This window comes from Melanerpes formicivorus, unplaced genomic scaffold (assembly GCF_026170545.1).
Source record: "Melanerpes formicivorus ecotype bairdi unplaced genomic scaffold, bMelFor1.0.p_v2 SCAF_27, whole genome shotgun sequence".
In the NCBI taxonomy this organism is placed as follows: domain Eukaryota; kingdom Metazoa; phylum Chordata; class Aves; order Piciformes; family Picidae; genus Melanerpes; species Melanerpes formicivorus.
The window spans coordinates 7,754,382-7,894,613 of record NW_027142379.1 but is presented as its reverse complement, the minus strand read 5'-3'; the positions used below and the strand labels follow the sequence as shown (position 1 = coordinate 7,894,613).

General features: G+C 46.4%; 6 protein-coding genes and 1 long non-coding RNA gene across 10 annotated transcripts in view; 5 read left to right on the top strand and 2 right to left on the bottom strand.

Moving 5' to 3' along the window:
- SETD7 (SET domain containing 7, histone lysine methyltransferase) overlaps positions 1–8,975 on the top strand; it is a 31,949-nt gene extending 22,974 nt beyond the window's left edge. The window contains exons 6-8 of the mRNA XM_068154019.1: positions 85–202; positions 509–666; positions 2,478–8,975. Of these exons, the coding sequence (XP_068010120.1) occupies positions 85–202; positions 509–666; positions 2,478–2,658 (457 nt within the window). The 3' untranslated portion in view covers positions 2,659–8,975. The remainder of the gene's footprint in view (positions 1–84; positions 203–508; positions 667–2,477) is intronic.
- A 2,242-nt stretch (positions 8,976–11,217) lies between these two features.
- On the top strand, positions 11,218–18,614 carry LOC137449023 (uncharacterized). Its single transcript, XM_068154096.1, has 8 exons — positions 11,218–11,286; positions 11,520–11,641; positions 12,578–12,818; positions 13,734–13,793; positions 14,438–14,569; positions 15,936–16,082; positions 16,983–17,043; positions 18,150–18,614. Exons 3-8 carry the CDS (start codon positions 12,654–12,656, stop codon positions 18,251–18,253), a joined length of 669 nt encoding a protein of 222 aa, XP_068010197.1. The 5' UTR covers positions 11,218–11,286; positions 11,520–11,641; positions 12,578–12,653; the 3' UTR covers positions 18,254–18,614.
- A 3,495-nt stretch (positions 18,615–22,109) lies between these two features.
- On the top strand, positions 22,110–32,908 carry LOC137448968 (uncharacterized). Its single transcript, XR_010989277.1, has 3 exons — positions 22,110–22,223; positions 32,449–32,698; positions 32,823–32,908. It is a non-coding gene; the product is annotated as an uncharacterized lncRNA (long non-coding RNA).
- Positions 32,909–33,026: 118 nt separating this feature from the next.
- Positions 33,027–42,788, bottom strand: RAB33B (RAB33B, member RAS oncogene family). The gene is made up of 2 exons (XM_068154018.1): positions 42,451–42,788; positions 33,027–36,189 (listed from the first exon to the last, which is right to left on the bottom strand). Exons 1-2 carry the CDS (start codon positions 42,697–42,699, stop codon positions 35,746–35,748), a joined length of 693 nt encoding a protein of 230 aa, XP_068010119.1. The 5' UTR covers positions 42,700–42,788; the 3' UTR covers positions 33,027–35,745.
- Positions 42,789–60,722: 17,934 nt separating this feature from the next.
- Positions 60,723–104,675, bottom strand: NAA15 (N-alpha-acetyltransferase 15, NatA auxiliary subunit). Its single transcript, XM_068154016.1, has 20 exons — positions 104,448–104,675; positions 90,538–90,622; positions 89,117–89,221; positions 88,259–88,416; positions 85,602–85,736; positions 85,280–85,433; positions 83,985–84,104; positions 83,225–83,320; positions 82,982–83,088; positions 82,528–82,600; positions 80,428–80,597; positions 79,680–79,832; positions 77,256–77,384; positions 73,802–74,015; positions 71,538–71,731; positions 69,122–69,230; positions 68,254–68,352; positions 67,383–67,526; positions 66,315–66,412; positions 60,723–62,781 (listed from the first exon to the last, which is right to left on the bottom strand). Exons 1-20 carry the CDS (start codon positions 104,499–104,501, stop codon positions 62,581–62,583), a joined length of 2,598 nt encoding a protein of 865 aa, XP_068010117.1. The 5' UTR covers positions 104,502–104,675; the 3' UTR covers positions 60,723–62,580.
- A 721-nt stretch (positions 104,676–105,396) lies between these two features.
- On the top strand, positions 105,397–109,176 carry NDUFC1 (NADH:ubiquinone oxidoreductase subunit C1). Of its 2 annotated transcripts, XM_068154094.1 has the most exons (4): positions 105,397–105,505; positions 106,303–106,406; positions 107,587–107,669; positions 109,027–109,176. In XM_068154094.1, coding segments are annotated over exons 1-4 (252 nt in total). In that variant the 5' UTR covers positions 105,397–105,441; the 3' UTR covers positions 109,028–109,176. The 2 variants fall into 2 exon arrangements, with proteins under 2 accessions (XP_068010195.1, XP_068010196.1); XM_068154095.1 differs by lacking the exon at positions 109,027–109,176 and having other exon boundaries at positions 107,587–107,670.
- Positions 109,177–110,852: 1,676 nt separating this feature from the next.
- Positions 110,853–134,019, top strand: MGARP (mitochondria localized glutamic acid rich protein). Of its 3 annotated transcripts, XM_068154015.1 has the most exons (7): positions 110,853–111,053; positions 113,204–113,307; positions 114,368–114,455; positions 119,582–119,815; positions 127,865–128,017; positions 129,241–129,289; positions 131,326–134,019. In XM_068154015.1, the coding sequence occupies exons 1-6, from the start codon at positions 110,969–110,971 to the stop codon at positions 129,285–129,287; spliced, it is 711 nt and encodes a 236-aa protein (XP_068010116.1). In that variant the 5' UTR covers positions 110,853–110,968; the 3' UTR covers positions 129,288–129,289; positions 131,326–134,019. The 3 variants fall into 3 exon arrangements, 2 of the variants coding, with proteins under 2 accessions (XP_068010116.1, XP_068010115.1); XM_068154014.1 differs by lacking the exon at positions 131,326–134,019 and having other exon boundaries at positions 110,874–111,053; positions 127,865–128,003; XR_010989276.1 differs by lacking the exons at positions 110,853–111,053; positions 113,204–113,307; positions 119,582–119,815; ... (1 more) ...; positions 129,241–129,289; positions 131,326–134,019 and adding an exon at positions 117,830–118,122.
- The last annotated feature ends 6,213 nt before the right edge of the window (positions 134,020–140,232 follow it).

Below are 140,232 nucleotides of genomic sequence, written 5' to 3'. Positions count from 1 at the left end.
CTTCTGCCAGTAGTGTTGTGATAATACTTCTTGAAAGTGAAGACTGTGGCTGCTCACTAATTCCATGCCCCTCTCCCCTTGCAGGGTGTATGTCGATGTCTCTCTCATTTCCAGTGCTGGAGAAGGATTGTTTTCCAAAATAGCAGCAGAAGCCAGCACTGTTATGTCCTTTTACAACGGAGTGCGAATTACACACCAGGAGGTAAAGGGGAGCAGAGAGTCACTCTGAATTCTCATTGCTCCTGCTGAAACCCTTCTTACAGCAGGGTTTTGCAGGCACCCTGTTCTAAGATTTTAATGTGATGGGGTTTAATTTAAACAAAGTGCATGCTCACCTGTGCATGCATTAAAAAAAGCAAAGGGTGGTGGTTGTGTTACTTGTTTGTTTACTGACTTGCAGGAAAAGCTTTAATTGCATGGATTTGAATGTTTGCCTTCAGCTTGCTGGCAAAATTGATTCCTACACACACACACTGATTTTATTACTTTTTTTTGCCTTGCTAACTAGGTAGATGGCAGAGACTGGGCCCTCAATGGAAATACCATATCCCTGGATGATGAGACAGTCATAGACGTGCCAGAGCCCTACAACCATGCCGCCAAGTACTGCGCCTCCCTGGGGCATAAGGCAAACCATTCTTTCACTCCTAACTGCATCTATGACCCGTAAGTAGAGTCCCATGTTTCAGGAGTGGAATCATGGAATCAATCAGGTTGGAACAGACCTCAAGAGATCATCAAGTCCAACCTATTACCTAATACCTACCACCTTGTGACTAACTAAACCATGGCTCCAAGTGCCACATCCAGTCCCCTTTTGAACATCTCCAGGGACAGTGACTCCACCACCTCCCTGGGCAGCACATTCCAATGAGTAATTACTCTCTCAGTGAAGAACTTTCTTCTCACCTTGAGCCTAAACTTCCCCTGGTGCAGCTTGAGACTGTGTCCTCTTGTTCTGCCACTGGTTGCCTGGGAGAGGCTAAACAACCCCAGCTCCCTCAGCCTCTCCTCATAGGGCTGTGCTCACGACCTCTCCCTGGCCTCATTGCCCTTCTCTGGACACATTGAAGTGTCTCAATGTCCTCCTACTGGACACAGTACTCTAGGTGTGGCCTAACCAGTGCTGAGAAGCTCCAGCCCAGCAGTCTGGGCTCACATGGTGGAGCTGAGTAAAAGGTCCAGGCACTGGAGGAGCTTCTGCTGACACAGGTGTAGCAGATGGAGACATTGAGTCTCTTGGGATTTAAGCTGTGGAGTATCTTGAAGTCTGCAACTGTGTTAGTGTTACCATGAACTTTAGGAACTTGCCTCTTGATTATGAAAGGTGTAAGCACAGCTCTCTACATTCTGGCTTGGCTAGGTCTTCACTATGTTTGCTCAACTACAGGTGCTTGGCCAAGGTCATCTAAAGTACTGTTTCTGAAACTCAAAACATAAGCATCTTACCTTTAGATGTATTCACAGGCTCCAGGGTATATATATTTTTGTACTAGTGTATAAACAGTCAGACCTGTGCAGATATATATGTAAAAAGTAGTTTTCCCTCATGAAATAAGGCAGTTCCCTTTCCTGTGGGCCCCTGGGAGATGATGTGCAGAAGTGTGTCAGGATTGTTTGGTAGGTGACTTGCACTGAGAGTATGAAGGTGAGCAATTTTCCATGTTCCCCAGTCCCTCATAATCTCTCCTGTTTACCAGTGCAAACCCAGGGCATGTAGCAGTGATCAGTTTTCCTTTATTTATTACAAATAAATGTTGTAGGGCTGTTGAAAACCTTCAAGTAAGAGAGATACATAAAGCTGCTTCAATATACCAATATTTTTGCCTTTATTTATAGAATCATAGAATGTTAAAGGTTGGAAGGGATCTGCAGAGATTGAGTCCAACCCCCCTGGACACCTAGGACAGGTCATGCAGGAAGGCATCCAGGCAGGTTTTGAAAGTCACCAGAGGAGGGAAAACTCCACAACTTCTCTGGACAGCCTGCTCCAGTGCTCTGTCAGCCTCACCACAAAGTGTCTCCTCATGCTGAGGTGGAACCTCCTGTGTTACCACTTGTACCTGTTGCTCCTTGTCCTATCACTGGGCACCACCAAAAAAAGAGACTGGCACCTTCATCTTGACACCCACCCTCAGATGTTTATAGACATCAATAAGATCCCCTCTCAGCCTTCTTCTTTCAAGACTAAAGGTGTTCTAAAAGGGATTGGATGTGGCACTTGAAGCCATGCCTCAGTAGTCATGAGGTCTTGGGTGACAGGTTGGACTTGATGGTCTTTGAGGTCTTTTCCAGCCTTATTGATTCTATGATTCTTAACAGCCTTCATGAGGTTGACTCAAAGCAATCTACTCATGTGATACCAGGCTATGTGATGACACTCTGAGCCGTGACTGGCTTCTGAAGCTGTGGAAGGGGTTAACAGCATCAGTGAGCAAACAGCTGAGCCTAGTGAATGCGTTTTAATCTTTGCCTAGGTTTGTCCACCCTCGCTTTGGGCCTATCAAGTGCATTCGCACCATCAGGGCTGTGGAGAAGGACGAAGAGTTAACAGTGGCTTACGGATACGACCACAACCCCGTGGGGCAGAACGGGCCAGAGGCGCCGGAGTGGTACCAGCTGGAACTGAAAGCTTTCCAGGCTGCCCAGCAAAAGTGAAAGGGGGAAGCTCCTCCTTGGTTCAGCAAACTGAAACAGAATCTCGGATCTATGCACTACCTTTATACTGAAAACTGGACAACCAGGGATTGTTCATGCTGTTGCATCATAACTTTGCATCCTGTGTTAAGAGCTAAGTTTTCTTGCATACTAACTAGGTTTGACTGTGTTACTCATAGCAGATTTAAAACAAAATTAGCTAGTGTTGCACCAGTCTTATCTGGAGAAATTATTTACTATTCTATAGGAGGTGTGGTATTCTTTGGTAGCTTCTGCTTTTGCACCATATGCAAAGATGCCAAAAGACTTAGACAACTGAAGTGGGTATATAGCATTCACTTTTAGTCGGCAGACTTAGTGTTGCTCTCTTACCTGCCTAGGCATTATTGTGCAACTGCATTTTGCATATATGCCACTTGTGATGATAACAGTAACATTTTGATATTCTCTAATAGTAGCATAACTTTGCCTTTTTAAACCTTTGACCTGAATCTTGCAATAGAGCAGTTTATTTATTAGCATCTAGGAGGCTGGGTTTTAACTCCCCCTTCCCTCTCGTCTGAACGTTGTTCTTTCTACGGATCCTCTTTTGCAGGGGGGGAAACAAAATCCTTTCTAACTAGTGGAAAGGCTTGTGTGTGTGTATGTGAGAGTGCTGTGTGTTGGTCTCTGTGGCTCTCTTAAATAGTATAGCAACATGTCCAAACCTAATATTTATCTAGCCTTCGACGGCTGGCTTCTTCTATTTAGTTGATGATTATGACACGCAAACGAAGCTGTTCTTTGCATGAAGACTTTTTTTTGTTTTTCTGAAAGGAGAAAAACCGGATTTGCTTTGTTTTGTGTTTGGGGGGGTTGGGGTTTTTTTGTTTGGAAGGACTTGCAGAAGGGCCGTGCGCCGGAAGGCAAGCCGGCGACTCGCGTTTAGCGGCCGTGAGTCGGCTCTTGTGCGTTTCACCCGGTACAGAGCGACCGGCTCTTGAGGCAAAAGTTCTAGCGAGGGGATGCTCTTCAGGGAGGTGTAATGAATTCGAGTTCTAGCAAGGGGATGCTCTTCAGGGAGGTGTAATGAATTCGAGGGCAGGCTGTAGCACTTGGGTTAGGGAGAGCAGTATGCCTTTTGTACGCGTTCAGTCGACACAAGAGCGTAGCCTTGTAGCTGTCCTTTAGTAGTACTGGTTTAAGACACAGTAAATTAATGTAGTAGGAGATTACAAAATAAGATTGCAAAAAAAATATTAATAATAATAATATATATATATGAAAAGATTGTTTTTGAGAGACAAATGATGAATGTAATAAACCATCACTCGCTGCTCGTATTTACAAACAGCGGTCAATCCAGAGCTTTGTTGCAGCCAACAGTGGGGGCTTGTGAATATTCATCAGCAGGGCTGTGTTCTGGGTTTTTATTTTTTCAGGGGTAGGGAAAATTGTGCATTTATTGTTTTGAGGGTTGGGTTTTTTTTCCAGATACTGTACTGGTCTTGCCTAATGCTGTATTAAGAGAGAAATAATTTATCGTCTCGGTCTGGATGCTGAAGCCCTTCTGGGACTCCGATGCTCTCTTTGGGTTTAGCAGCTTAGGGAAAACTCAGATGCATTTGCAACACTTTCTTTAAATGTTTGTAGTTTAAAGAAGCTTGTGTATATATATGTAACATAGATGATTTGGAAATCAGACCTACCTTTCTACTGCAACACCTTTGGGTTGGTTGCTTTGAATGGTCAGGGGAGTCTGGCTGTCTGGGGAGCCAGACGTGGAGCATGTGTTGGGTTGGTACCTGCAAGTGGAAGGATGAGGTTGCTGTTCTGTGCAGTCAGAGAATCCTTGCTTTGGTACCTGTGCAAAGTTAGGAATTATTAACAAGAACCTCTCTAATGGGGCTCTGTTTAGTCCCTGTGACAGATCACGAACCTTTTCCAGCACCTCACCGCTTAAGCTTGCACAAAAGCTACCCTGTGCGTGTGCTGAGGTGAGGGGGAGCAGGTAGGCTCAGGGCTTTTTGACACTCCTCCAGCAGTGATCTGAATGTGAGCTTTGACACCACCCATCTCCTCATGCTGGAGACTCAAGCCACAGCTCCACTTCTCGTCCAAGGCAGGTGGCTGGCAGAGATGACAGCTCAGGGACTCAAGTGAGTGTGCAGAGATGAAATTGAGCCTCCTAGGTGAGGGAGAGTTGTCAAAGGCCAGTTGGCAGCGTGGCTTCAGCAAATGAACCTCAAAAAGAAATATGCCTGCCTTCATTTTTCCCCTGCCTGTCCACAGGTCATAATTTCAGGTCATTGCTGTTTCAGCCATTTGCAGCCCTCTCTGGTAGGAAGCTGTTGTGTGGAGCTTGTGGGGTTTTCAGCCAGGACATGAAGTTTGCAGAGTTGAAGCTTGTGTTTAAGTGCAGGGAAGAGGAGAGGGAAGGTAAGTGACTGAACCCTCCTGTGACTGGATGGTAACTCCTTCCCTAGCATTGCTGACCTCCTCTGAACTGCTGGCCTCTCTGTGCCTGCAAGAGAACCGTGCTTAAAATGTTATGATCTCTAGAGTTCCTTTAGCTTCATTCCTGTTGGTCTCAGTTCCTCTGCTCTTACCTCATCATGTGGAATTGCTTTGTCAGTCTTCATATTGCCTGATTTTTGAGGTAGGTGCTCTTTGGGCTGTGCACATCAGGCTTGAAGGTTACCTCCTAAACCAGAGAAATTCTAGGGGGAAAACGCATTGAGGTATCCTCTGTGTGTCTTCAAAAGCCGATAATGTGGTGACAGTCAAGCAGATTCTCTTGCTCTTGCCTATGCTTGTAGCCTGGTAGTATGCTACAGCTGTGGCTATTGTCCCTGTGAGCTCTGCTATCCCTTTGCTCTGCTCTGTTAAAATCTATTCTTCCTTCAGTGACCAACCTTCTATTGAAGTTGTGATTATAAAGCTGCTTTGGCTTGACTCAGGACCAAGCCTCTTCATTCTTCTTTGGTTTCTTTTGCTTTGTGGCCTGTTACAGAGTGGAGGAGACGGTTGGGATGGTTCTTACTACTGAGTAGCAAAAGGGCTCAGGGCTCTGTGTGTCCTTCAGAGGTTTTTTTGAGAGGTGTGCGTTGGCAACCACAGATCCATAACACAGGTTAGTTACAGAACTCCAAATAATGCCTTAACTTGGTCAACGTATTGCAGCTCAGCTTCTGGGGCTCACTAGATAGCGAGACCAGCTTAGCAAAACTCTTCTTCAGTAGTAACACAACACCCACACCAAAATGTGGTTTGGATTTGGAGCAGAGGACACAGTCATTTTGCAAAGCAATCCATCTGAGTCTGTTGAATGCAGCTTGACTATGGGGAAACATGCAATAAGTGAAGAAGCTCCACTCCTCTCAGAGTCTGGCCAAAGACCCGTCCTGTCAGTGCAGAAACTGGGAGAGCAGCTGGTATCTGCCAGCTGAGCCTGGGTGAGCAGCTGGCTCACAGAACAGCCATTGTGGCTAAAGAATACCACAAGGCAACCTGGAACCGCTGCTCTTTGCAGGCATGGATCATCTCCCAAGGTCTGCCTTTGCTCTGCAGTGCTGCACGTGGCTCCTCTGTGAAGGGAGGGTTGTTACCTGAGCGCCTTCACGAGCAGGAGCCTACGTCAGCCTGTGCTAGCAGCTGCTGATTGTCTCTGTTAGTAAAAGAAAAAAATCTTAAATGTTACCTTCCTGCTACAGCAGCACTGTGCTTTGTCACCAAGAATATGGAAGCTTAGTTTCCTAAGAGAATCTTGGAGACAAGAGAGCATGAGAAGTTCACAGCCGAGAGCCACCTGCTGCTGGGTCACTCCTCTGGGTAAGAGGGAAAAGGGCTTAGGGCCAGGGAGGGTTTTCTAAAGTTGAGTCTCATGCTCTGATTTTACATTTTGAGGTCTACTAAAATACCTGATTTTTTTAAATTTATTTTTTTTCCCCTTCACAAACCTGAAAATACTTCCCTCCATCTCCCCTCCTTCTTAGAAACCCCTTGACCTACATAAATACAGATGGGTCTTAACTGCTGAAACAGTCCCAGGAAGTGGGTGGGCATCATGGCTCTTCAGTGAGAGCTGTGAGAGCTTGCTGACTTTTCCCCACAGCTGCAGCAATACCCACTAGGATGGCCCTTGCTGCTTCTGCCCAGATCTCAGATGCTGGGTGGCTGGTGCAGGTCTCCAGGCCTTTGGGGGAGGCTGGTAGCTCAGTCTCGTGGGGCTGCACGTTTTGGGAGCCACTAGGTAGCCTTCTTCTCAGTTCAGCCACCTTCGGCACAGAGCTTTTTGTTGCACGCAGTTGGCTGTGGTTTCTTTCCTGGGACTGTTGTAGTATGTTGCTGGTGTGGAAGCCAGAGCACCATCAGGGATTTCTCCCCCTCTGCCAGGCACTGGAGGAGCAGGGTAGCCAATGTGTCCCGACTGGTACGAGGACATGAGAAGCGGTAGGAATTGGCGTTTTTCTGTCTCCTGCCTGGTTGGCTGCCCTTCTCTTCAGTCAAACACCAGTGCTCACCACTTTTGGTTGTGCCAGGAACTGTATGGTGTTGCTTCTGTCCCGCAGACCTCTCTGGTTTCTATCCTTTCACTCCATTTGCTGGTCCTTTTGGAGAACGCTGCCGTTGCGATGAGGTAACGAGTCGTACAGCTTAGCTGCTGCTTTGTTTTCCTCCGGCACAGCAGTCGCTGGAGCTGCGGGTGCCTGAGGAATTCACCTCCAAGCACTTAAAAAGAAAACTCCCAATTGCTTTGAAAACAATGTTGCTGAAGTGTCTCCTTACATGCTGGGGTGCTGCATTAGATGCCTCTTCCTCCCTTCCACCACGCTGTCATCCGCCGAGAGTATTTGGGCGAGGAACGCAGGGGTGGGAGCAGCTTTAACCTGGGAGGGGTGTCGGTGGGCTTCACACTCACTTGTGTCCCAGGGAGAACTTGTTCCTTTTGCTTTGTGTACTGGAAAACCTGAGAAATAATATATTTTTGTGGACAAAGAATTTCTAAGCAGTCTTATAAGGGATGTATTTGTGTTTTTTTGGTAAAACAAACAAAGGTGCAAGATTTGAGTGCATGTTTACTTGCCCAGATCAAAGGTTTTGAACACTTGAGGTCACTATCAGTGAATGGAAACCCTCCTCTTGGCACTCTTCTGTCTGCAGGTGATCGAAGCTCCTGCCTTCTTTCCCTATTGTAACTACTCTCTTTTTATTATGGTTATTATTGATTGATTGATCTTTCCAGGTAGAAACATGAAACTTCTAAGCAATTAACTGTTCAAGCCATAGAAATCACGAGTGTTGGGAAAGACCCTCTTCAACTTTTACCTTCATTTGTATGCAAAGTGATGTATGAAATGTTCTCATGGTAGGCTGAATATGTAACAACAACAAAAGTTCCAGTGAGATCTAAACCCAAATTTAACAGAATGTCTTCTGGTAAGATGCAAGAGTAATTGATTACCAATAAATAGCTAATTCTTTTCTTTTCAAGGGGAGATGCAACAAGTGATCTTTACAATGACAAACGGTCGCTTCATGCTGTTTGGGAAAGTGTTTATGCAGCCTGACACAGGGCTGTGATAAATAATTGCAATAGCAAGGCCAGTCACATCTTCAGGACATACCTCTCAGCTTGTCCCCCTGTGATGTAGTTACAAACAGACCCCCCCCCTCCTTTCTGCAGCTTTCCTCCTCGAAAGCGTTTCCTCCCGTTCACTGTACTGAATTGAACTCTTGAGCTAAGATCCCGACTTAAACGAAACAAAACCAAACCACCCCCAACTAATTATGGATTACTTAACAGTTTCTGCTGGGCCTTCTGCTATTTTAATACTCTTCAGCCCATGGTTTCCTGGGTGTTCTCTGTTCTGAAGAACTAAGTGCTAAAGAATAATCCTTGGGGTAAGCTTAACACGTGTGTTAACCCCGGCGTATTTAACTTGTATACAGTACTTGATAGGTGTTTTATGACATTTGTACTCGAACTATGAGCCTTACTGAACATCTGGAGGTTTATTCATGACTTTTAACAAACAAAAAAAAAAACAATGGATAACTCTAAGAAAGATGTTTACATGAATGATGATTGCCCTTCCTTTGATGTTATGAATGAGGTTTTTATAAGTGTGTTTGGGTGTATGTGCAAGGAAGCAAGAGAAAATAAAATAAACAAAATGTTTCTGGGGAAAAAACAAAAACAAACAACAAAAAAAAACAAAACAGACTTGACAAACATTTGTAATAAGTGAATTTTAAAGATTGCTTTAATTGCGCTATGAAGGCAATGCAGATATTAAAATATTCAACAAAACTCTCTTCAGCTCCCTCGTTATTTGTGTGTGTGTCGTGGGCTTGGGCATCCTCTGCTGGCTCTGTTGTGTGCCCTGGCAGCCAAGAGAGCCAATGGCATCCTGGCCTGCATCAGGAACAGTGTGGCCAGCAGGAGCAGGGAGGTCATTCTGCCCTGTACTCAGCACTGCTTAGGCCACACCTTGAGTCCTGTGTCCAGTTGGGCCCCTCAGTTTAGGAAGGAGGTTGACTTGCTGGAACGTGTCCAGAGAAGGGCAACAAAGTTGGTGAGGGGTTTGGAGCACAAACCCTATGAGGAGAGGCTGAGGGAGCTGGGGTTGCTTCGCCTGGAGAAAAGGAGGCTCAGGGGAGACCTTATTGCTGTCTACAACTACCTGAAGGGAGATTGTAGCCAGGAGGGGATTGGTATCTTCTCCCAGGCAACCAGCACCAGAACAAGAGGACACAGTCTCAAGCTGCACCAGGGGAGGTTTAGGCTGGATGTTAGGAAGAAGTTCTTTATAGAAAGAGAGATTGGCCATTGGAATGTGCTGTCCAGGGAGGTGGTGGAGTGACCATCCCTGGAGGTGTTTAGGAAGAGACTGGATGGGGTGCTTGGTGCCCTGGTTTAGCTGATTAGATGGTGTTGGATGATGGGTTGGGCTCAATGATCTCAAAGGTCTCTTCCAACCTGTTCTGTTCTGTTCGGGAAGGGTTTGGAGCACAGCCCTATGAGGAGAGGCTGAGGGAGCTGGGGTTGCTTAGCCTGGAGAAGAGGAGGCTCAGGGGAGACCTTATTGCTCTCTACAGCTACCTGGAGGGAGGCTGTAGATGGGCAGGGGTTGGTTGCTCGGTTTAGTTCATTAGGCGGTGTTGGATGATAGGTTGGACGCGATGATTTTGAAGGTCTCTTCTGGCCTATCCTATCCTATCCTATCCTTATTCTATCCTATCCCTCTCGCTTGTGTGCTCTGTGATTGCTTTGCAGCTATCATTGCTCATGTATGGGACCAGGCTGTGGCCCATGTAGGCCACTGCATCAGCAAAGAGCAAAAGGCTCTTGCCCCCCTTGCCCCTTGTGTTTTATCTAGCACCTCTGCTGCTTTTGCTATTCCCTTGTCAACGCACAGGACATGGGCTTTAGCTGTGCTGTGCTATGGAAGGCGATCCTGCCAGTGTCTTTACAATTTGTGCTGTAAAATGGAGGCATGCTCTGAAGTCCATCCCTCAATCCTGAGCCCATCTCTGTGTTGCATCCCTTCCCCAGTGGCCTAGAGTCATGGGCGTGGTGAGCCCTAAGTTTTTCACCCTTATGGTGCCAGTCTGATCCACCTGAATCACTTCAATCTGAGCGGCCTGATCTGCCTCTTGGTTGATGTTCTTCAGGGGCCCAACTCAGCTATATGCCCATGTGGCCAAGAAAGCCAGTGTTCTCCCTAGGTGCATTAAGAGCATGACCAGCAGTTTCAGGGAAGTTCTTCTGTCCCTGTCCTATGCTGTAGAGATACCACAGCTGGAGTACTGTGGCCAGTGCTCACCAGTTCAAGAGAAAAGGGGAGCTACTGGAGAGTGTCATAAAGAAAATGATGGGACTGGGGCATCTTTCTCAGGAGGAAAGGTTGAGGCCTGAGGAAGACAAGACTAAGGGATCTTACCAATGCTAATCAATATCCAAGTGGTGTGCGTCAAGGAATGGGGCTGGGCTCTTCAGTGAGGGCCCATGATAGGACAAGAGGCAACAGGTGCAAACCAGAACACAGGTTTCTCTTGGTCTTAATGAAAAATGTCTTTACCCTGAGGGTGCCAGAGCCCTGGAGCAGGCTGCCCAGAGAGGTGGTGGAGTTTCCTTCTCTGGAGATAGTGAAAATCTGTCTGGATGTGATCCTGTGCAGTCTGCTCTGGCAAACCTGCTTTAGCAGCTGCTTGCACTAGATGATCTACAGAGAATCTGGGATCTAAGTGATGTGCTTTCACAACCAGGTCCCCTGCCTGCCCGGCACTATGTTGCCCTAATACAGCAGCACACATGGGCTCACCCCTGCGCTGCCAGTAGGTTTGCTTGCGCTGCTGTAGCCACCTGCGCAGGGCATTTGCCACCCCCCGCGAGAGACGGAGCTCTTGGCCACCACATCCAGAGCCGGTGGGGTGGCTTTCACCTCTGGAAACTAACTGGGTTCACCTGTTCCTTCAGCAGCCTGGACTGTGGATACTGCAGGGGGCTGGCTTCTCCCATCTCAGCTGTGTTCCAGTCCCAGACTGGTATCACTCGCGGGGGGTTTGTTTAAAGGACCGACGGCAGCCCCAGGAACTGGTTACCGGAGAACCTGTGGAGCGCTGGCAGGCTTAGCGTGGGGTCTGGTGAGGCTGGAGGCGCTGAGGGGGGCTTCCTGTGATTTCAGCCCAGCTCAGAGGGGGCACGGACCTGCCCCAGCACCGGCAGCGCCCGGGGGAACGGGAGGGTTCGGCGGGGAGCCGGGGCGGGGGCGGAGCAGCCGCGTACTCTGCGCGGCCCCGAGCCGCTGCGGGCACGGCAAAGCCTCTCCCAACACCTTCGGTTTCTTTCCGCATCGATCGGAACTTTCCTTCCCCAGGAAGCGGAGCGGGACGTTTCCTCGTACCTGCCCGCTGCCGGGCGTCGGGGCTCCCGGAGCCGCCGCGGAGCAGCGCCGGTGGGCGAGTGCGCCCTGGGCCGCGCCGAGCAGCCCTGCCGCAGGTAAGCTGCCGGGATGGGGCGGGCAGGGCGGTCGCGGCGCTTCCTGGGTTCCGCCGGTGGCGACGGGAGTCGAGGCGGCAGGGGACTGTGCCTCGCTGGTCTCCTCGGAGCCCCTGCCGGGTTGTGGCGGCGTTCGGTGAAGAGCAGAGGCGAATTGCGGAGCCGAGTCTCGATGCCGGCAGTACAGACAGGCAGCCCCGGGAGCCCTAGCAAGCGGAGAAGGGCTCCCAGCGTTCTGCAAAAGGGGCCGACTGCTGCCTGGGATGGGAGGGGGTTTGTCCTGCAAGGAACAAACCAAGGCACACCCCGAAGAGCACAGGTTGGCCCCGGGGTCTGAAGGGGGAGCGGCACAGAATCCCTGACTGGTAGGGTTTGGAAGGGCCCTCTGGCGATCACCTAGTCCAACCCCCTTGCGGACACTGGATCACATAGAGCAGGTTGCGCAGGAACATGCCTAGGTGGGTTTTGAAAGTCTCCAGAGAAGGAGACTCCACAACATTTCTGGGTAGCCTGGTCCAGTGCTCTGCCACCCTCAAAGTACAGAAATTTCTCCTCAAGTTCAAGTGAAACCTTCCGTGTTCTGGTTTGTACACACTGCCCCTTGTCCTACCACTGGGCACCATTGAGAAGAGCCCAGCCCCATCCTCATGACCTCTACTGGTTAGATAGTTATATGCATTCAGAAGATCCCTTCTCATGCTTCCCTTTTCCATACTAAACAGCTCCAGCCTCTCATCTCCTTTCATCCCCACCCAGCAACACCAGCAAAGGTGTCCCAGGCACCTGTGGGCAGCAGCAGGAGAGATTTCACTGCCTCACCTTTGCTCACCCTCACTTCATGCCAACCAGGACAAGCTGACCTCTGTACTCTGGGGTGAACCTGCGGTCCTGCTGTGCCACAGCACCTGATGTTCCTGTCCTGTTCTTCCTTCCCAGGAGAAGCTGTCCTGGAGGGCCAGGGCGCAGCCATCCAGTCTCCGCAGCTGGGCCTCTACGTGTGAGGCAGGGCAGGATGGATCGCTATCGGTATTTCATCTTCAACCAGAGGACCATGGTGGTGCTGGGGCTGTTCCAGATAGCCCTCAGCACGGTGTGCGTCGGCAGTGGGTTCATAGAAAGCCTTTTCAGAACGGAGTCTCAGCTGAGCAAAACCAGAGCTCCAGTTTGGGCTGGGATGGTAAAGCTGCGCTGTTGTTTTCTGTGCTTTGTTTTGTGCTGGGTTTTCCCCGTTGCTACCTCCCAGCACACAGCTTAGGGGTGGGAGGGAGGCCAGGACTCCTTGCCAGCTCTTCCCTGGTTGCCTGCTTTGAACCTAGATAATAAAAGTTTCCATATCAGGAAACAGGAGAGTGCAAGCACAGTTCCCTCTGGTGGAGCTGACTAAAAGACATTTGTGCTGGGTAAGGTAGAAAACGTGGCACAGTGGCCAGTGGCAGGGTATTTTGCAGAAGCATAGTGACCATAGAGAGGCCACTGAAGAGCAGATTGCTTCATCTTCACATCAGGTAGAGGACCATCTAGGTGTGTCCCTCAGCATAGTGCTGTTAATTCTCTGTTCTGGAATGAGAAGTGGGCAATTCTCACTTGCTGGTGTTCAGTACCCTGATGTTGCTCTTCCTGCCCCACTGGGTAGAAAGATGTACAAACAGATGGCACTGCTTGTACTCTGGTGAGCAGTGCCACAGGGCAGCTGGACAGAAGTGTGCTCATCCCTGCAGATGCTGCCCATCTCCTTTCAGTAATATCTTTCTTCATCTATAAAGTGCATAAGGACTTGGGAGAGCAGTGTGCATTTTTCGCTCTTTAAATGGAACTTACCTGATTAGTTTTATTATGTGGCCAGAGCCACAAAGCCAGTCAGAGGGTTGCTGCCATGGGGTAGTAAGTGAGTAAGATGTATTCCATGCAGTGTCCTGCCCCCAGGAGATGTTGGAGAGGAAAACAGAGTGAAATCAGCAATTCTCTTCCATTTCTGACCTAAGCTGCTCTGATCCAAGCCTGGAAAATGAGGGCCTTTCATCCGTGCTGTAGCAGCTTATCATCCAAACCTGATACTTCTCTTCCAGTTACAAACTCCTTTTGTGCCCTGCAGGTGATGGGAGTCCCAGGTGTCCTGGCTTTGTATTCGTCTCAGAGGAAGAATCCAGTTCTGGTGAGCCTGGAGGGATATATGTGTGTTTGGTGGGGACAAAAGTGTTGGGGAAACCAAATGCTGTTTTGGTGGGAAATAAGCTGCCTAGTCCTTCTGCAGGATTAAGAGTTCATTTCCTAGAGCTATCTCCCCAGAAGCAGCTGCATTGCTAAGCCACAGGAGGATGCAGAGTTGCCTCCCTTTCTGCTGCAGCAGAGGAGCTCTAATAACAAGCAAAACTCTGTACAAATCCTGGCTTTGGAAGGCATTGTTTTTGGTGTGCCTTCCTGTTAGCAACAACTGTGTGCACTAAGACAGAAGTAAAATGACTTGCATGTCCTAGGTAGGTCTCCCCAGCCATGCAAGCTCCAAAGGGGAATATTGTTTGTAAGGAAAAGATCTCTAACAACAAAGGTCCAACTAGCACCCAGGGTTAAGGCTTAGGACTCAGTTGTAGCTCAGAAGTTTGGTATCATGGTGACCTTTACTGTTCTGTGTTTGGCTTCCAAGTGACTGTTGCTACCAAGTTCTTGTTAGTGTAATGGGGAGGTTAAAGGCTACAGTGCTTGTTGCTGCACTTTGTCTGTATTAGCTGTGTTGATTTGTCAGAGGATAGCTTTTAATTCCTGCTCTCCTTCTTTTTCTCCCTTAATTTTGCTGTCCAGGTGAATGTGCTGATAGTTGCTTCCCTGACCTCTTGCGTTGCCATCCTCGTCCTCATAGTTTACAGCTCCCTCACACTGAGCTATGGTGAAGAGGAGGAGCTGAGCTCTTTCCCAGTCCACGTTATCCACACTGTAAGTGACACACACACACGCTACAGTTAGGTTAACTGCTGCTGAGTGTGACAGGGTTTGGGTTGTGCCAGGGAAAAGTCGTGGTGCTGGCTGTATCCTTGGCCTGGTTTGAGGCAGCAATTGTTGGGCTTGAATCCCTCCTGGCATGCACCTCAGGTGATAAAGTTACAACAGTTAAGGATCATCTGGTTAAAAATGGCTACTGTTCAAGTATAACCCCCAGAGTAAAGCTGAAGAGAGGGGATGAGTTAGACCTTTTGTACCTCAGATCTGGTACAAGCCATGGCTCCCTGTGGGGAGGAGGAGATTCCAGGTGGGTTGAAGCTGTTCATTAGTTTATTGCAGAACGAATCAAAATGTCAGGCTGCCAAGGTGCAGTGAGGCAAGAAGACATTACTCACATCCAGTGTGAAGAGGAGCAGACATTCCTTGGGTTTCTACTTGTTGCTAAAGCTATTTCCAAACCTGACCCTGAGTAATGATGTAACTGCAGCATTCTTAGAACCATGGAATTGTTTCACTTGGAAAAGACTTTCAAGACCCCCAAGCCCAACCATTCTCTAACTCTCCCAAGTCTGGTGCTAAACCATGCCCCTCAGCACCACGTCCTTGCCTCTTTACCTTGAGTACTGTGTCACCTTGAGTACCGTGTCACCTTGAGTACCGTGTCACCTTGAGTACCGTGTCACCTTGAGTACTGTGTCACCTTGAGTACCGTGTCACCTTGAGTACCGTGTCACCTTGAGTATTGTGTCCAGTTCTGGGCCCCTCAGTTTAAGAAGGACACTGAGACTCTTGGACGTGTCCAGAGAAGGGCAACGAGGCTGGGGAGAGGCCTTGAGCACAGCCCTGTGAGGAGAGGCTGAGGGAGCTGGGGTTGTTTAGCCTGGAGAAGAGGAGGCTCAGGGGAGACCTTATTGCTGTCTACAACTGCCTGAGGGGAGGCTGTAGCCAGGAGGGGGTTGGTCTCTTCTGCCAGGCAACCAGCACCAGACCAAGAGGACACAGTCTCAAGCTGCACCAGGGGAGGTTTAGGCTGGTGGTGAGGAGAAAGTTCTTCCCAGAGAGAGTTGTTAGCCATTGGAATGTGCTGCCCAGGGAGGTGGTGGAGTCCCCATCCCTGGAAGTGTTCAAGAGGGGATTGGATGTGGCACTTGGTGCCATGGTTTAGTAGCCATGAGGTGTTGGGTGACAGGTTGGACTTGATGATCTTTGAGGTCTCTTCCAACCTTGGTGATTCTGTGACTCTAAATGCCTCCCAGGACTGGGGGTTCAGGCACCTCCCTGGGGAGCCTTGCAGTTATCTTTTTTGGCAGTGAGCTTCACTTTTTCAATGTGACTTGAATGTTTCCTTTTCTGCTGGCAGAAGTTTGTACTTCATAAAGTAGTCAAGGGTGCTAACGTGGCCATGCTGGCTGCGTCTGTCTGCAGTGCTGTGCTCGTGCTGGTGATGGCTTACTTGGGATGCCGGAGCCTCCCGCGCTGCTCCTGCTACGACAGCGTGACTGGGATGGTGAGTGAGGAGCCCAGGCCACCTATCTGTTTGTGCTTTGCACATGTGTGTAGATGGGTGATCCTGCTCTGGCAGGGGGGGTTGGACTGGATGATCTTGCAAGGGGCCTTCCAGTCCCTAACAGTCTGTGATTCTGTGATGTGTGAGGGGAAGGAACTGGTGAGAAGATGTGTCTCTTGTCTGTAATTCTAACCTCAGGTCTGCCTCAGTCATCCAGGGCTAGTTCTAAGGAATTGAGTGGATGTTAGGCAGGTTTTATTCTTTTCATAATTTTTTCTTGTACTACCTGCTTCTTATTTTCAGTCTTGTGTAAGACCTAGCAGAAGTTATCTCTGTTTTCCAAACCATTAGTGCTGAAGCTACTCTGGTCCTGTTCCTTCTGGTCCCATTCCTAGGAACTTCTGCTCTCTTCAGAAACTGGTCCTTCTTCTCTCACTCTTAAACCAATAATTGCTCCTGGTACAGCATTCCAAACACTTCCTGGTGCTTACAAACCAGGATGCCTAATCCCTAGAGCTACAAATTTAACACTAGAGGTATACTGTGACACTAGAGGTGTACTCTGTGTGAAGCATAGGACCACATTTCACTGCTCATCACTTGAGGACTCTGCCTCAAGTGATGGGGCACACACTGTGTCTAAGTGAGTGCAGCCAATACAAGCTACACCTCTGCTAATGTAATTCTGATGCTGTAGTAAATGGTCACCCAGCCAGCCCATTTGGTAAGGAATTAATGGGTGCAGGGTTACAAGGCAGCTGGTTTTGGCTAAAGATACCAAGTGCTGCTGTAAACTTTCAGGCTCACACTTGTTAGCACAGGCTTTTAAAATGAGTTCAGGTATATCTTCTTGAATAAACTCACAGATGAGATGTTTTGATGGCCCTGTTTCATTCACAGGAATGGTTGCAACCTAGTGAGGACCAAAACCAGGCTGTGGAAATGATTTGTGCTGTACAAAGTGAGTAGCTTTCCCTCATGTGTTTGGGTATTCATGGAATCATAGAATCAACAAGGTCAGAAAAGACCTCAAGGATCATCAAGTCCAACCTGTCACCCAACACCTCATGGCCACTAAACCATGGCACCAAGTGCAACGTCCAATCCCCTCTTGAACACCTCCAGGGACAGTGACTCCACCACCTCCCTGGGCAGCACATTCCAATGGCTAACAACTCTCTCTGGGAAGAACTTTCTCCTCACCTCAAGCCTAAAATTCCCTTGGCACAGCTTGAGACTGTGTCCTCTTGTTCTGGTGCTGCTTGCCTGGGAGCAGAGGCCAAGCCCCTCCTGGCTACAACCTCCCTTCAGGTAGTTGTAGAGAGCAATAAGGTCTTCCCTGAGCCTCCTCTTCTCCAGGCTAAACAACCCCAGCTCCCTCAGCCTCTCCTCATAGGGCTGTGCTCAAGGCCTCTCCCCAGCCTCGTTGCCCTTCTCTGGACACATTCAAGTGTCTCAATGTCCTTCTTAAATTGAGGGGCCCAGAACTGGACACAGGACTCAAGGTGTAGCCTAACCAGTGTTGAGTACAGGGGCACAATGACTTCCCTGTTCCTGCTGGCCATTCTTGATGCAGGCCAGGATGCCATTGGCCACCTTAGCCACCTGGGAACACTGCTGGCTCATGTTCAGCCAGCTATCAACCAGCACCCCCAGGTCCCTTTCTGTTTGACAGCTCTCCAGCCACTCCGACCCCAGCCTGTAGCACTGCATGGGTTGTTGTGGCCAAAGTGCAGAACCCAGCACTTGGACTTGTTGAATGCCATCATCATGGGTACTCTGCCCATCTGTCCAGCCTGTCAAGGTCCCTCTGCAGAGCCCTTCCATCCTCTAACTGATCAACATCTGCTCCCAACTTGGTGTCATCCTCAAATTTACTGATGACTGACTCAATCCCCTCATCATCAGTGAAGATATTAGATGCAAAAGGAGTGTCCTATGTAAGCTGTACATCCCAGGCTGAAATCCTGCTAAACAAAATAACTCCAAGCCAAAAGAATCTCAGGGGTTTGTGCAAATATCTATCTATACCAGGCTTAATGGTTTCCTCTTTCCTTCCTCACACAGGCCCTGGGGACAGAATTTTTAACTGCCCAGATCGGTTTCCAGCCCAGGACTTGGATGCAGAGGAAGATGCATTGAAACCTCCTCCCTATGTCAGAATGGCTTGAAAAAGTGGTTGAACATTTCAACACTCCTGAGTTAAACATGTGGCAAGGCAGATGTAAGAAATTCTTCCCCTTTCAAGATGGTTCTGCACTTTGCCCTGGCCTTTGGATAAAGAAGGAACTATCCAGTACCCAACATTCAGCAAAGGTCACAGCTGCAAAGGGGAAGCTCTGCAGATGTTCTTGGACTCTCAGGCTTGTGTACAGTTAAAATACCTCGTTGTCTCTGGGGAGTGTGGGCATAGCTTCCTACAGCTTTTGTATTTAAAGCAAGGTTTGTTCCACTGGAATTCATCCTGCAGTCTGTCTAGCAGTGCCAGCCTTGGGCATTTAAATATTAAATGCAATTAATGTTTAAAAGAAACTGGTTGTGGAGTATTTCCCTCTCCTCCTCACCCACTGAATTATCTGGATGATGTGATAAGGAGGAGGTTTCCCCTCCTCACCCACTGAATTATCTGGATGATGTGATAAGGAGGAGGTTTCCCCTCCTCATCCCACTGAATTATCTGGATGGTGTGATAACAGGTGAAGGATGTTATTGAGCTTCAGAGTGCTTTTCTTCATCCTCTTGGGAAGGATGGGGACAATCTGAGGCTTTGCCATTCAGGTACCTCTGTCAAAATGTGAGTTCTGTGGGGTGTGCACCTGTCAGGACAAGTAGTGCTGAAGTGCAATGCTAGAACATGGTAGAAACTGAGAAGAGGAGGCTCAGGGCAGACCTTATTGCTGTCTACAACTACCTGAAGGGAGGCTGTAGCCAGGAGGGAGTTGGTCTCTTCTCTCAGGCAACCAGCACCAGAACAAGAGGACACAGTCTCAAGCTGCATCAGGGGAAGTTTAGGTTGGAGGTGAGGAGAAAGTTCTTCCCAGAGAGAGTTGTTAGCCATTGGAATGTGCTGCCCAGGGAGGTGGTGGAGTCCCCATCCCTGGAGGTGTTCAAGAGGGGATTGGATGTGGCACTTGGTGCCATGGTTTAGTAGTCATGAGGTGTTGGGTGACAGTTTGGACTTGATGATCTTTGAGGTCTTTTCCAACCTTATTGATTCTATGATTCTCTGAAACTGGAGCTGCAGTAGCTCCTCTACCAGAAGGACTAGCGTGGCTTTGATTCCCCTTCAGTTTAAACCAGAACTCTGCCTTTGAAAAGAGAAACTTGCTAGAACTTCCTTGTTGCTAAAACACACTGTTCAGCCACTGCATTGTTTCTGGGTGGGACCTACCATCCATCCAGAAATACTCTTCTGTAACTTTGTCATTGCAGTATAAGGTGGTACACTGTGTAATTTGGCAGCGTTCAGCTGCTGGTTGAACAGAGCAGTGAGATATTCATAGAGTCATGGAATGGTTTGGGTTGGAAGGGACCTTTAAAGGGCATCAACTTCAACCTCCTTGCAGTCAGCAACTCGACCAGATTGCTCAGAGCCCTGTTCAACCTGACCTGGAATGTTTCTGGGGACTGGGCATATACTACCTCTCCAGGCACCCTCATCGTAAAAGCCTTCTTCCTTATTTCTAGTCTGAATCTCCCTCTTTTAGTTTGAAACCAACAGGCTCTGATGAAAAAAAAACATTCTCTCCATCTTTCTTATAGGCCCTCTTTAAATACTGAAAGGCCACAATAAGGTGCCCCCAGAGCCTTCTCTTCCTCAAGGCTGAACAACTCTAACTCTCTCAGCCTTTCTTCGCAGGTGAGTTGCTCCAGCACCCTGATAATTTCTGTGGCCCTTGTAAGCACACAGAGAATATGTGTCACTAATCCTTGTGTGAGTGCAGCACCTCTTCCATCAGCTCAGAAAGAGAAACCCTGAGATGGAGGTGGGAAATCCATGGCTGTTCTGCAGGTGAAGCAGATCAAGGCTTCCCAAGATCAGGCTGGATGAGGCTCTGGGCAGCCTGATCTAGTGTGAGGTGTCCCTGCCCATGGCAGGGGGGTTGGAGCTAGATGATCCTTGTGGTCCCTTCCAACCCTGACTGATTCTATGATTCCTCCTGGCCAGCACTGAAAACTATCAGTGGTGTCTAGTGACAGGCAGACCTCTGCCAGTGGGACAGGTACTCCTTTGGCTGTGAAATAGCTTTAAGAGCAGGTAGTGGAGTATGGGTGTGTAAAAGAGAAATGTGCTCTGTGCTGCTTCTGAATAAAACCACATCACTGATTCAGCAGCAGCTCTAAAGCCCTTGCTGGCCATACTTCTTTTCAGCATCCTTCCAGGGGATGCACCACTGCCACAACCCCAGCACCCAAGATCACCTGGAGACAGTCCAGCAGTTCTTGCTACCAGAAGGCAGCTCTAGAAAAGACAGCTGCACTATGGAAAAACTGGAATGCCACTTTAATGTCCCTGCCTCTAACTGGTTAACACTGCAGAAGATGTGTTCCTGATGGCAGCTTCCAGGGCTATATTTAGGAGCCTGCTCCACATGCTGGTTGTGGTGCCTTCCCAGAGCCTGCCTGGATCTCCAGGGGCATTTCAGGGCTTGTGTCACCCTCAGCTTTTGCTGCTGGAAGTCAGATGAATTTTCATTTGTTGTGCACACAGACATCCACAGCATCTCCAGTAGAAAAGGCCTTGTCACAGCATCACAGGATGTTAGGGCTTGGAAGGGACCTCCAAAGATCATCAAGTGCAACTCCCCTGCCAGAGCAGGACCTTAGACTCCAGCACAGGTCACACAGGGACACATCCAGATGGGTCTTGAAAGTCTCCAGAGAAGGAGACTCCACAACCTCTCTGGGCAGCCTGTTCCAGTGCTCTGTGACCCTCACAGTGAAAATGTTCCTCCTCACTGAGGTGGACCTACTGTGCTGTAGTTTGTACCCATCACAGGGAGCAAGTGAGCAGAGCCTGTCCCCTCCCTCCTGACCCTCAGCCCTCAGATATTTATAAAACATTTATTAAATCCCCTCTCAGTCATCCTCTCTCCAGACTGAAAAGCCCCAGGGCTCTCAGCCTCTCCTCATTTGTTCCCCACAGTCTTTTCCTCGTTGGCAAGATCCCAGAAACTGAGCCAACTTCCCTGTTGCTTCCCAGCTTCGCTGGATTTCCCCTTTGGGGTGGACAAAGTCCCGTGGCTGCAGCTGGGTGTGGCAGTTGGTACATCTACAGCACAGTGCCTGCAGAACAATGCAAGAAAAACCCAGGGCTAAACCCAGACATTCCAGGTTTCATCTGAGCCCAGAGCTTTTTCTGCACTGAGACACCCTGCACCCGTGTGTGCTGCCCCTGAGTCTCACACACCTTATAGGCCACCACTAAGAAATGGAAATCATTTGGCATTTTTGAGGAGGAATGGTAGATCACAGCATCACAGGAACATTCAGGTTGGAAAAGCCCCTCAGGATCACCAAGTCCAACCTCTACAAGGTTCACCCTTAACCATTATCCCCAAGCTCCACATCTAAAGTGGCCTAAACACATCCAGGGTTGGTGCTGCAGGGCTCCTTCATGCCAAGCATCCAGCTGTTTATTGAGTGTATCAGAAACTGCTGCCCTCACCAGAGCAGCCTGCAGGCAGGACACCAGGACCTCACTTCTGTCACAGGTTACAGACCCTGGCTGTGTGACCCCCCCACAACAAGCTGACACAAGCACCAAGCACTTTGTGCTTGCCTCCTGGTAGCACTGCTTGTGTGAAGCCAAAGCCAAGACATCCATATCCAGAACTATTTTTCTATCATGAGTGATCTTAGCCAAGGGCTCCCCTATTTCCTGACACTCAGAGCAGAGCACACAAAATCCCTGGGCTATAGAGGTGACGGCTGCCAGCCTCTCCATTAGCAGTGGGCAGAGTTAATCACAGGCTGCAATCAGAAGGCTAATCAGGGGAAGCTGGCTCGGTGAGTTAATGTTCAACTGAGGGCAAAGTAGTTGCTGAAGCCATTTTCTGCACAGAAAGGGCTAGAAGGTGCTGGGGGAGAAGGGGGAAAGGAAGGCTCTTCTTCACCCTGAGGCTCACTAAACCATTTCAGGTATGTTTTTGACCACTGGTTTGTTTGGGGGGGAGTGTTTCTTTTTCTCCCCCAGTAACTTTGCTTCCAGCCTTGCAATCCAACAGTCTCATCATACACTCTGACAGGAACATTTTGGGGGTTTTCTCAACCCCACTGAATAAAGTGAAGGGTTTCAGACTCATGTGGTATGTGCTGGTGACTGTTTGGTGGTACGAGGTTTGGGCTCACCAGCTTGCACTCTTAAGGCAGTTTGCAAGCTCCAGGTTATATAGGACTGGTGCAGTTCCTCCCCTGTGCTGGTGGGGCTCAGGGACAGGGCACTGGAAAGCAGTCAGCCTTACTGGGCACAAATCTCTCTGCTGCCAAAAGAGAGTGAATCAGAATCAAACAAGTTGGAAGAGACCTCCAAGATCATCAAGTCCAATCAGATGGGCAGAGTCCAATGGGATGGCATTCAACAAGTCCAAGTGCCGAGTGCTGCACTTTGGCCACAGCAATCCCATGCAGAGCTACAGGCTGGGGTCAGAGTGGCTGAGAGCTGCCAAACAGAGAGGGACCTGGGGGTGCTGATCGACAGCCACCTGAATATGAGCCAGCAGTGTGCCCAGGTGGCCAGGAGGGCCAATGGCATCCTGGCCTGCATTAGGAATAGTGTGGCCAGCAGGAGCAGGGAGGTCATAGTGCCCCTGTACTCTGCTTTGGTTAGGCCACACCTTGAGTACTGTGTCCAGTTCTGGGCCCCTCAGTTTAAGAAGGACATCAAAACACTTGAAGGTGTCCAGAGAAGGGCAACAAGGCTGGGGAGAGGCCTTGAACACAAGCCCTGTGAGGAGAGGCTGAGGGAGCTGGGATTGTTTAGCCTGGAGAAGAGGAGGCTCAGGGGTGACCTCATTGCCCTCTACAACTACCTGAAAGGTGGTTGTAGCTGGGAGGGGGTTGGCCTCTTCTCCCAGGCAACCAGCACCAGAACAAGGGGACACAGTCTCAAGCTATGCCAGGGGAGGTTTAGACTCGAGGTGAGGAGGAAGTTCTTCACCGAGCGAGTCATTCGGCATTGGAACGGGTTGCCCAGGGAGGTGGTTGAGTCATTGACCCTGGAGGCGTTCAAGAGGAGATTGGACGTGGCACTTGGTGCCATGGTCTAGTCATGGAGTCTGTGTTGATAGGTTGAACTCGATGATCCTCGAGGTCCCTTCCAACCTAAGTTATACTGTGATACTGTAATCAATCACCCAACACTAACTAATCAACCAGACCATGGCACTAAGTGCCTCATTCAGTCTCTTGTTAAGCACCTCCAGGGACATCGACCCCACCACCTCCCTGGGCAGCCCACTCCAGTGGGCAATCTCTCTTTCTGTGATGAACTTCTTTCTAAGATCAAGCCTAAACTTTCCCCTGCACAGCTTGAGACTGTGTCCTCTTGTCCTGTTGCTGGGGAGGGAAAAAGAAAGCCAGACCATCTCTCTGCATGCTCTGTAGCCTGGCCAGTTCTAGCAAGAAGTACTTGGAAAATGAAGTCAAACCTCACCATAGGTAGGTGAACTGGTTTAAAATAGTTCCTGTGGGGAATGACTCCAGAAATACCTCTCATTAAAGGCACTATATAAGTCATTTGCTACACAAGAGCACTAGTTTACAGCAGCATTATCTGGCTTAACGAATCCAGACTTTCTGCCCAAAGCCTTTGCTGAGTCTCAGCGGCTCTGGGCCAAGCAGTTTCTTGCACCAACCTCTCTGGCTGGCTGCTGGCCCCTGCAGTACATGCAGAGGTGCTGCCAGCTGTTGGGCAGGAGCAGACACGGCCTTGAAAAAGCTGGGAAAGGCCAGGGGCTGTAGTAATCAATCAAAACACAGATACATTCTGAAAACAGCCTGCAGCTGAAAGGAGGAAGAGATTCTTCTCTTTTCTTCCCCCCAGCAGTCAGCAGAAAAGCCTCACCTGATACAACCAGGGCACAGCATAGTTTGTTTTTCAAGTCAGCCTGCATGGTTTCTTGACCCTTATGGGTCCTTTCCATGCTGAGATGCCATTTCATGACTCTGCAGCACAAACAGTGTCTAACTATGGGGGAAAGCACTGGGACTTAGGCTTTCCTTCTTCAAGGCAGAACTACCAAAGCAATCAGCCTTTCCCAGCCCTCCCTAGCAGCTCTCCTGTGACAATAGCAACTGCTTTGTCCTGCAACTCTTCAGGTCAGGATCACAGGATGTCAGGGGCTTGGAAGGGACCTCCAAAGATCATCGAGTCCAACCCCCTGCCAGAGCAGGGAATTTTACAAGGGTTTGCAGTGATAGAATGAGAGGGAATGGATTGAAGCTTGAGGAGGGCAGACACAGACTGGAGATCAGGAAGAAATTCTTTACAGTGAGGGTGGTGAGCCAATGGAACAGGTTGCCCAGGGAGGTCATGGATGCCCACTCCCTGGAGGTGTTCAAGGCCAGTTTGGATGAGACCTTGAGCAACCTGGGCTAGTGGAGGAGAACTGGAAGCCCATGGGGTGGGGGAGGGTGTGGAACTAGATGTCTCTAAGGTCCCTTCCAACTTAAGCCATTCTATGATTCTGTGAATCTATGAGCCACAACACTGAGCTGGGATTGATGGATGACATCCTCATTTGCCAAGTTCTTTGCTCCAAACTGTACCTCACAGGAGTCATTCCTGTGTCATCCAAGTGCCAGGTGCTGCACATTAGCCACAACAACCCCATGAAGTGCTACAGGCTGGGGTCAGAGTGGCTGGAGAGCAGCCAGGCAGAAAGGGACCTGGGGGTACTGATTGACAGCTGGCTGAACAAGAGCCAGCAGTGTGCCCAGGTGGCTAAGAAGGCCAATGGCATCCTGGTCTGTATCAGAAATAGTGTGTCCAGCAGGAGCAGGGAGGTCATTGTGCCCTGTACTCAGCACTGCTTAGGCTACACCTTGAGTCCTATGTCCAGTTCTGGGCTCCTCAGTTTAAGAAGGACATTGAGACTATTGAACACGTCCAGAGAAGGGCAATGAGGCTGGGGAGAGGCCTTGAGCACAGCCCTGTGAGGAGAGGCTGAGGGAGCTGGGGTTGTTTAGCCTGGAGAAGAGGAGGCTCAGGGAAGACCTTATTGCTCTCTACAACTACCTGAAGGGAGGTTGTAGCCAGGAGGGGGTTGGTCTCTTCTCTCAGGCAAGCAGCACCAGAACAAGAGGACACAGTCTCAAGCTATGCCAGGGGAAGTTTAGGCTGGAGGTGAGGAGAAAGTTCTTCACTAAGAGAGTCGTTAGCCATTGGAATGTGCTGCCCTGGAAGTGGTGGAGTCACCATCCCTGGAGGTGTTCAGGAGGGGATTGGACATGGCACTTGGTGCCATGGTTTAGTAGCCATGAGGTGTTGGGTGACAGGTTGGACTTGATGACCTTTGAGGTCTTTTCCAACCTTATTGATTCTATGATTCCATGATTCTATGACTCTTATTTTTGCCCTGTGCAGGGAGCCTTGCTACCCTGGCTGCCCCAAGCCCTTGCTACAACAAAGAGCCCTTCCCCTGTAAAAACCCATGAGTTAGAAGCCAATCACAAGGGCTGCCAACGCTGTGCTTTTCAACAGCACCAGCCCAGTGACTCAGATATTATCTCAGCACTGAAGTTAGCACTTCATGGTAGTAATGAGGATGAATAATCACATCCAGGAACTTGAAAACCCCCTCTGATTAGCAAATGGGTTTTTTTTATCTGCAGCTGAATCTTTAGCTGCTGAAGCCAGGAGGCCTTCATTGCCTCTGATTTATGAGTGGGTTAAAAATATCTCCAAGTAAATGGAAAAGCTGTTGCATGTATTTTAGGGTCAGTTCAATCTTTTTCTCATTGTGAGCCCTTCCTGGAACAAGCAAAGCACTGGGGGATGGAAGCCTACAGAGGAGAACAACAACAGCACCTCAACACCCCAGAGCAGCTTGTGTTTTCCTGGTGGATGTGAGGGCTGTAGGGGTGAGCAGGCTTTTCCATAAGAGCAGTCAAGAACTGTGGCCCCAAAGCCATTGGGGAGCACTGAGGCTGCTTGCCCCAGCCAGGGGAAGGACATCAGCCATGAGCTGGTGAGGTAGAGATGAAGGGTGTCCTCTGAGTGGGCAGGGGCTGGTGAGCACAGCTGAGCAGGTTTTACTGGTCAACACTAAAAAAATCCCAGCTCCAAATGCTTGGGACTGAGTGTAAGTGCAGGGTCACACAGAATCACCAAGGTTGGAAGAGACCTCAACGATCAAGTCCAACCTGTCACCACAGACCTCATGGCTACTAAACCATGGCACCAAGTGCCACGTCCAATCCCCTCTTGAACACCTCCAGGGATGGTGACTCCACCACCTCCCTGGGCAGCACATTCCAGTGGCCAACAACTCTCTCTGGGAAGAACTTTCTCCTCACCTCCAGCCTAAACCTCCCCTGGTGCAGCTTGAGACTCTCAGCACAGAACACACATTCCCTTGCTCTACCATCAACTGCTTGTAGCTTGAAGCACCCTCTCACACTTTTAGTCACATGCCATGAGAAATCACCTTCCATTAATGATTTAATTGGTTTTCCCCTTAATGAAGACTGAGAGTGGGGGCTGAAAATGCACTCAGGAGCCTATACATTACCAACATTCCCATGTTAGCCTGCTGCCACACAGGGCATAAGGGGGATAAGGACAACTCTCTCCAGCTCTAGGACTCTGCCTAGGCTCACTTGGCCACGGGAGAGCAAAAAGAGTCTTCAGCCATGGCCTCTGCTTTGTGACATGTGATTTAGATGCCCAGCATCCCATTTTTAGAATAACTAATAATATTCATGCAGAGGGACTTTACCAGATTGCCTCCCAACAGAGCCCTTTTTGTCTGCCTGTGACCTTTTCAAACAGTGAAAAAATAAAGAACAAGAAGAGGAAGTACTGAGCTAAGACCAGGGTCTTATGACTGTTACCTTTCATATGCTCACTCTTGCTGTCTCTTCCCTTTTATTCAACACCTCTGTGTTTGTGTGTGCAAAAATAAAGGCTCCATGCTATTGTGGGTCTGTCACTGCCATTTTGGGAGCCTGTGGCTATGGCTAGGCAACACTTCTCTGTTTTTCAGGGGTTTGACTTCCTCTGGAACACAAAGCCTGTTTATAAGCTGTTAGAAAAGGCCCTGCTCATTCCCTTTTTTAGCTTTGACACTCTGTATACCTCCTACTGCAAAATATTAGCATTAGTAAAGAGAAGGGGGGAAAAAAAAAGAACAACAAACAAACCACCACCTTTATCTCCCAAACTGAAGATCTGACTGTCTCATGTTCTGCTTTTACACTCAAACACAGGGGCAGGGCTGCAGTGCTGTAAAGAGCTCCTAGTTTTAAGCCAGGAGCTGGCAGAAAGATGGATGGTGATGAGCAGATTAAAGAAGAGAGAGGCCCTGTGAGCATTTCAGTGTTGTCAAATAGAGTTGCTTTGCCTTGATCCCTCTGCAAGCAAGGAACTACCTGAAGATTCTGGTGGGGGTTTTGCTGTTGGGTTTTAAATGTGTAAGCAAAGTCTGCTTTCAAACTCCACCAGAAACACAGAGGGTGGGGCCCAGCTGCACCCTACAGGTTTCAAAATGAGATGCAAGCAGGCAGGGATGCAAACCGTGCAGTCCCTGGCCTTTATTTGTTTGGGGGTTTTAAGATGGTCCATTTACTCCAAAGCACATCTTATAGCCATTAGTGTGGGAGAAGAGAGACCAGGCTGCTGCTATTGAAACACTTGATGCTGACACCACCAGCTCTCATACACAGAATCACCAAGGTTGGAAGAGACCTCAAAGATCCTCAAGTCCAACCTGTCACCACAGACCTCATGGCTACTAAACCATGGCACCAAGTGCCACGTCCAATCCCCTCTTGAACACCTCCAGGGATGCTGACTCCACCACCTCCCTGGGCAGCACATTCCAATGATGAATGACTCTCTCAGTGAAGAACTTTCTTCTCACCCCCAGCCTAAACTTCCCTTGGTGCAGCTTGAGACTGTGTCCTCTTGTTCTGGTGCTGGTTGCCTGGGAGAAGAGACCAACCCCCTCCTGGCTACAACCTCCCTTCAGGTAGTCGTAGAGAGCAATAAGGTCTCCCCTGAGCCTCCTCTTCTCCAGGCTAAACAACCCCAGCTCCCTCAGCCTCTCCTCATAGGGCTGTGCTCAAAGCCTCTCCCCAGCCTCGTTGCCCTTCTCTGGACACATTCAAGTGTCTCAATGTCCTTCTTAAACTGAGGGGCCCAGAACTGGACACAGGACTTGAGGTGTGGCCTAACCAGTGCAGAGTACAGGGGCACAATGTCTTCCCTGTTCCTGCTGGCCACTGAAAAAAACCAACAAAACCCAAAGGGTGGGAAGGGGAAGTGCAGCACATTAGTTCACCACCATGTGCCTGTCTGCTGAGGGTAGGTGAAGCTGCTGCTGCTGGAGGTGCTCGACAGACTTCTGCACTCAGGTGAGCGCAGCCCAAGCCTGGACCACTGCTGCTGGTAGTGAGACAAATAGGGTGTGCACTGCTCAGCCTGTTCACCCTGCTGGTGGTCTCACTCAGGTGCATCTACAAGCTGTGTCTGACTCTGGGCAGTGGTCACCACTGTTACCTCAGTGCTCAGTCACATTACTTCAGTTTTGGATTGTTTTTCAGGGATGAGAAGATCAGAAGGGGTAGGGTAGGATAGGATAGGATAGGATAGGATAGGATAGGATAGGATAGGATAGGATAGGATAGGATAGGATAGGATAGAAGTGGGATAGGAGTGGGATAGAGGTGGGATAGAGGTGGGATAGAGGTGGGATAGAGGTGGGATGGGATAGAGGTGAGATAGGATAGGATAGGAGTGGGATGGGATAGAGGTGGGATAGGATAGGATAGGAGTGGGATGGGATAGAGGTGGGATAGGATAGGATAGGATAGGATAGGATAGAATAGAATTAACCAGGTTGGAAAAGACCTTTGAGATCATCAAGTCCAACCTATCATCCAACACTATCTAATCAACTAAACCATGGCACCAAGCCCCCCATCCAATCTCTTCCTCCACCTCCAGTGATGGTAACTCCACCACCTCCCTGGGCAGCCCAGAAGATCATGAGCTGCTTGAAATACTCTTTGGTACTGCTGGGAACATTATTTTCCCCCCCCTTTTAATTAATTTTAAATGATCAGGTAAGTATTCTATCATCAATTTGGTTCTTTGAAAAGGCAGAAAACAACCCTGCACAGAGCAGGATTATGCACCTCAGTGAGTGTCTTTCACATGCCTGCCTTTGGGCTCTGGAAATCTCCTCCTGAAGTACAAGGAGCTGCCTTCAGCAAGTGCTTCAATAGGTGTCAGCCTCTGCGACGCTGAGTCTGCAGCTGGGAGGCTGCACAGAGCCCAGCGAATCCCAGCACAGTCAGTGGAAACCAGCAGCCATTCATCCCCTCTCAATGTCACTTCACAGCCCTCACTGATGACAGCACCATTCAGTAGGCTGAATGAGAGGCCTCCTTTGGGTGCCAGTGTCAACAGGGGGATAAAAAACAACCTTAGAACTCCAAACTGGGTGTGTAATGACAATTCCTAATGTTATCTGCAGTGATAGATCTGAGATTGTGGGTTGGTTTTGCATGGGAAGCCAGGCTGACATTTTAAAGCCACCTGAGAGGCTGTGGAGTCTCCTTCTCTGGAGGCTTTCAAGACCCATCTGGATGTGTTCCTGTGCAACCTGCGCTAGGTTCTATGGTCCTGCTCTGGCAGGGGAGGTCGGACTTGATGATCTCTGGAGGTCCCTTCCGCCCCCTAACATCCTGTGACTGTTACTTTAAAATGCCATGGCTCTGGTTTTTTTTTTAGCTGGGAATTGAGATGTTATGAAACATTGGTCAATGGCCTGGAAAGCAGGAAAAAAACCAGACCATGAGAGCTACATATTTAGGTGGAAGTGAAAATAGCCAGCGAGAGGGGACACGGAGTATGACTGCCAAATGAGCTGATACAAGCAGGGGAAATGTTAGTGCGAGGCTCCTGTGATAATGGTGCTCTGTCACACAGGGTGAGTCAGGTAATGAGTCTGTGGCCAGCTGCAAAACAGAGGAGCTGCCCTCTCAGCATGTGATCAAATGTTATGGGAGACAAAGACAAACCCAGCAACTTTTGGTCCAAGAGGGATCCAAGCCCTAGGCAAGCATCACACTGATCAGTTTTGCCTGCCTGCAGAGCTGTAGTGGTTGAGGGAAATTGTTTTGCTTGCTTGTTTTGACTTTCATGGGGTTGTGTTGATTCCAGGTGGGAGAGGCCCCCATCAGCCACAGCTGCAGGTGGTAAAGGCCAAAGAGGGAGTAGGAGGCAGGGCTGCATTGATCTTAATTCTTCGATGGGCTCCCACACTACTCCCTTCCATCAAAGTCAGAGCTTAGCCAAGTTTTAGGTCATTAAGCCATATTTTAAAGATGAAAAGAACCTCAAGTGAAAGACACTACACTCATTAGGGGGTCCACCTCTATTCTCACTCCATCTAGAAAGCTGTCTTGTAAAATGACTGATTCATGCAGCTGGAGAAAGATGACAGAGGTGGAGTTATTTAATCTTACCAACTCTTTCATGACTCTACTTCAGGCCCTTTCTGGAGCAGCATTTTTTTTGCTGTGAGGGGATTCCTGTGCACATGAAGCCCTGAGTGTTGTGATGCTTCTTAGCTATACCATCATAGTGAAGCCATGAGACATAAAGAAACCCTCAAGAATACTAAGACACATCACCTGGAGGTTGTATGTCAGCTCCTTGCTTTCCTAATTTGAAAGGTGCTTCCTCGCTAAGCAGTTTGATGAAACAGCTAATGGCAGTCTAGCACAAGTGCTCACAACTGCATTGCACTGTTGGTGGTCTACCAGGATGCCTTCTGGTCATTCCCTGGCTCCAACAGCACGAGGTGGTCATGCCTAACAAAGTCTTTCACTCATTCAGTAGAATCAACAGGCCATGAGACTGCAAGATATCAAGGCCCAAATCATCTCCAAAGGGGTTTTACCTTGTTTTTAATACACTAGGCCAGGAGCATGAACAGGAGAGTAGTGAACCATTAGTTAATGTAAGTGCATTATGTAATGTAAGTGCATAACGTAAGTTCCTTTGTGGGGAGAGGGCTACGGAACCGAAACCTCCCTGTGTGCATGCACACATATATGGCAGCATGCAAGACTGGCTTTTGAAATCATAGAATCAACAAGGGTGGAAAAGACCTCAAGGATCATCAAGTCCAACCTGTCACCACAGACCTCATGACTATTAAACCATGGCACCAAGTGCCACGTCCAATCCCCTCTTGAACACCTCCAGGGATGGTGACTCCACCACCTCCCTGGACAGCACATTCCAATGCCTAACAACTCCCTCAGTGAAGAACTTTCTCCTCACCTTGAGCCTAAACTTCCCCTGGCGCAGCTTGAGACTGTGTCCTCTTGTTCTGGTGCTGATTGCCTGGGAGAAGAGACCAACCCCCTCCTGGCTAGAATCTCCCTTCAGGCAGCTGTAGAGAGCAATAAGGTCTCCCCTGAGCCTCCTCTTCTCCAGGCTAAACAACCCCAGCTCCCTCAGCCTCTCCTCACAGGGCTGTGCTCAAGGCCTCTCCCCAGCCTTGTTGCCCTTCTCTGGACACGTTCAAGTGTCTCAATGTCCTTCTTAAACTGAGGGGCCCAGAACTGGACACAGGACTCAACCAGTGCAGAGTACAGGGGCATAATGACTTCCCTGCTCCTGCTGGCCACACTATTCCTGATGCAGGCCAGGATGCCATTGGCCTTCTTAGCCACCTGGGCACACTGCTGGCTCATGTTCAGCCAGCTGTCAATCAGCACCCCCAGGTCCCTTTCTGCCTGGCCACTCTCCAGCCACTCCGACCCCAGCCTGTAGAGCTGCATGGGGTGGTTGTGGCCAACAACAAATACCACAGAAGTCCCACCTGCATGTGAAGCTCAGAGCTTGAACTTCTGAACTAAGAGCTGAGCAATGAAGAAGCCTCCTTTAGGGTCTTACCACACATCCACGGGGCGGTGATTCCTGGTTTTCCAACCGCTGCATCGCTTTCCAGTCTTCTGGAAGCTGAGACGAATCCCGAACGTACCTCTGAATCATCAGCTGCTTCAAAACAACTCTTGAGGCACGGCAAGGACATGCTGACAGTCATCCAAGTATTGTGACAGCCTTTCACACAAGTGCGGCCCACGCGCGCCGTGACGGGAGACTCTTTCTCTTCTTCCCTTACAGGTTACGTCATGGATCTTACCGTAAGGAATGACATCACCAAACAAACAAGTGCTAACAGTTTGGGGCAAAGGCAGTTTATTAGGTTTCTGGGCTGGTGCCTTGCCCTCCCCACCCCCAGCAGGTACAAAAGACCCCAGCTTTACAAGGGGGCGAAGTGAAAACACACGTACAACGCGTCCGGCACATCTGACACCGACTCTGCGGGCAGAACATGACCACTGCAAGCCAGGAAGCGCACGGAACCCTGCAGGTCAGGAGCACACTGCCTTTAGGACAGAACCATTGGAACATGCTTAGGGCTGAAGACAGAATTACATACTCACTTAAACGTCGCTTCCACACAATGGGAGTGACACCAGGGCTCTTATTTACAGGTTGGGAACAACTCCAAAGAAAGCTTAACGGATTTACCGGACACCAAACCGAACAGTGACATCCGAGCTACATCATTTCTTCACCTCAACCCACACACCCTGACTGATGACTCTGGACTTCTTCATTCTGGTTTTTCTTTATGAAAAGAAAAGGGAGGGAGGGAAAGGAAAGAAGAGGGAGGGAGGGAGGGAGGGAGGGAGGGAGGGAAAGAAAAGAAAAGAAGAGGGAGGGAGGGAAAGAAAAGAAAAGAAGAGGGAGGGAGGGAAAGAAAAGAAGAGGGAGGGAGGGAAAGAAAAGAAAAGAAGAGGGAGGGAGGGAAAGAAAAGAAAAGAAGAGGGAGGGAGGGAAAGCAAAGAGAGGGAGGGAGGGAGGGAAAGCAAAGAGAGAGAGGGAGGGAGGGAAAGCAAAGGGGGGGGGAGGGAAAGCAAAGGGGGGGGAGGGAAAGCAAAGGGGGGGGGAGGGAAAGCAAAGGGGGGGGAGGGAAAGCAAAGGGGGGGGGAGGGAAAGCAAAGAGGGGGGGGGAGGGAAAGCAAAGAGAGAGGGAGGGAGGGAGGGAAAGAACAGACAGAGAGGGAGGGAGGGAGGGAAAGAACAGACAGAGAGGGAGGGAGGGAGGGAAAGAACAGACAGAGAGGGAGGGAGGGAAAAAACAGAGAGGGAGGGAGGGAAAAAACAGAGAGGGAGGGAGGGAGAAAACAGAGAGGGAGGGAGGGAGAAAACAGAGAGGGAGGGAGGGAAAAAACAGAGAGGGAGGGAGGGAAAAAAGAAAAGAGAAAAGATAAAAGAGAGGAGAAGAACACTTGCTGGTGTATTTATTACACAAATAGTTAGGAGGGGTCCTTTGGAGACAAAACATTAAGGATGTGAGTGAAAAACGAATTGTCCAAGAGGACTGTAAACCATATTTATTTACAACAACACAGAAATTGAAGGTCCATCCTTTTCTTTAAAAACCAAAAATAATACAACCATTAAGGACACTAGTGTTAAAAACCAGCTGATTGTTTCTGAGAGGGCTGTAAACCAAATTCTACTCATGTAAGGTTCAGAGTGAATACAAAAGTTCCCTTTGACAAACGTTTCTCACACAAAATTACTCTCAGAGTTTTAGCAGCTTTATACAGGAAGAAAACAAAACAACAACAACAAAAGATCAGCTTCTGTTTAGATTCTTTTACAAACACCTTAATTAGAGTAGACCAAATGAAATGCTCTTTCTAAATCTAAGGGGGGGGAAAAATAAAGGGCAATGCATATTTGTGTTGGCAGCGGCACCTGCAATAGGATTTACACCTCACTGATTGTGATGGTTTAAATATTAGTTCTCTCATTTGAATGATTTCTTTCACCAGGGTGGCAGCTGCTGAACTGGCCCTCCTGTTTGGTTGCCAGTCAGCACCACACGCTACAACTCAAAAGAAACCCCCTTCATTTTTACCCTGATTCCTTCCAAAGCTAAGTCACCAAACACTTGACAGGGCACAGCAATGAAGTCACAGACTGCTTCCTGTGGCTTGCATTTTGCTTTGTGCAACCTAGCACCTTTTTGTCATCAAGCCTGACTTCAGACAGAACTGACACAAAATGCCTAACAGCATCATGGAGGACACAGAAGGTTCTAGAGGAGGAACTGCCCTCCCCTGACCCAGCACATTACTACCTTGCATCAGCAATGCCAAGGATGGCCCCCACACAGCCACGACATTGTAAGCAGGTTTCAGCTTCAAAAACCTGTAACAGACTCAGGCCATACTCCAAGAGCTGATTTAGTTTGCATTCAGAAGCATTTTAAGGAAATCCCATACTCCTCTAACATTTTGTTCCACATTCATCCATTTCCCATCCCCAAAGTAGGTTACCAAGTTGGCTTTAAAGAGCTTTCTCAAGGTATCTGAAAGACATTCACCACCTCCAAAATCCTCTGAAACCCCCATCTTGGAAAATCAGGATGCTGCTGCCAACTGCACTCAGTCTTTTCTCTACTCAAGTGCTTTTACTTACCCTGGGACACTCAGCTCAAACACAGCATCTTTAGAAAGAAGTCATCAGTGAAGTTTTAGTAAGGTCAGAGAAGTTAATGGACAGCCATAGGCCCAGCTTTCCCCCAGATCCTGTGCTACAGTGTTTTTCCACAAGAAGGAATGCATAGTTCAGTTTTACATGCTAATTGTGAGCAACTGATGGTGTTTTTAAGTATCAAATAACTGCCCAGAGGTAGGGGACAAGTTTGTCAATTCTCTTACCATTGCCATGAAGAAACAGAGGAAGTTTACAGCGGACGAGAGGCCAAGAAGCAAGCAGTTTGCACTTACACTGACAGCCCACACTTTACCTGACAGCCCTGGGTTTTGTTTTAATGCACAAAGGAGCTGGCTTGGCAGCTTGCCAGCAGTCACCACCTACATTACAACATCACCAGCTACTCCTTCAAATGCCAAAAAACATCTCCCCACTTCGCTGACCCAAAATCCGAGCTCTCTAGCTTCTCCCAGACCGCTTTTTCTCCTACAGGATCTCACTGCAAGCAGCAACAGAAGAAGTTAGTGAACTAGCTTACTATTTATAACCTTGCCACAAACCATGAAAGGAATCTCAAGGCAGCACAGAGCTCAAGGGGAGCTGCTTTGTCAAAGCTTCAAGTCTAAAGTTTCCTTTCCCGTGTGTTTACAACAGTGAAACTTCAGTAACCGGGGAAGCAGAGTTACAAAGTGCAAGGAGGTGAGATGGGACACACCTACACTGGGGGGGGTGGGGGGGGGGGGGGAAGGGGAAAAAAAAACCAAACCAACAACCCACAAACAAAACCCTAACAAATTAAAGTGCCAAAGAGATTTGCTTAGAATGGCTACCAAAACCTGCAGCTTTGCCAAGATCATGACTCTGAAGCGTTTGCAACCAAGGCAAGGCGACAATTAGCATCGTTTAACACCAGCAGGCCATGGCAGGTTTTGGTTCGGGCTTTATATGTATTTCATCACGATCTGGGGGTTGACTAAGCATTAATGGCTTGTGACTTTTAAGCTTGTGAGCCAGTGTCATGAAGATGGCCTCCACGTGGTCATTGTCATTGGGGTTTTTGGCAGAGGTCTCAAACAAGGGCATGCTGTGAGTATCGGCGAACTTCTGGGCCAAGTCCGTGGGGACCTGAATGGCGCTTCTCAGGTCGCACTTATTCCCAACGAGAATCCGGGGGATGTCGCTGGCAAGGAGGTGCTGTTTGCACTCCTCTATCCAGGCTGGCAGGCTGTGGAAGCTGGCAATGTTTGTCATGTCATACACAAAGACCACGGCGTGGACGTTCCTGTAGTAGTGCTGCACCATGCTCTTCCGGAAGCGCTCCTGCCCGGCCGTGTCCCACAGCTGGATCTGCAAAGGGAAAGGCAGGGAGAGAAGAGAAAGCTTCACTGCCTCTGCTGGAAAGCAACAACACTCACCTCCAGGGGAATGCCACTCTCCTCAGTCTTCACATTGAAGAAAATTTGCTTCTACAGAGTTTCTGAACGTTCTTGGCTTTCAGAGCTGCTCAGGGTGGAAGCCAGGAAGAAGTGACTGGGGATGGCCTGCAGCGCTCGGCACTGGTGAGGCCTCACCTCAAGTGCTGTGTGCAGCTCTGGGGCCCTCGCTTCAGGAAGGATATTGAGGTACTGGAGCAGGTCCAGAGGAGAGCGACCAGACTGGTGAGGGTAATAGAGGGAAAGCCGTAGGAGGAAAGGCTGAAGGAGCTGGAGGTGTTCAGCCTAGAGAAGAGGAGACTTAGAGGGAACCTTACCACTCTCTACAACCAATTAAAAGGAAGCTGTAGTCATAGAATCAACAAGGTTGGAAAAGACCTCAAAGATCATCAAGTCCAATCTGTCATCCAACACCTCATGACTACCAAACCATGGCACCAAGTGCCACATCCAATCCCCTCTTGAACACCTCCAGGAATGGTGACTCCACCACCTCCCTGGGCAGCACATTCCAATGGCTAACAACTCTCTCGCTGAAGAACTTTCTCCTCACCTCCAGCCTAAACTTCCCCTGGCACAGCTTGAGACTGTGTCCTCTTGTTCTGGTGCTGCTTGCCTGGGAGAAGAGACCAACACCCTCTTGGCTACAACCTCCCTTCAGGTACTTGTAGACAGCAATAAGGTCTCCCCTGAGCCTCCTCTTCTCTAGGCTAAGCAACCCCAGCTCCCTCAGCCTCTCCTCACAGGGCTGTGCTCCAAACCCCTCCCCAACTTTGTTGCCCTTCTCTGGACACCTTCCAGCAACTCAACATCTTTCCTAAACTGAGGGGCCCAGAACCAGACACAGGACTCAAGGTGTGGCCTAACCAGTGCTGAAGTACAGGGCAGAATGACTTCCTTGCTCCTGTTGGCCACACTGTTCCTGATACAGGCCAGGATGCCATTGGCCTTTTGGGCACACTGCTGGCTCATGTTCAGCTGGCTGCCAACCAGTACCCCCAGGTCCCTTTGTGCCTGGCTGCTCTCCAGCCACTCTGACTCCATCCTGTAGCACTGCATGGGGTTGTTGTGGCCAATGTGTAGAACCTGGCACTTGGATGTGTTCCATCTCATGCCCCTGGACTCTGCCCATCTGCCCAACCTGTCAAGGTCCCTCTGCAGAGCTCTCCTACCCTCTAACAGATCAACTCCTGCCCCCAGCTTGGTGTTGTCTGCAAATTTACTGATGATGAACTCAATGCCCTCATCCAGATCATCAATAAAGATATTAAAGAGGACAGGGCCCAGCACTGATCCCTGGGGGACACCACTAGTGACTGGCCGCCAGCTGGCTGTTTCACCATTCACCACCACTCTCTGGGCTCAGCCTCCAGCCAGTTCTTAACCCAGCACAGAGTGCTGCTGTCCAAGCCACAGGCTGACAGCTTGGCCAGGAGAATGTACAGAAGAACATCAGAACAGCTTGGCTTCTCTAGCCCAGTCCAGTTACCTGCAACTTCTGATCCACACACTTATAAAGACCCATGTGCTGCCTCTAAAAGAGTCATTATTAAGGCAAGTCACCCTAGCCTCTGGTGGCAGAAGGTAACAGTCACTTGCAATCCAGCTCCTTTCAGAGGTTCTTGCTTTTTACCTGTTGTTTTGGGGTGGGTTTTTTTTTGCCAATGGTATTACACTCTAAACACAACTGACTGCATCTCCTCAGTTTGTCAAGGGAGCCTAAGGAATCAGATTAAATACAGGCACCTAAATCTGGGTGAGATCAGTTCACTACCAGGATGAGAGAGACTTCCAGTACCATGCACCTCTAGAATAGTCTGAAGTTAGGAGGCTTACAGAAAATTTTCATGAATTTGGACTTTGAGAAATTAAAGAGAGGAGGAGGATGCACAGACTAGAGTAATCCTTGTGTCCAGGCAATGTCCTGTCAAGGAATCACTGCAGATAATCTTGGAAAGTGCTCTGTCACATTAATTTAAAGAGAGAGAGCTCCTTTTCACAGGCAGCTGTCAGCTTGCACTCCTCATTCACAGAGCAGATACCAGTCAGGCTCCAGGCAAGCAGAGATCCACAAGTGTGCTGCCAGCCTTGGGCACAGGAGGGGAAATTCAATTCAAGATTTACATATCTTCCAAATTAGGCCTGACTTACAGTTCCTCCTAATTTTATTTACATGGAGCTTCCAAGCTTGAAGGGTATTATCTGAACTTAAAGATGTTCATATTCTTGGCATGGAATCACTTGCACTGAGAGGCAAATTATTCCCCAAGACTGAAAATGTCACACTTCCTTTTTCCTCCCCCCTCTTAACCAGGTGACCTGGAGATCACTCCATTTCTGGCCTCCTAAAAGCACTTCCTCTACTAAAAACAACACTGAAAATGTCCACACTGATAGATGTGCACTGATGAATTACCATCAGGATTACTGTTTCATCATTAGTTCAGCATCATCCATCTTCCAGGGAGCACAGATGTGACAGCAGCCCTTTAAAATGTGTGATTGGACAATCTGGCTTACCAGCATAATTCAGCTAATAAACCTGTGGACAGAATCACTCTGTCACCCTCCCCAGGGAAAACAAATGGTGCTTAAATACATTGAGTCAGCTATCACCTCCCACCTCCTGACTCCCTTTTTGTGGATGCAGAAAGGCTGTTTTTTAAACAAGGGCTCCTTCAGCATGCATGCTTTAGAACATCCTGGCAAACATAACTGGCCTTTTAATGAAGATAAAATGCTAAACAACCTCTCCTTTCACAAGATGTGGGAAGGGGGGAAAAAACAAAATCCTTGAAGGGCTCAAAGGTACAGAACATGATGTGTGGACTTGCTTCTCTGCATTCCATTTGCATCCTTTGCTCTTTTTAATGTGGGTCAGCCCAGAGTGACATCATTGCCTTCATTGATTTTCAACTCCTGGATCAATTCAGGAAGAACACAACTTAGAATGCAAGAAATCAATTTGTTGACAGCTTTAATTGACTCATCACACCCAGCCATCAGTGCTCCACATGAGGCTGTTAGCCTACTGCACAAGCTACAAAGGAATAGATTGGTCCCTGGGCCTTGGAATTTGTGGGGGAGACCCCCACCACCACCACCACCATGGTGAGAGGAACTGTGCTTGTGCTCCTGCCAGTGACACAGCGTTTTTTTTCCAGCTGCAAGGGAAATGCTCAGCTCTGTAGCAGCACAAGAATGACCATCCAGCTGGCTGGGGGAAGGGAGAAGAGAGAAAGGGAAGACACTGCTTTATAACCTCCCTCGATGCAGGAAGGAAGATTCCTCTGCTGAGCAAGCCCTTCAGAGCACGGAAAGAGGAGCAGTAACGTGGCTGATCTGAGCTGCCCCCCGTCCTGGTTCAACAGGACTGCTGAAGCTCGTTGCTTCAAGCAACAAAGGCGAAGATGAGGGAGAGGAGGTGGCCAAACCAGAAACTGGTGCCTATCTGACAACACACAGCACTCCCCTAAGGCCTTGAGTCCTGGCATAACAAGAAGTTTACTTCTTTCAAAGCTGAAAATGTGTCTCCCAGAAAAGGAGTCTCCAAACAGCTTCCCTCAGCTCTCAAGCTGGTTTATTCCATTTCTATTCTGTTCTGTTCCTTTTCTACTCCTATTCCATTCCTGTTCTATTCCAATCCTATTCTATTACATTCCTGTTTAGATTCCATTCCTGTTTATATTCCATTCCTGTTTATATTCCATTCCTGTTTATATTCCATTCCTGTTCTACTCCTATCCTGTTCTACTCCTATCCTAAACTATTCTATTCTATTCTATTCTATTCTATTCTATTCTATTCTATTCTATTCTATTCTATTCTATTCTATTCTATTCTATCCTATCCTATCCTATCCTATTCCTATCCTATCCTATTCCAATCCTATCCTATTCCAATCCTATCCTATTCCCATTCTATTCCCATTCTCTGCCTCCCTCAGCCAGAACTGCTATATCCAGCAGGCACTATCCAGCAAAACAACCTAACACAACACACCTAACAAAACAGCATACAACCTCTATGTGAAGCACCTCACAACTGTGGATCAGGCTATATCCTTCTTCACTTCTCTCCAGAGATGGTGAAAATGCCAGTCAAGAAGATGGTGCTGACAAGAAGATCTCCCTCAGATGGTTCTCTCCTCAGTCATGGACAGCAACAGGTCAGGGAGTACAGAATTTCAGCTGCTAGCCAAAGTACAGTTCACAGGTTTCATAAAGAGTAGCAAAGTCTCTTAATCATATGAGTAAGATGTGCAGAAATGAGGCAAAAAAACCCAAACCACCAGAAAATTAATGCAAAAGGACTTAAGATGCCCTCCACAACTTCTTTAATGAAGTAAACAAGGAATAACTGTGGCTTTCAGCCTCATGACAAAGCCTGATGATAACAAATACCATCACAGAATGGCTTAGACTGGAAAGGACCTCAGAGATCATCTACTCCAAGCCCCCTGCCCTGGGCAGGGACACCTCTCAGCTAGACTTGGTTGCCCAGACTAACGTTGCTCCCTTTTTCTCTACACATTATCAAACTCTCCTCATCGAAACAAACTGCCACACAGAAGCAGATTCCATTTTAAACCAAGTTATTCCTAGTGAACAAACTGCATGTACAAGCAGCAAGCAGTCCAAGCTGTAAGTGACTTCAGGATCCCCACTAGGAATGTATCTATCAACCAGGTGGATTTCATACACTTCTAGAATTTGTTTTACAGTGCAAAGAAGGCAAAAGAGCATTTCCCCTTCTCACTAAATTTAGCTTTCTAAGACCTAGCTTCAGCTGAAAATCAGAGTAAGGACCAATGGTCAGAAGTGAGCTGGGTATCTGTCCACTTCTACACCACTTTTGCCTGAACAAACAGCACTCAGGTTGCCCAGGGAGGTGGCAGAAGCTCCAGTCCCTGGAGGTTTTTAAGGCCAGGCTGGATGTGGCATGATCTGGTGTGAGACTTGATGGGGTGCTTGGTGCCATGGGTTAGTTGTTTAGGTGGGTTGGATGCGATGATCTTGAAGGTCTCTTCCAACTTGGTCTATTCTATTCTACTCTACTCTACTCTACTCTACTCTATTCTATTCTATTCTATTCTGCCACGGCCCATGGCAGAAGGGTTGGAACTAGATGATCCTTGAGGTCCCCTCCAACCCAACCCTAGGTGGGTTGGATGCAATGATCTTGAAGGTCTCTTCCAACTTGGTCTGGTCTACTCTACTCTACTCTACTCTACTCTACTCTACTCTACTCCACTCTACTCTATTCTATTCTGCCACGGCCCATGGCAGAAGGGTTGGAACTAGATGATCCTTGAGGTCCCCTCCAACCCAACCCTATGATTCTATGATTCTTACCAAAAAAAACCTAAGGTTGTGATGCATTGCCATCACTGATGCAGGAGTTCACTCCTGCAGCTGTTTCTTAATGGGACATTTCTAAACCTCAGTGCTCCTCACAGCCAAGCCAACTAACTGTGATTCCTGAGAAGCACAGCAGCAGAATTTCTGGGAGGCAACACGCTGCTGAGCCCAGGCACAGCTAATGCTAAAACACTGGTGAGTAAGAGGTCAACCTAATGGAGAAATGAATGCCTGGCACCTGTCAAAAGCTGCACAAAGGTTTGGCCCGGTGTAGGAACTTTTCATCATCGTGAGACCTGCACAGCAACTACACCCCCGGTAGAAGCAAGGCAAAACAGTTTCAAAGGCAGTAGTGGAGGCTACGTGGTACAACCACACCGAACTTCTGGGGCACAGCGGTGTGACAGGAGGCGAGGCCCCTGCAGAGCACCACAGCTGCAAGCGGCAGGGCAGGCTGCGCTGTGCAGTCCTCCGTCCAACCTGCCGGCTGCCCTGCGGGCGCTGGCAGAGGTTCGGCCCGGCCCGTCAAACGCCCCGCAGCCTCCTCTCCTCCCAGCTGCTGCACACAGCGATGCTGCAGCCCCGTACCGCGCCCAGGACGCTCCCTGCCGCCGGCAGCCGGGCCGGGGCCGTCCCGCTGGTGCTGCCGCCCCAGCACCCTGCAGCCGGGCGAGGCTGACAGCGGCCGCAGGCCGGCAGCAGGCCGCGGCGGGCAGCGCTCCCAAGGCCGGGCGCCCGTCCCCAGGGCTCCGCCAGGGCTGAGCACGGGCGGGGCGAGCGGCCACAGCGCCGGCCCCGTGCCGCGGCGGCCGTACCTTGATGCGCTCGCCGTCGATGGTGACGGCCCGCTCGCGGAAGTCCACGCCGATGGTGGCCTCGGTGCGCTGCGGGAAGCGGCCGGCGCAGAAGCGGTAGGTGAGACACGTCTTGCCCACGTTCGAGTCCCCGATGACGATGATCTTGAAGATGCGGGAGCGCGCTGGCGGCAGCACGCCGGGGAGCGCCCCGCTGCCCGTCAGGCTCAGCTCCAGCGAGGACTCCAGGTCGGCGGCCGCGGCCATCATCGCTCCGGGGACGGGGAGCGCGTCCGCCCCGCGGCCCGTTACTCGCCGCCCCGGGGAGCGAGGGCCGCCCACAGCGCGCCGCCGGCCGCCTCCCGCCGCGCCACGTCGCGCCCCGCCCGCCGGGCCGCGAGCGGCAGCGCGGGAGGGGGGGATCTCGCGAGAGCGCGGGCACTGCCCCGCAGCCTGTCGCCGGGCGCTGAGCTTGCGGGCACGAGGCAGCGCCGGTGCTACGCGCAGACCGCCAGAGGGCGCCGCTGAGCCGGCGAGGTGGCGGGGGAGGGGGCGGGCCGGCAGCGCCCCCTGCTGTTACGATGGAACGGCTTGACGGGAGCGCTAGCCGTCACCCGGTCCCACCCGAGCGGCCAGCGGCGGCATCTGCGGTTAGCGCAGGTTGCTGAAACTCCCACAGCCTGGCTTGCGGCGTTTACACGGATGAGGCATCTGCCACCTCCCTGGGCAACCCGGGTCAGTGTCTCACCAATCTCGCTGTAAGAAATGTCTTCCGTCTGAGTCTCCCCTCTTTTAGTTCAAAACCATCATCCCTCGTCCTGTTGCAACAGGCTCTGCTAGACAGATTGTCCTCATCATTCCTATTAAGCTCCCTTTAAATACTGAAAGGCTACAATAAGGTCTCCCCTCCAACCCTCGCTCTTTCAGCTTTTCTTCATAGGAGACAGGTTCCACCTCTCTGGTGACTTTTGTGCTCTCTTTTGCACCTGTTCCGACAGGTCTATGTCTTTCCTGTGTTGAGGACTCCAGGGCTGGACACAGTACTCCAGCAGGGTCTCACAGAGCTGCAGAATCTTCTCCTCTGACCTGTTGGCTGCACTTCTGTTGGTACAGCCCAGAACACAGTTGGCTTCTGGGCTGCAAGCACACGTTGCTGGCTGATGGACAGCTTTTCATCCACCACTACACCCAAGTCCTTCTCCACAGGACTGCTCCCAGCTCCTTAATCCCCCAGTCTGTATTGATACTGGAGGCTGCCCTGACCCAGGTGCAGGACCTTGCACTTGGCCTTATTAAATCCCATGAGGCTCACTTCTCATGCTTGTCCAGGTCTCTCTGGATGGATCCCATCCCTCAGGTGGTGTCAACCACACCACTCAGCTTTGTGTCACTTGCAAACTTGCTGAGGGTGCACTGTATCTCACTATGTCATTGATGAAGATATTAAACAGCACTTGTCACTGATCTCCATCTGGACATCAAGCTCTTGACCACTACCTTCTGGAAGTGATCATCCAACCTCATCCAATGAACAGTCCACACATCAAATCCATAACTCCCCAATCTGAGAGAAGGATGTTGTTGAGCACCATGTCAAAGGCCTGACAGAAGTCCACATAGATCACATCCCATAGCTCTTGTAAAGTGTTTGCTGATGATGGATAAACAAAGACAAGTGGCCTGCCTGGAGTGCCCAAAATGTAAAGAGGAAGACTGAGATCAAGAGGGTTTGTTTTCATACAGAGAGTCAGTTTATGGAGCACAGATGATGCAGGCAGCCCAGGCTTCTCCGTGGGGCACTGCTGAACTTCACAGTCCCCCAGGCCTGAGGTTGCCATGGGGCAACCTGCCTGTGTTGCTTGGCAGGCATTTTGTTGAGGTTGTGTATGTGTGTGTGTGCTGTGGGGCAGCAACAGGAAAGTGGACCCTGGCCAAGCCCTGTGTCACTGCAGTGTTCCAGCCTGACCATTCTGCTGTCACCTTCAATAACGAGATGGCAGCTAGTTCATCCCTGGCAGAGAGACACTCAGGCCAAAAGTGATGGACACATCTCACAGGAGGAAGGGAACTATGGCATTGCCTTAAAAACCTGTTCATAAGCTCTCCAAGGATATGAGAGAGGCAGGATGTGGACATGAAGTTTAAGTAATGCCCACCTTAAAGAGTTTAACCTCCAAGCAAATGTAGCTTGCAGTCATGGAGAGAACTGGTGCCCTAATGGTTGAGTCTCTAGCCTGCAATCTGAGAGCTGAGCCAGGATTCCCAAAGTTTGGATCATACCCCTAATAATAGCCCCTGGGAGTCCTCCTCTTGTTGCACATGCTTCAACCACTCAGACCTTCTGCCTGCACCAGTAAGAAATGATCCTTGGATCATTGCTTCCTATGGAGCAGCTGTCCTGTGGCTGAGGGACAGTGCTTTGAGCAGCCTGTCACAGAATCACAGAATCACCAAGGTTGGAAGAGAACTCAAAGATCATCGAGTCCAACCCATCACCACAGACCTCATGACTAAACCATGGCACCAAGTGCCATGTCCAGTCTGCTCTTGAACACCTCCAGGGATGGTGACTGTCATTGCTTGTGCATAAAAGCAACAGGCTTGATTAAATCAAAACATAAAAGACCCTGAGATCAGGGCAACTTTAGTTACAGTGCCCTCATCCCCTCCCTGGAACAGCCTAGTGGAAGGTTGTAGAGAAATGCTTCTATCCTGTGGTCCTCTTCTGAGACAAGAATCTTTCATTTAAGCTGTCAAAGAATTCATTCTGTCAAAGAAGAGGAGTCATTTTGTTCTGATGTGGAAGTAAGATTGAAGGGAAGCAAGAAGGTTGTGACACCCTTGAGTTCTTTTTCTCCCTTCTACAGAACTGCTCCTTTTTGCAGGCAGAATGTAAAACGTGTTGGCTGAGGAGAGGGAGCAGGAGCAAGCACATCTATAGCCTGATGGCTGCAGAGGCAGTGAAATCCCAGTCCTAGGGGGATGCTCTGACATGGGTCATGGCCGGCATGCCGAAAGGAGAGTTTGAGCAGCCCTTTGGCAGGGTCTGCCAGCAGCTCGTTTAGCTGAGTCTGATCTGCGTTGTGCCAAGTGGGGCCAAACTGTGTTACAACTAGATCTGAGCTCTTCCACAGCCCTTAGCACCTTTCGTTCCAGCTGGACTCTTCAGCCGGCAGAGTCCATGCTCCATCTAGTGTTCAAAGGATTCCTTGCTCATTAGGTTTGATGCTGCGAGTTTTACATGGGACACCTTCCCTTGAACTTCCATCTCAACACAGTTAACAGCCACCCCGGCTTCTGTTTTGTGAGCCATAAAAAAGGTAATGCTCTGGAGCACAGCTGGCCCCTGCAAGAGTGGACTTAAAGTCGATACCTTCTGAGAGATTAAATGTCATCTCAGAAGTGGACAGGAGGCAAAGATTTGGCTGGTGGTTTGCTGGTACAGAAAGTGAAGTACTGAATGAATGAGGTTCTCCTCACTTAAAGTTCTTCCAGGGGGGCAAAATCAAATCCTGAGTGCAGGGAGTGAAGCTCCTCATTTGCTTAAGGATTTTTTTGGTGGCAGACCCTACCTGGAGTACTGTGTCCAGTTCTGGAGCCCCTAGGAAGGATCTGGAGGTGCTGGAAGGTGTCCAGAGAAGGGCCACGAGGATGATCAGAGGTCTGGAGAACCTCTCCTATGAGGACAGACTGAGAGAGTTGGGGCTGTTCAGTCTGGAGAAGAGAAGGCTCCCAGGTGACCTTATTGTGGTCTTCCAGTATCTCAAGGGGGCTAGAAGGAAGCTGGGGAGGGATTTTGTAGGGTGTCAGGTAGGGATAGAAGTAGGGGAAATGAAACAAAACTAGAAATGAATAGATTCAGATTGGATGTTAGGAAGAAGCTCTTCCCCATGAGGGTGGTGAGACACTGGAACAGCTTGCCCAGGGAGATGGTGGAAGCCCCATCCAGGCTGGATGTGGCTGTGAGCAACCTGCTGTAGTGTGAGGTGTCCCTGGCCATGGCAGGGGGCTTGGAACTGGATGATCCTTGAGGTGCCTTCCACCCTAACAGTTCTATAGTTCTATGATTCAGTGTTCATCCGCTCTTGTAGCAGCTAGCTGTAGCTTGAGCTGGGAATTTACTGTCCTTTTTGAACTTCCCTGTTCCACCAGTCATGAGACTTCCTGATCAGCCTTAAGGAATCAGTAAGGAATCCATGACCTGACACGAGGTGATTTTGCCCATCCCACCCTTTCTTCCTTCCCCCAGCAAACTGTCCATCCAGAGCAGGGTTGAGGGAAGGTGGCTTCCCACTGAGATGACAGCAGCCACTGCCTTTGTTCTGCACTTGGTGGCAGAATAGAATAGAATAGAATAGAATAGAATAGAATAGAATAGAATAGAATAGAATAGAATAGAATAGAATAGAATAGAATAGAATAGAATAGAATAGACCAGACCAGACCAGACCAGACCAGACCAGGTTGGAAAAGATCTTTGAGATCATCGAGTCCAACCTATCACCCAACACCATCTAATCAGCTAAACCATGGCACCAAGCACCCCATCCAGTCTCTTCCTAAACACCTCCAGTGATGGTGACTCCACCACCTCCCTGGGCAGCACATTCCAATGGCAAATCTCTCTTTTTATGAAGAACTTCTTCCTATCATCCAGCCTAAACCTCCCCTGGTGCAGCTTGAGACTGTGTCCTCTTGTTCTGGTGCTGGTTGCCTGGAAGAAGAGACCAACCCCCACATGGCTACAACCTCCATTCAGGTAGTTGTAGGCAGCAATAAGATCTCCCCTGAGCCTCCTCTTCTCCAGGCTAAGCAACCCCAGCTCCCTCAGCCTCTCCTCACAGGGCTGTGCTCCAGACCCTTCCCCAGCTTTGTTGCCCTTCTCTGGACACCTTCCAGCAACTCAACATCTTTCCTAAACTGAGGGGCCCAGAACCAGACACAGGACTCAAGGTGTGACCTAACCAGTGCTGAGTACAGGGCAGAATGACCTCCCTGCTCCTGCTGGCCACACTGTTCCTGATCCAGGCCAGGATGCCATTGGCCCCGTTGGCCACCTGGGCACACTGCAGGCTCATGTTCAGCCTACTATCAACCAGTACCCCCAGATCCCTTTCTGCCTGGCTGCTCTCCAGCCACTCTGCCCCCAGCCTGTAGCACTGCATGGGGTTGTTGTGGCCAATGGCATCAAAACTCTTCTGTTGAACACCTGCCTTTGTGAAAGAACAAGTATTCCTCGTACACTTCACCTGTAACTGGAAGATTATCTTAAACCTGATTTTAAAGCTGATCCTCTTGAAGTGCTCTAACCAAGAGCTGTGAAGCAGACAATCTGTTTGTTTTTAAAGCACCTTTTGAACTCAAAGTACATAACCACACTATAGAGCTCTCCTTTGGAATGATGATTACTTTGCAGTGCCTGGATAAGAGCAGCTTACAAATACACTTCAAAGCTTGAAGGGGGGTTAGATCAATCTACACAGCTCTTACACAGCACTTCTCACTTTTTCATAGAGTCATAGATGCATAGAATGGCTAAGGTGGGAAGGGACTTTAAAGGCCCTTTGGCTCCAACCCCCAAAGGAAGCTGGAGGTACAGTATCTCTTTGCAAATCCTCTCTGAAGAGGAGAATCATACAGTTCCTTGGAGGTCCTCAGCTGTGACACAGCAAGGCCAGATTAACAATGGGTTAAGAAAATGATGGCTGCTGTGGTAACTCCCAGGCAGGGAGACCTTGGGAGAATCTCGGCTTAAGTCAACCTTTATTTGAACAACTTCAGTGCAGCACTGGAAATTTCATCGCTTCTGAGATGTATGTAGGGATAAAGATGTTGATTAGCTCATTATGTTCCATCCAGCACAGCCTATTTCTGGATGTTCCTTTCTAATATACTGGGAGGCCAGCAAACTTAGTTGAATATATTTATAGCAGCAGAACACATTTTAAATGCTTCTTGCTATGTAGTCATTGGAGAAAGCCTTTGTTTTCCTTCTTTTGCAAGGACAAGTGCCTTTGCTGTGCTGCTTGGATGTGTTTGGTGGATGCGTGCCCCAGAGCCCGAGTTCACAGTTCATTTCATTTAGCAGATGTAGAAGTTTCTAAGGAAAGGGGTTCTGAAAATAGTTGCAAGTCTCTGGACTTGCTCCACATTTCAAGAGGAGTTATTTCTGCCTTCCCTTGAAGACATATTTTAACCAGTCAGGCCCATGAAAAGGAAGACTGCTTGATGCACAAGAAATATGTCTACTGTGTTGTAAATGAAGGCACAAATCAGGCGGGGAGGGAGGGAAAGTGTAAGTCTAAGACTCTGATGTCACTTGCTATTTTCCAAAGGGATCAGAAAGTTCCCAGGTGTGTCCTTTTGATCCTGGTAGTCTACTGAAAGGCAGCTTTTAAATCCTTTCGATGCTTCTGTAGAGATCATCTGCCTCTGACTTCTGAATTCCCCTGGGGGCTTGGTCCTTCTGTGCCAGGCCTTGCATCCTCCAGCTTTGCAGGGGAAAGTCTTGTGGTTTTGCCAGGAAAAGTTCTGCTCTTGCAAGACCTCACTCTGCAAACTCAAGGAGTTTGCCCTCCCGTTGACACAATCCTCATGACAAAGCACAGATGGTAGAAATGTGGCAGGAGCCAAGGGCAGCTTCTTAGGAGTTAGGCTTTAAGGACCCTGTGTGTCAAAACACACTCAAAACAGACTGCCAAAGCAGGTACCCTGATGAAATCACAAGCTCAAGTATCTCATCTATCATTGCACTGAGATGAAATTTGGACACAGCTGCTTTTAGTGCCAGTCACTGGAATGGGACTTTCTCAGGCACTTTCTGTGGCCTTGCTCTTGCCAAGACTCTAAAACTAAAAGCTTAAAATTAAAAGCAAGAAAAATGGTGTCCATTTTTGGCTGGTGCTTGGATTTCATTCTCATTGAGTGCCTGACAAGGGACTGAGGCTTTAATGTTCAGAGCAGTGTAACTTTCAGGCTGTCTGGGTTATAATCATAGATCTCAACCACTGGACAGAACCTCATGTAGAGCTGCCTTCCATTACCTGAGGGGAACCTGCAGGAAGGCTGGAGAGGGACTTTTCATGAGGGTGTCTAGCAATAGGACAAGGGGGAATGGTTTGGAGCTGAGGCAGAGTAAGTTTAGACTGGAGCTTAGGAAGAAGTTCTTCAGTACAAAGGTGGTGAGACTCTGGAAGAAGTTTCCTAGAGAGGATGCTGATGTCCCCATCCTAGGGTGTCTAAGGCCAGGTTGGATGAGGCATTGAGCAGCCAAGTCTAGTTGTGAGGTGTCCCTGTCCCTGTCAGGGAGGTTGGGGTAGGTGATGTCTACAACTACCTGAAGGGAGGTTGTAGCCAGGAGGGGGGTTGGTCTCTTCTCTCAGGCAACCAGCACCAGAACAAGAGGACACAGTCTCAAACTGTGCCAGGGAGGTTTAGGCTGGAGGTGAGGAGAAAGTTCTTCACAGAGAGAGTTGCTAGCCATTGGAATGTGCTGCCCGGGGAGGTGGTTGACTAACTGTCCCTGGGGGTGTTCAAGAAGGGTTTGGAAGTGGCACTTGGTGCCATGGTTTAGTAGTCATGAGGTCTTGGGTGACAGGTTGGACTTGATGATCTTTGAGGTCTTTTCCAGCCTTATTGATTCTATGATTCTATGTCTGAGATCCCTTCCAACCTAATCCATTCTGTGATTCCATGATCATAGCCTTTGTCTGACAAACCTGCCATGAGAATCCCCCAACCAGATGTGGGCAGAGAAAAATGAGCCCCTTAGTGCTAAAGGCAGCGTCTGTGAGGGATGGTCTAACAGGAGCACCCACCTGGCACCCCTCATGGCACTGCAATGGCTGAGGATTTACATCTTCAGGGCTTCACACATGGCTTGGGTCTTGTACAGAAACTTAACACTGTGTGGCTCTTGGATGGCAGTGATGGAAGAAATGAGCCATTTGCACTGTCTAGGCAGCTGAGGTGTTAACTGGATCATTTCTGTGCCAAAGGCTTATCACTGAGGCTCTCCACAAATCCCAAAGCTGTACCCACACTCTGACCATGCATCCTCACTGCAGTGCTGGGCATTCCCTCTGCCTTGCTGGGCTGATTCACCCATGGGAGATCAGAAAACCTGATGAGGAGAATCTTAACAGCACCAGTGGACAGTGAAGCTCTTCTGAAGTGTTTTGATCTGCCGAGGGTGTGTTAACCCAAAAGCTGTGTCCCTGCTTCCTCTCTCCCTGCAGCTGTACACGCTGTGCTCAAGGGCTTCCTGCATGTCCCAAAGCAGTGCTGCAGAAGGGTTCATCAAATGTCACAAAGCTTCTATAGTTACCTGGCTGCACCATGGCCTCCCATAAATCACACCACTGACTTGCCTGCATTTGCAAGCTCCAGTTTGAAGACCTTGAGCCTCAGGACTTTGTTTGATGTGAGGATATATATTGTGCTTTTTGTTTGCTGACAACAGGTTCTTCTTCAAACACTGTGATTTCAGAGCTGGTTTTGTTACTTGTCTTGGTCTGGAGAGGGAAAGAGACTTAGTTCTTTTGAATATTCCCGTGTTATGAAATTAGAGGTGCAAACAAAGCCAAAATATCAACAGCTAGACTATTTATTACACAAATGAAGTGGATGGATCAGAAGGGGAGAGAGAGAAAATAGAGAGGCAGAGAGAGAAGATGGAGAAAGAAGAGGAAAAGAATTAATACTCCCACACCCCTCAGCCCCCAAGACAGTTTGAGCCTGTGGAGGAAAGGTGCTGCAGCTTTGGATGTAGAGGAGATGTTGGGTCTGTAGAGGAAGGGTGCCGTAACTTTGGCTGTAGAAGAGGTGTTGTCCTCTGAGCAGCCTCTTCAGCTCCCTGAGTTGCAGCAAGAGGAACTTAGAACATGGAGAGAGGGTTCCTCTTGGTCTGCTTCTTCCAGCCTCCATGGTGATGTCTCTGTCATTTTTTCTCTCATGGTATTCTCTCCGTTTTCCTTCAGAGCAGCATTGCCCAGGGCTTTTCCTTCTCTCCTGTTTTCCTTCTCAGTGGCATTGCCCAGGTCTTTTCCTTCCGTGTTTTCCTTCTCCTGTGTTTTCTTTAGTCCGAGCCAGTAGTTGCTCAGATCTTTAACACAGTTTTTAGGTATGTATATTCCAGAGAGTATCGATTGGCCTCTGCCCATTTCCAGGACAGCTGCAGTCTCCTGAGCAACCCTTATCTATGCACCGAGAGTCGTTCCAGTGGCTCTGCCCAATACACATCCGCTACTGTCCGGGCAAGCAGCACAGGTGATTTTACCTTTGTGGAGTCACATCAAGAGACAAATCAAGAGACAAGATTTAGTCTCTCACACTTGTCTCTGCAAGAGTAAGTTTTCCTCCTTCTTTTCCCAGGGTGTTATTTGTTATCAAGTCCTGTTTTAAATGAAATACTGACTGAGAAAAAAACTGGGAAAGAAGAAAACTGGGGAACTATCCTCCACTTCCATCTCTCAAAACTGGGAACTGTCCCCATTTCAGTCTGTTTTGGTAAAACCCCATTTATATCAGCAACATCAGTTTTGTTTTCAGCAACATCAGTTTTGTTTTCAGCAACAAGATTGCAGATTCCAATAAAACCAAGATTACCTTCACAAATAAACTCTTCCCCTGCTCTCTTCCTGTCTCAACACCACCACTCCCCCCCAAAAAAAAAGCTAACTTTGGCTGTTGGTTTCCATGCAGAGACTGGGAAGAGCCAAGGGGCTGTGATGTCTGCCCTGGTTCTTTACCAGCACACTGGTTCCATAGGTGTGCTGAGGTGCTGCTCCAAGGACTGAAAGAGCAGCAAGGTGTCAGCCACACGAATCTGCTTTTTGAGAGGGCTGTGGATGAAAGAACATTAGAAAGCAAACGCTGGAATGTATTTGTGCTGCTGAAAGCACTGTGACCACACCACAGAAAATCATTTGCAATGTATATAGCAAAAGCAAACACAACCCCAAAGGGATGGAGGTCAGGAATCTGATATTATTGTTAACAGAAGTATGAGGCAAAAGCTGCTGCTTCCCTGAGGGTTGCTAAGATGTCCCTTCTGCTGTCAGGTTTTTAAGTCTCTTACTCTATTCAGAGTATTAATTCCAGTGGCATTAATCTTTCTTTTGCCCTTTCTTAGCATCCAGCAACAGACTGTGCCTCCTTCCTGACAGAGGGCTCAGATCTCATTGTTATCTCGGTGCCAACCTAGCTGAAGCTTGAGGCTGTTCCCTGTTCCCTTCTCTCTCGTGGCTTTAAGTAAGGGTAATTTGAGGTGACCATGCATTATTCACACAGCCTGCATGCAATTTGTGTACCTGTCAATAATTTATAGAAGGCAGGACAGCTTTGCTCCCAGGTGTCCTTTTTCAATGCAACCCAGACAGAAGATTTGGTTTGCTCTCGAGTTCTTTGTGTTTCTGTCTGAAAAAAAACACCTCAACAAACCAACTCAGTGTGTCACAGCCTTTTGTGCTTTCTGCTGGTGGAGATTTTCCTCACCCACACACTGCCATGTGAAGTGACCCCAGCTTACCTCTGCCAAGGGCATCACACCCAGGAGGAGGATCTCCAGCAGCAGAGGGAGCTGGAAGAATGAGATCAGCTGCCCAGTGGCCCCTGTCACCTAAGCTCTGGTCTTTCCTGGCTCCCTCTCCCTGTGGTTTTGGCTGCAGAGGATGACACAGAAGAGACAATGGGAATCAGACTTGCTCTCCCCCACCTCCCTGTGATTCAGGCTCACCTAGCCAGCTGGCATGGGCTTTTGAAACATGGCCAGGCTGGTGAAGCAGCCAGAAGGGTACACAGTGAGTTTACCTAGTTTAAAAAGTGCTTTGAGGTCACCTGGGCACAGGGAAAAGCTAAGCAAAGCCAAACTGCCTGAAAAAAAGGGACTTTTTTTCTGTACTTGAAGCATCAGGGAATTATGTAAGGAGGTGATAGGGCAGGGGTCAGGCTCTCTGCTTCTGAGCTGTTGCCTGGAGAGGGTTTCAGATGAGAGACGTGGCTCACAGGACAGCCTGGGATGATGCTCTACCATGACATACAGCAGCATAAAGAAGTCTCAGCCCAGTTTTGCCAAAATCTAATTGAAGGGGGTAACTATCCTCCACCATCAGCCCAGGAAGCAAATTGTATCCTGGCCTGCATCAAGAGGAGTGTGGCCAGCAGGTCAAGAGAGGTGATTCTGCCCATTTACTCTGCTCTTGTAAGACCCCTTCCCCATCATAAGAAGGGCACAGGGCTGTTTGAGCAAGTCCAGAGGAAGGCCACAAAGATGATCCAAAGGCTGTAACACCTCTGCTATGGGAATAGGCTGAGGGAGCTGCTTCAGCCTAGAGAAGACTCTGGGGGGATCTGAGAGTTGCCTTCCAGTACCAAAAGAGATCCTACAGGAAGGCTGGAGGTGGTCTTTTCATAAGGGTGTCTAGAGACAGGACAAGGGGTGATGGTTTGAAGCTGAGGGAGAGTAGGGTTAGACTGGAGCTTAGGAAGAAGTTCTTCAGTGCTGGAGTGATGACACTCGGGAACAGGTTGCCCAGGGAGGTTGTGGACATCTCCTCCCTGGGGGTGTCCAAGGCCAGGTTGGATGAGGCCTCGAGCAGCCAAGTCTAGTTGTGAGATGTCCCTGCCCATGGCAGGCAGTTGGAGGAGATGACCTCTAAGCTCCCTTGCAACCTAAGCCATTCTAGGATTCTATGGTCAGGGTCCTGCCATATCAAACAGAAAGTAAAGGACTCGAGTTTGGAAAGAGGCTCAGCAGGGGACAGAACAGGAATGCAAAAGCACAAACAAGTTTACTTTGCAATAAAGCAAAGATTGTTTTCCCAACTCAAACACAGACCAAAGAGCTTGCAGTTACATTTCATGCAGATGTTTATTGATATTGCAACTGAAGGGAGATGTGCAGAACTCTGCACATGTGGTGCTTCCTATGAGAAAATAAATAATCCTGGAAATGTAAACAGCCAGGAGCCAACATCTTCCTAAAGCCTTGTAAAAATGCTTGTAGGTGAAAAATTAGCAAGAAAAACCAGCAGGTAATTGAAGTGGTTTAACACCTTACAAGCAGTGCCTGGTTTTAAGTTCCCTGGTTTTGTGAGGCAATTGTACAAAGTACACCCAGGGAAATGGAGCTGCTCCTGCTCTCAGCAGCTGACAGGACATGGCTCTGGTCCTTGCAGAAGGAGGAATAATGGGTCTTGGTTTTGAATAGAACAGAATAGAATTAAGCAGGTTGGAAAAGACCTTTGAGATCATTGAGTCCAACCTATCACCCAACACCATCTAATCAACTAAACCATGGCACCAAGCACCCCATCCAGTCTCTTCCTAAACACCTCCAGTGATGGTGACTCCACCACCTCCCTGGCCAGCCCATTCCAATGGCCAATCATCTGGGGATGTTGAGTCAGGAAGCCTTTGTGGGCTTATGGATGGGCAAGACATGGCTACTAGCAGATTTTGTTTTGACCCTACAAACCACACCTGAAGAAAATAGCCAATGCCCCTTCATTGATCTTGCCTGTCAAACCTCTTTGAATCAATCCTTTGGTAAGAGCACTTCCCGGGACCCCATATTAGATCTTTGTAGCCTGGAAGAGCGAAGGATCTTTTTAGGTGTCTATAGAAGTAGCCTGCAGCACAGGAAAGACAGCTCCCTGCCAAAGTGGGATTATTTTTCCAGCCTGAATCTAAAGGAAATGACAGCCACTCCCTAAATGATCTTCTTCCCTTTTGCAACATCCACATCCCAATTTACAACCCATCAGGATGGAGGGAGACAATGGGGGAGTAAGGGAACTAGATGTGGCAGTTTAGGCTGTGCTTTAGGATAGGATAGGATAGGATAGGATAGGATAGGATAGGATAGGATAGGATAGGATAGGATAGGACCAGGTTGGAAGAGACCTTCAAGATCATCGCATCCAACCCATCATTCAACACCATCTAATCAACTAAACCATGGCACCAAGCACCCCATCAAGACTCCTCCTAAACACCTCCAATGATGGTGACTCCACCACCTCCCTGGGCAGCCCATTCCTTGAGGTGCCTTCCACCCTAACAGTTCATAGTTCTATGATTCAGCGTTCATCCGCTCTTGTAGCAGCTAGCTGTAGCTTGAGCTGGGAATTTACTGTCCTTTTTGAACTTCCCTGTTCCACCAGTCATGAGACATCCTGATCAGCCTTAAGGAATCAGTAAGGAATCCATGACCTGACACGAGGTGATTTTGCCCATCCCACCCTTTCTTCCTTCCCCCAGCAAACTGTCCCTCCAGAGCAGGGTTGGGGGAAGGTGGCTTCCCACTGAGATGACAGCAGCCACTGCCTTTGTTCTGCACTTGGTGGCAGAATAGAATGGAATAGAATAGAATAGAATAGACCAGACCAGACCAGACCAGACCAGGTTGGAAAAGATCTTTGAGATCATCGAGTCCAACCTATCACCCAACACCATCTAATCAGCTAAACCATGGCACCAAGCACCCCATCCAGTCTCTTCCTAAACACCTCCAGTGATGGTGACTCCACCACCTCCCTGGGCAGCCCATTCCAATGGCCAATCTCTCTTTCTATGAAGAACTTCTTCCTATCATCCAGCCTAAACCTCCCCTGGTGCAACTTGAGACTGCGTCCTCTTGTTCTGGTGCTGCTTGCCTGGGAGAAGAGACCAACCCCCACCTGGCTACAACCTCCCTTCAGGTAGTTGTAGATAGCTGCAAAACTCTCTAGCTGAACAGTCAGGTGTAAAAAGGAAAGCAGAGATTAATTCTACATGAATTTCATTGGTCAGATGTGAGATCTACCATAGCAAATATCTCTCTGATTCCTTTCTCTCAGGCACTGCATCTTCGGTCATTCCCTTGGCTTGCATGCTGCCCTTGGACAGAGAAGGCCAATTATCAGCAAACAAAATAAGAAAAGAACCTAACTTCTTAAAGCTTTGAGCTAACTGAAATTCCCCCAACATCCTTTTTTCTACTCTTCTCTTGTCTTCTAATTAACTGGAGGGAAAAGGGGCGGGTGAGCGCAAGAGGTTGGGGGGAACCCGAGGTAGAATCCCCCTCCCAAGGAGGATTTCTGTGTTGTTTCCTCTCTGTAACTTCTTGTATAATATTGTAAATGCTGTATATTTTGTGTATATTAATTACATTCCATTGTTGCTCGTAACATACAGCTTCACTCACTTCTCCAGCTGGGCTCGGCTGAGCTTTTTGTTGGTGGGGGTGGGCTAAACCATCACACTACGACACTAGGAAAAGGGGAGTGTGTAACAAAGCTGCTAGGCACCTAAGGGGGATGCTGAACCCTACAAGGAAACACTACCACTCATTTACAAACAGAACTCAGCATTTTTATTCATTGATTTGACTTCCTGCCAGTGTGGAGAGTTGCTACCACCAGAGAAGAGCTTAAAAACACAGTACAACATTGTTAACCAGTTCGGAAGGCTGGAAGGGAAAGCAAATCCCAGTACAATTGCAAGTAACTTGGTGGAGTTCATCATTAAGATTGATTTGTTTGTATTTTGCTTTGTGATTTCAATGAAGCAATAAATATGCTGCTGCAACTGAACCAACAACAGGACTCTCACTAGAAGTTTGTGGTTTATTGCATTACAGTTTCAAAAGTAAACGTCACCCATCATCACACATTTGTTTTCACCACCCAGGTGAATTGACACTCTTTCATAGGTCAGAGGCTGAAATGCTGCAGTAGCTGAACTTGCTAGGACTAGTAGAGGTAGATATTGAATGGGCAGTGCCAGGCAGAAGTATTTTTGTAGAAGAACTTCTTGCCTTTCCTTGTCGACAGTTCGCAGGTGTCACCTTCTCAAGTAAAACAACATCTTAGGAGAGCTATTCTAAGATGCTTTGGATTTGCTAATAACATATCTCTTGCAATATATTCTTACAAACCCTTTGATATGGTCCTCTGTAAGCTGGACAAGCTTGGTCCTCCTGGCTTTTCTGCCACGATTTACTTGCAGACCACCATACAAAGCTAGAATCTTTGTGAACATACTACTAGCTGCTTGTACCCCTCTAGAACTAACACACATTTACAGCTTCCTTGGCATGGGAAGACTGCATTTATAGTATTTACAGCTTCATTCACCTTTCTAGTAATTAAAAAAACCACCTATTTTATACTTAATCTAAAATGGAATTTCTATTCCAGTTCACTTCAGCCTCCTTCTGCAAAACCACTCTGATCAGTTAGTCCTTGCTGCTCCTGCTGCTGGCTGTATGCTCTGCCCCAAAACAGGCATTAAAACTGGTGCTGGTAGACTGCAGCTTTGATTTCCAGAAAACAGAATCCTGACAGCATGGCCAGGAGCTACACAAAAGTGTACACCCTTTGCCCCTTACCACATTCAAGAACAGCTCTCATAGCTGACCCACGCCTGGAAGCGAGAGTCTGTCCCCAGGCTCGGCAACTACCTTCCCTCACCTGGAATTAGAGCTTTCCTCAGCAAGTGTGACAGTTTTAGGCTGTCAGCTTACAGGTTGCTCAATTCTGTGCTGATATGACTAATAACACTCCATTTGCCTCATTTTTCCTCCACAGAAGCTCAAAGCACTATGTGCTGAGACAAGTGTAATTCTTACTTCCACAGTTTGAGATCTTCTACGTTGCCACTTGGGCACAAACTGCACTTTCGGAGCAAATTTTCTTGGGGGATGGCGGGAGGGAGAAGACTTCAAAGTCTGCTACCCAGAACACTTAGAAAAACATTTTAAGTGACCATGAAAAAGGAAAATCATTTTAATTCAGGTATAAAGCTGGATTGCCCCATCAGGTGGTTTTGTTAGTGGTAGTGGCACAGCTGTGGTGCACAGGATGCTAGCACCGCAGCAATGATGGCACCATTGCTCCAGCCATCAAAGGCATCATGTTAAGTTGTTTCATTGAACTTGGGCCACATGCTACTGAAATGGTATTTGCACCTCTGGACTCCCAGGCCTGATCCCACCTTACTCTCATTGGTGTTTTCTATCTATAAAGACAGTGACAATTTAATCTGGCTGAAGAGTAAGGTGCTACATCAGCTTCCAGGGTCTGCTGCACACCTGGAGCACCTTCAGACCTGGAAAAAAACAAAGGAAAGCAAAGACTAAAAGGAAGAATTAACAGGGCAGTTTGATGTACCTCATCTAGCCCTAGACAGCTCCCTGGGACACTTGGCATTTTCTCCCTTAGGCTAGGAGCAAAACTGAGCTACAAACTTTCTTCTGTGCTCTGGCTGACACACCACACACAACAGGACACGATTCCTCTCTATGAACATGGAAGTATCAAGTCCTCTACTGAAAAAATCCTATCTGTATAGGAATATAGAGGCTTTTAAGGCATTTAAGATGCAAAGACTTGAGTTACTGAGACTATTTTCACCTGTTTGTTCACATGAACCACTTCTGAATGCTCTGGTCTCCACGTGGAAAAAGTGAGTACCTCACCTATCACCTTGGGGCAAAGCACCACTTTGTTACTTAGAATTTCAAGTCCACTTCTGACTCTGGCATTGCTTCATGCAATGTGCATTTGCACCATCTACAGTGTCTAGGGAAAAATCTACTGGCTTCAACATTTAGATTATTTTCCTCCGCCTAGGAAAGATATCCACAGCATATGGCATCACCAGTGGCTCCACTGATGGTGAAACCATCTTTCTTCAGTGGAAATCATGAAGAACTGGACCAAATTATGTCATTTGTAAGCCAGCATTCTAGGTCACTCTGGCTGCGGCTGCCGTCCCTGCTCACTTGCTTTGGCAGCCAAGCACCAAGGACTGCAGTCTTGGATCTCTGCATGCAAAGGGAAGCTTTCACTGTAGCATGGGACTCTGCTACTACTTCACCAGACTCATTGCACTGGATTGCAACTTCATTTCCAGCTGTTAAAAAAAAAAGCTCTTCCTCAGAAGTCAGCCTTGCATCTCGCAGGAGAGATGTGAAGATGAAGGATCAGCAATTCTTTTGCCAGTTAAAGAACCTTCTTCTTCAGGTAAACTTTTTTGACTTAGTTTCATTTCCTGGTATTGCAGTCTTCTGGAAGAGGATGAGGAACCTTCTTTAATCCAAAAGCATCATCTCTGAATCGCTATGGATGCCCTTCAGCAAGGCTCTGAAGAAGTGTCTTTGGGGCTATCTCAAGAGATGTGTAGATGGAGGCTTCTGGAAGGCTCACAGAAATATCCTTACCCGCTTGCATAATAAAAGGTAACAAACAACTTCTTGCTTCTTGTTCATCTATTTCGACACAGAAACAGGCAGTGAAGAAGTAAAGGAAATAATCTCATTTAAAGGCAGCACCCAAAAACCAGAATTTGGGGGGTGGGGGAAACTGAAATAAAATTGCTGGATGCAATTCACAATCCATTAAAAAGAGTGAGCACTCATCTGCCTCCAGCTAAGCTTCAGAAGCCAAGAAACCGGCAGCAATACTCAGAGGCAAGGCCAAAAGCTCATAGCTTGTGTAGGCAAGATTGAACCATCTTCAGTAGTTGCAGAAGACATGCAGTCCAAGTATCTCAGGCTGTGGAAAAGGCTGAGATCTAGACATAAATACCAGAGTCACTTAAAAGGCTCTCTGGGTATTCTAGTCCCTAAAAGCCCAGCAGATTAAATACACAAATAGAGCAACACAACTTACATCTCTGACATGAACTACACTGCAAACGTACACAAGGATAGGCTAACCATGGAAAGAAAAATGGTGCTGAATATACAGGAAACAAAAAACCTCTTCCTTCTGACAGTTAGAAGACTACACACCCCTAACAAGTCTTCCTGGACCTCTTAACTGTACATCTCAATCACTGAACTCCATGATGCGGAAGAGGAAGGCTGTGCATCCACACGACAGCTAACTCTGTAACTGAACTCCTGCAGCAAAGAAGGCACTCACTTTATAAGCGGTAGTTTATTTTCTGCTCTGGTTTATATGATGAGCCTGCTAAAAAAAACCCAAACCAAACCACATTTGAGCACTTATCTATATTATCAACACAGCAAACCTGGGAGACTAAAGCTCAACTTGGAGAAGAAGATTCAACGCAACGCTGGTGGAACTTAAAAGCCGAGTAGCAAAGCATTCTGTGACGGAGACTTCCCAGACATTCAGTATTTACATACAATGCATGTGCACTTCGTGCTGAACAACCACCCATCAGCAGTGACATTCTCAGTGGGGAACTGGACAGCACGGTAAGCCAACCCTGAGCTGCGCTCTCAGGCGGGACCCGCTGGTGCTCAGAAGCGCACCCGGAGATCGGTTTCAAGGTCCACACGATTGTTTTTCAAAACGTTTTTATTGCATCATATTTGGTACCTTATGTTTTGACAAAGGAAATTACATCTGTAACTGCAGGAATAAGAAGCTGGTCTGTTATTGAAAAAAAAACCAAAAGAAAAAGAAAAAGAAAATAAAAATAAAGGAAACCAAAAAAAAAAATCATCATCATTAATAATCTTGGGCCCCTTAAAAGTTACAAAGTCTCGGGCTTGCCTGAAACAACTGAGCAAGAAATATATCCTTAGAAACGTAGGGCTTCAAGTATTACAAACCTGTGACACTGTGGAAAAGTTCCAGAGGTATCTAAACTGCAGCACTTTTTTTAGTTTTTATGTTTTTTGTTTTTTTTTTTATATATATATATCTGCATAACGTGAACAAGGCCTGCTGAGGTTTTAAACTATTAGTCTCTTGATCAGTCAAAACCACGAGAAAAAAAAAAAACAAGTAATACGGTAGCCAGGAGTTCTCCTCTTTGCAACTTTCCAAGCCATAGTATGTTCTCAGTTTGTTTTCACTCCACATGGGAAAAAAACAAAAAACAACCAACAAAAAAAAAAACCCAACCCCAAACAAACAACCAAACAAATTGCATGCTGTCTTTCTAATTAGTTGGTGCCACATCACAGTGCATAATTTTATTTGGTTCTTGCATTACAGTTTTAAAAAGGTTTGGCTGACCTCTGCTGATAAATTCATCTCAAGAACGGCAATGATTCTCCCTGCCCCGACCTCCCCCCCCGAGCCCCCAACCCCCAACCCCCACCCCGAGTTTAATCCAAACAGAGAGAGAGAGAGAGAGAGAGAGAGAAAGAGGAAGAGTTTGAACTGGTTCCTTCAGTTAAAAACTGTGGTGCAAGAACACCGAACTGATCGTGTACAGTGAATCTCAGAGACACAACAAGCTTATTGAACACACTATGTTTTCTTAATTCTGCTTGATATCCTGATGTCCCAGCATCCACAAACACAACACCCACGCTGCAGGGGGGAGGGTGGGGTAGGGGTGGGGTTGGGGGTGTGGTGTGTCTTTGTTTTTTTTGCCTCCTCTGTACGATTCCCGGTTCACATTTGCGTACTTCCTATGGACAGGATCTTTCCCCGCGTCGGAAAGAAACGACGACAAAAATAAAAACCCCAAACAGCTATCAGTCAGATGCTAAAGCCCCCCATCAACTCTTTGTGCTCAGTGAAAGAATCCAGTGCTAAAACAGCTTTGAATGTTTTTTTTTTTAACCTTTTCCTTTCTTTTTTTGTTTTGTTTGGTTTTTTTTCCCCCCCCCTCTTTTGCTGTCCGAGAGAGCGGAAACCTCGCCAGACAAAATTTGGAAGTAATATTTCTGCCACACACCTGCTCCAAAGGGCTCCAAAGCCTTCGGGTTTTCATCTAAATGAGTTTAAAAACCATGGGTAAAGGGGAGAAGGGTTGGGTGGTGTGGGGGGGAGGGTTTTATGTTGTCTTTTTCCTCTCTTTTTCTTTCCTTTTTTTTTCCCCCCCCTCTTCAATTTTAGCAGCTTTGAATTTTCTTAAGGAAACCAAACGACCTCTCTATCCAGTAATATGTTAAGATAGTATTTTGTTTTTCTTAATATATATTTACTTTGTCAGCAGGATATTAAAAAGAAAAAAAAACAAAACAACAACAACCAAACCCACAAAAGTAAAACTGTTTGAAGGCAACATTTTGTTGGGTTTTTTCTTTTTTGTCCTTCTGTTCTCCACGTGAGTTAGAACGATTCAGCAGGTGCGTGACAAAAATATTATACACCAGATATGGTCCAATGTCACTGTTGGTTGTTTTCCCCTCCCACACCCCACCCCTCCTCCCCTCCCCCCCCCCCTTAAGAAAGTTGTTCATATTTCATTGGCCAGTTCTTCAGGTTCTGCAGAGCTATCTCCATTAACTGTGATCTTCATATCCTCTTCATATCCAGGGGGCATGAAAGCCAAAGCATAAGGGAAAAGCTTATGACAATTTGCTCTGTAAGTTTCAGATGCTTCTTTACAGTCTCCAAGGCTACCATCACATAAAGCTTCTAATACCTCCATACAAGTCTAATTAAAGAGAAAAATAAAGAAGTGTTATGGTTTCTTAAACATTCATCTGAACACTCACAAGCCAGAAATAAAATACTACAAAGAACAGCTCCAAGCATTGTGTGGTGGGTTGAAATTCCCCCTCCCCCCAGCCCAACATTAACATTAGCCCAACATTAAAAGGCATAGCCTAAGACTACCACACATTGTTTTCAGGTTTCTATCAGTATCAAATGACATTTTTCTTAACTATCAACATCAAACTAGAGAAGAGCAGATTTAGACTGCATGTTAGGAACAAGTTCTTTACCGTGAGGGTGGTGGAACACTGCAACAGGTTGCCCAAGGAGGTAGTTGAGAACCCACCCCTGGAGATACTCAAGGTGAGGCTCTGACAGGGCTCTGTGCAACCTGATCTAGTGGAGGATGCCCCTGCTCACTGCAGAGGGGATGGATGACCTTTGGAGGTCTCTTCCAACCTGGACCATTACAATATCACAGTATATTAGAGGCTGGAAGGAACTTCAAGAGATCATTGGGTCCAACCCCCCTGCCGAAGCCACAGTCTGACTGAACCATCAGTGTAGTCTGATTCATAAAAGGGATTTAAAAAGCAGCTAGAAACCTTAGCTGAAAATGAAAACACTTATTTGTCACCCATTCCTTCTTTTCCTCAAAAGACTTGATTCTTGCTAGCTGGCAACCAAGAACCAGGCTTACTTGCAACTAAGTGTTCTATTTTTGCCTCCTCAGTCTTGGGATACACTGAACATTTCAGCAATGGATAGCAGACACTTGTATGGGAGTGTGCTCAAACAAAAACAAGGGCTCCAGAATATACACTGGCATTTCCTAACAATGACACTTGTGGAAGTCCTTTCAGACAGAACTGGAAGATTTGTGGAGTAGAATTCAAACCTAAGACTAGAATCAGCTGGATAACCATTAATTAGATGGGGAAACCATTGCTGGTAGGGAATAAAATCCTGAGTAGGAAAAGAGTTGTGCATTGAGGGATATGAGACTTAGTGAAGCATGTCTGTAACTAATGAATCTAACCACAGCAGCCAGCTACTATCACCCCTTTCAGATAAACCTGCAGTTTCCCATCCATGTTTGTTAAAAGAGAAAACTGAGATTTCCTGGGGTGTTTATTTTTTCTGAGACTTGCATTCCAAACACGAGAAACCAACTTGCTGAGCCTCACTAAAGCCCAGCAGCATTTAACATCCAGCCATGCTAGCATTAGCATAGCAAGCCAGCCTTTTACCACTCCTCTGACATTTACTGTAGTTTTATTTGCTCTGTGTACTGAGATTAACTGCTCTGTCCTCCTGCTATGGGGTTATGAAGTTCTCCCCACCGAGCCCTCTCCCTCACATTTACTCTTTGCGACACTGGCATCCGCAGAAGGTCAAATGTATCCAGCTTTATGCCTGCAATATGTCCTGAGACAGCTGGTTTTTAGTAAAATAAAATGGAATCAATTTGATCTCTCTGCACACAAGAATGCCTCCCAATGAAGGCCTTGACTCCTTCAGATTCTCCTTCTCTTTTAGGGCACTTTGCCATCCAGCAGCTCAGTAGAACTCTTCATGATGGCGCCAAGAATTCTTCAACCAAACTTTTTCAGTTGCATCTTGCTGGAAGGTGTCCAGAGAAGGGCAACAAAGCTGGGGAGCGGTTTGGAGCACAAGCCCTAAGAGGAGAGGCTGAGGGAGCTGGGGTTGCTTAGCCTGGAGAAGAGGAAGCTCAGAGAACTTATTGCTGTCTATAACTACCTGAAGGGAGGTTGTAGCCAGGAGGGGCTTGGTCTCTTCTCCCAGGCAACCAGCACCAGAACAAGAGGACATAGTCTCAAGCTGTGCCAGGGGAGGTTTAGGCTGGATGTTAGGAAGAAGTTCTTCCCAGAAAGAGAGATTGGCCATTGGAATGTGCTGCCCAGAGAGGGGGTGGAGTGACCATCACTGGAGGTGTTTAGGAAGAGACTGAATGGGCTGCTTGGTGCCATGATTAGATGGTGTTGGATGATAGGTTGGACTCGATGATCTTTGAGGTCTCTTCCGGTCTGGTCTGGTCTGGTCTACTCTATTCTATTCCTACTCTATTCTATCTTTAACTGCTGTCAGTGAATCCTTCCTGTAGTCCTACTAAGGCAACACCTCCAAAACACCCAAGCCATTTTTTGACCACATTTTAATCTTTCTCCACTTCACTCTAGGGTAAAAAAAAATACAGCTGAGGCAGAAAGAATGCTGTTGAAGGCAGCTGTTTTCAAAAGCTATTGATAATCTATCTTAAGCTCTTTGTGACTGCTCAGTCACACAAAAACCCCAGCCCAAACAAGAAAACAGTTTAGGAAATGTGCTAAAATGTATTTAGTATATAGAAAGCATGAGTTTGTGTCCCATAACCAGCTAGGGAAAAGACCTGACTCTTTAACATCCTAAGCAAGTTTACTAATCATTGCAAATTGCCTTTTCTTGTCTCTTTTTCCCCCTCTCTGTTTTGTCCAAAAATTCTATTGTGGATTTTAAAATCCTGCACAGTTGAAGTTCTCTTGAGCTCAACACATCTCCACAGGGATGCTGATTTTTGCCCACCAAAGAATAAGAGACTTACTAGCAAGTTCACCAATGTTGCTTGCAATAGATCTGAAAATATCTTGAGTCCACACAGTCATAAAGAGTACAATAAAGTGCCAGGGGAACAGGGAGAAACAAAATGTCCTGAAGTCTGCACATCCTGCCAAGGAATCTCTCTAACACTGAATTCAATGTGCTGGGCACTCTCATGGTGATGCCAAAGGAAACTGTTTGACTGGGGTGCAGAAACAGTTTAGAAAAGACTAGGAAAAGGAAAGGACATTTTATTCCTTCTCTTCTTTGTCAGGTAAGGTTCTGCCAGTGTGAACTCATAGGAAGAAAAAAAATCCTATCTATTAATTCTTTACAAAAACCACAAGACAATGATCTTCTGTCAAAGACTGAATCACAGGTCAGAGCTGAGTGTCTTCCCGGATGAAGGTAGGGCAGCAGGGAAAGCCACATGGTGGTAAAGGCACAGAGAGATTGTTCCATGACCGCCAGAATGGAGCAGAGCTCCAAAATTTGATAAGCATTTTACTTACCTACATACCAAGGCTAAAATGTGCATATGCACCTTTTATTACAGCTAAGATAATTCACACAGCTTGCAGAGGAATGAGTATAAAAAGCCTTCAGAGAGTGTGTTGTCTGTGTAACAGCTCCATCTTGTACAGACTACAATCTCCTCTCTCTGGGCAGCTTTAGCACATCAGTTCTTGTGTTCAATAAACTTTCCCATTACATGGTTTTGCTGCTAGCTAGGTATTCTCATACTAGAACAGAACTAAAGTAATTTAAATGGGTGAAAAGGACACTAAATAGTTCAGGTGAACCCAATATCCCCTCCTCTCACAGCTTACTCTAAGTGACAGCAATTGTTTCAGCCTCCTCTCACCTCCATAATTAGCATAAAGCTAGCAGAGATATACCAGAAGTTGTCAATAATTGATAGATCCCTGTTACCTGAAGATTTCTGTTAATGAGGGATTCATCCAGGGTCATTGCCAGCTCCACTGCCCTTTTCTGACTGGAAGGATCTAAATAGTACATCATTTTGGCAGCTAAAAGAGGCAAAAAGAAGTTTCATCACTCAGTGCATGACCACAAGTGTCTTATATACAAACACAAAGGGGACACTGAACTCTGCAGCAGCACTTCAAAATGGAACCACTTCAAGCACTGAAGCCTGACACCTGAGCAAGCAAGCAGGAGGGCAGCTTTAAGTCTGCTAGGCAATGCTAGGCAAAGCATTAAAACAAATAAGCATTTCCTGTACTGCAGGGTAAAAGCATTTGGTAATGTGGAATCCCAGCCAGTGAGGATAAATCAGACCTGCTGCAACACATCACACCTCCCTCCAGCACCACTGCTGACATCTTCACACAGAAACCAGAGCACAGAGGAGATGTGCACACAGAGCTCTTGTTATAATATGGGGTCAGAACACACCCAGCAGAGTCCCAAATCCCAGGGCACAGGTGCAGCTGAAGGGACTTTATGCCAGGAAAGATGCAGGAGCAAACCCACTGCTTTTTGTAGCCAGGTCTGAGTTCAGACTGAGCCACAACAGCCAGCCCCTTGTAAGAGGGGAAACCAGCACCATCTAAGCTCCTCTTGCCAGGCACACCAGTACCTCTGGGTGCTGCCTGGCTTGTTGCACACTCAGCACATTTCTCTTGGCTGCCAGCCTCTTCAAATACACACATCAAAAAGACTTTGCCACTTGGAAATGCTGCTTCCCATACTCATACCAACCATTTCACAGATGCACTACCTACAGTGACACTCTTATGATCCATTCAGCATGCACCAGGAATACAAGAGCAGGGCAGAGAGGTCCAAAAAGTGCTATTTTAGCAGCATACAGAAAAGAAATGTGAAGAAAACCACAGAGACATTGTCACAAAACCACAAGCCCAGAGAAGAAAAGCATTCCTGGCTGAAAGAGTGATTTTTTACATCAGTGGTGCCATTGTTAGGTGAGCACAGAGAGTACAGAAGCAGGGCAGAAAAAGGAGCAAGGTAAAATACCTGATAACCTATGTGGTAATGAGTCATAGTTCTTTTTAAGGAAAGCTTCATTGAAGTTCTTTGGATTAGTTGCTCCAAAAAGCCTATTCATTTCTTGGTTTAACACTGTTCTAACTGCATCAGGCAGATCCTTACTTTCAGATACTGTTAAATTGGGAAAGAAAAAACAAAAGAAGCAGTTCATTGAGGTGAGCACAGGTAATCACACTAGCATCTGCTTCATGCATTTATTTCAATACCTGTCACATTTACACTATTGATTCGATTGGAAAGAAACCCAACAGCACACAAGCCCTCAATGGAAGATGCATGGAATTCAAAAGGTAGCTGACTGGATCTGGTTGGAAAAAGCTTAACTGGGACTGGTTTCTGATGCATAGAAAAAGCCAAGGCCTTGTTACTCCAATACACCCTCCTTACTGATTAAAATTTATTAGGCTCAAAGACTGAGGTCATGTAAGTCTGTTCCTGAATTTATCTGATCTGTAGCCATCATCTGAGGCAAGGGAAGGCAAAGAACCCTTCCAACCCTCTAACAAAAAGGACAGAATTCTAAGCCTTCTCCTCACACACTGACACAGGTTGTCAGCAAAACAGCCAGACTGCTCACTCTGCAGTTCCCACTGCTTCACTCAATGTTTGTGGGGTTCCTCAAAAGACTACCACTTGTTGGAATAAGTACTGAATCCAGCTGCAGCCGTAACAGGCTAATTTTAGCATGAATCAGTTGCTCAAAAAGCTTTCCAATGCATGTATTAAATATTTGGCATTAATTGTGCCAACAGCCCATAAACTAAAAATCAGTGACTGCTCTGTGGGTTAGCCATCATCTGGAAGCCTGTATGGATGAAGTCACATCAAACATACATACCACTGCTGAAGAGATGAATCATGCACTCGTGAAGCCAAGGATGACTGGAATCAATGGCAAAGGCTCTCTTCACAGACTGAAGCATCAGAAGGAACTTCTCTGCAAAAGAAAGTGTTGGCAAATGTTCAAAACCCTGTGGGCTGGAACCCAAGAGCATTATGTTGCAGGAGTGCTTAGTGTTTGAAATTGGAAGGGTCAGGGGAAATTAAAGCCGAGTGTACTGTTGACAGTCACTTTTTCTACTGTGTTTATTTAATCAGTGAAGTAAGCCTGTCAAACCAGAAAGCCAATTTGAACATAGTAACTTCTTAATGATTAATTAATTCATTACTTATTTAATTCTTAGTGTACTGAACTGAGACAAGAATTCAGAAGTGTTCCAAAGGACCAGTACTCATTAGCAGCTGTACGTCTCTTCCTTACAGCATGTACTTCTGCAGACCATAGATACAAACACACAATTAGGGCAAATGCAAGCTGGGAGGATTAATTCAAGTCCCAGTGCAGTTGGTGGAACACTGGAACAGGTTGCCCAGGGAGGTGGTTATGGCCACATCCCTGGAGATATCCAAGGTCAGACTCAACAGGATCTAGTGGAGGATGCCCCTGCTTACTGCAGAGGGGGTTGGATTAGATGACCTTTGGAGGTCCCTTCCGACCCAGACCATTCTATGACTCACTGCTTAGTGATTTGAACACAACAAGTAAAACTGCTCGTCACCAAATGTTCAAGCTTTGGATTTTCACAGACTGCTCACAGCTGGGGTGTTGGCCCAATGAAAAGCTGTGTCTAAGGAGGGACTGACTCCTCCTACCATGCACCTCTCTGAGTCACAAGTGGCTTGCTTTCACTCATTTTCTCACCTACCTTTTCGGAAGTAAATCTCGAAGGCAAAAAGATGTGTCTCTATTTTGTTCTTCACTAAATTCTTCAGGGGTGTTAGAAATTTAATGGCTTCTTCCAAAGGTGCTTCAACCTACAGGTTCGAGGAAGTGACACACAACTAAGTCATAAAGCTTAAACCTCATACCTCTCCAAGAACAGAATTAGCTGTTTCTGAGACATATCAGAGTTAGTCTCCTGTAAGGCAATGCATGAGACTCTTAGAACCTCTTCTGTTACAAATGCTGCATCTCTCATTCAATAGACAGTGTTAAACAGGCTGTCACACCCCAAAAAATGCTTTGTGGTAGTTACCAATGACATTTTCCTGCAGAGGTACAAGCCTTTGCACTGGTTAGGCCACACCTTGAGTACTGTGTCCAGTTCTGGGCTCCTCAATTTAAGAAGGATATTGAGACACTTGAATGCATCCAGAGGGCAATGAGGCTGGGGAGATGTGTTGCCCACCCCTATGAGTAGAGGCCAAGGGAGCTGGAATGGTTCAGCCTGGAGAAGAGGAGGCTCAGGGGAGACCTTCTTGCTGTCTACAACTACCTAAAGGGAGGTTGTAGCCAGGTGGGGGTTGGTCTCTTCTCCCAGGCAATCAGCAACAGAACAAGCGGACACAGTCTCAAGCTGTGCCAGGGGAAGTTTAGACTGGAGGTGAGGAGAAAGTTCTTCACAGAAAGAGTAATTTGCCATTGGAATGTGCTGCCCAGGGAGGTGGTGGAGTCACTGTCCCTGGAACTGTTCAGAAAAGGCTTGGATGTGGCACTTGAGGCCATGATTTAGTTGCCACGGGGTGTTAGGTATTAGGTAGTACATTGGCCTTGATGTTCTCTGAGGTCTTTTCCAACCTGGTTGATTCTACAATTCTATGACTCTATCATACACCTGGAGTATAATGGCAGAATGATTCCTACATGGACCTGAGATGGTGGCATAAGAGCATTTGATGCTCATGACAGTCTGTTTATGTGAGCTTCAGACAGGTTCCTGAAAGCTGACAGCTCATGGTGACATTCCCTGCTGAGATGCTAACAGCAGCCTGAAGTAACTAGCTATTGATCAAGGCCTCCTGGTCTTAGCCAGTGTAACCCAGTAAATGCACAGCTTTGACACACACTTAATTCTGTGCAAGGCCCCTTTATAGATGGATATCTTGCCTGAAGAGGTTAGGGCTAAGTCAAACAAGACCATCTGTTGCCCTTCATTTTTGTTTTTCTGAACATAAGCTACTCATCAGGCATCAAACATAAAACATTAACTGCTACCTGTCAGCACCAATTTAGTGATGTTGAAGGAACACACTTCAGTGCAAATAACTGAGCTGCAGACAATGATGGCCACCTTAAGGACTTCCTGCTAACCATGTGCCACAGCAGTTTTCATTAAAAAAAATGATTTGAGAAGTTTGCAAACACCAGTCACAGCTGTGCACTTCAACTATTTGCAGCCTATAATAGAACAGACTTCACAGGGATGCCTTTAATGGCAAAGCTACCTACCCAAAGAAGTCTAGGGGTAAGTGTTTCAGGAAAACCAGTCAAGTTTCAGCCACTTGCTCCCTGGTTGGAGTGAAGTTCACTGTCTCAGCTTTCAAATACCATCCCTTCAAGAGCCAGGAATAGTCATTGTATGTGCAATGTGAAAATACCATGTCCCTGCCCATGGCAGGGGGGTTGGAACTGGATGATCCTTGTGGTCTCTTCCAACCCTGACTGATACTATGATACCAGATCTATCAGCACTTGGAAATACTATTACTATAAATGAGCTTTTTCCCTATTTTTTCATTATCTTTCCCCACATTTTCCAAGTGCTTTCCTGCTTACAGTACAACTTTCAGCACAAGCCTTCTGGATCACCCCCCCTTGCTGTATCTTCACAGCTCTTAATCTAGATCCCAAAAATCCACCTCAGTGTAGTCTACTACTATTTCCAAACAGCTTCTTTATCCTCTGTTGTTCCCCCATTCAAAACAAATGCAAGAAAACACTATTAGAGCATTCAGTGTTCCAGTCCCTCCACTTTCACAGGCTGTCTATGCTTAATTAATAAATAAATCTGTGAGGGGACACAAAGAGTTAATAATAATCACCTTACACACAGAACAGAAAGAGTTCCATCTGGTCAACTAGAAACAGGGCATAATCAACAAGTTAGTGCAATAGACATATGAGGGTAATTCCACCTGGAGCAAATGTCTGTGATTTCAATCACTGCCTTTCAGAACTAGCCAGAGAAGGTGGGATTTCAGGGCATCAGCCAGTAGATCCAACAAACTATTTCTAGGAAAGCCTTAGTTTTAAATCAAGAAGTCATCTGAACAGCTTTCAAACTGTTTGTGTGCTCACTGACTTCCCCAGACAAGCCTGTGACTCATTGTGTTAGTAAGCACCTTTGCCAGTTTCTCAGGGATAAGTTCTTCTTTCGGTCCTCCAATTTCTTCATCATCATCATCTTTCTTCTTTTTCTGGTTCCTCTGCTGCTTCTCTTTCTCAGCATTCTTCTTCTCCTCCTCCAGCTGCGCTTTCTTTTGCGCTCTTCTCTGCTTATTTCGTAGCTTCTTTAGCTCCTTGTCAGACATATTTGCTGCGCACACACAAAGGGCAAAACCAGACAACGTTGATGTCTAAGGCTAAGTCTCAATCAGCTGCCAAACACTGTCATCTTCTTTAAACCTTATCCACTAACTAGCAATGCTGCCATTAGGTTTCTGAAAGCTTATTTACCGACAGCAAGTTGCCTCACAGTCTGTGCTGCTCTTCGTAATTCATAAACTCCTTTGTGCAATCAGAGCAAAAGGAATTAGCACCACAGCATGCAACATGCTGAAGGCAGGACAAAGTAATTACTGCACAGCTCCACAGACCCCATGGCAGGTGGAGAAGTGCACATCAAGACACGTTGATTTATTCCTTAGGCACTACACAAGATGAGTTATGTTAATGCAGCAATTAAATAGTCTAACAAAAATAGGGTGAAATAGTCAGACTTTGGCACAGACACTTCCAGCTTTGCTTTCAGTGCCCTACAGACATCTTACATTTCCTTCATGTTCAGATCCTCTCCTCCTTCCAATTAAAGCATGGAGAATTAAAACACATCAGAAGGTGGTTACAAGAAATTCTGTTACACTTCTACATGTCTCAATATGAACCTGAAGCCACAACGGAACTGAGATGAGAAATACTAAAACCTAGCCAATTCCTCTTGAAGTATTCAATAGTCTCTATTCATAGCATTTGAGGTCCCTCAAGCTAAATCACTTAAGTTGCTCTCCAATCAGAGAGGAAAAAGAGATTGACTGAGGTAAACATTTTTGTATGAGGGAAGAGATAATAAAATTTAAGTTGCTGCATGGTCACATTTTTGTATACTGAGCCAGCAGTGTGCCCAGGTGGCCAAGAGGGCCAATGGCATCCTGGCCTGCATTAGGAATAGTGTGACCAGCAGGAGCAGGGAAGTCATTGTGCCCCTGTACTCTGCTTTGGTTAGGCCACACCTTGAGTCCTGTGTCCAGTTCTGGGCCCCTCAGTTTAAGAAGGCCATCGAAATACTTGAGCGTGTACAGAGAAGGGCAACAAGGCTGGGGAGAGGCCTTGAACACAAGCCCTATGAGGAGAGGCTGAGGGAGCTGGGGTTGCTTAGCCTGGAGAAGAGGAGGCTCAGGGGTGACCTCATTGCCCTCTACAACTACCCGAAAGGTGGTTGTAGCCGTGAAGGGGGTGGTCTCTTCTCCCAGGCAACCAGCACCAGAACAAGGGGACACAGTCTCAAGCTGTGCCAGGGGAGGTTTAGACTCGAGGTGAGGAGGAAGTTCTTCACCGAGTGAGTCGTTCGTTATTGGAATGTGCTGCCCAGGGAGGTGGTGGAGTTGCCGTCCCAGGAGGCGTTCAAGAGGAGATTGGACGTGGCACTTGGTGCCATGGTCTAGTCATGGGGTCTGTGTTGATAGGTTGGACTCGATGATCCTCGAGGTCCTTTCCAACCTAAGTGTGATACTGTAATGCTTGGAGTTACCACCAAACACATCTGCTTCAATCTGTTACTTCATGAACCAACCACCAGGAGAATTCCATCTTTTCTCAGCCACTTCATAACACAAACATGTTTTCACTTCAGGATTACAACAGTAGCTACAAAACCCATAACTGGTTTATAATCATTATAATCTTAGTTTAACTTTCAACAGAACATCTTAGTCTGGATGTTAGGAAGAAGTTCTTCATAGAAAGAGTGACTGGCCATTGGAATGGGCTGCCCAGGGAGGTGGTGGAGTCACCATCCCTGGAGGTGTTTAGGAAGAGACTGGATGGGGCACTTGGTGCCATGGTTTAGTTGATTAGATAGTGTTGGGTGAGAGATTGGAATTGATGATCTCAAAGGTCTTTTCCAACCTGGTTAATTCTATCCCTATCCCAGTCCAAATCCATTCCTATCCCAGTCCAAATCCATTCCTATCCCAGTCCAAATCCATTCCTATCCCAGTCCAGTTCTACTTTCACATGCAAAGTCACAATTTGCTGATTCTGGGTTGTGACAAAGCTCTCACAAATTTTTGGCTACTACCTTTAACAGCTACAAAGAATGCTGGTTCTTCAGAAAACACCCTCTAATTAGTGACCCTGCACATGCAATGAAATCCTGAAGGTTGAATACCTGTGTCAGCCTCATGCTCTTTGTTTTCATCCGTCAAGGGGTTGTCGTGGAGTTTCAAATAGATCTCTATGGCGATGCGCGCTGCTTTGAAGTAGAACGGATGTTGTCGAAGGACATCTTCTAGTTTTAACAAGTCCACATAAGACCTAAGGGTAATCTTCCTCATACAGTAAGTGTGGAAGTCAAACTGGTCGTCCGTGATCTCTACAAAATGCTAACATGACACGACAGCACGTTAGATAGCAAGCACCAACAAAGCACAGGTCTCAGCCTTGACTTCAACACACACGCTCTCCAAAGGAAGGCTGCAGTGGAAGCCTGCTCTCTGACAAATGCACCCTGACTTTCAGAAATGCAAGTTCTCAAAGCCCTCCAAAAACAAAGTCAGTAAGAAGAACAGAAGGGACCTTAGGTCAGAAGCAACATACACTTATTTCTATCTCCTAGCAGTAACCATCCCCTAACCATTTGCAGCTTAAGGGACACTCACTGTATTTAAACAGCATTTCTGTGAACTCCTCTTTTTCATTTTTTTCCCAGTCAAATCCTTATTTTTCACTTCCATTAAATATTCACACTTCACTTCCATTGAATTTCACACTTAAAAATCCACTTCCTGTTGTTCAAGATCTGCTTCCCTCACCGTCACCTGCTGTCCCCTTGTTTGTTTGAGAAGTGGTAAAAAGTCTTCCCCTGTTCAGCTTCTCCAGTAGTTATGATCTCATACAACTATATCCTGAACTCAGCTGTTGCTTGTCAAAGCTGCTGCTGAATAGTAGGCAGGACAAGCTAATTGCAGCCTCTTCATGCCAGAGTTACTCCATGGCATGTATTTTACTAGCAGGATAATGCGTGGTACTCAGATGTGAACAGTACAACAGATTTATGTAATAGAAGTACTATACCTCAAGTCACTGTTACAGTTTGAGCTGGGTGCCCCCCTGCAGTGTTTACTTCCTGTGTCCAGAAGTCCAGCCCAGGGGTGGACACAGGAAATTATGTAGTATTTCATACCACAATCCTTTGCACCACTATAAGATCCAGTGCGGAATCTAGCACTATCTCTTTTCTTCCTCCTCCGTCAGCCGGTAACTGGGGAGATGTCTCCTGCCTTTGGGCCTGGCTAGGCCCAAGGCCATAGGGGGATGGGCAGTCTCAGATCTGGCCAGCTGAGACTAGCCTAGCAGTGGGAGGGGGAAGAAGGAGCCCTGGGGGTCTCGGGTGTACCCTCAGGTAGGGATGGGATCTCTCTGGGTCTGTTTGGGGATTTTTCTTTGTAACTGTGCTTTTGCTTTTCTGTAAAAGTTCACTGCTTTCTATTTAAACTTTCCATCACTTTTGCAATCCGTTTGTCTGAGTGTTTATTGTTGCCAGGGGTGCGGAAGGGGGCTGCCTCTACCCAGCACACCAACACTGTCCTCCTGACTGCTGCTCTACAGAAGGTTTTGCAGCACTGTCTACTGTGATTCCAAGATTTCTTTCCTGAGACTAAGGGCAACAAAGCTGGTGAGGGGTTTGGAGCACAAGCCCTGTGAGGAGAGGCTGAGGGAGCTGGGGTTGCTTAGCCTGGAGAAGAGGAGGCTCAGGGGAGACCTTATCACTCTCTACAACTACCTGAAGGGAGGTTACAGACAGGTGGAGGTTGGTCTCTTCTCCCAGGCAACCAGCACCAGAACAAGAGGACAGAGTCTCAAGCTGTGCCAGGGGAGATTTAGGAAGAAGTTCTTCATGGAAAGAGAGATTTGCCATTGGAATGGGCTGCCCAGGGAGGTGGTGGAGTCCCCATCACTGGAGGTGTTTAGGAAGAGACTGGATGGGGTGCTTGGTGCCATGGTTTAGTTGATTAGATGGTGTTGGGTGATAGGTTGGACTCAATGATCTCAAGGGTTTTTCGCAACCTGGTTAATTCTATTCTACTTTCATTACATGTAAAACTTTTTCTTACTTTGCAGAGGTAAAGAATTCCTCTTGTCCCTCCTTCACCAACTACCCTGTTGGACATCGCTTTTCACACACCCTCTCATCATTTCATATTGGACAATCCAGAGTAGTCCAGGCACCCCTTCTATGATCACTTATGATATATCAAACAATGGGGATTCTAGAGAGATGCCTTAGCAATCACTATGATAAACTGCTTTTCCTGCAAAAGCTGCTATTTGCTCCTACTCTGTCTTCCCAGCCATGAACCAGCTATTAAACTCAACAGATCAAACTCCCTTCATTTTCTGAGACAGTTCAGATCCTTTATGGTGTGAAGGATGACACCAGAAGTGTTTCTGAAATCAGGAGCACCTTTTATCAACTCAACTGCCTTAAGTGTAACTGGCATCTCTAGAGTATTTAAGAGGCACTGCTTTCTCTTACAAAAGCTTTGTTGATGGTCTCAGAATACAACTTATTTGCCTGTCTTTCTTCTGATCTTTACTGCACCTTCAGTCAATTAATTCAATAAATAAGTTAAACATGGTGACTTAATTCCTTAGTAACGTGTTTTAGGGTGGCCTAAGTCAGCTCTTTATTTGCTGACCTCAACTGGTACACAAGACAATGTACAAGACTAGTAGCTTCTTACATAAAATCTATTAAAAAGGACTTTACACCCATTTATTTAAAGGACTGGTGTGAACAGAATATGGTCCTGGCAAACCTATTTGCACATCAGCTGTCTGGCCTTTTTCCTGGACCCTAATCTGCTTAAATGAAACCCATAAATAAATCCCAAGACATTCTTGTTTTTCAGTAGTTGTGCATTCAAATTACTTAAGTTTGCTTCACTATGAATCTGCATTTAGTGTGCAAGTATCCTCTCCCCATTTTTGATGAAATTTGTAATTAAGAAGCCTTTCTAGTTCTCATATCCTCTTTTCAACTGTAGCTTAATATATTTTTCTTTAAAGGGAAAATGTATTTAGTGCTTTTGGTAGCTTTTTACATTCATTCTCTCCTTCTAAAATACAGAGGATTAACCACCACCAAACTGACATCTTTGCCTTACTTCCATGCTGGACTTGTCAGCTCAGCCATGTAGGTTTTGGACCCAAGGTACACATACTTTGGACCCAAGGTACACATATAGCTACTTTCATCTTTTTTAAGGCCAGACTGGATGTGGCTCTGAGAAACCTGATGTAGTGTGAGGTGTTCCTGCCCACAGCAGGGAGCTTGGGACTAGATGATCCTTGAGGTTCCTTCCACCCCTATGATTCTATGCAGTCTGGCAAAAAATAGCATTATTTCTGAGAGCCTTCTGATCTTCACTGTACCTTCAAATTATTTTCTAGTGACATTTTCAAAAGGAAATGCACTTTTATCAGCTCCCCAGTAACCAACACCAATGAAATCTCTTCTAAAGCTACAAGAAGTATATTCTTACTGCTCTGAAAGGAAAGGTGTCAGCACAATAAACTGAAGCTAGTGTTCTCCAACCTAGGGAGCTTAACTAGATACTTACTCTCTCAATTTCATGGCATTTCTTAAGTGCTTCTCCAAATTTGTTCATTGCTTTGTAAGCTTGAGCACATTCTGTCTGGAACCACATGCACTGCATTTCATTCAAGTTCTCTACTGCCGAGGTTCCTTCCTGAAAGTAAAAGCAGCTCATTTAATTAAAAAAGAAAGATAATTAATGAAGCCCATTCCATTTGTTAACTGCCCTTTTTTTTCCCCCCAATCTTTTATCTTTTTCTATCTTTTGATAGCACAGATAAGGTGGCCATCAAAAGAAGGCTCAGTTTCAAAACTGGAGTCCTGAAAGTCAGAAACGCTGCAGTGAAGATTGATTTGTTTTGTTCATTAAGAGTAATAATAGTGATAAGAAGAGAGTAATAATAATGATTAAAAAAAATGAGAGTAATAAAATCAGAGTAATAAAACAAGAGTAACAAAATCAGAGTAATAATAAAACCATTCTTCTATGTTGCACTTCCATGATGAGTCAGAAATAAATAATTAATAGCCAGGCAGTGACATTTTAACTGTGACCACAGCTCATCTGTAGGATACAAGAGACATTCATTCAGTGCTTTTATAATGTGGTGTGCACTGCATGAAGAAAAAGAGACAGAAAAGTTGTAGCCTGTGGCATGACAATGGCAACTGCAGGAGTCTTTTTCTTCTTCTTTCCTGTTTTAACATCTGTGCCTTCCAGGGACCTGCTGATTTCAGCTGAACTAGTGACTGACAGGAGAAATAGGTTATTTTTTAATGTGATCAGTAGTAAAAAGCAGTGGCAAAGCAAAAGGAAAGCTGGTAGCCTTGACACCCAATTAAAAAATAACAGGTCAGTTGTCTTTCAAATATGGTATTTATATAGAACTTGCACAGATCTGTAGAACTTATCACATGCCACTCAAGCTTAATGGTATAATCAGCCACGTGGGGTGGATGCTGCCATCCTGACTTTACTCTGCTCTCACCAAAACCAGGCTAATTCAGGAATCAGCCAAAGAGCCAAAGCTAGGGAAATGACAGATAATATTCAAATGGAAAGGTAAAAAGAATTCACCCCCCCCAAAATGGGAGAGAAAGGCAGTTTTCAAACTAGTCTGATTTAGGCAGCTATACATCAGAAACATTTTTAGTTGACTGGCACTGTGCTTACTTCAGGTCTGCTTTAATAATTGGTTTTTAATTAAGAAGCTGGTATTTGAGTGCCAGACAGAAGATCAAAAGAAGATGAAAAAAAGATTACACATAGAGCAGCATCATCAAATTGTACTTTTAAAGTTCAGCTCTGGGTAACTAGTATGCTTGCTTTTTTTTGACACCATCTTAAAGCTGCTTAAGGCATAGAGAGAGGTCAATTAACCTAAATTCATACAAGTTTTGCATCCAAAACTCCACATAAAGCTACTGAGCTTATAGAAAGCAGAACTTCCCCTTTCTTGGTGTTTGCCTGCACAGCCCACAGCCCTCCCCTTATGAACACTTGTCCTCTGCCCCATTCAACCCACCTTACCTCAGGGATTCTCCTGCTCTTCAAGAGAAAAGAGAAAAATGGGACAACATATGAAAAAGGCTGTACTTCTGCAGGTAGATCCCAGGAGCTTGCTGCCTGCCTCTCACTGTCAACTCATAAGTGATTCTGCCTGTATTCCAAACCTATTATTCCCCAGATACTCTGGAAAGTCTCCACTGAGCTGTGTTAACTTTCAGTTACAAAGGAATAACAGCAACAGAAGTCAATAAATACAACCTAGTGCCTGAGACCATCACATCTATCACAGCTGGCCACTGCAGGGACAAAAACCAATGCATGAAATTAAGTTTGCATAGTGCAAGCTTCTTCTGTAGACTAATTGGTCATGGGTAAGCAGCCAGAAGAGCAATAAACCAGACAACAGACCCACAAACCGCTCCTAACATGCAGGTTTCCTTCACCTCTGTTGAACATGGCCTTAGGGATGAAAGTCTGTCCACAAAGGAAGACATCTTAGCCTCTCACCTAGCAGCCACACAGAATTTTTTTTTCCCCAAGAGAATCCTCTAGCTTACAATCACTAGAGAAAAACAAGAGAAGTGAGCAGCTTTGACAGATCTTTCAATCCTGTAGACTTAACAGTAAGCCCAAAGACTACTTTGAAAAGCCACTAATCTTCTGAGAAGTTATCCCCAAAGCTGGCATGGTCTGGTTTTTTTTCCTACCTGGCAAAAGTGATCAAATCCAAGGTTTAGAGCTTTCACTTAAATATTTCTTATCCAAGATTAATTCACACCCTTATACTGAATACCATTAGTGAAGCAAGCAATCACAGTTGCTCCAATACCAGAACTTAAAGATTATACCAAAGGTGAGTGGGAAGTTAGCACAGAATTATTCCACATGAAGACTGGGCCCACATTATTCAAAAAGAGCTGTAGTTACAAAGCAACTAACCCTTGTAAATTTAGAACACATTTCTTCTGCTTCTTTAATGGAGTTTGCTTTCAACATGTATTTTGCACATTTGGAGTTGATAAATCTGTCTGCTGTGTCCAAAGCCTGAGCCTCATCCATCCACCTTGCAGCTTCTTTAATATTTCCAGCATGCTTAAAGAGACAGAAGGATCAAGTTAGAGGCAGTAATTATAAGAAATGCATGTTTTAGCTACTCATTGAAATAATTAAAGTGTTTTAGGCTTCTTTTTTTCTTTTATAAACAGCTTTCTTCAAGGAAGCAACAGATCTTTAAGGGGTGGGGGGGAAGGCAACAAAATTACTTTCCCTCTACAGGGTTTGGGCACTAGAGGTTTTTCAAAGGACAATTTGGACAATCCCATTCTGATACAACTCCTCAGTGTCGTTGAGAAACTGAAGAGTAAGAATAGGTGAAGGATCTTTAAAAGATCAACTCAATTTATTCCTGGGATTTTTAACACAAAAACTAAGGATTCACATTTTGCAGTGCATTTGTCCTCTACTGACTTATTCATATACAGTAAAAGACCCAAGCAGACAAACAATAGCCTTATCTAGAAACTCACTAAGTAATTTTCCATGGATTCTCCCTGTCTCTGGCTTAACATCAGCTCAACACTTCAATGTTCACATCAAAAAGGTATTACAGGAAAGCATGAGCACATGTAAAAGTCTTTGATCATAACAAATGAATAACATTTGGTCACTAACAAGAAGCCACACTTACCTTGTAGATTTTTGCCTTCACAAGGAAGAGTTCTATCAAAGTGGGAGTACTTTCTATAGCAGCATTTATATATTCTAGAGCCAGGGCTGGCTGTCCAATTTTATCATAATGTTGAGCCAAATAATACTGGACCCAGAGTAAAGTGGTTGGAGGTTCTTCTTTACCATCGTCTGGAGGGAGAAAAATGGGGGGAGTAAGTTTGTTCAGTATTTTAAAAGCACCAGGCCTGGGAGGGCTTCCAACCCTCTTGGACCAAGTAAGCCAATGGTTTGCCAAGACCTGAGTGTATGCTTCTCCCTTCTTAGATTGTGGTTTTCAAAGAAAGGAAAAGTGAGGACAAGAAGCAATGGATGTAAGCTGCAGCACAGGAGGTTCCACCTACACACAAGGGGGAACTTCTTTACTGTAAGGGTCACAGTGCAGTGGAACAGGCTCCCCAGAGAGGTTGTGGAATATACTTCTCAAGACCCATCTGGATGCGTTCCTCTGTGACCCGAGCTAGATTGTATGGTCCTGCTATGGCAGGGGGGTTGGACTCAATGATCTCTTTGGGTCCCTTCCAACCCCTGACATCCTGTGAGACAGTGGGTCAGAAGAGTTTTGCATTTTGTTTCAACTAGGCCCTTAAATCAGGGCAGTCAGATGTGCAAGGCTGAGCTCTTATTTAAAACTGGTTTAGATGAAGGGTATAGCAAATGTCCTACCAAACACAGGTGTTGCACCCTAACTACACAGAGGATTGCAGTATGGACATGTTTTCAACCCATAGACCTGAATGTTTTTAAGTAAGACAGGTTGTCTGTTCCAAACTCCAGCTTGAAAAAGATTGCCTCCACTTCTGACAACTTTACCATCACTGTTTGCCTGAAGTTATCCTTGAGAACAGTCCTATGCACGAGTCAGTTTTGAAAGTCAGAGCTCCCTGTCTAAAATCCAAAACTACTACTAATTAGCATTAAAAGTTAAGTTCACCACTCAATTTTGACTATGAAACATAGCACCTTGAAAGGAGAAAAAAAAAAAGGGTGTGGGCACTCCATAGTCTTACCAAAAGATTCTGTTTCTTCAGTTTAAGATACAACTTAACCACGCAATTAAATGCATTTACTCATTTTAGAGGTAGCAGAAGATTGTGAATGCAATTTAACAGCAAAGCAAACACTGAATTCAGCTGAAATAGTGGTAAGCAACTTCCTTACATCAGAGAAGTACAAATATGCTTGAAAGGCCTGGACAAATTGAAGCAGGTATTAAGTGGCTATACTGTAGCCTGTAGCATTAAATTCAAGGCAACTGAGCTGAGAATGTCATAATGAAGCATTGCATTGGTGTTTCTGCAAAGCAGGAAAGTTAAGTGGTAATAGCTTCAGTTTAAAAATGTCTTTAACATACATTGTGATTCATGCTATGTTAATTATTACACCATTATAATAAATCTAACATTTCAAGACCAGCCACTGCTGATACTCTATGCAGAGGTTCTTTTCTGGGAGATTTTGTTATGAAATGCTTGGGCAAGTGACTGAAAAAAAGAGCTGCCAGAGAGGAAACAATGAAGCCTGGCTTGAATGCATTTAGAACCATACCTCACAATAAAACAGTTGTTAGTCAAAACCTGGAAAACAGGTTTTTTTAGTCTCAAACAAAACCCCCAAGGACACAAAACCCAGTCCCAGCAAAAGCTCCACTGAAGACTGTCCTATCAGTACCTATTCCTCTTCATTTGACAATTCTGTAATGAAGCATTTAATGTAGCATTCAGATTTCAATTTCCTGAACAGTGATAAAAATCAAGGCTTGTAAATGGAATATTTGACCTCCAAACTGCAAAGAAATGATCAGATTTGTGGATCCAGGGGGGAAAAAAAAAAGAAGTGACTAGATTTTGAATAGAGACTTAATATTTGACAGCTTAAGTCCATTCTAAGGATTGCTATGGTTCAGGGGGGAAAAACACAGAAAGGCACAAAGAAAGAAAAGGAAACCCCCTCACATCACAATTTCATCACTTCCCATGAAGTCCCCCTCTCTGGATGGGCACATAGTGCTTACACTAGACACTACTTCCCTTCCATGAAGTATGACAGCCGTTGCACTCACCATTTGGGTTAAATAACCTGCAGCTTCGTAGAGAGGTTTCATAACCTATCACAAGCTCTTCTATGATTGCCACCTACACATGCAAGATGACAAAAACAAATCAAATTCTGTGGGCAAGATGGCATTTTACTTCAATTTAAACTACTCTGTGTTACCCAAACCAGTTATTTTTGGTGAGAGGAATCTGCAATGTCCTGAATTACAATACATATGGGAAGGCATTCAATCTCACCTCCCTTTTTAACACCCCCATTAACCTCCCTCCATTAACACTTAGGCATCTTATAAGAAGAAAATCTTAGTTTTCCACATTTACCAACCTGCCCCAAGGCAGGCTTGCACTTGATTTTCTTCTAGAAATACTAGGCCATCATATACAACAAAATAAAGCTTCCTTCATCTCTTTACTGGTAGAAGGGTTAGGTGCAAGATAAGAAGTTGAGTAACAACCTACCTTCTCCTTGTCTTTATATAATGACCTCAAAGTATTGAAAACTGGTGGGCAACCTTTGCTGAAATTCATCCTTAGAAACTTGTCCAGACATTCCTTAAACTTTTCACCTTGAGAGGAAAAAGACCTGTTGATTTTGTTTTACCACACATTACTCATCAGTTGCAGGGTGCTTACGCTGTGAAAACATTAGTATCTAAGAAACAAAACTGGCGGTCGCTACCTGCTCAGGAAAAAAGCACTTACCCGACAAAAAGTTTAAAGGCAATCTTCTTGGAACTAGTCCCCTTGGGTATTTAGTCCAGGCCTCTTCATAGATCTTTAACCTCTCCATCATGTTAGCTGGAACAGAATTGTACAGTTTTACTTTCTCCTTCCTTTTTGGAAAGAAAGGGTGGGGGTGGTGGCAGGGAAGTGACTTCTATTTGGTTAAGAATCAGAAGATAGAGAACTAATGGATACACACTTCCTACAGGGCAGGAACTTCCATTTTACTCTTTCTAAAGCTGCCATACACTTCAGGTACTCAGTATCTGTACATTCTTCTTCCAGCAGAAATAGATTAACTGCTTATCTCATCTCAAAGAGTTCCTGCCTGTGCTAAGATATTCATAGAAAACTATTCAGGAGAGTCTCATGTTTATTTTTCCCAAACCTGCATTACCTTACAAGATAAAACTAAGACAAAACAAACAGTAAAATGCTAAATTTACACTGTCTTCTAAGGAATATTTATCTTCTTTCAACCTTGCACAAAGAGTACTGCTTTTTTTTGTTGTTGCTTTTGCCTTAAATAAGGCAGGGCAATAACAATATGAGAAATACTTCCACCCTTTCTGAAACAAAAGTCTTATGATAGTACGTAGACAGAATGACTGTAAAGCAAAACTTACATGGGGACATGTTTAAGTAAGAGATTTATTTCTTAAAGCAATATAAGTCTTTGATACATACATACATTTAAAATTAACAGAAAGAGCTTATTTGCAGCCTATCAACTGGTTACCTGGTTTAAGTGCCCTTTCTAGGCCTTTGTAGTAGGCCCAGTTTTCAGGATTTCTTTCTTGCAGTCCTTTGTAGACCTCAACTGCCTCTTCAAGTCTGCCAAGCTGAAGCAGGAGTTCTCCTGTGTGAAATCCAAGCACTTTATAGTAAGGAAACAAGACACTGAAGCAGTGTGACATTAATCATTCTGGGGTAGAAGATTAGATGTCCCTTAACTCCACCTAGATTCTATTTTCTTAAGGGAAAAAATTATCCCAGTGGCAACACAAATGCCTTGTGCAAGAGGTGCAATTACAGTAAGATTCAACAACTTGGCAAATAACTCTTGAAACTTGAAAAGTTAAGGTTAAAAGCAAGATGCACATGTTTTTTTTCTCCTCCTTTACTGAAGTGACTGATTACCTTAAGCACACAGTTTTGACTACAGAAGGCAATTAAAAGCAGTGCATTGGTATTTCGGGGATACAGCACCTTCAAAACCAAAGTGAAATCACAGAGCTGCAAATAAAGAATGGTTCTTCAGCCTGGTATTCCATAAAACTACCTTCCATGCTTTAAAGGAAGTCATTGATCTGACCAATAAAGTCAAAGTTTTGCAAACAAGTTTCCTTACAATGATGCTCTATCACAAGAGATAACTGTTTTTAAGTGAAGTCCAGACCTAACAACTGTGCAGACCACCTTACTGATGGTGGAGTTGCAAGAGAAATCAATTTCTCAACAGGAAACTGTATTTTACAAAGCTGTACCTAATATTTGCCAAGAGCAACAGAAGATCACAGCAGAGGTAAGATGAGGTCATTAAGGTAAGATTTTCTCAGCCCATTTCCAGAGGAAAACATGAGTCAGCATCACCTCTCTTTTTCCCTATGTCATGCAACTGACATGTAATTCTGTCAAGAGATTTCTCTTCCCTCAGGTAGGATAACTTGAGGACTATAAGCAGTATCTAGTGCCAAGGAAAACAGCAAAAGCTCACTCTTTGAGAATGACAAAATCTGGAACATAAAGCTAAATTCCTGGGCAAAAGAGAATTGCAGGACATAATTCAGGATCATCTGAAACACTCATCAGATCCTAAGTTTCAGAACACTATGTCTGTATTCTATGGGTATTCTATGGGAGAAGAATATAACAGTGACCAAACACCTGCAAGACAAGCAGTCCTTGACCACAGCAGAACAAAGTAAATTAATCTAAAACCAAATCAAAGATGAAGTTCCAAAGGATGGGAAAAGCTGGCAGGCATTCCCCTTGTATATTACATATTCAAATGCATCTTCAAAAAGTCATTACCTTTAGTTTCTTCAACAGCCAGTTTGTCACAGATCTGCTTTTCATAGGTACAAAGATGCTCCAAGGCTTCTTTAAAGAGTCCTGCTTCCCTGAGGACCTGGTTTTGATACAGCAGCAGCTCACTGTACTCATAGTCCACTTTATCAGGTGATGTCTACCGAGTAAAGCAAGACACATGAGAAAGGTCAGCCTCAGAACATGGTTGGGATTTAAGTGCTTTGTCTAAAGAAACTTTATGAAGAGTTCACATCATGAGAGGAAACAGGGGTTTATTTCTGGCTTAAGCTGCAATCCATACTAGAATTTCACATTCTGCTCTTACCTGCTGTGTCTTCCTGAATTCCTCTAAAATTTTTGCTGCCATTTCATAGTCTTCCAGCAGATGGTAAGCAATAGCATAACCAATCCATGATGCTCGCTGTGCAGGCCGCAGCTGAAGCAACTGGTATCTTGTTTCCTGCAAGAAGAAGTAGCTACTCATTCTCCTGACTCCATTCCGATGCTCTGAAGGGACCTTTAGGCAATACCCCATCTTCAGGATTCTAATATTTAAGGGATGCCACTAAAAATCAGTTTTCTACATGCAAATGTGTGTGTGTGGGGGTGTTATTGGAATCAAAAGAAAGGATAAGCTTTCAAACACTACAATGGTCTTGACTACACAAAAAAAGCCCCAAGCCACACAGAAAACAACACATCAGGTCCAACTGAATACTGATGAGTCAGGCCAGCTTTGTTAATGTATGACACATGTGCTTTTCCTGTCTTGCTGCTTATGAACAGAATGCAATCAAGGATACCTGGATTTGAGTTGTAGGAACATTTACTATACACTGGTGTTTTCAAATTCCCCTTGGAAGCACACAGGCATTAAAATATTACAAGGGTTGTGAGGCAAACTAGGTCATGCAAGTGCAGCTCTGCTCTTTGGCAAGAAGGTAATTACAGCTGGAAGATGCAACAGATGTGCTTGGTATTGTGCTGGTTTAATGTGAGGGAAGTCATTCCTTGTTTTGTAACAGACTCCAAGTAGTTCAAAATAAAGGGGAAAAGTTACTACCTTCTAAAAAGGCAAGTTGTCAGGAGTAACAAAGAACCAGCTACAGCAGTTTGACAAGAATAAAGATCACTCAAATCATTAAAGTAGGAGAGGGTGGAAGTTAGTGCAAAAAAAAAAAAAACCAAACCCACAACCTTATTCCTGGTTTTTAGAGTAAAATCACATTCTTTAGCAACTAGCACATTAGTCATGAATTACTGTGTTAACTCCTAACCCTTAATGTATTATACATCCACGTGTTGCTTGTATGCTTAGCAGCTATGGATTTGCATTCACATTTATCCAGGGGCCAAGAGAACACACATCTGCAAATTGGCTTTGGCACCTCTGCTAAGTTGTAGCTCTCTCATCTCAGCCAGAGAGGAGTCAAGATTCTGAATAACTAGTATGAAAAAAAAAACAGTGATCAAGAAATGTCCTAACTCAAGAATAAGTTTGCTGAGGACCTGTGTTAGTTGATGGTTCTATGCAGCTCTCAGTGCATCACTTACTCTTAGCACACTAACCTTGCCCCAATTTGAAAAGGAAACAATCTATAAAGAGACCAATTAATGTGTTTTAACAACCACAGCTTTAAAGCTGCAAGGAAAATATGGAAAGATTAAAGCCTGACATCAAATATTATCCAATGCCTCCCAGGTAAAAATCTTAAAGGCTTTTTTTTTCCCCCTCAGAGAGGAGTACCTTATTACACCAGCATGCATCAGCTGAAACCCAGACACAAAAAATGTAATCCAGGGGGAACTAAGGGTTGTTGTTTTGTTCTTTTAAATTAATTAATGTTTGAATTAAATATTTAGGGTGACCATTGTCGTCCTTCCCTGAATGGCACAGTAAGAAACAAAGAAATCTTCTATAGTCATTGTTCTGTCTGACTCTTAGTAAGCCACCCATTGAGCACGGGCAGCAGCTACAGCTTAACCTGAACTGCACAAACATCTCTGCAATGTGCACACTGAACACAAGCTGCTGCTTTTGTAGCAATACAGCTATTGGCAAACTAGACAAAAGCCTGCAACTTAAAAAGAGAGAGAGAGAGGAAAGAGAGAGAGAGGAAAAAAATGTAACTATATGAGGAGAGGCATTTGTAAAGAAGACAATAGGAAATTCAGGTTCTTCTTTACACAGTCATGACACTACCACCTCATGCTGCAAATAACTGGGTGCTGCACTAATAGGCAGGAAGAGGGGTCCAATCTAAATTACCAAACTGCATTCAGCTTTACTGCAAAACAAACAGAAGAAAACAAGGCAGTGATCTAAACATTTTGAGTGTTACATCAAAGATGAAGGGGGGGGGGAGGGGGAATAAATAAATCAAGAGGTGTGGATCCAGAATCTTACAGCTCACAGGAAACATAAGGGAATATTTGACCCCAAAGGAGCTGTCACTAATGCCCAGGTTGGCTAGGAAGCAAAAGAGGATGCTTCATGCAGCATGCTGCTTGCTTTGAATTGCCAAGAGAAAACCATTGGAAGGAAGAGGAATATGCTATGGAACAAAGAGGGATATATGCAAAAAAGTTACTAAGAAACAGAAACTCTTCTGCCTGAATAAACATCATCCTCTGAACACATTGTCTTTTACGTGCAGGAATCCTGCCAGGAAAATAACTTCAAAAGCCTGGAGATGGCCTACAGCATTAAAATAAATAAAATGTAAAAAAGAAAGAAAGAAAGAAAAAGCAGCAAACAATTCTGCACTGAGCTGAAAAAGAGTAATTTCATATGCCATTAAATCTGTACAGGTCACAGGAATTGCTCAGCAGCACATCTGCTTTTACTTTCATTAAGTGTTGAGCAGCACACAGATTTAACACTCTAGATCTAACCCTGTGTGTCACTGGAACAATTTGCCACCTTTGCTGCAGTCCCCTAGAAGCTGACACCAAATGCAGTATAGATCACCCAGTACTTACCCTGTAACCTTCAAGATCTCTCATTTGAATCTGCAGCAGAGAAAGATCTCTCAAGATTTGAAGATTGTCTTTGTCCCATTTCAGTGCATTTCTATAGCATTTGATAGCTTCATCATACTTCTTGTCTGACCTCTGAAGGAGGCCATAGACATGCCAACCTGGGAAACTGTCAAGGATTCTACTGAATTTGGGAAGGGAGGAAACAGATCCAACGTGGCAGTGGCAGAGCAGTTGGTAAAAAGCTCTTCAGCTGTTCCATAAACAGACAGCAATGTTATTACCACCATTACACACCTTCTCAGCTGTACCAAGAAACTGCTTGCAAACTGAAGACAGAGAACTGTTTGCCAGTATGTACAGGGTGCCTATAATATACTGTAAACTCTGCTTCCCATGTGCAGGGAGAGGAAATAAAGTAACAGGAGCTGTGAGCAGACTATCAGGCTTACTCAAACACATTTTTGATTAAGGGCTTGTATTAGACAAGTGAAGTGCTTGCATTTCTGCATTCTAAGTATATGACAAGTCCTTATCAATCTAATGGCAACTACTCATGCTTTTAAGGCAAATCACATGCTTAAATGCCTAGTTCAGCTCATCACAAGTTTAGAACTGCAGACTGATGGTAAAAATATACATACAATGCAAGCCAGAACAGTATTTGAGCTAACTGTGACTGCAAGGAGAGCTGCAAAGCATCTGTCCTCTGGATAGCTTAGCCAGGAAATGCTGATGCATTGGAAACAAAACTTTAAATTCCAAACTTTAAGGGCATTTTGCTGCTATTTTATAAATCAAATGGTCGTAGCAATAAACCTGTTCCATTCATAAGGGAAAGGCCTGCTTGAAAAAGGATACAGACATGGCTCTTCAAGTCATTTCTCAGGCCTCTACGCACGAGTTCATAGGCTTCCTCCTTCTTTCCTAGACAGTTTAATGTTAGTCCTTTCATTGCCAAAGTTTCTGAAAAACAAAACAGTAACAGTGGTTAATTTCATAGGGCTTTTAAGCTTAACATAGCAACTCTAAATATAGTATAAATGCATATTTAGATTCAAGTTATCAGCATCGTTTCACAGGGACAAATACACTGGCGGATTGTTCCCTTAGGCGTATCATGCACACCAACAGATTTGATGCATCGCTTCCACCAACAAGTGGAAGTTTAATTCTGAAAGCACTAAAACTGTCTGTTCTGCAAACACTTTGCAGAGAGTTTTGTTGTTTGTGGTCTTTTTTCTTTTTTTTTTCCTCTAAAGAAGCATTACAACTACTGAAGTACCTTGAGTGCTGTGTCCAGTTCTGGGCCCCTCAGTTTAAGAAGGACATTGAGACTCTTGAATGTGTCCAGAGAAGGGCAACGAGGCAGGGGAGAGGCCTCGAGCACAAGCCCTATGAGGAGAGGCTAAGGGAGCTGGGATGGTTTAGCTTGGAGAAGAGGAGGCTCAGGGGAGACCTTTACTGCTCTCCACAACTACCTGAAGGGAGGTTGTAGCCAGGAGGGGGTTGGTCTCTTCTCCCAGGCAAGCAGCAGAACAAGAGGACACAGTCTCAAACTGCACCAGAGGAAGTTTAGGCTGGAGGTGAGGAGACAGTTCTTCCCAGAGAGAGTTGTTAGCCATTGGAATGTGCTGCCCAGGGAGATGGTGGAGTCCCCATCCCTGGAGGTGTTCAAGAGGGGATTGGACAGGGCACCTGGTGCCATGGTTTAGTAGTCATGAGGTGTTGGGTGACAGGTTGGACTTTATGATCTTTGAGGTCTTTTCCAACATTATTGATTCTGTGATTCTCAATGCTAAGTCTTCCACACATCCATCCACAGCTGGCAAGGAAAAAATAATTTCTGAACAGCTGAATGGAACTCTGAGCTCAGTATTGAGAACCAACTGGATGTACAGCAAGGGATAAACACTCCTTTGTTTTACAGTAAGACTGTTCCTTAGAAAAAGTAGCAGACCACAGAGCTGACTGCCACTGTGCTGAGCAATATCCAAGCTTTTCTGTGTCCTTCAATTCTACATGAGTGAATAACCATTTGCCTTCAAGAGTGATGTAAGCAATACACACCTGTATTACAAGCATGCACCATGCTAGAATGAATGTTGGGACTTTCTGCAGCAGAAAGAATTCCAAGCCCTAACTACTGGTAAGAGTAGGATTTAGGATTAACAATCTTAACAGTGCTTAACAGGGTGGGCAAAATAATTAAGTGCTGTAAATATTACACATACAAATCATTCAAATACAGGAAAGAGAGAACATGCCATGTGAAAACTTACCTCCATGTTCCGCAAACTTTGGGTTAGAAAGGATCTGTTTACAGAACTTCAGCCCATTTCTATACTGCTTATGCTCATAACACCTCTGGTGAAAGAAGAACAGAGCAGATTTGGAGTGAAAAAAATCAGGAATGAAAACATTTCTGCAAACCCTGCCCTCCCTCCCCACCAAAACCAAGCCAGGGCTTTTAGAAAGTGCACTAAGGGAGCTGGGGCTGTTTAGCCTGGAGAAGAGGAGGCTCAAGGGAGATGTTCCTGCTGTCTACAACTACCTGAAGGGAGGTTGTAGCCAGGTGGGGGTTGGTCTCTTCTCCCAGGCAACCAGCACCAGAACAAGAGGATGCAGTCCCAAGCTGTGCCAGGGGAAGTTTAGGCTGGAGGTGAGGAGAAAGTTCTTGACAGAGAGAGTTGTTAGCCATTGGAATGTGCTGCCCACGGAAGTGGTGGAGTCACTATCCCTGGAGGTGTTCAAGAGGGGACTGGACATGGCACTTGGAGCCATGGTTTAGTTAGTCATGAGGTGTTGGGTGACAGGTTGGACTTGATTATCTTTGAGGTCTTTTCCAACCTTGCTGATTCTATGATAATCTCTGAGGTCTTTTTCAACCTTATTGATTCTATGATTCCACTATTTTAATAAGCCCTGTTTATAATGAGCTTCCTGTGATTAAAAATCCTTTCAATCAGCAGGAAAAAAAAGCATATGTTAATAGGAAGATGAATTTACATGTGTAAACTGAAGACACATTATACTACAGCAGTTTCTCAGATTAAGACACCACAGGCAGCAAAAATGCCCACAGAGATTCAACTATCCTCTAACATAAAAGCAAACCTTATGTCCTCATGTATCTTGGGAAGCACCCAGCTCCTTTGGCTCCATTGTCTTTCACAGAAAGACAACCTCCACCAGCCATACAACAGGGAAGAAAATGGAATCATTGGAACTTGGCTTAAACTACCTCTGAAGGCAACCTCTTACACTCAATTCATATTCACATGTTACCTAGATCTCACAGACACCTCAGCTTTGCCAGCTGCTCCATACTGTGTCCAGTTCAGGGCCACTCAGTTTAGGAAAGATGTTGAGTTGCTGGAAGGTGTCCAGAGAAGGGCAACAAAGCTGGGGAGGGGTTTGGAGCACAGCCCTGTGAGGAGAGGCTGAGGGAGCTGGGGTTGCTTAGCCTGGAGAAGAGGAGGCTCAGGGGAGACCTTATTGCTGTCTACAACTACCTGAAAGGAGGTTGTAGCCAGGTGGGGGTTGGTCTCTTCTCCCAGGCAACCAGCACCAAAACAAGAAGGACACAGTCTCAAGCTGCGCCAAGGGAGGTTTAGACTGGGTGTTAGGAAGAAGATCTTCATGGAAAGAGATTGGCCATTGGAATGTGCTGCCCAGGGAGGTGGTGGAGTCACCATCATTGGAGGTGTTTAGGAGGAGACTGGATGGGGTGTTTGGTGCCATGGTTTAGCTGATTAGATAGCATTGGGTGATAGGTTGGATGCGATGATCATGAAGGTCTCTTCCAACCTGGTTTATTCTCTCCTATCCTAACACTGTCCTGCCACACTGGAAATGGAAACATTCCTCTACAGGTTTATTAAATCCAGCTCTAACAGCTTGTGTTTGAGTCTCACTTCACCAGGCAAGATGACTGCAGTGCAAAGAGGGCACAGGGCATGAGCTCTTAAAACCAGTTTCAGCATTCCACTCGCCCATCCCCTCCCTGTGCTAATCTTTGAACAGAAGCCAAAGGAGGAAGCGGAAATGTTGCAAGCACCAATTCATGCACTTCAGCTTTCTCAGGGTCTGTTTCAATGCAAGAGCATCGCCCTGATTTTGTATTAAAGAAACACACACCACTTGAGACCAGACCCAAATCCCATGGTAACTAGGATGTCATTCACAACAGGATCTCGCTGACTCTAGCTGACAAGGCCTGGTGGCAGGGTGGCTGACAGGAGTGTAAAACTGGGTACAGTTGACAGTTGCCAAGCTGCCCTACATAAGCTGCTGTTCAGGATTCCACCTCTCCTTGTACTGCTCCAAATTCACTAGGCATGCATGGGTGCCATTTGTCCCCTAAGCACTCTCATCAAAACACATTAGCAGAGGCAGACCCAACAGGTCTTCCCATCACACAGGAAGCTCTAGGAATCAGTCATGTGAATGTTATGGAAATGCTCTAAAAAGCTAATGGCATAGGTACCTCAACCTCCTTGCTTTACATTGGTTTGCATCATGAGAGCTGCTGTTTAGTGTCCAGTGTACTCTTCCAAAGCACAGATGGAAACACCAATAAACTTCAAAGGTGTGAAAAACTGGTACACCACTAAGTGGATGTATTCTTTTCTAGGTACTCAAATCATACAGCTGAAACAGCAAGGCTGAAGATCAAGGGGCATCACAACCCCAAGGATCCTGCCACCACCCTTTGCAGAAAGGGGTATCATGGGAAACAACAGAGGAGAAGGAAGATACTCAAAGGACCATTCAAAGCAAGATGGTCTCAGAGAAAGGTACCAACAATGGTTTGGATTGAAAGGGACCTTCAAAGATCATCTAGTCCAATCTCCTTGCCCAGGGCAGAGACATCTTTCACTGCATCAGGTTGATCAAAGCCTTGTCCAAACATGAGCTTAGAACACTTCCAACAGAAAACTCCCTCTACCACCAAGGACAGCAGAAGTTAGCAAGGCAACCACCTAGCAAAGGGAGATTAAGGGTTAGGTAAGAGGAAATCTGTGTAGGCATCTATTTCTTTATTATTATGATTAAACATAACTGGTTATTATTTACACCATTTAGACATTACCTGCTTTCAAGTAGCTGGCTGAGTCACTGGTCAGAGCTGACAGAGAGCTTACAGGTGACAACACAACAGGATCAAGCCTGCTTGCTGGTTGGGGTTTTTTGTGTTAACACTGAAATCATCAGTCATCAAAGTCACCGCCCAGGCCTCCTCCCTATAAGCAGCACCAATTGCTCCCACCTAGGTAGGTGTGAAAGCAGCAAAACCTGTCACAAAAGTGGTGCAGCCACAGGAACTGAAGAACGTGTCTGTGGTGTAACTAATGCACTGTCACAAGCAGAAGGGGTACTTTGGGGTTTTGCAATTTGCCTTTGGGTACAGCTGCTCAGCTGCTGACTGTGAACATGAAATCTTATCTCTGAACAGTTCCATTTTACATACTCCAATAACCAGTCCTTGCCCTTGAAGTTCCAGCAGTCACCCAGGATGGTATATATATGCTAGAGGCTGAGAAGAGTCTATGTGCAAATATTACCAGAGTAATACAAAACTTAAGCTGCAGAGGACTTTATAACAGTGTAAACTCACTGAGAACTGTGGCAAATTCTACCTTTGTGCTGCAGGGAGACAAAATTTCATGAGTTTATCTCACTCACAACTAAGGAAAAGGCTCTCATCAACAGACAAGACACTCCATATGACCAGGAACTATGTACTTGTATGACCTGAAGCACCAAACGAAGAACTAGCCACAGCTGTGTATATCCCCCAGTGAAGCATCAAAGGTCTCCATTTTCAGGTGTTTCTAGATGAAGACAAGTGATTCACTATAGACAATTTCTCCAACCTTCCAGGTTAATACCTGGCCTATTTCATTCTGTTAATGGAAGCATTTCAGATTGTGTAGCTTTATGTGGTTCCTTATTCTCTGTGTGTTCACTGTATGTTTTGACAGTGGAACAAAGGAAACAAACAAAATCAAGGTCATGGTTCATCTTTGTTCAGAAAAGAGGAGATTGTTCCATCACCGAGTCCAACAGCATGACTGAGATCCCACTGCTTGAAGCCTTGCATATACTTATCTCCTTCTCCAAAGAGGCTGCGGACTAAGAAGCTTAAATAAAAGTGTGAATGAGAGAGAAGGAAGTCAGGACTGCAGCATATGCCAACATGGCTGGTATAAACCTTGGTGAATCTGGGGCTTCAATCAACAGAAACATGGCAGGAAGATCTTTTCAGAAAAAGGAGATAGTAAATATTGGAAAGAGGAAAAGAAGAACAAAAAGACTAATACAAGGAAAGATGAGCGTGAGTAATACACAGCCTGGGAGAAAAAAAACCTTAAGGGAGTCAGTAGTTTCTGAGTAAGAGGAGAAAAAAGTAATAAATTATAATTACAGAAGCAGGAATGGTAACTTGAAGTATTCTTGGGACATAAAGATTCAGGCTTGGTGGAAGCAGAAATGGTTTTTCACCTGGGTAGTGCTTCTTCCCAGATGAATACCTTGTAATAGTCATTCCCAGATCTCCAAGTCCTATTCTGGGACAGCTGCTCTGCAGAAGCTATGTGTTCCTCTGTTCCAGAGACCACTAAAAGAGGCACAGTTGCCTCTTCTAAGCTGAACTCCTGCACATATGCATTGCCAAAGCCAGCAGTCAGAGCCTGCTTGTGATGTTTGACAGGTAAGTGCTTCAGCTATGGCTTGTGACATCATGCAATGAGAAAACATAAAAGCTCAACTTCTAGAAAGGGGAGGTTAAGGTTAATGCTTTAAAAGAGAAGAATCTGCCTCTCCATCAACACTGCATCTCTACACACATTAGCTGCCCTTCAAAGCTTTTCCTTTAATGAGGTACCAAATATTTTAAGCTACCTGCCAAGCTTTTCTCTAGATGCCTGTGGCCAGCACTGCAGCCTACTCCAAACACACCGAGATTCTCTTTATTATGCTTTAGCTCATTTTCTGTATTTACAGCAAAGAAATAGCACCTGCTTTAGTATTTGAATATTACAGCAAATAATTAATTCTACAAAGAATTCCTAAGATGAGACAGAGTGTAACTCCTTCAAAATCATGCAAGACTACAGCAGATGGGAGAGAATTTACATTTGCACTGCTCACCTCCCTCCCCTCAGTATTTACTCAGTTAATTTGAATGCATGATGATTAATAGAGAGAGACTCACAGTGAACTTGTAAGGAACAGAGCTAGCCTATATTCTCCAGAATCCCAAGTAAGGTGTAAGAAGGGCTCATGTTCTGGTGTTTGGATCCCTGAACAGTGTTAGGGCATCTGTGCAGAATCAGTCTTTGGCCAGCAGATGTCTTACACACACACATGGCTCAGCATGTCAAGTGTAGATGAATCCCCCTGCACTTCCTCCTTGAAGGCTGCCATAAAGAACAGTGAAAAAACTTCACTACTTACAGCTCACCTACATCTAGAGAGCTAGCTGCTAGAGGGAGTATGTTCCTTCCTTGCCACAGTTTTCCAGTTTTGAACCTTCCCTCTTTAGTTCATCTACTTGCTGTTTAGCAAACCTACAACTAGCAGCTAAGACTGAGATTCTTAAGCAACTGCTCCAGTTACCCATAAGGTTATGGACAAGGGCCATGATTAAAGGTGCACTCCTGAGGACTGCTGACAGCAGCACAGAGATTACTTCTATCCAAACTTACTTCAGCACTGTTTTCTTTACATACTGTATGAGCAAACACATTTCCACAAGTGCCTTTTAGGAATTTTACAGCTGCCAAGTTTGAAACACACAGAAAGCAGCCTCTCTAATTGTTTGCTGCCCCAGAAGCAGGCAGCACATTTGCTGACATTTACTTATGTCAGCACCTCTGACATATTCCTTCCCTCTCCAAACAGGCATTTTAATAGCCAAAGAACTTGTGTTTCCAACTACAAAGCGAGGATAATAGTTAAGTGCAACATTCTGATGTGCAGGCCTGTATCTCAGCATCAAATGCACAGCACATGGCAGAGCAGATTTTGCTGTTGCATGTGAAATGTTTGACACACTTTCAGCTCCAAAAGTGCAAATCCTCTATCACAAAGCAGTCTTCACGTCCTTCAAGCCTTTAATAACTGAATAATTTAACAGCCATCCCAACTCAAATTTGCCATTTGGAAGACATTTTATAATCACTACATCACAGATTAAAAGTGTCCTGTGTGCTCATGAACATCAATAGCTAACAACAGGTCTACCTCAGTACAATGCCAGGAGCTAGCATGGGGCTTAACCAGTGATCCTACAGTGCCAGCAGGCAGGACTCAAGCAAAGCATCACCTAGGTCACCACACAGAAAGCAGAAAGCCCCTTTCTGGCAGGGGCACTTGAGAAGATGCCTATGTCTAATCTAGATGATTCAAGGGTGTTTTAAAACCATTCTGCAGTAGCACAACTGAATGAGTACCAAAGCCCCAAAAGACAAGGCAGACAAAAATTGAACTTCTCATCCCTAGGCCACTGTATTCAGCCTCATCCTCAGGAGGTGACACAGCCTGCATTATCAGTAAGAGGCAATATACTGCAGACTATTCCCCATCACATACAAGAGTTAGCAAACAGGACAACTGATCTACATATGGGCACAGGTAGATTTTGTATTTGCATCTGAAAGTCCCCTAAAGAAAGTACAATGGAAAGTGTGCTGCTCTGCCACAACAACTCAGGGACTCGACAAGGCTATCCTCTTCCCTGAGGGTTTCTGAGGCTTGAGTGAAACCAAGGTGGACAAATCAGCTACAGCAAGGGAGCTGCAGGTTCTCCCAGTAGCAGCCATGATCATGTACCCTTGTGGCATGATGTTGGCAGCTGGAGCACTGTTAGACCTTCGGCAGGCGTCAGCATCGCTGGCCTGGCACGGGCTAAGGTGTGCACTTACAATGCATGACATGCACAGCTGCCACTCTGATGCTATCTGTTTCTTCCAGCCCCTTCAGACACATCAACTGAAAAGATACCAAGACCAGGCACTGGGCAGCTCAAGGCTGTTTCCCAGCACAGATACTGTCTCCACAGCTCGACTAGATCAGGTCAAGTCACTAAGGTGTGCTAATTCAAGCTAAATGTAGTAAAGAAGATTCTGAAAGCTGGAAGCATTAGCAGCAACTACTCACCATGAATTAGTGGGTCTTCTGAGCACTAACCATATCAAACAGCTCTAGGCAAAAGCTACCACACCACTCTGATTCAGTTGCATGACAAATGCAAGGTCTATGAACCCAAGGACTGAAACCACACACCCCACCACTCCCCCGACCCTTGCAGATGTTAATGCTGAAAACCTCTGGGGCAAACTTGCACTATTGTTTTTTGCTGTCAAATCTAAACCAGCCATCCTCTTTCACTGCTCTGCAGTGTCAATGAACAGATCTGGTCTGAATCAGAGGCAGCTCCAGCAACTGTCTAATTGAAGTGACTAAGAAATCCTGCTCCTGCACAGCTCGCCTTACTTTTGGGAAGTGACCACTACACTCCTAATTAGCATTGCTTAGAATCAGAGAGTCAATAAGGTTGGAAAAGACCTCAAAGATCATCAAGTCCAACCTGTCACCACAGACCTCATGACTACTAAACCATGGCACCAAGTGCCACATCCAAACCCCTGTTGAACACCTCCAGGGACAGTGACTCAACCACCTCCCTGGGCAGCACATTCCAATGGCCAACAACTGTCTCTGTGATGAAGCTTTCTCCTCACCTTGGAGGTGGCAGAAGATAATCAGAGAAATGGGGCAAATGCAAACTGAACTGAAGAAGAAGATAGTAAATATACACCTTTTCACTTAACACTGAGGCAGGGAAAAAAAATCAGTGCTATGCCTATGCTTTTGAATGGCCTTGTTCCTGTATTTGACAAAACCTGTGAGGAAAGAGCTGCTGACAAGTAGTTACAGCTCTTCTTGAGCTAAACTAGAAAGCTTTGCTCACTGAAGCAAGACTTGCTGAGAAATCCATCATTCAACATGAATTCTGTTGGGCTTTATTTGCTTACTTTCTCCTTCTTGGGGAGAATTACTACAACTTTGTTCATGTCAACTAACATCAGCTGACTTCTGTCCACTACCCTGGAACCCCTATGTCCAGGCTTCACCTCTGAATTCAGCACAAAACTGACTGAACCTCACAGAAGATGCAGTATGCATGCGTAGGATACACTCCTTTTTTAATGACCACCTAAAACAACTAAGCAAATCAATTCAAATTACAAGGTATGGCCACGAAAAGTGGCCTAAAAGGCCTCCACAATAGGGGTGGTGAAGCTACTGACAATTTCTACCCATGTATTACACCCAGAGTACTCCTCACCCTTAGCTGTGAGGTATGTGAGATGTTTGCCATTGTGAAATAGCTGAATGTGGCAAGTAAGGTAAGAAAGGTTGTTCCTCAGCATTACAAGGTTTGCTGCCCTGATTGTGTTGTATCATGGAAGCAACCAGAAATCCTTGGAATGAGTTGCACTGACCTCAGTTTTAAGGGCAGCAATGAATTCATTTTCTCCAAATCCTCTATCAGCAAAATAAGAGAAGTTCTAACTCCTTAGCCCCTCTTGCTGCAATGACACAGCACTACACTGGACAAGAGATTTAAACTTGAGATGCCCAGAAAGTCCAGTCAGAAAAAAAGTCATTAAGAGAAACAGGAACAAACACAACTTGATCAAATTCTAGAGGGTAGCACAGGGTAATAAAAGGTAGTACCACATAAAATGGATTAAATCCATTGTCCCAGGCAAGATTAGTTTTAGGTCATTACAAAACCCACTCTGGGTCCAGTTAAGAGTATCTATAACCACAGCAACATGAAACTGGCTGTGATCTTACAACCATGAAGTGATTTGGATGTGTTTCTCTTTTGTTTTCCTAAGTGAAACAGCTAAGGAACAAAACCACTGTGCTCCTTGGAAATTTGGAGCAGGGAATCCTTCTTCTACACCTTCTGACAGCCCCAGTGACAAATGGCCTAATTTGGTGAACAGGCTTTAGTAGCAGTAGTGTTGCTCAAGTGATTCCTTAATGGTATCCTAGAGTCTCAAACAGTAATTAATTTCTATAGGAAGTTTGAGAAATATATCTGGGAAAAAACAAGAAGAGTAACTCTGCTTAAGGCAGCAGGTCTGTTGTTTACTTCCACTGCAATGTTACAACCAAGACATAATTTTTCCTGCCACTTTTGGCAAAGCCAAGTGGGGTATTCCTTTTGGCAAAGGAAAACCAAGCAACTCCCACCTTAACAGCCAAGGTGCTGGGAAAGCCTTGTTAGCAATTCCACATTTCAGATGAGACAGAAAGTGATGAAACTCCAGTGGTGAGCACACTTGATGACTGCACAGTCATGCAAACAAAACAGTGTGTGCTCATTTTTTTTTAGCTACTGATAAAAAAAGAGCTTTGGGAAATCAGTCTTTAATCTTGAACCAGGATAACTTGAAAGAGTTACAAGTCTGCCACCTCAGCAACCTTAAAGTCAGCACCCGAACTTCTGTGAGACAGGAGATTATTTTACAAGGACTAGTGCTGCTGAAATTATTAGTGAAGGTGCAGCACAGGTCTGTCTAGTTTGGAGGTGGAGGGACAGGGAGCAGATTCTGGAATGAAGAAACAGGAAGATGGCCCAACAGGAGGGACTTGGCATATTCACAGCAGAGGCACTGAAGAGAGATTATTCAATAGGCTTTTTATCATCAGGAAGTTCCAATATCTTTTAGTAGAACACTTGTCAAAGCTATTGTGGAAAGGATATAGACCAGCTCAAAGACAGACACCCTCAAGCACAGCATTGTTACAGTAGAAATGACCAAAGGTGAGATTCAAACCCCCTTTTCTTGCAGCAGGCACCTTAGGTAGTGTAATGCCCCAACGGAGCACACAGGTTCTGGCCATGCCTACCATATAAGGTAAGTGATAGAGCTGAAAGATGCATGGTTCTCCAGACATCATGAAGACCACAGATTATCACCAGTCCCGAGCAAACAGAAACTCTGATCCGCATACAATGCATTACACACAAGCCCAGACCAGCATGGCATCTTGCTTACTCAGTGTGCCACTTCCACAGCATGTCACTAGAGTTGTAAACCAGTAAAACTGTTTAAACAAGGCCTGAATACACTTAGTTCCTCACTTGGATTGCTGGTTGGCACCATAAAACACAACCATGTTTCACTTCTTAAATACCTGGGACTTTTTTCTCTACTGCTCAAAATGTATTCAGCTAGAGGCTGAGCCCACTGATTCTGGTGAGAAGTATCTGCACCATGTTATTCTGTCAGAACATCATCACCCCAAGAACTTTATCCTCTGCTCCTTACAGGAAATTAAAATCTCTTCCACATGGCACCTCCAATAGCTTTAGCTTTAATATTTCTTCCCTATATTTTCAAACACATTTAAGTTGCAGATCCAAACAAAAGTGCACGGAATATTGTCATTGGGATGTGTGAAATGAAACTGACCACATGTGATGAATTGCACTTCAGCAGACAGAGTGGCTGAATAATTTGGTAAAATGCCAGGAACATTAATCAGTTATATTTAATTACAAATAAATACAAATCAATCAATCCTACTTCCTACAATTACTAGTTTCATACTTGGTACTGTAAGAGGGTGGGGGAAAAAAACCAGAGTAAACTGATTTTTCCATTACTTCATAGTGCATCCAGCATGCTGGGTACCAAAAAGCTACCTCCTCCATGCCTTCAACTCCTGCCTTTGCTGTTACATCCTTTCCTCTCCCTCCACCTGAATTCTTTGCAAGTACTCTCTGGACTGCCTAGAGATTATCTGTGTCCAAAAGAATGACACAGACTCAATTACAAAAGGATAAATTGCAAAGATCCTAAATTCCACAGAACCTTTGAGCAGAAGAACAGCAGTGGCTACCTGCAGCATGGACAGCAAACACTTCAAACTCTATGAACAATGGAAGCTAGAAACTTTGGGTTTAATGGAAGTGCAAGTTCAAGCAGAACAGTGATCAATAATCCTGTGGGTGGGTTTCTAGCCAAGCTAATTACACAGATGTCTTTGCCTTTGTACTACAAGAACACTAAACTGTAAAATGCCTTTCGAATGGAAAAATGTTTCTATTAGAACCACCACATACCTGTAAAGTGACTAGAAGAGGTTAGTCCAGTTAGTGTGTTGCAACATGCAAAGGCAAAGTGCACGCTCTTCCCAGCTCAGAATGTGTCAGGTAAGTGGCAATGCTGCCTTGCAAGCAAGTCCATATGCAAAAAGACATTTACTGATCCTGTAAGATATTTACTGTGAAACAAACAGAACCCCCTCAAACTATGAGAGCTCATTACTGCCCTTCCCTATGGACAGTTGGGCAGCTTGCTATAAACCTTTACATTTAACCTGTGTGCTACAGGCATGCTTCTTAAAAGACCAGCAAAGAAATGAGGCCTCAGGAAATTACACACAAAACCTGGTTTGCTTTTCTTCATTTTATGCTTTACTTACAAAAATGTAAGGCTGTTACCTGCTTAACTCTTGTGTTTATCTTCCTCCATGAAAATTAGAATATGAATGATACTGTATTTCTGTAAACAGCCTGTGTACCAGTAATTATCTCTATGATGGGTAAAGCATCCTTTCAGTACTGCTTGGGCTAGTTCCCAAAGCATCTGCTGAAAAAAAAATCTCATCCAGACATGCTCAACAGAACAACTCTGTGGTTTGCCTGGGCCAGGAAGACAGCATGTGCAGAGCTGGGGCCAGACAATCAGACCACCTTGTCAGCTGGCCCAGGGCTCAGAGGCCCCTCTGGAGAGCCAGCTGCCCAGGCAGACTCAAGCTTCTCTTGCTGCTGTTCAGCCACCCGTGGGCCAAAGGACCAGGCAGCAGTGAATAAGACAAAACGAAGCCTCCTGAAAAGAAGGGGCAGACTGAGGAGAGGCTGCAGAGAGACAGAGGTAAAGGCACAGAAGGAAGGAATGTTTCTTTGGACTTCCACTACTAAATGGGACTTTCTGAAAGATGCCTCACTAATTCAAGTCAAACATGATCAAAACTTCACAAAGTGGGGTCATTATCTGCAACAGGGCAGACAAGTAGTTCATTAGACAAATCTCCAGTGGGATGAAACCCAGCTTTAAGCCTCTTCTAGTCACCACACATTACAAAGGTACCTCAACAGAGGACAATCTTAATACTGGACTACACACATCACGGGCTCCTCCCTGCAAAATACAGGCAAACATCAAAGTGCCAGGACAACTTCTGCCTATCCAGTACCTGAAACTCTTGTATCTTCATTAGAGATTTTCAGTTTTTCAAAAGGGCAACATTAAAATGGCTTCAGTCTATAGAGATCTGCTGGAGGTGAAGCACACCTTTCTCTCTTCTGACCTGAACCACACTGCAAAGCTTTACCCAACTCACACGTGCTGAGCCAGCATTTTCTCCGAGGAAATTATTCGTCCCTTCTCCCTGCCATCCACACAAATGCCCAGGAAACAAGCAAACAAAAAAAGCCCAGAACACAAACAAAAAAAACTCCCAAGCCAGTCAGTTTCAACACAGACAGGCTCCAGGATTCAGTTTGTCCTGTAACCCCCACAAGCCAGCCTCAGTGCAAAGGAAGGTGAGTGAGTGAGCGAGCAACAAGGCTCACTTCCAACCTCCTAACATCAAAACTGACACACACACAGTACGAGACCACACCAAAATGACACACTCAGTACACGGCCACACCATCTCCCAAGCAGGAGTGAATCTTTTGAAGTGGAAATAAACTTTGCAGTTCATTGTGGCTACGTTTTAAGTGAAGCTGCATGTCTCATAATGAGCTGTGTGTACATATAGGGATTGCAGATTGATGGATTGTTTCATTTTCACTATATGTTTTGCCAAGTGACAGAAGATTATAAACACATTCCCCCCACTTCCGTGGCAGAAATTGAGAGATGTGTATTGTTACTCCGAGAGGACAGGGGAAGTTTAGGCTCGAGGTGAGGAGAAAGTTCTTCACTGAGAGAGTTGTTAGCCATGGGAATGGGCTGCCCAGGGAGGTGGTGGAGTCACCGTCCCTAGAGGTGTTCAAGAGGGGATTGGACGTGGCATTTGGTGCCATAGTTTAGCCTTGAGGTCTGTGGTGACACGTTGGACTTGATGATCTGTGAGGTCTCTTCCAACCTTAGTGATTCTGTGATCCAAAATAATAGTCTAAGTCTCTTTGAAATAAGACTTAAGATATTTAGATAAAATGTGACTTTTTGAGAGGAAACACCACAGTGCTTGACCCAGGTAACAAAAATATTCTAAACAGAGACACTGAAGTTGCTTACTAACATAATTCAGTTGTTTTCACTTCACCCCAAGTCCCTAGAAACAAGGTTCCTGCAGCACCGCATCAGAGCTGAAAGAAGCTCCTCACGACGTGACTGAATCGTGCACACTTAGGTGGTATCTGAGCTGCACATGATCTTAGTCCCATTCTAAAACCCAAGCCTGCCGCCTAAATTCTGTTAGTTTCTTTCATCCACACACTGGTTGCCGCCCTGAAAAATCGATTGTCAAACTTTAACAAGAGTTAGCTCTAAATTAAACCTCGGGAAGACTTCAGAACCTTCATGCTTCTCCACTGCCTCCCCCTGAAAGCCATCATCCCCACCGGCCGACAAATCTGGTTACTATCTACAGCAAAAATCGGCGTCGTACAAAGCGAAGCACGAAAAGGCAAAGGCAGAAGGGTTCAGCAGAGCAGCTCCAGGCAGCAAGCCGATGAATGAAACGGCCACGGTGGTATTTTCGAGGAACCGCCGAAGTGCCTCGCCGCGGCCAGCGCTGGTGAACGGGGCAGCCCTTTGGGTCCGCGCACGGCTCCGCTGGAGTGTGCGAGCAGAGAAACACAGCCGCCTCTGGCGCTCCTCGGCCCCGGCGAAGGCCGCGCCCGGGCGGGACAGGGCGCGGGTGACAGGCGCCCCTCGGCACGGCCTTGCCCCGGCAGGAAGGAGCAGGCGGCCAGGGCGCCGCAAGGGCCGGGGCGATGGCGCCGGGCCCGCGGGGCGGTGCCGGGTCTCCGCGCCGCTGCAGCGTGGGGAATGAGCTGGGGCAGGGGCCGCCGCCGCCGCATCCCCCCCCACCCCGCGCTCCACGGCCCGCCACGGCCGAGCCCGGGCCTCCCGCCACTCACCAGGATGCGCTTGAAGAGCGCGTTCTCCTTGGGCGGCAAGCTCACCGACGGCATCCTCCCCGCCACTCCCGCTCCCGCCGCTGGCTCCGGCGCCGCTGAGGGGCTCCGGGGAGGGGGGTGGGTGTGCGAGCGGGCTGCGTCCCGTCCCCGCCGCTCGGTCGCTGTTGCCGGGAGCCTCCCCACCGAAGTCTGGCTACTACCGCCGCCTCCCCACCCCACCCCCCGCCCGCCCTCTTCTCAAACCACCGCGCTCTTGCCGGCCGCGGGCCCGGCCCCTCCCGGCCGCCGTCTGCGCGCCGGGCTGCCCCGCGCCGCGCCGAGCCCCGGGCGGCGGCTCACGTGGTAACTGAGCAGGCCGGAGAGAGGTGCCTCCAAAATGGCCACCGCAGAGCAGCTTCCCCAGCCGGGTCACCGTGGCCTGCGCGCATGCGCTGCGACCCCGCGCCGGCGTCGAGCCCGCCCTCACCCCCTTCCCCCGCTAAGGTGCGCTGGGTTAGGCTGCGCTAGGCTGGGTCGGGTCGGGTCGGGCTGGGCTGGGAGAGGGCGGGCCAGACCTCGGGGCGGGGCGGGGCGGCGCTCCCCACAAAAGAGGCACGGCCCATAGCCCGTTAATTGTACTTCAGTCTGTCGCCCGCACTGGGTGGTCACTGATCAACCCCGTGAGGCACAGCGCCTTCTTCAGGTGTGGTGGCTTAACGAAAAGGGCGGGTGTCGGTCGACGCTCTACCCACGCTCGCAGTACCCGCCCAGCCTGGCAGAGCCATTTCCAGGCACGGAGAGCATGGGCAACTCTGTCAGAGTGTCGGCGGGGCGGGTGGCGCGGCGCTGTACCGCCAGCGAACGAGCGAAGGGAGGGCGCAAACCGGGAGCGTGAGCTCAGCCGGCAGCCGACCTCGTGCAGGGCAGCGCGTCCGCTCGCAGCGCCCCGCGGAGGGGCGGGGCGGGGCGGGGGGCGGCCCCTTCTCCATGGGCGGAGCCAGGCCGGGCCGACAAGATGGCGGCGGCGGCACTAGGGGTTGCGAAAAGGTTGCGACTGGTGGCGGCAGCGCCGAGTCTCGGTGAGTGGCGGTGGTGTGGGCAGCGCGGGGCCTCGTTTGCTAACACGGGGATGGTGAAAAGCTCCTTCCAGGCAACTGGGAGGGCGATGTTCTTCCGCCCCAAGGGCGTTGTGCGTTAGCGGGTCGCGACAGTGCCTCGGGGCCTGTCCGCTGACCCGGGCGCTGTGGGAGCCTGGCGGCATGAGGGGCTGCTGACGTCGTCCCCCTTAGCTGGAGGACGCTTCTCTTCATTGCTGGAATTAAAGCAAGCTGTAGGAACAGTTTACCTCGTCATCTTTTTAAATCCTTACCAATAGTCTTACGTTACTAGGGTTTTACCGTCTTAGCTTGGTGCTGCTCGCCGGCCGGTGAGAGGTCCCGTCGGGCTTCGCCACGGCTGTGGTGCTGGCCTGTGCTTCTCACAGAGCCTGTGCTCTGGGGCGGTTGCGGGCAGGTGGGGAAAGCTTGGAGGTAGCTTTCTGAAGGGGAAAGTGAAGCAGCCTCGCCAGAAAATGCGGCAGGGTCTGGTGTTTGTGTGTAAAGAAAAGAGGGCTAAGGGCACTGCTTGGGACTGTGGACTCCATCCCCTCTCTTCTCTCTCAGCTCAGGGCGTGCATAGCATCAATAAGGTGCTGCAGTACGTTTACAAACGGGAGAGCTACAGTGTTGCAGGTTCCATTTATATATGACAATTAGATTTGTTCGTCGGTTTTCTTGTTGTGGTTTGGTTGTTCCCCTCCCCTCCCGATTGTCGGTAATTGACTTGGTATTCAAAATCTGGAAACCCATAACACGTTCGTAATCTTTTCTCCTTTTAGCTTTTACTCGTTCCGCATTTGTTGCGAAGAAACGCAATTATGACCAACCAAACTGGTTTGGAGTAGCCTTGGCTTTTGGCACCAGCGCTGCCCTGTGGGCTTTTGTAAGTGTTTGCACTTGCTTTTGTTGTACTGTTCTATGCAGAAAGAGTGATTGCGCTATGGAATGGGCTGCCCGGGGAGGTGGTGGAGTCGCTGTCATTGAAGGTATTCAGAAGGAGACTTGATGGGGTGCTTGGTGCCATGGGTTAGCTGTTTGGGTGGGTTGGATTGGTTGATGGGTTGGACACGATGATCTTGAAAGCCTCTTCCAACCTTGTTTGGTTTATTCTAATAAAGGTTTATTCTATTCTAACTCTTCCCAGACCATGCGGTGATTGCAGCCTGCTTAGTTGATTGGAGTGGTGGGTGTCAGGATTGAAGCGTGATATGTTGATGAGTTATGTTCTCCCAAGTCTCTGTTGTGCATTTCATTTATCAAAATGAACACCTGATTTCATTTGTGTATAGAAATGAACAACTTCTCAAGCTTCTCTCTGATGCAAACTTAAAACACAGCCACAATAGAAGAATTAATTTCAGCCTGTTGGTTTCAGGTTTTAACCCTGTTTTCCCCAATGGATCTTAAATAAATTAGAATTAACCAGGTTGGAAAAGACCTCTGAAATCATCAAGTCCAACCTATCACCCAACACCATCTAATCAACTAAACCATGGCACCAAGTGCCTCATCCAGTCTCTCCTTAAACACCTCCAGGGATGGTGACTCCACCACCTCCCTGGGCCAGTCTAAAAAAAGAGAGACATGAGCATATGCCTAGATTCTGTGTTTATTTTTAATCTGTAGTCAATTAATACCCTTTTTTTCCTAAATAAAATGCAACTATAAGTTGCTCTCTGTTTTGGAGAGCTCAAAGATTCAATGTTTATAAAGCTGGGAGCAGTAGCTCTCATGAGGGTGTGAGGGTTAAGCAGCACTGTCATGATGACAGCATGTTGCAGGGTGGGATGGATTCTCTTTGGGTTTTTCCCTGTTTTGGGGGTTGGGTTGACTGATAGTAGGAATCTCTCCCCCTCAATCAGACAGCAGAAAATGTTTAAGAAAGGTGTGGGGAAAAAATTCCTCACTGGACAATCGGTCACCTCCAGACAATTGACTCTGTATTGTCCCAGTTACAGATTGGTTTGCATTCTGGTAAGAGGGATTTTATATTCCATAGAAATCCTTTTTGTTCTCTGGTTCCAGCTGTGCACTGTGTAACTGTATTGCACCTCTCTTTATAGCTTTTCAAGCAGCATGAGGATGATGTAAGGGAATATGAAAGAAGAAAAGCAGAGAGACATCATAAGTGTACAGATTGTTCCTAGTAAGTACGTGCATACAGATGCTTTTGCAACTGCAGGTCTTTGACTTCTCTTAAGCAGTCAAGATACAGGACAGTCTTGCCTTCTCCATCCCTTATTTTCCTTAATACTTTACATCTTGATTTTTTTGGTCTTCCTCTAACTTATTCCTAGTTTTAAAGAGAGAAGTTGACTGATACATTAATTTGGGTGCATATTTGCTGCCAGATTGCTGTCTTGTGTGTGCAAACTTGGAGGAAATTACACATCCCTAATGAATTTAGATTGCAAAGACAATACCACACAAGTGTTTCAGCAGCAATGAGAGGAAGGTCACTAAAATAGGTTATTTTTGCCTCTTTGTTAGAATAGAATTAACCAGGTTGAGATCATCAAGTCCAACCTATCATCCAACACCATCTAATCAACTAACCATGGCACAAAGTGCCTCATCCAGTCTCCTCTTAAACACCTCCAGTGATGGTGACTCCACCACCTCCCTGGGCAGCACATTCCAAAGGCAAATCACTTTCTGTGAAGAATTTCATCCTAACATCCAGCTTAAACCTCCCCTGGCACAGCTTGAGACTGTGTCCTCTTGTTCTGGTGCTGGTTGCCTGGGAGAAGAGACTGACCCCCTCCTGTCTACAATCTCCCTTCAGGTAGTTGTAGAGAGCAAGAAGGTCTCCTCTGAGCCTCCTCTTCTCCAGGCTAAGCAACCCCAGCTCCCTCAGTCGCTTCTCATAGCGCTCGTGCTCCAAACCCCTCCCCAGCTTTGTTGCCCTTCTTTGGACACCTTCCAGCAACTCAACATCTTTCCTAAACTGAGGGGCTCAGAACTGGACAAAGGACTCAAGGTGTGGCCTGACCAGTGCTGAGTACAGGGACAGAATGACTTTCCTGCTCCTGCTGGCAACACTGTTCCTGATGCAGGCCAGGATGCCATTGGCCTTCTTGGCCACCTGGGCATGCTGCTGGCTCATGTTCAGCCTACTATCAACCTTCAGGTCCCTTTCTTCCTGGCTGCTCTGCAAGTCTAGAGTGGGAAACGCATCTCTGTTTCACCCTTGTGTTGCACATAAAAATGTTAGATACCTGTAGCCTTTCCTTACAGGCCAAAAGTGTATGTGGTCAATCCCTTTTTCTGCCAGCTAAAAAACTTCCTGTGCATTATGGCTCCAGAGCAGTTAATGTACCACATGAAAGAGTTGCTTACACAAGGTATGGAAACACTTGTAGTGGTGTGGTGGTTCCTCTTCATCACTGTTTCTCTCCAGCTAAAATTACAGTGTCTTGAGAGGCATTTCTAACCATATGCATTGTATCTTTTTCTTGTTGCTATGATTTTTAATTGTCTTTTCTTTTCCCCTCCTTTCTTAGGTTGATGGCATGTGCAGTAAGAAGTAACATGATCACCAGTTGCCCTGCAGAGAAATGAGGACAGCAGAAGTATATGAAGTACCTAAATACTTCCATGTTCATTCAAGCCATGTGCAAAACTATGAAATAAATTATGAAGTCTGGAGGAAACTTGTGAAGGCTTTTTCCTGCCCTTTATATTTCCTTCTGCTGGTGTTGAAATTGTTTGATGTGGCATGTCTGTTTCAGAGTTTATGGTGGTTGTTTTTGAAGCTCTGTTGTTGTTCTGGGAGGTCTGTTACAAACTTAAGACATCGGTTCAGAGGAAGTTCAGCAGATATTCCAGGAGGTAAGTGCACTCTGGCCCTGCCATCGTTTTTATTGCTACATGCAGGATACAAGCAATAAGCCAATACAAGAAATGGGATTCATGGACAGTGTGATAAATCTAGTCTGTGCCAATGCTGAAATGTGCATTTGTAACCTTACACAGCAAAGAAGCAGCTTTCAACTCTGTCTTGACTAAGTACTGGCTAGATGCTATAATTACAGTTACACACCTGTTTGCAAGTTTGATCTAGTTCCTGAGTGCTGCTTCTCTTCAGTCCTTTCTGGCCTAGATGGATTTTTCTTTCTCTTCTTCTTTCCTTCTCTTTCCCTAGAGCAGAACTGAAGCTTTGTTTTAAGACAACAAAAATCAGAGGTGGCTGGCCCTCCAATTTTCTGTGGGTCTTTGTTGTTTTTCTGTGTCAGGAAGTTTGCTTTGCTTCTGCATGGGAGGTTGAAATGTATTCTGTATTTTCAGATAAGAAAGATGAAAGCTCAGTCTTTCATCTTAGGGACTGTTTAACTGCTCTGCAGCTTGTTAGTCTGTCCCTTGGTGGCTATTATGTGTGCTCTCTTGGGCACAGCTACTTTTCTGTCTTCTGATGGAGCCATACCTGCTATTCCCCATGAATCTGTTCCTTGGAAGTGCAGTTGCTGGCAGCTGAGGGGATAGCATCAATTCTGTGCTGTTTGTTCAGGGCAGGACACGGGGAGCATGTGCAGTGCCTTATGCAGGCCTCTGTGTGTCATGGAGGACAGGCTGGCTGTCCCCTGTTGGTGTCTTTGGAATTACTCACTGCCTGGAAGGTGCCCACATCCGTAGTGGTGAGATGGACACAGCAGATGTCAGTCTCTAGTGGCAGTGCTGCCTTGAGGGTGCTTATGGCCTCACCTTGTCTTCATGCATCAAGGTCACTCAAGGACAAAGGACAGAAAAATGAGATACAGCACTAAATAATTAGTGGGGGAACATTGAAGATATGCATAGGGAAGGAACAAGTAAAGAGGTGTCTGTGTGAAGAAGTACATACATGATTTCAACAGCTATTGTGATCCCATAGCAGATTTCCTTCCAACCCCTTTACCCCCAGTGTTGAACTCCTTTGTCCTGATGTTTAACCCCAGTGCCCTTTGCTGTAGGCTTAGCTGATTTTTTTTGGAAAAAGATCAGGAGAACATTTGGTGAAGGAACACACTTAATACTGCTTTACTCAGGAAGAGTACTATGTGCCACACCATCTTTCCCCTCTCATCCTTGGTAAATACAGTCCCTTGTGTCTTTCATCACGTTCTGGGTCTGTGGAGTTTCCAGTAATTCCCAGCCTGAGTATCGAGCCCCAATGGCTCCATTTTCCTTGGCTAGCGTTTAAGCAGCGGTACCTGGTTTGACCCCTGCGTTACGGATCTCCGTTCCCTGGCAGGGCCGCGGCAGCCCCGGCGCTGGGTTATCCTTGTCCCTTGCCGGCAGCGCGCCCAGGTGCGCCGGCACGTGTCCTGGGGGCGGGGCTACGCCGGTCCCGCCCCGCAGGGGAGAGGGGCGGAGGATCGGAGTCTTCTGTCTCCGTCGCCGCTTCGCGCTGTCAGGCAGCCCGGCGTGCCCCCTCCGCTCCGCTCAGCAGCTCCCTTCGCCGCCGCCATGTACCTCTGCAGGGCCGCCTCGCAGGTGTTGGCGTCCCGCCTAAGCAGGGCCCCCTCTGCTGCAAGCCGTCTCAAGCAGCGTGGTACGCGGGGGTCGCCTGGGAGCTCGACCCGGTGCCGGGTAGAGGTCAAGGGGACAGTGCGAGGCGCCGGGTGGGGGACGGACGCGCGGGGCGGGATGGGACGGGACGGGGAAGGTGACGGTGACGCGCCGCCGCCTCTCACCGCGGCGGGGGGAGGACGCGCGAAGGTCGCGGGCCAGGGGCTGTGGGCTGCACGGTGCGGCCGGTGACAGCGCTCGGCTGCGGCTCCCGCGGTGTGCAGGGCGGGAGGAGCCGGGAATGCTGCTTCATCGGCCGCACCGGGGACCGGCTGCCTTCAAACTGCCGCCGCGTTCCGTCGAGGAGCCCCAGCCCGCGCCGGGCGGCTCGTCCTTGGGAGCAGCGGCTGCGGGTGGGGCCGCGCTCCGCCATCCCCTCCCGACCTTTTCCCCTGGGAATAAGCGGCTCGGTGGCGGGCAGGTGTAACCCGGCTCCCGCAGCGGGGGGACCGCCCTCATCCTCGCTGCCACCCCCGCAACAAAAAAAAACGTAGAGAGGAGCAAGCCCCCTGAAGTGGGCGGTCAAAGCAGTGGCTTCCTCAGCGCCGGGGGCGAGCGTGAATCAGCCCGGTGTGCGCGGCCATGGCTTTTGGCGCATCAGGAATTGTGTAACCAGTAGCATAAAAAAAATCCTGAGGCCGTGCTGAATGATAGCAGGCCCCATGAGCACCCTTCGACCTGTCATGTGCAGCCTTTGAGAAGGCAGCGTTAGTGCGAAACTACGGCGGAATGTTAGCTGCAGACGTAAGAAGATCCACTAGCATGCTCGATTATTGAAGAGGGATCTGAAAAGTGTGTCATGAGGCAGATGATGCTGAACATAATCCGTCATCCGATGGCAACATTTTGAGATTGAGACTATTTTTGCAGCTCCCGGTTGAAATGCTCAGAGCCATTTTAATGCTCGGCGAGCACCCCTTTCGCTGAGGCGTTCCTCATTTGGGGTGAAGCCACCAAATTCAGCCGAAAGCTTTGCTGCTGAGCAGGATGATGGTCGTGGGTCTTACTTGTGCATCTCTCTGTGAGATACACAGAAGAATCCAAGCCTGTAGCAAGCACCAAAGCTACAGAAATAATGAACAAAACCCGAACCCTGCTGTTCTAGTGAATATGTACTTGGTCAGGGCTAAAACAGTGTAATCCTGCCTGCCCTGCCCTGCCAATCAATACCTGAGTTATGGATGCCTATCTAAATAGCAGCAGCCCATTTAAAAATAGAAGAATGTGAATTCAGAGGAAAAGCTTTTTTCTTAAAGGTGCTTAATTATTAAACTGAAGATTTGCTCCATCTGCTGATCATGACTGCAGCAAGATTGAGCATGGATTGATGAATTCCTTTACATACCTTAGGCAAGAGCTTTTTTACAGTCCTTTTATTGGGGGTTTTATGTTCCTTAGGTAGTTCTTCATTCAATATAGGCTGCATCCAGTATTTGGATGCTCTCTGCTCAGCAGAGAGCAGTTCCCAGAAATTCTTAGGCTCCTGGGGAGAGCTCAGCCATATACCTCTTCCAGTTAAGCACCACACCCTGTATTACTCAGTTGTCCCAAACATCACTAAGCTGTACCTCTATGTTTTATTACATCTTTTAAAACCATCCTTACCCATACAGAGTTCAGGTTCCTTCATTCTGTTTCGTGAGAGTGTTTCTGCAGCACTTTACATTAATTAAGGGCAACAAAGCTGGTGAGAGGTTTGGAGCACAATCATTATGAGGAGAGGCTGAGGGAGCTGGGGTTGCTTAGCCTGGAGAAGAGGAGGCTCAGGGGAGACCTTATTGCTGTCTACAACTACCTGAAGGGAGGTTGTAGCCAGGGGGGCGTTGGTCTCTTCTCCCAGGCAACCAGCAGCAGAACAAGAGGACACAGTCTCAAGCTGCTCCAGGGGAGGTTTGGGCTGGATGTTAGGAAGAAGTTCTTCACAGAAAGAGAGATTGGCCATTGGAATGTGCTGCCCAGGGAGGTGGTGGAGTCCCCATCATTGGAGATGTCTAGGAAGATACTTGATGGGGTGCTTGGTGCCATGGTTTAGTTGATTAGATGGTGTTGGATGATAGGTTGGACTTGATCTCCGTGGTCTCTTCCAACCTGGTTAATTCTATTCTATTCTAATTCAAATCATGGTTTTTGTAGCACCTCCTCGCCAGATGTCATCCGGGAGCGTTCCTGGCTCTTCTGGAGAGAACATGATTTACTATCTCCTTGCTGGTGTTGCTGCTTTTGGTGGTTTGTTTTATGTAAGTGTTTGGGAACGGAGTTGTTTGTGCTTTCTGAGTTGGCGTGGTACAAGGTGTGTTTTGGGTTAAAGGATACAGTCAAGAGAATGTGGGTGTGGTGGCATGTAAATAAGTCTAACTTAAAACTCTGTTCAAGAGAGCTAAAGAAATGGAATGCTTTACTGCCTGCTTTACTGCTACTCTGCTCTCTAGTGCTGTTGTCATTCTTAGTGGAAAACCCACCTAAAACTATGCAAAGTTAATGCATCCAAAGATGGAATACGGTGCCTGCTGCCTCTAACCCCTTGCCTCCTCTTGTCAACCACAAACATTAAGACTATCTCACAGTGGGCAAGACAGATAAGGAAGTAAGCTGTCTGAAGCTGCAAGGGGAAGATTGTGAGCCTTGTTCATGATAAGAACACTACTTAGAAAAAACACTTAAAGTTTTGTAAACATCAGCTTTTGTCGAGCTTTTTGGTGATCGTTCCTTTTCTCTGTGTCTGAATATATCAGACTGTGCTTCACATCCCCAAAGCCTCCATTTCATAGCTTCCTTCCACTCCCAAGAGTGGAAGAGATTTGTGATAATGGCACGAAATGAGGTAGTGAGTGGCACATCCCAGAGATGTATGTGTTTTCCCCCTCCCACAAAATAATCCTCTTGAAGGGTAAGTAGCTTCTGCTCCTTCCTAGTGTCAAACTTCTGTGATGGCAGAGGAGGAGTAACAGAATCTCTTGCTGTCATCGTTTTATCATAGTTGTTTGTTTTGTGGTTTGTTGGGTTTGGGGTTTTTTTTTAACCTTTATTTATCTTAAAACACTGTTCAGTTCAAACAGCACTTTGGAAGCTGCATGGGGTTACATTTGCTTGTTAACAGTGGAGCAGCATGAAGTGTATAAATATGTCAGTAGAGCAAAACAGAGTTATTCTTTCTAACCTTTGCTTAACATGATTTGATAAGCCTTTAAGGTGAGCTGTAGCACTTGCTGAAGAACTCTTTTCTCCCCTCTTCTGTTCTTTTTTTGCCTGGAACTTTGCAGGGATGTAGCAATAAGTTTAGGTGTCACTTTCTTTCAGGCCTACAGAGTAGTCAGTTCATCCCGCAGCAACTATATTGAACATATGAATATCCTCCATGAGAGAGCTAAGGAGCGGAACAGCAGGGGTGAGTTGATGATTCTCTCTTGTTCTCTGGGTGCAGGAGGATCTGGAACAGATTCCTAGATTGTCTAATCAGGCCTTAACCCTGGCCAAGTCCTTGCCTGAGCTGTGAGTGGGAGTAAAGACAAAGGGGGTTGTGCAGCGTTCTGTTACAAAGCTGCTTCTCCACACGTTTTGGGAAGGGGCTTAATGCTTAGGTGGTGAATCTGTGGTCTGTGATCAACCTGCAGGAGTCTCTTGGGATGGAAGGAGTTGATGTGTGAACCATTAATTGTGTTGAGTATTTGCATTTGATTTACTGGAAGCTTAATGAAATTTGACTAAATGCATCGTGCTGTCAAAATCATTTTTATGCTTTTGTTTGTCAGGGGGGAAGGAGATAAGATCTTTCTCTTGGCCAACAGTTTGGGTGCAGGCCACGTGCCAGGAGGGAGCACAGCTCAATAAGGGGGGGAAAAAAGCCCTATATTAAAACCCAAATAATAAATGGGACCCATTTCTTGTCACAGAACTGTGATTTACTTTGCCATCCTTTTGTTATTATTATTTAGGATTAAATGAAAAGCAGACCCCCCTCTCCCCCCCCTAAATGTATGGCAAATCCTCACTTAGCTCTTCATGCTTAAATAATTAGACCATGTTAGTTCAAATACTTGCAATGGAATGTTGTCCCTGTCTGCATCAATTAGTGTTGTGGCAGCATTAACATAAAAGATAGAACTTTGGCAAGAATGGCCTGGCTAGGAACAGCCAATAAAAAAAAAAGTACTTCTTGAGGATCTTTACATTTCTACTTCTTTCATAAATAAATACCTCTGAGTCACAGCACTTGATGCTGTTCCTTATTTTTTTGGTTCCCCTGATCCTCATATCTGGAGAATTGATTTAACCAATTCTTTGTGTGCAAATACGTTTGAATAAAATGTGCCAAGCTAATCTTTACTTATTCATTTATTTTTTGCCATGTGAGAACGTGCTTTGAATTGTCTGTCCTGAAAAGGTATTTGATTTGAAGCTGTTGGTCTTGAAGTTCCCACAACGTGGCCTTCTAGTGTTAGAGCTTTAAAATTGGCAGAGTTTAAGATGTAAAAATGGCAAAACACTTGAATCTCCTTTCTTTGATGTAGCTGGAAGCAGGAAGGGTTTTTTTTAGTCATTATTTTTCTTTAAAGGCTGACAAGTTGGCCACAAGTTTAGTGCAATCTTTCATTGTTCCTAAAATAAAACAACCTAACCAGGACCAAAGCAGACACTTTCCCCTAGTGACCTGGTCATCTGCTGTTCAGGAAAGAAATGAGGGTTGCACTCTTGACATTCTGACTGACAGAATCAGAGGAAGGTGGGAGATGTGGAAGCATTAAGCAAACCTTCCAGGGCACTCAAAATGACATCAGTGTGTTCCCACTTTGCTCTTAAGGTTCAATTCTGCAAGGTGCTGTGTTTTAACCCTAGTCTACCAAAATGTTTGAGTGGGATGCCCACAGAGTCGCTGGTGCTGTTGGCTTACCACTGAAGGCCACACCTCTGGTGCCTGAGACTGGAGTCAAGCGTACTCAGTGCTCTGTAACTTAATTTGGATTTTGGGTGCTCTCCAGACATCCCATAATCTTATGCTGCCTAGTAACTTAGATAAATGCCCCAGCCAATGGCAGGTGATTGCTGCCTCCCTTATTATTGACAGTGAGAAGTCCAAAACGTCTCTTTAAGGCCATCCAGGGAGCGCAGTTGAAACTTGTTTCCTGTCTGATTTTCAGTGCTGGATTTCTGAATAAATCATAGAATCAGTCAGGGTTGGAAGGGACCACAAGGATCATCTAGTTCCAACCCCCCTGCCATGGGCAGGGACACCCCACGCTAGATCAGGCTGGCCAGAGCCTCATCCAGCCTGCTCTTAAACACTTCCAGGGGTGGGGCCTCAACCACCTCCCTGGACAACCCATTCCAGGGCTTCACCACTCTCATGGTGAAGAACCTCCTCCTCACATCCAGCCTGAATCTCCCCAACACCAGCTTCATTCAGTTGCCTCTAGTCCTATCACTACCTGATATCCTGAGAAGTCCCTCCCCAGCCTTCTTGTAGGCCCCCTTCAGATACTGGAAGGCCACAATAAGGTCACCTCAGAGCCTTCTTTTCTCCAGACTGAACAGCCCCAACTCCTTCAGTCTGTCCTCATAGGAGAGGAGCTCCAGCCCTCTGCTCATCCTCGTGGCCCCTCGTGACCCTTCTCTGGACACATTCCAGCATGTCCATATCCTGGACTTTTGAGTAGCTAATTCCAGCACACAACACAAAACTACTGTTGAATCAGCTCTTTTTAAATATCCTTCTTCATTCCCAACTGTATCCCCCCCCCAACTCCAAAGAGCTTTCTGTTCTTACTTTTCCTATAGAACCCTCTGTATGCTTTCTCAGAAGAATCTATCTCTCTCCTCCTCCCCTTTTTTTTCCACCCTTGCTCCCTGCATAGTTGTATTTTTGTGTCTTTCTTGTCACAGAGTGTTCCCATAGTGCTGCTTTTCCCAGAGGTGCCCCTGCAGTTTCTTTCCCCACGCATTCCATAGGTTCAGGTAGTCCTTAGCACTTTTTCACAGTGAGCACTGCTGATAGGAGCAATTACAAATCCTGCTCCCAGAGCAATCAATAAATTTTTTAGGGTCACATAAAATCAAGCTTAAGATAAGCTGTAAAACAGTGCTGGTAACACTGTGGTGGATGGAGAGCAGCAGCACGCCAAACAGCACAGTCATGGCCTATTTTCCATGTGCCCCGTGGTAAGGGAAGAACTTTTCAGCTGGGAGAAATTAATACTGGGGAGCAGCTCATCAGAGCTTGAGTCTCCTGATGTAAACAACTTTCAAGGTTTCTCATCCTGGGGAAAATTCTCCCCTTGTGCCCAACCCCCAAAAGGTCTCTTACAAAAGAACTGCGCGCAGCAAACAAGGTTGTCAAAACAAGAGAAAGGATTAAATGGCTTGTTTATCGATTGGAGGGTTGGAACGATACTTGATGGTGTGTGAACTAAACTATCTCAGGCTTGTAAGAAAAAATAATCTCTAACAGCAAATTTTCTGTAGCTCTTCTTAACTTAAAAGCTACATGCAAATTTAGAGAGGGATTTTAAAAAGCCCCTGTCAGAAGCCCGCCTTGAAATAGCAGTGGGAAGCCTGGGACATCATTCGAGCTCTGAAATGATGTTTGCCTTGCAGAACTTTCCTGCTTGCTTATTTAGCAAGTGCTGAGTTTTGTCTCCTGTTTTATGTGCCTCCTTTAAACTTGTTCCTGAATTCCTCCTTTTGTAGTAGTGACTTGTCTTTTTTTTAACTCGATGCAAGCTGATTCAATCTTTCTAATCTCTACTCTGCTTTTACACTTTCCAGCCTAAAATACAAGGGAAATCTCTTTCCAAACCTGAGGAAGTTTAATAGAAACAAAGGACAGTCGTTCACCATTGCCTACCTTGCAGCCTACCTTGGGATGACTTTATGCCTTCTATTGTAAAACTCCTTCCTTGTGAGACTTTCCAAGAACTACCTGTGTTTGCAAGGCCAAACCATATTGGGCTTATTTACTGAACCTGCTTTGTAGAAGGCAGTTCTGAGATTGAGAAGCTGGCTGTTCTGAATGAATGCACTCCACATTTGACTGTCCAATAAAGTGTTCTGAATGCTGAGCTTGGCCTGTTAGTCTGTTCTTTGTGTGATCAATTTTAGTGGTTTTGAAATACAGCATCCTCTTAAAGGGACATGATCAGGTTGCACCCTCCCGAGCTTTGGTTTTTACTGAGCTGTGAATGGATTTGCATTGAAACCTGGACACAAAACTGGCAGAGGAAAACCAAGAATTAAATCTGATCTCTTTAAAGCTTTTAAACAGATTGGAGGAGAACCCAATAATAATAAACAATGGAATCATAAAATAGAATAATAAAGTAAATTCTGACTATGTCTCTTTAAGCTGTTTCTATTCTCACTTAGTTTACACCGCCTCACAAAACTGTATTTCCAGCTGTGTTTTGTCACATGGTGAGTTGGTTCTAGAGGTAAACTTGCAGTGAACACATGCTACACAGCTTCCTTTGTTAGCTTGCATGGTTGCTTGGTGATTGTGCATCGACGTTGCTGTGTGCTGCTTGTTTTGGATGACTCGTCTCAAGTGAGTTTGAAGTACTGCATGCTCGGGAAGCACTGGGGTTTTCAGATCCTAAAGAGTCCAACCCACGGCAGGGTAGAGAAGACTTCAAAAGACAGCTGGGACCTGTCAAAAGAAAAACAAGGGGTCACATCTGCAGTAAAGTGAATGCTGACTGCTTAAAATGAGCAAGTCGTGTTCTTACATAAACTTAGTTTCTCTAAGAGTCCCCTGTTTAATTCTGCCCCGCAGACCTTGCCTTCCTTATGTGAGGGCTGTGGCTCTTGCAGGGGTGACAGACATTCAATATATCAGAGTGAATAGGGATAGCAGTGTACCTGGGACAGCACAGAGCTAGATGGCACAAACCCCATCTGAAACCTAATCACCTACTGGGCTTGGTGTTATTGCAGCTATTGTCAGCCAAGTGAGCCACCTTTAAAGTAGCCCTGCACAAACTGAAGGTACGTCTCGGCTTGCAGTGCTTCTAAGTGGGTAATCAACTCCATAAGGGCTTCTTTTAAGTATGGTAGCAAATGTCTCATTCCCAGTGTGGTACTTGCACTGCTGGGTGCAATCAGGACAAGAATCCTTGCTCCCTCTGACACTGGTGGGTGCTTTATCACTGCCCCTTTCAGCAGAGTGGGTTTGGAACAACACTTTTTGTTTGGTTGGTTGTTTTTCCATCCTTCCCTGCACTCCCACCTCTTGCAGTCAGTCACTTGCTTTAAGCCACAGTTTATTTTCTTCCTACACTGAAGCAGTCCCAAAGCTCAGTAATTAAGAATATGGTTTCCTCAGCTTGTAAACAGCTGTTAGGCTGCCACATCAGACCATAGGTGGGGACTGAGTATTGGTTTCTTAACTTTGTCAATTCTGATTCCCAAGGCTTAGCTTCCCATTTTAAATGTAAGTGAGGACGATGGTAAGAAGTAGTTGGTGAATTTGTGTTGCATGCATGCACTTTACTCTCTTTATTGTATTAAATAAATCCTTACAAGGTGATGAAGGAGAGACAGATGAAGTCGCTGAAGGAGAGACAGCCACGGAAGAGGCTGCTGCAGTAGCTGCTGCTGGACCTGCAGCACAGGAGGAGAGTTCTGGGGTATCCCCAGGAACCGGAGAGGAGAATGACTTGCCAGCTCCCGAGGCATCCCCTGCTGTGGAGGAAGCACAGCAGGAAGCTGCTGCTAACTTGGAAGTTGCTGCTAATTCAGAAGCTGCTGCAGTGCAAGGTTAACTTACCCAATGTCAGTTTTGTGTGTGTCTGTGTTGTGGGTTCTATAAACTTTGCCTCCTACTACAGAACATTAAGAACAAATGTCAGTGCTCCTAATGGAGTTTGTCCTGCAGTGAAAACTAATTCAGGCATTACCTTGAGATGTGTTGAGCAGAAGGTAATTAAGTTTATTAAATCAGTGTCTCTGCAAGCATGCTGCCTGTGGCACCATAGACAGTCTGTGGAATGAAAAGTTCATTTCACTACCCTAGTCTGTTTCTCTTCTTTAAGATCTTCTCTTGAGGTGAGCATGTCATATGGTCAGTTAAACCTGGGTCTTCAGTGTTTGTTGAGGAATAATCTAAATGCTGTCTTTCAGATGCACCAAGTAATCACAGCTGTTCTGGCAGGCTAATCAAGCAGCCAGAATGTTATGATCTCAGTCTTAAGGACACACTAGGCTAAAAAATGTCAAAATTCAGTAAACCAGCAGATTGGTATTGGACACCTGCTCTAGGTGACCCTGCTCTAGCAGGGGGTTGGGCTCAAGGATCTTTGGAGGCTCCTTCCAACCCCCACCATGCCGGTGAACAGTTCTGTCATGCACTGGTCCCCAGTGCAGACTGTTGTAAATGACTGTTGGCAGCAGGTGTGCTGAAGGGAAGGGTGAAGCCTATGGATCTCCTCAGCAGTTCACATAAGGTTTCCCTCCTGGGACTGCTGTGTAATCTGAGTCCTGCCCTGGGAGACTGCAGAGGCTCCTGCCACCAGGTCACCTTTAGCCTCGCTTCAGGGACTGCTCTCCTGCAGGCCCCATCTGTAGAAGAGCAGCATGACACTTGAAACGGTTCCTTCCTTGGATCTGAGGGATAAATGGGAGCCTCTGGCTTTTGACTGAGGGGCCCAGAACTGGACACACCTTGAGTACTGTGTCCAGTTCTGGGCCCCTCAGTTTAAGAAAGATGTTGAGTTGCTTGAATGTGTCCAGAGGAGGGCAACAAAGCTGGGGAGGGGTTTGGAGCACAGCCCTGTGAGGAGAGGCTGAGGGAGCTGAGGTTGCTTAGCCTGGAGAAAACCTTATTGTTCTCTACAACTACCTGAAGGGAGGTTGTAGCCAGCTGGGGGTCGGTCTCTTCTCCCAGGCAATCAGCACCAGAACAAGAGGACACAGTCTCAAGCTGAGCCAAGGGAGGTTTAGGCTGGATATTAGGAAGAAATTCTTCACAGAAAGGGTGATTTGTCATTGGAATGTGCTGCCCAGGGAGGTGGGTGAGTCACCATCCCTGGAGGTGTTTAAAAAGACTGGATGAGGCACTTAGTGCCATGGTTTAGTTGATTAGATGGTGTTGGGTGATAGGTTGGACTTGATGATCTCGAAGGTTTTTTCCAACCTGCTTAATTCTGTGATTCTGACTGCATGAAGGGTTGAACAAGCAGCATGTGGGCTTACACACACAGGCTGAAACCAGCATCCCTTTCCTTTCAGCTACCTAACAGGTAGTTGCCATTGGCATAATACTTAAAATACAAGATGGTATTTTGATTTTCTTTGTTCTTTATGTATCACTTTGTTCAGTGTTTACACAGAATCAACCAGGCTGGAAAAGGCCTCAGAGATCATCAAGCCTAACCTATTACCTAACACCTCATGACAACTAAACCATGGCTCCAAGTGCCACTTCCAGTCCTGTTTTGAACACCTCCAGGGCTGGTGACTCCACCACCTCCCTGGGCAGCACATTCCAATGGCTAAGAACTCTTTCTGTGACGTTTACCTGCCCTCAGCAGCTGTTTGTGGTTGTATTTGTTTTTCTTTTTAAAGTTATGACTGAAATCCTTCTGGAAATGGCTTCTCAGTTTTGTGTGGAGCTGTTTTGTCATGCTTTCTCTCCAGAAAAACAAAGTGTATCTACATTTTTTACAGGGCTAGGGAAGGATTTTTTTCTTTCAGAACTGCCTGAGGAAATTTAGGCTTACTTGGAAGAAAAGAATTACTTGGTTCAATAACTGTTATTAGTTTTGGTGGTGGCTCGATGTTACCTCTGCAGATGAAGGTGCAAGTGGTGTTATTGTTAGCTGTTTGAAATGCAATGGCTTCTTTTGTTCTACAAGGCTTTCTGCAGTGTTTGGCAGTGCAAGGTGCCAATGGACATTTTGTCTCCAGCTCCAGCATACATACACATCAGAGAGTCATTGGGTTGGAAGGCACCTCAAGGATAATCTAGTTCCAGGTTTTTAGCTTCCTCTAAAGTCTGCTTTTCTGTGCCTTTTGATTAGTCAAGCTGTTGCAGTGTCACTCTTGGTTACTGCCTAATGCAGGTAACATTTCCTGCTGTTCTCCTAAGGGTACTCTCTGTGGGGACCATAAATGAAGATTGATTTTCCTCCAGGTAGAAGAAATGCTATAAGCCACACAGACTGGCAAGCTGCTGTTTGTGTTAGGTGGTGGTGGTGCATCTGTGGCTTTCAGTTCTATGGATTGCTGCTATCAACATTTCTCCAACTCTGGTGTTTGAGGCTTGAGTTTTACATATTTTACAAAAGCAGTTAGCCCCAAACTGTGCTCTCCTGGGCTTCTGTAGTATAGCTTCCTTCCTAATTCTGTAAATACTGAGGGATTGTGGTCTCTTCACTGTTGCTTCAAACATTGTTTGGGTGAGTAACTGGGTTTGGGGAGGATTAGTGGGTGAATGTGCCAGTGCTTTCCATGGTAAGCTCAGATGGCATTACAGTGCCAGCTGTCTGCAGCCTAGAGAAGCAAATGTGGTCTGCACTGGGCAGGAGTGGCCGCTCTCTGGGCAGGACTTTTGCTGACCGGATCGTGCAGCCATGCCAGGCACACAGAGCCACCCGAGGTGATGGGGGTGCATGGGTCTTGCTTGGTAAGTCACCCAGCCCTGGTGTGTACACAGCTTGCTGAGAAGTCCTCGTTTTCACATTTGCTGTTTGTGTTAACTCACACCAGTTTTCCCCATCATCCATTCCAGCCCATGGCGAGATGTTTCAGCCAACCACCCAACCACAGTATGAATTGCTTCTTGTTGTTACTAATCCTCATTACAGAATCATAGAATTGTTAGGGTTGGAAGGGACCTCAAGGATCATCTAGTTCCAACCCCCTGCCATGGGCAGGGACACCTCACACTACAGCAGGTTGCTCACAGCCACATCCAGCCTGGCTGCAAAAACCTCCAGGGATGAGGCTTCCACCACCTCCCTGGGCAGCCTGTGCCAGTGTCTCACCATCCTCATGGGGAAGAACTTCTTCCTAACATCCCATCTGAGTCTGCCCATTTCTATTTTTGTTCCATTTTCCCTAGTCCTATCTGACACCCTGAAAAGTCCCTCCCCAGCTTTCTTGTATCCCCCCTCAGATACTGGAGGGCCACAATAAGGTCTCCTGGGAGGCTTCTCCTTTTCATACTGAACAACTCCAACTCTCTCAGTCTGTTCTCATAGCAGAGGAGGTCCAGCCCTCTAATCATCCTCAGGGTCCTTCTCTGGACACATTCCAGCACATCCAGACACTTCTTATACTAGGGGCTCCAGAGCTGGATGCAGTACTCCAGGTGGGGTCTCACCAGAGTGGAGAATATAAACCTCTATCCTTGAAACTACATGAGGTGTTATAAACTCCTCTGGATTAATGTGGTTTGTGCTGTTGTGCTTTTAATCTGCCCACCACAAGCAGCTGAACCTTTTTTAATCATCCTTTGTAGAGTTAAGCTCTCTTGAAGTGAGTCTTCTGGTCATTAGTATGAACTAATGAGGCTTTTCTTAGGAACTAGTGACCTACATTAGGCACAAACAACCTGCAAACTGTTTGGTTGAATTCATTTGTTTCTTCTCTTCTTGCATGGAGTGAAGAAAAATCTTTCTCTCTTTCTGTTTTACAAAATGTGCTTCATACCACCATGGTTTAGGCTCTCAGCTGGACCTAGTGGACTTTTATCTCGATTACATATAGATGAGGTGATACATTTCTATGGGAGCAGGATCACTAGAGATCCCAGCCTGCCTTTGTTAATCATTTTCTCAAAGACCTTGAGCTCTGAGCTCCTTGCTTCAGGTTTCATTTGCAAAATGGCTGAAATGCCAAAGGGCATTCCAATGCCTGATGCCTGTGGGCTCTCACCAGGCATTGCAAGGTAGGGAAGGCTGAAGCTGCATTCATGACACATCCAAGCAATGCAGTGGTTAGGCCAGGGCAGTTCCCCGAGCAATGTCTTCAGATCAGTGTGACACCATCCCCATAGCAAACTCCTGGCCAAGGTGACAGCCCCTGGCTTGGACAGCAGCACTCTGTGCTGGGTTAGGAGCTGGCTGGAGGGCCAAGCCCAGAGAGTGGTGGTGAATGGTGCCACATCCACCTGGCAGCCAGTCACTAGTGGTGTCCCCCAGGGGATCAGTGCTGGGCCCCATCCTGTTCAACATCTATATTGATGATCTGGACGAGGGGTGTGAGTCCACCATTAGCAAATTTGCAGATGACACCAAGTTGGGAGCAGATGTTGATTGGTTAGAGGGTAGAAAGGCTCTGCAGGGGAACCTCGACAGGCTGGACAGATGGGCAGAGTCCAACAGGATGGCATTCAACAAGTCCAAGTGCTGGGTGTTGCACTTTGGCCACAGCAACCCCATGCAGAGCTACAGGCTGGGGTCAGAGTGGCTGGAGAGCTGCCAAACAGAAAGGGACCTGGGGGTGCTGATTGACAGCTGCCTGAACATGAGCCAGCAGTGTGCCCAGATGGCCAAGAAGGCAAATGGCATCCTGGCCTGGGTCAGGAATGGTGTGGCCAGCAGGAGCAGGGAGGTCATTGTGCCCCTGTACTCAGCACTGGTTAGGCCACACCTTGAGTCCTGTGTCCAGTTCAGGTCCCCTCAGTTTAGGAAAGATGTTGAGTTGCTGGAAGGTGTCCAGAGAAGGGCAACAAAGCTGGGGAGGGGTTTGGAGCACAGCCCTGTGAGGAGAGGCTGAGGGAGCTGGGGTTGCTTAGCCTGGAGAAGAGGAGGCTCAGAAGAGACCTTATTGCTGTCTACAGCTTCCTGAAGGGAGGTTGTAGCCAGGAGGGGGTTGGTCTCCTCTCCCAGGCAATCAGCACCAGAACAAGAGGACACAGTCTCAAGCTGTGCCAGGGGAAGTTTAGGCTGGAGGTGAAGACAAAGTTCTTAACAGAAAGAGTTATTTGCCATTGGAATGTGCTGCCCAGGGAGGTGGTGGAGTCACCAACCCCGGAGGTGTTCAAAAGGGGATTGGATGTGGCACTTGCAGCCATGGTTTAGCTGCCATGAGGTGTTAGGTATTAGGTAATAGGTTGGATTTGATGATCTCTGAGGTCTTTTCCAACCTGGTTGATTCTATGATTCTGTGGATGATTTTGGGGTTTTTTAAGGGCTGCTCTAAGCTTTAAAGCAGTAATTTGAATTAGCACTAAAGAAACCTCAGAGTTGTGACAAAGGAAGGTGCTTTGCTCCCAGAGCTCCAAGCTTGTTTAGTTGGAGGAGTGGAACCTACTCTCAACTTGGCAATGCTGCCATGACTGTGGACACATAGAATAAGTAGCCAGCTATTTGTTTCTTCTTCTCCTTGATCTCCTAGATCCCACTGCTTGCTTCAGGAGCTGTGGTCAGTGAAAGCTGACATGGAATAATCCCCATGTAGCAGACAGCTGGTGGTTTGCTTTGGCAGCTCCCACACCTGGTGTGGGGTATGAAGCACAGCTTTGCAAACCCCAGGTTTATGAACACTGAGCACTAAAGCCTGGCAGTATGTGCCCTGCAGAAATGCTGTCAGCAAGAGTGTCTTCTACAAACATTCTTGCAAGAACCTAATGCTTGGCAAATTTCAGATTCCCCTTACCACTGCCAGCTCAATTCTCTCCATGCCTCCCTTTCCCCTGCCTGCTTCTAGATCACCCCACAGCATTACCCCTTCCCAGGAGGTAGGAAATCACTGCCAGTGGGAGCTCCAAGCTTGTTTAGATGGAGGAGTGGAACCTACTCTCAACTTGGCAATGCTGCCATGACTGTGGACACATAGAATAAGTAGTCAGCTATTTGTTTCTTCTTCTCCTTGATCTCATAGATCCCACTGCTTGCTTCAGGAGCTGTGGTCAGTGAAAGCATTACCCCTTCCCAAGTGGTAGTAAACCACTGCCAGTGGGAGGTGGTTTAATTTTGGACTAGAGCTTTGTGTCCCAAACAGAAACCCAGGCTGATTCCACGTTAAAAACTCCTCTAAGAAAGTTGGAAAGCTGAAATGCTTCAAAGCTTTGGGGGAAGAAGCTGTATGAAGCAGAAGCACCTGGGGTTCTGAAAGCCAATCCACAGGCATGGGGCTTTGTGTTGTGGTTTTCTTAATATTAGCAGGGGGAAAAGAAATCTGCTGGGGAGGGGGGAGAATATTATTTTTATTATTAACTGGAGAGATGATGAGTCAGTCACACAGGGCATGCAAGTCCCTGTGTATCACACTGCTTTGTTCTGCAGGGGGAATGCTGAGCTCGCTGATACTCAGCCAATTCAGTTGCCCATCATGAGGATGCAGGGGCTCCCTGGATTTGGGCTGGTTTCTGTCCTACTGTGAATACACAGAAAAGTAGAGTCCTGTGCTCTCAGTGCAGCTGCAGCACTTGTAAGAGTGAAATTTGTGTCTTTAAAGACTGCAGGAAGAACTTTTGTTTTGTTTTTCTCTTTTTTCTCTTCTCCCCTCTCTCTCTCTCCCCCCCTTCTCTCTCTCCCCCCCCTTCTCTCTCTCCCCCCCTTCTCTCTCTCCCCCCCTTCTCTCTCTCCCCCCCTTCTCTCTTCCCCCTCTCTCTCTCCCCCTCTCTCTCTCTCCCCCCCTTCTCTCTCTCCCCCCCTTCTCTCTCTTCCCCCTCTCTCTCTCTCCCCCTCTCTCTCTTCCCCCTCTCTCTCTCCCCCCTCTCTCTCTCCCCCCTCTCTCTCTCCCCCCCTCTCTCTCTCCCCCCTCTCTCTCTCCCCCCTCTCTCTCTCCCCCCTCTCTCTCTCCCCCCTCTCTCTCTCCTCTCCCCTCTCTTTTTTTATAGTGGGGGGTAGTACCCTAAAAATTCTATCCCTGGGTAGAACCAAATGCTGGGTATCACACTAATAAACTGCTGGAGTTTCCTGCTGCTGCTGCCTGATGTAAAGTAAAAGGAAAAAAAAAAACCCACCAGGTTTACAAACAAAACTTCAATTTCCTTTTGTCCCTAAAATCAATTTCCTCTTCTGTGTTTACTCAACTCAAACCAGATGTGTTTTCATAACATAAATGCTTTGCTGTCCTGCTTGGTGCATATGTAATGTGCTGCTGGTGCTTGCTCAGGCTGCACTCTGGGGGGGATGTGTTTCTTCTCCATGTGGTTATCTCATGGTTGTCTCATGAGGCAGAGGAGCAAAAGACCACTCAGGAGTGCCTGCAGCTGTCATGGGAAGCAGCAGGGGATATTTTTGTTAGGGTTCAGTGTTACCTGTAAGCAATGGATAGTCCAAAGAGATGGTTGCATAGTGGAAACGGAATAGGAATAGGAATGGGATGGGATGGGATGGGATGGGATGGAATGGAATGGAATGGAATGGAATGGAATGGAATGGAATGGAATAGAATAGAATAGAATAGAATAGAATAGAATAGAATAGAATAGAATAGAATAGGTTGGAAAAGACCTTTGAGATCATCAAGTCCAACCTATCATCCAGCACCATCTAATCAACTAAACCATGGCACCAAGCACCCCAGCCAGTCTCTTCATAAACATGACAGAAAATAAAGTGAGGGTACCTGCAGGAGAATATACATGCTAGAGAATTCCCTCTGTCTAAAGACATGCAAATAGCTCATGCTTATAGTTTCCTGCCCCTCAGAGTCAGACTTTCCCTGCAGTTCCACTTGCAAACTTTTATGTGCATGATCAAATGTAATCAGCTGATGGATCCTGCTGCCTTCAGTGACTTCCCATGTGTATGCTGGGCAGGTACTGCATGCTTTGTGAGCCATGACTGCTCACCCTCGTTTGTGCTGGTGAATGGAAAGGCAAGAAAACTCTCTCTCTAATTTGATTCATAGAACCTGTGAGTGAAGTCTTGGATGTTGCAGCTTCTTCTGCCCACGAGGAGAACTCAGACAAGGAAGGAGCAGCATCAGCAGCCGAAGAGCTTTCTGACACATCCTCAGGGAGCGAGGAGATTGATGCTGAGGAGTCGAGGCAAGCTTCAGAAGGTGCAGGAGTACAGCTGGGTCTGAATTGTTTTGTCTCTGGAAAGCACTGATGGCTGTTTGCACCGATGTAGCTGCTAGAACACGCAGGACTTGAGTGATGCAGTGTGGCTGCTCGCAGTAACTGTGCTTAGCATCCTAGCAGAAAATGTTATTCTATGCAATTCTGTGCCATGGAGCAGAAATAGGTCTTGCTAAGTTGGATGCTGGGGGCAGGGGGGGAGGATGTTTTTCTTTAGCTCTGCTAAGTGGCTAGATGTAAAGTTTATGAGAAACAATCAAGTCTCCTTTGTGCTGCATGAGATAGAGTAGAGTAGAATAGAGTAGAGTAGAGTAGAATTAGTAGGGTAGAATAGAGTAGAGTAGAATAGAGTAGAATAGAATTAACCAGGTTGGAAAAGACCTTTGAGATCGAGTCCAACCTATCATCCAACACTATCCAATCAACTAAACCATGGCACCCCATCAAGTCACTTCTTCCTAACATCCAGCCTAAACCTCCCTTGGCACAGCTTGAGACTGTGGCCTCTTGTTCTGGTGCTGGTTGCTTGGGAGAAGAGACCAACCTGGCTACAACCTCCCTTCAGGTAGTTGTAGACAGCAATAAGATGTGACACACTTCTCTCTCTCTCTCTTCTCCCCCCCCCTTTTTTTTTAACATCTGACTTAATTGGAAAGCTTTTCTTAAATTACATTGCTGTAAGGGGGGGAAAAAAATATAGAGCCTGTGGTATTTATAAACCTCACAGTGTTTCCCTGCAGCTATAAACTGTCTTTTATTGCTGTTGAAGTTGAACAATATAAATGACTGCAGAGAAAAACGTGCCTTGAATTCATCACTGAGGAGATTTTTCAAAGGGGTTTAGAAGTTTGGCCTCTAAACTCTTCTCCAAGTAGAATTGAAAAGCAAACAGTTCAAATGTCTGCACCTAGTATGAGTTTGTAAACTGTGTCCCTTGGACCTTTGGATATGGAACAGGGATGTGGTTGAGGCCCCATCCCTGGAGATGTTCAACATCAGACTTGATGTGGCCCTGGCCAGCCTGATCTAGTTGGAGGTGTCCCTGCTGACTGCAGGGGGGCTGGGCCTTTGAGGGTCCCTTCCAACCCAGGGCAATCTGTGAATCTTGGGGTCCTTTGGACCAGAGCAAACACCTTACTTGAATATTTGTCACTGAGTAAACTCTATCCAATCTTTCTCATTGATGTTTTGTCTCCATTTTCAGTTTCTGTGGAGGACAACACACCTGAAGAAGCTGCTAAGGAACCCTAAAGGTACACAGTACAATTGGAGCTGTGATTTGTCCACTCTTCACCTTCCTTTGTTAGTCAGTTAGTGAACAACTGCAGGATGTGGGGAGTCTGCACATGCACTCTGGTGGAGAACATTTCTTTCTGCTCCCAACACTGCCAAAAAGAACTTAACCAAAGTGTTTCTTATGGTTTGGGAACCATTGCTGGCATCTTTTAGAGGCTAGGGAGCAAAACTTCCCTGTGTCAGCTGACATGCTGGGTGACTCCCTCCCCCCTCCCCAGTAAAAAAAAAAACACAAGAAAATGTATTTTTATGAATATAGCATCATCAGTTTACAAAAAGTATCTCTTAACTACATTGTGATTCAATCAAAGTGGGGGAAAAAACCAAAACCCAAACCACTAAATGTTTATAAAACAGTTTACTGCTTAGTGCTGGAAGTTTGCTGCTGGGTTGAGAGCCAGGATGATTTTTCCCTCCCTGTCCCCCCTCACCTCCCCCATTTACAAGTCAGGAGCCACAAGGTTAGGGCAGAACTATCTATTTATGTATTTATGGGTGTGTGTTTTGATTGTAAACACTTTAGGGTACAGGACTGAACTTTCAGTTTGCAATAATATAATATTATAATGTAAGATAATATATATTAGTATATATATTATATAATAGTATAATATATGGTAATATATAATACAGACTATAATATATTATATTATTATATAATATATCCATGTAATAATATATATTCTAATAATTTAATAATCTAATAATAAGCAAAGAATACTTTAGGGGATAATTAACACAAAAGGAAACCCAAAAGAATGTTGATGTGAGACTCCAATTAGTAATCTGGTTCTCTTTAAATTGCCCCAATAATTATTCAGTGCAGGGACTGAAGCAGTCATAATGTATGAGATCCTCAGGTGCAGCCTCAAATTGATGCCAAGAGCACGCCTGAGCAAGAAAGTGCAACTGTTCACCTCTCCTCCCAGAGTACAGCGTTTGTGCTGTGTGCGGCTGTTGGCCCCAAATTCACACCACTATGAAGCTACTTAGATCAGTAATCTCAGCAGAGACAATTGGTTTACCTCGTGCTTAAAGTTAAGCAAGTAACTATTTGTAGAAGTAAGGCTTAGCGGAATGTGTCCAGCCTGCAGGGGAACTCATTTATACCTGAGCAACAGGGCTGAAGATGAAGGATTCCTTTAAAATTGAGCTTTGGATAGAATAGAATAGAAGAGAGTGGAGAATAGAATAGAATAGAATAGAATAGAATAGAATAGAATAGAATAGAATAGAATAGAATAGAATAGAATAGAATAGAATAGAATAGAATAGAATAGAATAGGTTGGAACCTATTCCAACCTGGGTCCAACCCAGGTTGGAAAAGATCTTTGAGATCGAGTCCAACCTATCATCCAACACTATCTACATAATCAACTAAACCATGGCACCAAGCACCCCATCCAGTCTCTTCCTAAATACCTCCAGTGATGGTGACTCCACCACCTCCCTGGGCAGCACATTCCAATGGCCAATCTCTCTTTCTATGAAGAACTTCTTCATAACATCCAGCCTAAACCTCCCCTGGTGCAGCTTGAGGCTGCTTCCTCCTGTTCTGGTGCTGGTTGCCTGGGAGAAGAGACCAACCCCCTCCTGGCTACAACCTCCCTTCAGGTAGTTGTAGAGAGCAATAAGGTCTCCCCTGAGCGTCCTCGTCTCCAGGCTAAGCAACCCCAGCTCCCTCAGCCTCTCCTCACAGGTCTTGTGCTCCAAACCCCTCCCCAGCTTTGTTGCCCTTCTCTGGAAGGGCTGGTGGCAGCAGAGCGAGCCTTCACCAGCCATCAGCTAAGTATGATTTACACAGCAGTAGTGGTTATAGGCTGTCATGCCCTTAGCTGATTACCTGCAGTCAAATGTACAGTGTGCTTGGCATGTTTGCAAAGACAAAGAGCTGATGAATCAAGTCTGTTTCTAAACATCAGTTGTTGTTGTTGTTGCCTCTAAATCAAATTCTTTCTTTCTTTTTTTTGTCTTTTCTCTTTTTCTTCCCAGTAAGCAGTGCTGAAGCCTTTGAAAAGTTGAATGGAAATACTTGTGGCCATCAACCAGCTGATTCCTGTGTGAAACCTCATACTCTTCCCCAGAGACATAAAGGATATTGTGCAGTCTTGTCATACCACACACTGCTCATTAGGACCAGTATTCAGTGCTGCAACAGACAACCTAACATGATTTGAGGTGGTTAGAGAGACGCTTCTGTGACTAACATCTCTGCTTTAGAAAGTAGCATCCAGTCATAACTGTCAGAGCACCTTCCAGCATGTAATAACTAATCCCTGCTAAGGGAAGCAGTAGACTTAACTGAAACCGTGTCAGGTGAACTCCCATCTAGATTTTTGTGGTCTTATGGACATTGATTTCTTACTTTTTTTGGTCCAAACTGTGGTGCACAGTTACACCATTGTGGCATTCCATGCTGAAATGTCAGTGAAAGGTTTTAACTAAGTTAAAATCTTAGACAAATTACCTGTTAGCATTTTGAAACTGGGCTGCAGGGAACACAGCAGCTTTGTCTGCTGCCAGGCTTGGGTTTGCAGTTATAAGCATAGGACATTTGGCTGTACATGATCTACTTTTCCCCTTGCACAAACATTTTAGATGCTGCCCTTCCTTGCACACTGCTACCCAGGAGTAAACGTTTTTAAGGCTCCTGCTTTGAGAACAAAACCTGCATGGAAGTAGCAGCAATAAGTGCTTTGTAGCATGAAAATCCAAATAACCCCAGCTGAAGTTACCATTATTGATCAAAGTGCTGGCTCCTACCTTGGGGGTGCTGGGCCCCGTTCCTACCAAACCTTGGTCAGCCTGCTGTAGTCCATCTGTGTTGTTCTGTCTTAGCAGTGGCATGCAGTGGTGGTGGAACAGCATGGAGGTTTGAGAGAAGATTCCTGTATAAATCATGAGGAATTTAGGCTATGGTGAAGCTCCTCTCAGAGCACTTGCAAGTGGCCAGCAAAATCCTGCTGGAAGGCTGTGCTGCAGGTGTTCAGATGGATGAGGATTCTTAGGGGGGAACTAAAGAACAGAATAGCTAAATAGTCATCTCTTCTTAGTATTATCTTGACAGCATCAATTAGTGAACATTAGTATTACCTATGACAACATGTATAGTGAATAATGGGTTGGTATGACACTGTTCTCTAGCCCTCCCTTGTGCTCTGTGCATGACTGTGCACCTACTACAAGCCCAAGACCCAAAACAGCCATCACAGAAGGATGATCATTGTAGACTGGAGCCAAATAAAGGCATATTACACACATTGCTAGGGGAGGTGTGAATCCCAAGGTGTATCTGACTGCCTTCTCTTCAAGCAGAACTTTGGAAAAGTGTTGACAAGGAAACTGCAGTGTTACATTCCTACCCAGGGCACAAAGCAAAGCTCCTTCCCGCCCCCCCCCCCCCCCCCGTTGTAAAGCAAATGACAATGGTGTTCCAACAAAAACATCCAGCCTCTGACCCCTGTACCTGCTTATTCCTGTACCAGGAGTAACTGGAATAGTGCAGAAGCCAAATCAGGCTCTTGAGCTTCAAAAAGCCATGCCACAGCCTTCTGCATCAAGTTTAAAGCCACTGTGACTAAAAGCAATTTTTCGTAGGCAAAGCTACTGGAATAAAAGTCTTAGAGTGATGTTTTGTTGGATGACAGTCTATCTTCATTTACCTGGTAGATTAAACACCCTGTGATGGGTGCGTGCTCTGAAATGTTTCACTTCCTCTCTTTCACTAATTCCCAGTGAAGGAAGCTGTGTCTAGTTTCTGCAGCTGGCAGCAGGGCTGCTGAAACTGTTGGCTTTGCTGAATGGCCATTCATCTCTGGAGCTGCCCTGGGACGTGGCAAAATGTCTTAGCTCTTGGGAACAGGTGCCTGAAGAACTGAAGCACAACTCAGTGTGTGCTTTCCAAAGCTTTTCAACCTGCCAGTTTCAAGAAATGTCAGCCTGCCAGGAGAGTTGGTGCATATGTTTCATGACAGGGATCCTCTTGATTGATTGTTTTAATTAAAGAGAAGAAGAACCAAAAGAGATATTACTGTTGAAACCAAAGGAACTAAGAATCTATCACAAGCTCTAGCTGCAATGCCATGTAGCACAGCATGGTTTGCTTCAGCACTTGATTATCCTGGATTAACAAAAGAGAGATTTTGCAGTTTGCAGAGGGCCTTGCTGCTTATCAGACGTGGTTTATCTTACAGGTTTAGGTGATCCCTGGCCATCACTGATCACTCTTAGGAGTTATGCTAGCATGGAGTCAAATTACCACACCAGTGAATGTTCTGTGTATTCTGTGAGGGAGCTGGAGTTGCTTAGCCTGGAGAAGAGGAGGCTCAGGGCAGACCTTACTGCTCTCTACAACTACCTGAAGGGAGGTTGTAGCCAGGTGGGGGATGGTCTCCCAGACAACCAGCACCAGAACAAGAGGACACAGCCTCAAGCTGTGCCAGGGGAGGTTTAGGCTGGATGTTAGGAAGAAGTCCTTCATAGAAAGAATTATTGGCCATTGGCATGTGCTGCCCAGGGAGGTTGTGGAGTCACCATCACTGGAAGTGTTTAGGAAGAGACTGGCTGGGGTGCTTGGTGCCATTTTCGTTGATTAGGTGGTGTTGGATGATAGGTTGGACTCGGTGATCTCTGAGGTCTCTTCCAACCTCGTCTCGTCCCTTCCCTTCCCTTCCCTTCCCTTCCCTTCCCTTCCCTTCCCTTCCCTTCCCTTCCCTTCCCTTCCCTTCCCTTCCCTTCCCTTCCCTTCCCTTCCCTTCCCTTCCCTTCCCTTCCCTTCCCTTCCCTTCCCTTCCCTTCCCTTCCCTTCCCTTCCCTTCCCTTCCCTTCCCTTCCCTTCCCTTCCCTTCCCTTCCCTTCCCTTCCCTTCCCTTCCCTTCCCTTCCCTTCCCTTCCCTTCCCTTCCCTTCCCTTCCCATTCTTCACCCTCAGAAAAGTGAATGTTTGAGTTGCTACACAAAGGCTGTGGTGAACCACAGAACGAAAGGGTCATGAAGGAGAACAAGACCACAGCAGAGAGCAGATACAATGCAAGACTAAAGGAGATGGGGAAAGGTTTGCTCCTGACAATACACTTCAAAACTTGGGAAAAAAACTTGGAGATTCCTGAATGTGTCCAAGCAGTAAATTGCTCCTCTGCAGTCAGCAAGTATCTGTGAAACCAGCTGGCAAAGCATTTGACTCCCCTCTAGCCCTAGTCCTCCTGAAGGATGGCAGCCTGTTGCTGGTAGCAGCAACTGCTGGAGACAGGTGAAGTCCATCTGGTAGCTCCACTTCTACTTTTTGCCTGTGTTGATGTCAGTGTAGAATTTCCCTTTTATTTTCATTTGCTTCTTAAAAGCTTGAGACAATGACTTAAAAAGATCATTCTGTCTGCCAGCTGGTACTCAACATTTGGCAAACTCTAAGAATGAACTATTTTAACCAAGATTTGTTGTGCCTACATCTTGATGATGTAATAAAAGACTATTTCCCCCCCTCTGTTTTTCTGGAAGTAAAACCAACCCACAAACATGAAAGAACCCAAACCAAGCCAAGAACTGAGGCTGTGGTTTCCCCCCACACACACCTGTTTGTTTCTCTTCTCTACTCTTCCTCATAAATTCTAAGCCACAGAGCCAACTTCTGTTTTACCAGAGAGCTGGAAAGGACACTGAGTTCCTACCAGCTGAGTGATGACTGAGGAGATCATTTTGCTGTTTGCCAGCTGATGAGCAACTGCATACATATGATGCAGCCGAGTACCATTGGGGGGACCATAATTGGCTACTGCAGAGGCTGTTTCCTTTCTACTGGTGGTTAGAGGGCTGAAGACTGAGCCAGCAGCACCACAGGAGGAAGGCTCAGAGAGCACAGGCATGTATGGGGTGTGAGGAGATGTGCAGGGACAGAGGGCACTTTGTGTGAAAGGACAGAGGGCTAGTGTCACTTGGCCTGCTGGCCATGGATTAGCTCATTCCCACAGCATGCTGTCCCTGGTGCCACTTTAGGAAAAGTCTTCCTTGGCTGTAAATTTTGTTCTTGCCCTGCTCACCTGCTGCAGAAGATGGAAGGTAAAGTCCAACCCAGAGTGCCAAGCATCCAACATCATGGGAACCTGCATTCTGGTCTTTATCCCTTTGTTTGGGATGCTGCAGGAGATGTTGCCTCCTCCAGCTTTATTAGGATGGAAGGAAGGGCTGAAGCTGGAGATTTCTGTGCTGGAGTTGTTCCTGCCATATTCTTGAACCACAGGTAATTAAACAGGTTGTTGACATGGCATGGTTTGCTTAGTTGTTTAGGTATCTGCTAATGTTCTCCACTCCTTTTTGATATTTTACCAAACTCAAATGGTGGCTTTAGCAAGCTCTGAGAGGCTGTTTGGGAGTTATTTTCAGCAGCTCTTGTATGACAGACAAATGAGAAGCTTCCAAGAAATAGAAGACTCTTCCTCATGTGGTCTGTTAGTTGTTTGCATCAGCTTTATGTGCAGATTCAATGCCTCTTAATTACCTAAAAAATCTTCCTTGTATAATGCTAAATGGGGTTTTGTTATTTTAAACCTGTATGACTTAATGACATTCTAAAAGCTCTGCATGAGCTCTGCTTGTGCTCTGGGAAAAGTGTTCTACATTACCATAGGGTCTGTGCTTCATCTCAGGAAGTTGGGCTGCCTGTATTTTGTCTTCTCAGCTCAGCTTTGACTGCAGTATGCAAACCAATTAAATTAAAGGAGAAAATATAGAGAAGAAGTGGAAGAGGAGAGACAGTAATATGGACCAAGATCACATTTCCTCTTTCTCTTTCTGTAATGCAATTAAATTACTGATGTCTGTGGAGATTCACTGACACCTTCCCATAATGTGATTGATTTTATTCCCTCCCCCCCCCACTCCACCTTGGCTTCTTTCTTCCTGTATAAAGCTATTTTCTCTCTCACCAGTTATTGGGAAATGTTATTATCCAGCGAGGGCTAATTGAGACTAATTAGCCATTGGGCAGCATGCACTCACATAATCAAGCAGAAGAGGGCAGTAAATCAAAAGCAGTGTGATTGCTAAAACCCAGCTCAGAGAAAGAATCCCCATCCCCAAAACCTGGAGCTGAACAATACAGGAAGAAATGAATAATGTATGCCTTCTTTTTTCCCCCCTTTTTTTAATGCAGAAATTTTGCTTCTTTCTCTCTCTCTCTTTTTTTCCCCCCCTTGCAAGTTTAATTGTGGTTTGGAGACCATCCAAATCATACAGACCCTTTTCATTCTGCTGTTGTAGCCCGTGACTAGTTTCCAATGCAATGTGTTTGGCGCCAAGGCTGTTATAGTACAAGAGGAGCCAAACCTGGAGCAACTGTTCAAGGCTTGACAGCTCTTGCCAACGGGGACACAATGAGGCCGGGTGTGAATGTCTTTGTTGCCATTTAAATGATTAATGGAGTTCTGTAAAATCAAAATGGGTGAAGTCTTGTCCCTTTTCGCTTATTGCAAGTACCACCAGCGGCAGGAGGTTACACCCAGTATTCAGCCCTGGTTATAAGCACAGAGACGAAGGCTTTGAAGTTGTTACTCTAGGAGAAAAACCTTAGTGGTTTGAGTCCTGTTCCCATCCCCTGCTCCTTTGCTGTCAGCATGTCTCTTCTCAGAATCTTGTCTTCTACACCAGTTCTGAGAGATCCTCGCTCTGGTAATGTCCACATGAAGCCTTTTACTGCTTGCAGAGCTCAAATGTTCCCAAATGGAAAGTAGTTTCCAAAGCTGAAATATTATGCTGTGAAAGAAATTTCTTTTAGAGTTCTTTCCAGTAAAACAATTGAAACCAAACGAGTCTCTGTAAGAAACTTCTCCCAAAACATCACAGTTTCACAAGAGTTTTGCTGTATTACAGAATCACAGAATCACCAAGGTTGGAAGAGACCTCAAAGATCATCAAGTCCAACCTGGCACCACAGACCTCATGACTAAACCATGGCACCCAGTGCCACTTCCAATCCCCTCTTGAACACCTCCAGGGGTGGTGATTCCACCACCTCCCTGGGCAGCACATTCCAACAGCTAACAACTCTCTCTGGGAAGAACTTTCTCCTCAGCTCCAGCCTAAACTTTCCCTGGTGCAGCTTGAGACTGTGTCCTCTTGTTCTGGTGCTGCTTGCCTGGGAGAAGAGACCAACCCCCTCCTGGCTACAACCTCCCTTCAGGTAGTTGTAGAGAGCAATAAGGACTCCTCCAAGCCTCCTCCGAGCCTCCTCTTCTCCAGGCTAAACAACCCCAGCTCCCTCAGCCTCTCCTCACAGGGCTGTGCTCAAGGCTTCTCCTCAGCCTTGTTGCCCTTCTCTGGACACATTCAAGTGTCTCAATGTCCTTCTTAAACTGAAGGTTCCAGAACTGGACACAGTGCTCAAGGTGTGGCCTAACCAGTTCCGAGTACAGGGGCACAAAGACTTCCCTGCTCCTGCTGGCCACACTATTCTTGATGCAGGCCAGGATGCCATTGGCCTTCTTGGCCACCTGGGCACACTGCTGGCTCATGTTTAGGCAGCTCTCAATCAGCACCCCCAGGTCCCTTTCTGTTTGGCAGCTCTCCAGCCACTCTGTCCCCAGCCTGTAGCACTGCATGGGGTTGTTGTGGGTCCCTTGTGAGCATTTTGCTTTCTGCTACATCTAAACTAAAAATCAATATGTTTTTATTTTCTTTTTGAGTGAAAAGGAGGTTAAAGTCCTCTTTCACACTTATTTAAACTCCTAGCCTTTTTGAAGTATTTCAGCCTCTGTAGTTTTAAAACATATCTCAAATGCAGCAGCAAACTGCCACAGGCTGTCTTCCCCTGTATCCATGCAATTCCTTCTTTCTGAAAAGCAAAGCAAATTGATTCCAGGGTAAAACCCTGCCCCTGACAGGCTGGCTTCAGCATTGCATTGCTCTCCTGCTCTAATAGCATAACTCCCACGGAATTAGTGGCGTTACAAGCCCTGCAATGCCTGAGATCAGAAGCTCCTTGTGCTTACCTACTTCACAAACAAAGCAGCACTGAAACTCTAAGGGAGGGAGGGGTGGTGCCTGGGTTTTGATTTGAGGTTTTGTTTTCTTTTCTTCTAACTTGTGCGCCATTAAGGAGAAACTATAAAGGAGGGAGAATGAATTCACAAAAGATTAGGATTAGGCATGGAATTTAAAGGACTTTACTGCAAAATGTAAGCTGCTTTAGTAGCCCACAACCTGAATAAAACCAAAGGGTAGATTGGAAGTTTAAATCAGAGTTAAGCTGACACTAGCCATGCATCTTCACTGCTCAGAAACCTTGCATTTGAGGCCAACAAGTCCAAAACTTTGCTTTAAAGCTGTCAGGTCCAGAATTCTTCACAGGTGGATTCTTTATTTATCTATTTGTCCTTGGCAATAGTAATACATGAATCATCAAATCTATAGACCTCAAACCAGGTCCTGTATCCCTGCAAAAATAACTCCTTGCTTGCTCATATCAAGTTAACTTGGTCCCCAGGCTGGGGTGAGGAAGGCATCTTGCCTCCTGCCCTGCAGGCAGGAATGGCTGTGGGATATGTGCTGCCTGCACCTGTAAAGTGTGAGCACAAATTTGCTTTCCAGGATGGGCTTTCTAGGGATGCATTCTAGGATGTATCCGTGGAGAAGAGGAGGCTCAGGGGAGACCTTATTGCTGTCTACAACTACCTGAAGGGAGGTTGTAGCCAGGAGGGGGTTGGGCTCTTCTCCCAAGCAACCAGCACCAGAACAAGAGGACACAGTCTCAAGCTGCACCAGGGGAAGTTTAGCCTCGAGGTGAGGAGAATGTTCTTCCTAGAGACAGTTGTTAGCTGTTGGAATGTGCTGCCCAGGGAGGTGGTGGAGTCACCATCCCTGGAGGTGTTCAAGAGGGGATTGGATGTGGCACTTGGTGCCATGGTTTAGTAGTCATGAGATCTGTGGTGACAGGTTGGACTTGATGATCTTTGAGGTCTCTTCCAACCTTGGTGAGTCTGTGATTCTGTAATATGGAGGCTATGAAAAATTAATGGGGGAAAGAAACACACAAGAAAACAAAAATATCAACATGTTTATTTTAGAAATTATCAACAGTTTTTACTGTTGCTCTGCCTCTAGATTTTTCACAAATCAGTCTATGTCCTGCAAACCTATGCTGGGAAGGAAAAAAACACCCTAATTACACCTGTACAGTTACTGCTACGTAATTAACAATGGTTTACAGAATGGACAGGCTGACAGAAGGGTCATGGGACCCTCGGTCCCTTATTTCTTCTGGGTCATTTCTTCTGGGTCTGAATCAGGGTAACTTTGCCCTTCCATCTGAACCACCAAAGGCAGCAAGCTCAGCACACAGAATTAGAGAGGCTACAGTCTTTTTTTTTCCCAGGACCCGCTTTTAAAAAGCAATCAGACCAGCTTTCTGTGTGCAAAGGGGCAGAGAAGCATCTGTTGAACTGCTGACCCCATGTTAGCACACAGCAGTGTCCCAGCAATCGCAGTTTTGCATTGACTGCAAGTCTAGCTCATGGGTGGGTGACAAGGGCTGCATCACTTAAATAATCACTTAAATAACACTTAAAATAACTTAAATAAAATAACTTAAATAACTTAATCACTTAAACAACCCCTGGAATGGGTTGTCCAGGGAGGTGGTTGAGTCCCCATTCCTGGAGGTGTTTAAGACCAGGCTGGATGAGGCTCTGGCCAGCCTGATCTAGTGTGAGGTGTCCCTGCCCATGGCAGGGGGGTTGGAACTAGATGTTCCTTGTGGTCCCTTCCAACCCTGACTGATTCTATGATTCTATGAACTCCAAAAATCATCCAGCTGAACTGACTCAAATCTCTTGGTGGCCTTGCTTTGTTTGTTTGTTTTTCATTTTGAATTTTACTACTTTTCAGCATAGCTTTCCAACTAGCTTAAGGTAAA

Bases quoted from the DNA above. Each gene is read 5' to 3' on its own strand.
- LOC137449023 (XM_068154096.1), top strand. From the start codon at position 12,654: ATGGATCGCTATCGGTATTTCATCTTCAACCAGAGGACCATGGTGGTG. The intron at 13,794-14,437 runs GTGAGCCTGGAG...TTTGCTGTCCAG, and splicing joins AGAGGAAGAATCCAGTTCTG to GTGAATGTGCTGATAGTTGC. The intron at 17,044-18,149 runs GTGAGTAGCTTT...TTCCTCACACAG, and splicing joins AATGATTTGTGCTGTACAAA to GCCCTGGGGACAGAATTTTT.
- RAB33B (XM_068154018.1), bottom strand. From the start codon at position 42,699: ATGATGGCCGCGGCCGCCGACCTGGAGTCCTCGCTGGAGCTGAGCCTG. The intron at 36,190-42,450 runs GTACGGCCGCCG...TTCCCTTTGCAG, and splicing joins TCGACGGCGAGCGCATCAAG to ATCCAGCTGTGGGACACGGC.
- NAA15 (XM_068154016.1), bottom strand. From the start codon at position 104,501: ATGCCGTCGGTGAGCTTGCCGCCCAAGGAGAACGCGCTCTTCAAGCGC. The intron at 74,016-77,255 runs GTAAGTATCTAG...GTGTCATGTTAG, and splicing joins AATGCCATGAAATTGAGAGA to CATTTTGTAGAGATCACGGA. The intron at 66,413-67,382 runs GTATTTTACCTT...TGCCTCTTTTAG, and splicing joins ATTACCACATAGGTTATCAG to CTGCCAAAATGATGTACTAT.
- NDUFC1 (XM_068154094.1), top strand. From the start codon at position 105,442: ATGGCGGCGGCGGCACTAGGGGTTGCGAAAAGGTTGCGACTGGTGGCG. The intron at 105,506-106,302 runs GTGAGTGGCGGT...TTCTCCTTTTAG, and splicing joins GGCGGCAGCGCCGAGTCTCG to CTTTTACTCGTTCCGCATTT. The intron at 106,407-107,586 runs GTAAGTGTTTGC...CTCTCTTTATAG, and splicing joins GCGCTGCCCTGTGGGCTTTT to CTTTTCAAGCAGCATGAGGA.
- MGARP (XM_068154015.1), top strand. From the start codon at position 110,969: ATGTACCTCTGCAGGGCCGCCTCGCAGGTGTTGGCGTCCCGCCTAAGC. The intron at 119,816-127,864 runs GTTAACTTACCC...TTTGATTCATAG, and splicing joins AGAAGCTGCTGCAGTGCAAG to AACCTGTGAGTGAAGTCTTG. The intron at 128,018-129,240 runs GTGCAGGAGTAC...CTCCATTTTCAG, and splicing joins GTCGAGGCAAGCTTCAGAAG to TTTCTGTGGAGGACAACACA.